The sequence below is a fragment of the Phaethon aethereus genome (genome assembly GCF_964289735.1).
Source record: "Phaethon aethereus genome assembly, chromosome: 5".
Lineage (NCBI taxonomy): Eukaryota > Metazoa > Chordata > Aves > Phaethontiformes > Phaethontidae > Phaethon > Phaethon aethereus.
In genome coordinates, this window is record NC_138579.1 from 57,820,110 (window position 1) to 57,964,288 (window position 144,179).

Genomic DNA, 144,179 nt, shown 5'->3' on the forward strand with positions numbered 1-144,179 from the left:
CTATTAAAGAAATCCAGGGCATTCATGCAATTCTGGTCACCCCATCTCAAGAAGGATACAGTAGAACTGAAGATGATGTAAGAAGGATAAGAGGATGATCAGAGATCAAAAATTATTTCCATTAGAAAAGAAATTAAATGGACTTGCTTGCAAGGAGCCAGCTAAGAGGAAATACCATAGAGATACATCTAAGTATGAATGATACGCAGAAGGGAATCGGAAATTACCACTCAATGTAAGAAGTGAGAAGTATCCCATGGAATTTTCAGCTGCAAATTTTAAACAAACACAACTTAGCATTTTTTTATATAAAATGTAATTAAACTGTGAAACTCATCACAAAAGGATATTGTGGAATTGGAAAGTATAAATGGTTTTGAAAAGCTATTAGGCAAATTCATGAAAGAAGCATTGATTAAAGAGTATTAAACAAAAAGATACAGCTATAATACTGAGCTCCACTGCAGATTGCCAGAGGCTGGGAGGGAGAAAGTGAGGAGTTATCACTATGCACTTCCTCTGTCCTGACAGCATTTCATTAAAGCATCTGGTACATGTGACCACCAAGGTCAGAATTACTAGACTTGTTTGCTCTGAAGCAGTACAACCATTCAAAACAGGTGCCTTTGCCAGAAGCTATTCCCTGTTCTGCACAAGGATAATGCCAAATCCAGGAAGGAATGGAGAAGATGGAAGAAAAGTAGAACTTCACACAACCGCTTTTTCAATGACATACATCAACATCAACTATCGACCAGAAGTGTAATTTAGAACAAGACTGCAGCGTTATCTTTGGTGCGTCATAAAAGGCCAGGGACTAATAACTCAACCACTCATGAAACTTCATTCCTTATCTTTACTTGTGTTGGTAAGTTACTGATGCAGTAATTAGGGATAACATTGCCACATTATGCCTTAAGTGTATATTCTTGCAAATATATGGATGATGAAGCACGAAAAAAAATACGATAGTCATAATCTAAAGTTGCCATATTATATTCAGATTCTGCATTAGCAAACCGTTTCTAGTGATTTGGGAATGATATAGTAGCTGCAAATATTGGAAGCTGAAAAATGGATGCAAATACCTTTCGACATACTCAGTCATCAGACTCACAGATGAAGAGAGTTTGGAAAGAAGGAGAGATCAAAGACGACAATAACAATAGAACTCTTGTACTTAATATTAATCTAATTTTACTTAAACATTCTTAAGATTCAAACCATGGGTTTTAAAATGGAATTAAAAAGCATTCTTCCCTCTTTCCCCATGAATTCCTATAAAAGAAATAATAATATAAATATAAATTTAACAAACACTGGAAGATACTGTCTAAATCACCATGAAATGTGTAAAGTCTTTTCTCCCATGCCTCAGATACATACAGCATATCCTGTTCACTGACTGGAATGCTCAATTCTATGCATATATCTATGTGCATTAAACAAGCTCTACAGAAGTCTCCTATCTTTAAAACAGACAGACAAGCTTTGAGGTTTGTTCCACAAAGTACTGAACTATTAGTTTTACTAGCTACAACAGATGTGTCAAAAAATAATTTTATTAAAATGAAGAGTCAGTCAAGCTTCATATTAGGCTTGGGCATACATTTTTGCCACAAAGCATTTGGTTATAAATCATAGTAGGAACTCAGACTAACAAATAAGTGTATTTATTCTCTCCTGGATGATAAACTATTTGTACAGTAAGCAGAAAGTCTGCAATAAACTAAATAGAGCAAAAATATCAGGGTTACACAGCGTTGGAAACTCACATTTTCTTCTTGACACTATGCAACCCAACAAACTTTCTTGCTCAAATAACAAAGGCGTAACATTACAGAAAAGCTGTTGGGTTTAGAAGTAAACATGAAATCTTGCAATTTCAGAGAATCATAGAAAGGTTTGGGTTGGAAGGGACCTTCAAAGTTCATCTAGTCTAACCCCTCCCCTGCAATGAGCAGGGACATCTTCAACTAGAGCAGGTTGCTCACAGCCCCATCCAACCTGGTCTTGAATACTTCCAGGGAGGGGCAGCTACCACCTCTCTAGGCAACCTGTGCTAGAGTTTCACCACTGTCATTGTGAAAAACATCTTCCTTGTATCTAGTCTAAATCTGCCCTCTTTTAGTTTAAAACCATTGCCCCTTGTCCTGCCATTACAGGCCTGCTAAAAAGTCTGTCCCCATCTTTCTCATAAGCCCCCTTTAAGTACTGGAAGGCTGTGATAAGGTCACCTCAGAGCCTTCTCTTCTCCAGGCTGAACAACCCCAACTCTCTCAGCCTGTCCTCACAGGAGAGGTGTTCCATCCCTCTGATCATATTTGTGGCCCTCCTCTGGACCTGCTCCAACAGGTCCATGTCTTTCCTGTGCTGAGGGCTCCAGAGCTGGATGCACTACTCCAGGTGGGGCCTCACCAGAGCAGAGTAGAGGGGGAGAATCACCCCCCTTGACCTGCTGGCCACGCTTCTTCTGATGCAGCCCAGGATATGGTTGACTTCCTGGGTTGCGAGCGCACATTGCCGGCTCATGTCCAGCTTTTCATCCAGCAGTACCCCCAAGTCCTCCTTGGCAGGGCTGCTCTCAATCCCATCATCCCCCAGCCTGTATTGATACGAGGGTTGTCCTGACCCAGGGGCAGGACGCTGCCCTTGGCCTTGTTGAATCTCATGAGGTTCACATGGGCCCATTCCTCAAACTTGTCCAGGTCCCTCTGGATGGCATCCCATTCCTCAGGCGTGTCAACAGCACCACTTGGTGTTGTCTGCAACTTGGTGTTGTCTGCAAACTTGCTAAGGGTGCACTTGATCCCACTATGTCATTGATGAAGATATTAAACAGTACTGGTCCCATTGTGGACCTCTAAGGAACACCACTTGTCACCAGTCTCCATCTGGATATTTCACAGAATCATTAAGGTTGGAAAAGGCCTTTAAGATCATCAAGTCCAACCGTCAACCCAACACCACCATGCCCACTAAACCATGTCCTGAAGTGCCGTATCTACACATTTTTTGAACACTTCCAGAGATGGTGACTCCACCACCTCCCTGGGCAGCCTGTTCCAGTGTTTGACCACTCTCTCAGTAAAGATATTTTTCCTAATCTCTAGTCTAAACCTCCCCTGGCGCAACTTGAGGCTGTTTCCTCTCGTTCTATCGCTAGTTACTTGGGAGAAGAGACAAACACCCACCTCACCACAACCCCCCTTCAGGTAATTGTAGAGACCGATAAGGTCTCCCTTCAGCCTCCTCTTCTCCAGACTGAACAACCCCAGTTCCCTCAGCCAAACCTCATAAGACTTGTGCTCCAGACCCCTCACCAGCTTTGTCACTTTTCTGTAGACACGCTCCAGCACCTCAACATCCTTCTTGCAGTGAGGGGCCCAAAACTGAACACAGTATTTGAGGTGCGGCCTCACCAGCGCCGAGTGCAGGGGGACGATCACTTCCCTACTCCTGCTGGCCACACTATTTCTGATACAGGCCAGGACACTGTTGGCCTTCTTGGCCACCTGGGCACACTGTCGGCTCATTTTCAGCCGGCTGTCAACCAGCACCCCCAGGTCCTTTTCCACCGGGCAGCTCTCCAGCCACTCCTCCCCAGGCCTGTAGCATTGCATGGGGTTGTTGTGGCCGAAGTGCAAGACCCAGAACTTGGCCTTATTAAATCTCATTCAACTGAATTCGGCCCATCAATCCAGCCTGTCCAGATCCCTCTGCAGATCCTTCCTACCCTCCAGCAGACCAACACTCCCACCCAACTCTGTGTCATCTGCAAACTTACTGAGGGAGCACTCGATCCCCTCATCCAGATCATTGACAAAGATATTGAACAAGACCGTTCCCAGAACTGAGCCCTGGGGAACACCGCTTGTGTCCGGCCGCCAGCCGGATTTAATGCCATTCACCACGACTCTCTGAGCTCGGCCTTCCATCCAGTTTTTTTACCCAGCGGAGAGTACACCTGTCTAAGCCACAAGCTGTCGATGTCTCCAGGAGAATGCTGTGGGAGACGCTGTCAAAGGCTTTACTAAAGTCCAGGTAGACAACACCCACAGCCTTTCCCTCATCCACTAAGCGGGTCACCTGGTCATAGGAGGAGATCGGGTTGGTCAAGCAGGACCTGCCTTTCATGAATCCATGTGGGCTGCGTCTGATTCCTTGGTTGTCCTGTACATGCCCTGTGAGCGCCCTCAAGATGAACCTCTCTATAATCTTCCCTGGTACTGCGGTCAGGCTGACAGGCCTGTAGTTCCCTGGAAACTACGGAAAATTTGTATCCGTGCACCAAAATATGACTCATATTTTATTTTATTCTATCCTATTTTATTTTAAATGTGTATATAACTTCACAGGAATGTTCAAGAAAATAAAGTGCTGTGATCAGGCGTAATGCAGCAATGCAAGTTTAAAGACAAGGAAGGGAAAAACGCTACAAGTCCTTTACTCCAGGCTCTCACATGCAGGCAGCAACCCTCTGACACTCTGGACCCCTGTACACTTGACCATATCTGTTGGGAAAGCAGCACCTGGCACAACCAAACAGGTTTCTACAGAGCACACAGTCCTTTATAAACTCTCTCTTTATCTATCCAGCCATTGTGAGGCTCCTCAATATTTTCTTCTGAAGACAAACAGCTGAAGATGTGTTTTAAGAAAAGTACTACTTTGCATGGAACAAATAAAGAATATTCATTCTTTTTATAGCTAATAGCTATTTTTTATGAATGAATCCTGCAGGAGGTGTGCTATTTCTTAAAATCTCTAATCACTGCAAGGTAATGCTGTTAAAAAATGGTTATAGACTTGATGCTGCTTAAACATGTAGAGCAAGTCAGTAGGAAGGACTGCAGAATGCAAAACAAAATTTCAAAGTGTGAGTAAAAGCATTTCTCAGAGCGCCTAAAGGAGTTAGGAACCAAACTTCCAATAAAAAGATAACTTTTAAATTGCTATTCCCTAAGATAGTAACCATCACAGAGGACTACCTGCACAAGGCATTTGTCCCAAACTTGAAAATCAAAAGTATTCTGAAAAAAATTGCTCATTGGTGAACTGTATACTTTTCCTAACATGCCAGTCCTCAATACTATAAAGCTGTTTCTTCAATTTATGGTAAAATGTTTAGAAAGTAAGTTTGCCTTATAATACATGTTTTAAATAATATTTTCAATACATAGTTTGTATAAAGTTCTTTCATGTTCTTTTACCAGGAAGGAGCCTCAGAAGTGCTTTATACAACTGTGACCATTTCACTCCCTTTAAAAACTATATAATAATGTAAATAAAAATCTCACTGTTCACGTATTAAGAAAAATAATTACTGAGTTGCTTCCTGATAAATTAGAGAGAAGCAACTCTGAGACCAAGATTTTTTTGCTGTAATTCTGATTTAAGCTTTCCTACAACAAAGTGGGTTACCTCTGCAATACCTTTCAGTCTTTTTGTTTCTGAAGATATGTCTATTACGTTTCTTCGTCTAGGAAAATAAGAGAATGTGTTTTTAAGCTCTGGGCACATAACAACAGTGAAGTATCCCCCTGCCTTAAGTTTAAGAATTTCATAGAAAAATCATCAGCAATTTGTGCAAATAGCGCACACGTTTTTCACATACAGTATTTCTTATCTGTAGCATACCTCAAGTGCTACGAGTACAGAAATGAATGAAATGTAAAATACAGTCTCAGTGCAAGATAGGTCTTAATTATTACTCACTTTCAGCCAATAGTAAAGGCACTTCCAGCTAATAAATGATACCATATCAGGAGGTAGACTGAGGTAGTTCTGCAATTTTCTAGTTCTGTCAGTTAAAAACAAAAATAGCTGTTATACGCATTTCTTATGCCACATAAGAGGTTTAAAGAAGCAGGAATGAAGTGCAAGAATTGTTTATTCCATTACGATTTCAGAACTCTGGAAAGGAAAGCAGGTTTTAAAGATTGTATTTTTGTAGTATCTACTTTCCCCTATTTCCATACATTTTACCCTTCTAGTCTGTGAAATACAAAAGAAAAAAAAAATCCAATTTCCATGTTGCTCAGTGCTACAGATGCTGCTGCTATGGAAACTACCCTTCATGTGCCAGAAATAAAGACATACTGTTGATGTACAGTTACTGCAGTGCAAAGCAGCATTACTTTTTAATTTTTCCATTAAAAGTCTAATATAAATGCCTAAAACATTCTTCAATGCATTATGCATTCTTTTACTTCTAGTGAACTCTGTAACACTTTTGACTACCAAATGTTGTAAGAGACTTCCATGGAGCTGTCAGCTTATTGTCTGAGGCATACAAAAGAACATTGTGTAGCGGAAGTTGGAAAACATAGGATGCTATAATAACCTGTTTGTTTATAAAACTGAAATGATGACATTTATCTAATAACAGCTCTACCTAGAATCTATGTATGCTTGAAAACTAATGTAGCCAATATTCAGTGTCAGCGAGTGTTTTGATCGTAAACAACATCTTGGCCCAGTGTGAAGCTCAGGGGTAGAAAGTGACCCTTCCTCCACCAAAATTATGTCTATAACCAGTTTACATTTTGTGCTTGCTGGCACTCTGGACTCCCTTTCTCCTTTTCTTTAAAAGTTACTGTTAATCTCGCTCCTGTAGCTGTCAATCAATTTTGGTTTGGTCTCTCTAATTCATATTACGATAAAACTACAAGATGATTCCTTGAATCTTATTAAGCGGGCCCTCATCTATTGGCTACGCAGATTCAACTGAGAAATATTTCCGTTATTAGTACTGCTTATTACTAGCACAAATTTAACTGTTTAGAGCTGAAGCAACACTTTTGTCCTGTTTCCATGCAGCATCTTCCTAAACCATTGACTGCAACCTAATGCTGCCTCTTCCAGACATTAATTCAATAAAAATAACAATAAAAGAAAAATATCAGTCAGTTTCACTTTTCATGAACTGTTAAAATGTTGAAGAAATAAAAATATAATAGAGAGATATATATAAAATTTATAAATTTATAGAGGGATATTTATAAAATTTATATTTTAATATAAATTCCAAATTTCCTAAATAGCTAGTGCTTCTAGAGAGGTCCAGAGTCAGACTTTTGCATTGTATTTTTATAAACACTCACATTACAGTTCCATTGGTGAAGGTCTGTGTGCTCCCCACCTCTGAACAGTAAAAACAAAGGATGAATATCCAAAAATGACAGGGCTGCACCTGCAGAATTTGTTTATACACATACGTGCACATTTAGTTATGGAATGCCCTATCTGACCAGCTAATTACATGCACCAACATTTTGCTTAGTGATGGGTGCACATAATGTCTAGGACATGAGTTGATGCTTTTCTTTATCAGGGCCTATCTTGCATTGATCAAGGCACAGATCATTAAGTGCTAACAGCTGAGGTGGCACTGAGTCTATTTTCTTCTTTTCCTGCTGACGTAAGCTATACAAAGAGCCTAGAACGTCCATGGATCGACAATCACTAATCCTTGATTCCTCAAGGAAGGACAAAATGAGATTCATTCTTCACTGTGAAGCAGACAAAAAAACCTAAGCCTTCATAACCTTCATACAAAATTACCTAGCTTGGAAGAAGTCTTGTGTTCAAGTCAACCTAAGTAGAAATGTGGGCGTGTAAGATCGTGCTGCAATATAAATGCCTGCATGTCAAAGGTGACAGCACAACACGTGGCTTTTGGTATGGATATTTTAGTGTTTAGTTATCAACAAAACTAAGATAGGAATACCCTTTTCATACTACTATATCTCAATGAAAACTTGGTTCCTCTCAGTGGTTGTAGACATAACATGGGCCTGGACATCCGGTGGTAGTAGAGATACCACAGTATAACATGGGAATATTCTTGCACAAAAGGCAGAAAATTCGCACTGGGGTGAGGTCACATGGGAATAGCCTATAAGAAGCATCAACATTTCCCCAGTTCTTGTCATCTCAAGAAAGCATGTCAGTGGGGATACTGGCTCCTAAGCATCAAAGGGCCACAATGTCCAGACATTCGATTCTCTAACTTGACTCCCAAAAATGACACCATAATGAAAACCTCAGCTACGTGACTAGCTGAGGAAGAATTTTAACACTGGAATAAAGGCAGTAAGAAAGGACAAGGACACTGGCCGCACTGGAATTTCTACTATTACTAGCCGCAGTCACATACTGGACTTGGAGATAGGACATCAGAGAGCAGGTGTACATAGCATGAAGTCAAATGAGCTGGGAAGGACAGAAAGAGTTTAAGAGTTCACAGAGCTAAGCTGGAAGGCAGCAGAGCTTCACTTACCTTTCATGTGACTGGGGTTAATCTTTCCTGTGTCTGGTCTTTTGCTGCCCAGGGTGGGACAGTAGTCTTAGTCTTAGTCCTTATCGTTCTCCCACAGCCATGTCCAAGTGTTGAAGGGTTAAACACAAACATGAACCTCCTTTTCCACTCTTCACCCACCTCACTGGACAGCATACGTGTGCCAACCTTTTCTAAACTTACAACCATCATGCAATATGTGGAAGCTTTCAGAAATTATGGTCCATCATCCTACAGAAGTTATCAGGAAACAAAAGTAATAAGAATCTTGCAAGAACCGTGCCAAGGAGGATACATTTTCTCTACATTGGGGTGAAAAAATTACCAGTGTCATGTTTGGATCCTGTTTGCTCAGTCTCAAGCAGCAACCCGAAAGGATGAAAGTATCCAAACCACAGTTTAACCCATGTTAAGTAGAGAGCAAAACTTCATTAATACTTGGAGCACTTTAAATCAATATTTAGACATTTAATTATTTTGTTCATTTTACTTGAATATATTAGTAAAGCCTGATAGAACTATTAGGACTCCCTGTGATTAACATACTTGAATCAGCAAAAGGTGGTAATTAAATAAAAATCTACTTGTTTTTCTGGTCTATCATAAAATTTGCATAATTTAGCAATTATTTTATCATTTTGAATATATATTAAAAGTGGGTTTCTGCTTTTTAATTGTAAGCTATATTCTACATATTTTACTTCTAGCTGCCTTATGAACATATTTTGAGTCACATATAAAAATATTTTTGGCTGGCTCAAATTTGCAAAATTTTAATCTCTTCTGTCACCAAAAGGTGCTTATGTATCAAAGATCATTAAGTGTGATTTGCACATTAAGAACATATTTACAGATTATATCATAAATTAGATCTTTTGCAGGGACAATTATTTTTCTAGTAGCTCAAAAAATATGTAGCTAACACCACACTCCACCAGATAATGAGACTTCCCTCTGTACATAATTTTAGTGCTTTTTACGAAGACTAAAGCCATACCAGAGATTATGATATAGATTATGAAGTAGATTTAAACAAACGGATATCCCTGGAAGTTCACTTCAGAGGATTTTGGATCAGAACAATGTATCTTTAGTTTGAACTTTAATATTAGATGTTGAGTGCATGGTCAGAATAGTGTCCATCGCAATCCCACTATATTTCCTGTCTTTATTCTCTTCCTGTAAAAATTTATTTCAGTCAGCGTACTGAATCGGGTAGCATAGTGAACAAAATGCATCTTTTGTCTAATCACAGAGCCTTTCTTAAATTTTCTACTCTGTTCACTAAGGTTGCTACAGCTTATCACAATCTTCAGTTTAATCTGTGGTTTATAAAGTGAAAAAATAATTAGGTAAGAAGTTGCATGCAGACTAGAAGGAGCATTAAGTATTTCTAAAGGCATTTCTAAGTGCGTTACTTTTACTGTGGCTCAGAAAATCGATGCCTAAACAACAGTCACATTTGAAATGAGCCTTATGGCCAAAAGCAAAAGAGTTTGTTGGTCTCATGCTTGCTACAGAACCACATATGTCCATATTGGCGAGATTTCTCACACAAATGGACCAATCCAAACCCTAAATGGTCACAGCATTAAAAACATAATGATGAAATAGGAAAACTAACCTACATGACCCATACAGAGGTCAGAGGGAAAGTGCAATGAGTTGCATCATGTACACACAGCATTGCGTCTGTAAGGTCAGGCAGAGATCTGAATTTCTTTTGAATGGAACAAACCCCAAACGTCATGGTCCAGGAGCACACCTAACATGCTCCAGGTGCTAAGAGGTATTCAAAGTAAAGCACTTTGCAAGACATAAAGCATACATTGTGTCCTACGCAGCAAATGCTTTGTGCTGAAGATGCACTCCTACTGCACTGCACTACTTGCTAATGGAGGTGTAACTCCAAAAATTCATGTACAAAGTGTACTGTATGTGACACTATAGGAATATGTTATGCTGAGTTACCCATAACTGTCCTAGCATACACAAAATAATAAATCCAGTATGTTTTGTTGGAGCTGTGGTTGCAAATATACTCTTAAATTGCCTGGAGGAATAACAAAGACTTACAGGAAGTTATACAAAGGGTTCCAACCATGTAAACACCTTTTTCTTTAAGCTTCCAAGGTCCATACTGAGCTTACAGCACAGGGGAAAATAAGCCATACTGTATAAAAAATATTACAAAGAAAAGAGGAGAGGAAAAAGTACAGTCACTCTATACCTCCCACAAATTTACTTATGACTTTTGAGAAATAAATGAGTATGTTAGGAACTACTGATTCACTGCTGTGGGAGACAGGAGAAAGGAAACCTGGTGTTTTCAGTCCAAATCTTTGTAATAATGATTATTGTTTGAACAGTGATGGCTTCCAGTAGTTGATATACCAGACCACCACAGAGAGAAAGTCCTGGGAAATTCCAGAGTTGATGACCCAATGGCACAGGCTTTTTTACTATGTTACTGAACTAGCACACTTCTACGGGCAGGGCTGTGTGGTCTAACACCTAACATTTGCAGAGAAATCTTGTCATCTTGGGCTGTTCCCTGTTTTGGAAGTTCTGTTCCTCAGGATTAAATTTTGCCTCCATGAAAAAAAGATGTAAAATTGGACTTTGTTGCCTGCAAGGCTATGAAAGCTATATGCATCTGACTTGGGCATCGATAAATAACCTCAACTGTTGGAAAGATTATTATCATAGTGCCACAGCTATGTTTAGTGTCTATATCTGTGTTTTTGACAATAGGTTGATACCTTTGCAACTATGTAAGAAAAGGTGACAATGTATGCATAAGACTATACTATCAACCTGAAAATAAACATCAGTCTTATCAATGGAGTTAAATATTTATGAGATAAGTAAAGCTAAAAAATGTAATGTTAGAATTACTAATATAAAAATGTGAAACCTTAATCTGGTCAGACTAAAACATACTAATGCAATTCTTAGAAAGAGAAACTTTCCAAAGGGTATAGAAGATGAACTTGGGAAAAATATCTATAATGCCCACAGAATAGTAAATGTATGATTAGATTTCAATTAAGTATCTCCTGCTAAATTCAGCAGGATCATACAAACATAGTCTGAACTCTAAGAAACCTCACCCAAAGTAGACAGAGGTGTCCTTGGTTTCTTCAAGACACTGTCACAAAGCCTGGATAAGCTGGAAACAACTCAGCTTCAGAAATGTTCCAGAGAGATCTGTAGTAAACTTTTTCAAGGAATAATGCTACATTAAGTTGTCTTTACAGCTGGATGTAAGAACTGTTTCAGGAGGTCAGGGAAGTTCAGCAATTTGAAACATAAATGAATTTCCTCTGAAATGAACATCCCAGCAAAAAACACTTAAAAAATACTGTGTTTTAAGGAAAGCTGTTATAAGTTGATCTTTGTGAATTTGGTATGTTATTTGTTTAAAATAAATAAATTTTTGCATATGCGTCATGATCTTAATTGTTCAAGTACTGATGTATACTTTCAGATGCAGCTGCTTATAAATAAATAATTTTACCACTGTGTTAAACTAGGAAACTGAGGCAGAAATAGGTTGTGGATTCTCCACTAAGTATGCCTGAAGTCCTGCTAAATGTGATAACATGAGAATTTAACAGTTGATTTCTGGTTGCCAAAAGTTTAAAAAAAAGGAAGGAAAAAACCCACAAAAATTCTGAAGCATATTCTGTATGTAGAGAAAAATATAATCCTGAAGATGATCAATTGATGCTACAGATGAGAAAGCATCTAAAGCTCAAGAGGACCGTGGTGGCGAAGCTACAGTTCATTTAAAAAATAAATAAATAATGAGCCTTCATTAGCTTACACTGAAGTGGAGAAACTTAAAAGTCTTGTCTAAGTTAAAAGCTGTAACAAAGAAAGCAAAGGAAGCAAAGAGACAAAGGAGCAAGGGAAATGGAAAAATGTCTTGTGAAATTAAGCAGTGGGTTTTTTTTCCTCCTCCCTATGTCTTTGACAACGGATGAAGTCAATGAAAATGATAGACTGATGTTTAAGAAACATAACTTGATTATTCTAGCAGCAGTGAAAGGGAAATGCTGCAAATAATTCATCAGAATACCAGAGAATCAAAAAGGAAAAAAAAAGAAAAAAGGAAAAAAAGCCCATGACAATATACTGTATATTCTGGCATGATAAGTTACTTCACACAGCAGATAAGTTATCCAAGCTGTGTGATACATCTCATTAAAGGAGCAACCACCAAAAGTAACTTCTGATTTGCTATGTGCTGCTCAATCTATCAAAATCCAGTCTCTTCATATTTGTAATATTGGCACTAAGAAAAGTGTTGAAATATGTCACCTTATTTTGAAATACCTTATAGAAAATTAATATATTCTACATTACAAAGTACTTTGTTTACTCAATGACAGTATGTTAACTACCCTCAGTGTAAAATGCTGCAGTAAACAGGGTTACTTTCCATTGATTTTTAGCGCACTGTGTGATGGGTATATGCTAGTCCAATGCTTCTTGTCTGACATGATAGATAAATTTACAAAAAACTTTGATGCCTGATTAATTTGATAGATTAGAAGGTAAAGTACAACTGAGGAATAAGACGCAATGGTACAACTTTACTAGGGCTTAAGAAATGAGAGAAGGAAAGATGTGCAAATAGATTGATTATAGTATCTACTATTTCATGCAGTCCTACATTTTATTTCTATTTCAATATCTGAAAAATGAAAGGAAAGAAAAACATTTTGTTTACTTGATCGGTAATGTTTGTTTCTTGGAAACAGAAGAAGATATGTCAAGTGACTGCTACTGAGCACTCCTATACGGCCTTGACAAATTTTGATACAAAGTTTGCACAAAAAAGTTCACTGGAAAAGTCATTGCCATTCTGAATTTCTCAGAACTGTATAAATCTATAAAACTTATATTACTAAGATAGGAAACAAAAAGTGAAAAGTCATAGCCTTATGAGCTTATAAACAGCATGAAATGTAAAGCAGCACATTAACAGAAATCTCAGTGAAGTGTCCAAGTCTTACAGCTACAGCCTTTTCTTTTTAATAATAAAACCCCCCCCATCATTACCTCAGTCAAAAGTTGTATTTATGCTGCCATCACTGATGTGACTGCTTCTTGGGTAAACATAGCTGTGAGCTTATTTGGGTGACTGATAAAAAAGTAGCTAACAGCCCCAGAAATCATGAAGCTGAATGATTATCCAGGTGGTAAAGCTGTGGTAGGTGCTACCATGGTTTCATGGTGTTTGCTGTCTGAACCAGCTAGCCCATGTTTAAAGCTAGCCCTACGTGACCTAGACCAGAGGTTCAGGATTATGATTTAACTTGTTTCATTATAAAATTGTTGCCTCCAGTCTTATGGTCTCAAAATGAGCCTCGCCACTCATCGAGGTTATACTGTCTAGAAAGGAGCAAGCTATAGATAAGATGTAATTTTGGAAGAAATTTTTAATAACCTCTCAGCTGTTAATTGCTGTTTCCCAGAAGAAACCAGAGACAAGACTGTGTGTGTATGAATGTTCCTCCTCCCCTCCATTCCCCAGAAAGAAGCTGACACATGTCCCAGCTGGTTAGTTGCCAGTGCCAAGAACATCAAAGAGGAAATGCACTTGCACAAACAGCTTAGATGACACCAGACAGCGGGGGTTTGCCTCTTCCTTTTCCTTCCGTTTCTGGTAGCTGTGCTTACCTCCAAGGAACAGAAGTCAGGAGAAGAACTACAGAAGACTTCTGTTTCATTCTGTCTGTTAGCATGAATACACATCTCTCAGGTTCCTCAAAGGCAACGTCTTACAGTACACAGGTTAGATAGGTATCTTTGACCTACTTTTTGTGCCTAACACATAGCCTGTTGACTTGCCATACTAAAATAAGGCTTAACCCATAATGTAAATATGTTCTGTGATTACATAGCCTGAAGGATGCTTTTGACTGGAACACAAATATTTTTAAAAGTTACTGTGCAGTAGTAAACTTTATGCTAGATTTAGATTGCAATTTAAATTGCATTTAGAAAATAAAGCCTCCCAACAAAACCCCCACCCTTCCCTTCTAGCCATGTCCCTCATGATAAAAATGAGGGACCTGTCCCCTTTAAAAATATGCTTGGAATCCCAGAACTACTACCATGTTTCCTCCTCCTGTCCAACTTTGCTTTCATCAAATGGCCAGTTCACACTACCTAAAAGTTCCTCTCCCCCAATTCTAGCCCATGTTTTAGCTTGTTTCATCTAGTTTAACCTCTCCTTATCAATGTCTCTGATGACCTCTCCATAGTTAAAATTCATCCCAGCTCAGACCTCCTCTAGTAGTTCTATGCCTTACTTTGAACAACAGAAATACAAAAGTCAATGTCATACAGACATCACACATGCCGAACAAGTAGCTTTTAACCACAGTTATGCGTCAGGCTTGTTAGTGCTTTCATGCAATATTTTAGCCATTGGGAAAGCTCAGCATATCCAAGAGGGCTCTTAATCCTCCCCAAAAACTCTTTGCAATATGTCCTCTATGGATCACTAGGACATCCTCCCTATCACTCCAGCTAACAGCCAAGACAGATATCCAGTATCATCTTCTTGTAGGTCCACCTGTACAAGAAATGGCTAAATATTTCACATTCTTCTTCTATGGCAGCATGAAGAAAGTAACCTCTAATCCATACACACCGGTAAACTGATTCTGCTTATTGGTCCTGACTGCTAGGATACAACTTCCACATGATTTGACTGCTACACTTGTTGTGTAGTCTTAAATAAAAAACTTGCCCTCCTGCATCAGTTCAAGAAGTGGCTACAAATGTTATGCTAGTATACATATGCTTAAATTAGATCGTCTCCATCATCTTCCATCTCGCTACCAATTTGCTCTTCTCTGCTATGTCAAAGAGGAGCTATTTATTTTCATACTCACAAAGACTTACACCCTTGCCATCTCTGGTTGAGTACAGGGCTGATTATTCTGTTGCTTTCTCCCATCACTTAAATCTTCAAAGCATCTTTATCCTTTTCTGGATTAGAGCAGCAGCAACACTTTAAACCATGACAGTCATTTCTAGAGTGCTCATCTGAAATGCAGGCAGATATCCCAGAGAACACACTTGCAAAATGATTAGCTCTGGAAGATTTGAGCAGCAAAAATGTCTGGTATATGATTAGAAACTCTTTACATTACCGAGGCAGCCAAAATTTTGGGATCAAACAACGTCATACAGATAGAAAAAAAGAAGGGATCTTAGTTCTGAAACTTGAAAAACATTGATAAGCAAAGGAAAACATTTCAAAGTTACCAACATTACAAACAGTTTCAGAAGCATCAGATGCTGGTAAAGTTGAAAAAGTACAAGAATGAAGAAAGGAGAAATTCATGAAAGCCAAAGGACAGAGATGAAGAGCAAGAGATAACCGAGACAATGAAGGCAATAACATGCTAAAGTATGAAAGGACATTAATAATCTGGGTCAAAAGAGTGTGACATACTGGAAAGGAGAATCCAGACTAAAAAATACCAGCCAGAACACCGTCAAATGGGAAACCAGTTCTTCAGGAAAATATGGCATGTTTTATAAAAATGGGAATAGCAGGCAGACTGACAGTCAGAGCACAGTGGGATCAGACAAAAACTTCTGAAAGAGAATGAGGAGCCAAAGAGAGATTATATGAAGGAGACTGGGAAGAAGAAAATTAGAAAGCAATTCATAGGGTTAGGAATGGGCCCTCCATTAACGTAATCTTCTAAGAATTTACAAATAAGCATTCTTTCCTTCCTTTTCAGATCCCACCATTTCCCTGCATATAGAAAATAAATATCCTGAAGCCAAGCAGGTACGATTCCTGCGTTGCTCTGTACCAGACAGTCCAATGTTCCCGCAGAGAACCTTGATCCATCATACGCAAAGGTTCTTGCCAGAATTCATCTGAAATGGATACATTTTCCCAGAGACAAGAGATGTCACTTCAGAGAGGGATATCACTAAGTTGCACTGCCAATTGTCTGAAAACTCAAGTGGGCCTTTCCTTTTACAACTGGTTTGCCAATTGAGATTCTAAGAGCTTTACTACTAAACTGCTTGATTATTACTTGGCAGTAACTTGAACTACACACAGTATGCTAAGTATTCTTACATTAACTGAGTTTCGGTAAGTTTTTATAAAATGCCCTGTTCTGCTCAGTAATGTTAATCATATGTTCTGTGCTTCATAACTGTCTTCGTTTTCTTAAACATAACAGCAACTTAGTTGCACTTTCCTGATAAACTGATGTGTAATGAAAAGAAATCTGTATAAGGAAGTAAAGTGACACACCGTACAAGCACACCAGGAATATCCCACTTTTTACAGTACATTCAATGCACAATATATAACACAGCCTTTTTTTTTTAAAAAAAAAAAAGAGACAATGTCTTTAAAATGCATCCTCTACTATAGAATAAGGTATTCTTTACAGATCTTCATTAGAAAATAAGGAAGAATAATGGATGCCATTGCATCATTAAAAAAAAGAGGGGGGAAGGTGAGAATTATATTGCCATTAACATATGTAGCAAAACTATCCATTGCTTCCAGTGACGAAAGGGTTGAGTTTAAATGGCAAATGACAACATTATCAGCTTTAGCTGGATTTATAAGCCAGAAGGCTGGAGTGAATGACTGCAATGCTACAAAGAATGTAACACTTGGCTCTGCAATAAGCTATGTATTTCATTGAATTACATTTGCTTATTTAGACTTGGATATACGCACAAAATTAAGCAGAATAGTTAAGTCAGTATATTTGTTGTGTATTATAGCCATCGGTAACAATCAAGACCATCAGCTTAAAAACCGGTTTGTAACCCAAAGTTATTTAGCTAATTTTCAATTCCACGCTATTAGGAAAAAAGACGAAGACATTTGTCTACAACTGAAATCCTTTTTTCCAGGAACCCCACGGGACCAAGATCGTGCATTGTTGCTTAGAACGTGGCTTTTAAAATTCACCAAGACTGCTGTATATTATGATTGGCTTAGGCATTTGAACTAGCATACAATGAATACAGTTGTAATTTTTGCAGTCACAGGGCAATGAATGTTCCATGTTATTTTGCTTGTTGCCTATATGTAGAGAGCAATTTACGTGGAGAACATTACTGTATCTGTCATGTTCCATCTAAAAGCACTGATGCAGAACTGCTTGGAGACAGCAGCACTGTAGTATTGATGCTCATGGCAGAAGAGATTTAGATACCATGAAAAGCTAATGGTATTAACTAAAGAATTCTTCAATTCACATCAGCAGAAAGGGAACATTTAAAGGAGGATTAGTTTAAAAATAAATGACAAAAATTCAACACACTGAAATTGTGCAAAGTGCATATTGTAGCAATTATGGAGACTTTTTGATACAGTACTGAAGAGCCAAATTATGGCTGTGCTGTATATTATTGTTCAGTATAGACAACTGCCTTTACATGGGATGACTTCTTACTTTAAGGACTGCTATAAAATTATCTTTGTGCTTTAAACAAACATACTGCAACTGTGCACAGGCATATGCACCTGGAAACACTCAGTTTCTTTTTTAGTTTACACATTTCTCACTCATGTTTAAAGTTTCTCTCCCCCCTGTGGATTTATCTTCTCAATTTCTCCTCCAAGGTGGGCAACAGGGGAAAAGCAGAATTAATTTTGCCTCCTTGTCTTTGGGCTAGAGAGAAATGACTACAATAATGAATGACAGTTCTGCAATGAGACCAGTAAAGACTATATGGGCAGGAATTTATGTTAATTTTGTGCTGGAGGAAATGGTCTGAAGAGGTCTGTTATCAAAAGTAGTTTAAAAGCTGATAAAGAAAGCACAGAAGGAATTTTCTACTCTATCCTGCCATGGCAGGAAACCTGACCTTGGGCAGTAGGGACCAGTTTGGAGTGAACTGCCAAGTTCACAAAAGCATCCGCGGGACTGGACCTGTTGTCGCATCACACGAGTTCTCTCATCGCGTCAGTCACGGGAAGGAAAGAAGTTTTGACTCTGTATTGAGTAGGATTGTCATCAATTCACAAAAAACTACTGCCTAAGAAAACAGGGTTAATTAAGGACTCGGAACTTAAATGTCCTGTTTCTTAACAAAGTCAACTTATGATAGTATTCCTGTTCCACTTTTCTTTGAAAGGATAATGAAATTTGACATGTATTTATTAGGATATATATATGTATATACACATGAATGCATATATAAAGTTAGCCAAACTCCAGAACATCAGAATGAAGAGAGTAAGAAAATAAAGAGCATTAACTCTTACCATGAGACAGAGTACTCTCTCTAGGTCCCATAACTGAAATACTGTCAAGGATATTTTCTCCCAGCTATATGTTGGGAGAAACTAGTTCCCATTAAAGCGAAGCTATTCTCTTTTAAATATCATCATGGGGTTATATATGTGTCTTTTACTCACTTACAGCTCAAATTTGCTCAGCTTACAAGTGAAAAACATGGCTGCTTCTATGATTTGGCAGCAGCGAATCTCAACTTGGGAATCCAAAAGCCAATCTACATTTAATTTTTTTTTCTTCAGTTGTAATAGTTCCTTCAAATGTTCCTTCAAATTCTTCAGTTCTTTTTGTGAGATTCATCTCTAAGACAGTCAACGATGGTTCAGATGCTGTACTAGGACCAGGGGTTTTTTTTTATATATTTATATATATGCAGTATACTTAGCAGCCTATTATTTCATATACTGTATGGTAAGTAACAATATACTTAGACAAATAAATTAGATCTATTTTAGATGGTTCCTATGTTGCAATTACTACCTTAAGTATTTGCACGTAGGATTAAATGTCTACTGTTTACTCCTAGTTTACATTTTATAGTTCCTGTATTTGTTCCAGAGTTCCCAGTAAGACTCCTAAAACTTTCTATTTATCTTCAAATTTTTCTTTTGTTCTTATTATGTGATAAAATTGCAACATCTTTAGAGAGACACTACATTCGTATTTCATGTCTGTATAAAACATAACACAAAGGAATTATGATCTTTGTTTGAAGCATACAAACAACAAGGCAACGGAAATGTGAGTATATCAAGAGGATTTTATACTTTTGGCAAGAAATAAAAAAGATGGAGGAAAATAATGTTCAATTGCGCTGTGCTGCAGTTGCTTCCAGTAATTAGATGATTCCGTGCACGGTGCCTTTGAATAATAACAAACAGGGATTTTTTTATATCTGTCTGATTTTTGTGACAAATTATCTTCTTGCAAACATTTTTGAGTATTTATTTGGGATGCTCTATGTTGATTAATATTTTTCATTCCATTTGTGTAAAAATATCAATTAATATTTTATACTTTCTTCTGCTGCTTTACTTCTTTGAACTTATTTTTAGATATTTGCCTATTCTCTTATGTGTCTTATCAAATAATTACATTCAGCAATCATACCTTGTGAACTTCAGCAAAAAAACATGTTCAACCCAATTATATTTGCTGTAAAAATACTACTTTCTGAACATTTTTTTGCAGGTAGTTTTAACCACATAGCACCACCAGTGATTGCAGTCTGCTACTCTCAACTACAATAACATGAAAAAATTTCAGGAAGAGTCAGTATTACATCAATTTAAGAAAGGCACTCAGGAGGGTGTAAAAGGAACCCACCAGGGGTTGACTGTGTAGTACTTTAAGTACTATAGTTGAATAGGGAGCATTTAAATCTACTTTCTTTTGACCTCTAAAGACTTCTAAGTAAAGAAAAAAACTTTGCAACAGGTACAATTTTTATACATTAATTTTCTGATGCACCAAGTCTTTCCAGAGGACATCAAGGCAAATGTTTCAAGTTAATGGAGGTCATACTGTGGTGATTTGTATCATCTGCCACACACCGAAGACAAGTAGCCAAGGGATAACATTTCCTAGAACCCACTGTAGTTAGGAAAAAATATTCAATTTAGCTCTTTTGAAATCCATCACAAAGATGCACAGCAGAATATATAAATAGCCAGGCTAATAGACAGGCTGGCACAGAAACATCTGTACAGAAGACTGTTCCATTTAATAGTAATTTGTCAAGATAATTGTGTCAAATGCTGTATAACCACAGATGAAGTCAATATTAATAAGACTTCAATCTTTGTTATCAGAGTATTAGTAGAGTGCCCTTAGACCTTTATTATTTTTATTTCTGAGGCAGAAGAGAACATTCGTGTTTTGTCTTGTCCTATTTTAGCGTTCTCCTTGAAATTAATATAAAACTATCAAATATTGTGCTCAGAATTCTTTAAAAGAAAAATTATACTGTTCAGCATAACAAAGAAAACACACTGAAAAACAAAAAAAAAAATCAACTAAAAAGCACATCCAACTAAAGAAAACTTTCCAGTTTTATTTATTAACCTTTGAAAGCAGTTTTAGGAAATATTAGAGGTAATGCCTGGAACTTTTGACTAGTAAAATCCTAGGAAGAATTTTCATAGGTACAATAATAGCGCTGCACAAGTGGCAACTGTTCAGAGTGATTCTTCCAGGGAGGCAAAACCCTCTTCCCAGCTACACACAATGACCCCCAGAGCTCGGTGTCATTTGCCAGGAGCCAAACAGCACACCTTACTTCAACCTGACACAAGTCTAGCCAGCATGACATGACTTGTCCCCTGAACTTCTGGAGCTAAGCACTTTACTGCATTAGTGATTTCATGTGATAGCAAGATGCAAATGTTTCAGTGCTTCATCTTAAATGGGACCAGAAACGGAGAAACTTGTGAATCTTCGTAAATATTTGCTTGCACTTAACCTGATTTTTCAGTGTATAATTAAAATTTTAGGGCTTCAAATTTTATTATAAACATTTCTTACAGCCTAAGCTGGCTGTAATCTAATAATAAAGTCTGATTTTTGCAGTAAAAAACCCTACATCCTTCCAAAACTTAATTACTCAAAAAGCTAGCATCAGGTCATTAACAGCACATTTTAAGTAAAGCATGAACTTCTACAGTGCATGTGCTGATGCTCAAAATTTGTGCTCGCTGTGTGCATGTATTAGATCTCTAAGTTTATCTAAGTTTAACTCCCTATAGCACAAAAAGTATGGGGAAGTCTTTACAAACATGAGCGTGCTATGTCTGTTTCTATGATGGCTGGATGATTCTAGGAATCTTGTTTTCTTCCTTCCATTCCATAACGTCCTGTTTTTTTCTCAGCAAGTGAGACTAGAAGCAGATGCTGCAGAGCAGCTACGAGAACGGAGGGGTGGAGGACAAAAAGGGAAGATACTAAAAAAAATTATTACACTGGGCAAAATGACGTTTGTCAGATGATATTGTTCCATACTGACTACTAGAAATTGAGCTAGTAGAGCTCGCTGTGTTTGCTCGGCACTAACTTCCACTCTGGGCAAGTCAGTGCTGCAATGCATTTTCCAGCAGTCATCAAGGTGGCAGAATTAAAGTGGGCAGAGTATAGGAATACGACTTGTAGGAGACAACCCTGCCAGGGAAAAGAATGACAAAGAAACAGCTTTCCAAGACTACGATGTAAATGGTGTCTTGCATTTTTCTAGTCAAATGATTAAGCAGTACATCCTTTCTAGAGAAGTTTTAAAAGCTTCACTGAACTGATTCTGCATCTGCAGATAAATCATGCTGACGTATTTCTCATATTTTTCTGCTTTTGTTACATTTATCCAAATGTATCACCAGATACAGGTGATTAATGCACCTCTTCATAATTATTCATTCTGACAGACAACAAAAAAGCTCTCACAAACATTCATGACAAAAGAATGCTGACCAGCGCCAACTTTTCACTTCATGTATTCTGTAGCAAGATATTCAAAGCTGTACTTAGTCACAAAAAAATAATGTGGCACTTTAGTAACTCAGACAAAAGTAGTTAGCTTATGTATATAAACATTACACTTCAGCAGAGAGATTACCCTGACTCTCTGTCACTGAAATATGACCTAATGGACACGCTCAACTTGCATTCTTCATCAGACATACACAAAGCACTATCAACCTCTTCAGCTGGGCAAGACAGAAAAACAAGCTGTTAGAATTACAGCAGAAAATCCAAGGCACAAGTGTGTAAATCTGGCTTGCAAAGTATAGCTGTCACTCAGACCCCTACACCGTTAAAGCTTGACATCTGATGAGCCCATCACTCAACACCACACCATAAACAGCTCCCTCTGACATTCTACAAAAGGCTATCCCTAAAGCAAACGGAAACTAAAGCTAACTCTGGAACCAGATGAACCTGAAGAGCCCAGCTCCAGAGCACAAACAGAAGGAACAATATGAATTGCCAGGTTTTTTGAATAATAGTAAAACTGAAACTGCCTTGGGTAGATCCAAGCACAGCTGCAATAGCTAACTTATTAATGTCTTTTCATTGGCAGCTACATCTGAACAATCTGCCAAAGAAACTTTAACAGCTTCTCTTGTCATAAATGATTCAGCTGAAAGATATACAACCTTTTAAGCCAGGTGGTGAGATGCAAAAGAGACTAGATCCTGCATGGGATACTATTCTGTTTTCTGCTTTTTGGGGGGCTATACAGGGAAGCCTGTATCACTGGTTGATGTAAATAACTCCTAAGGGCCTCGGAGGCACCTATATTAAAATTAGGAAAGGTATTTGTTTCAAACCCACTTGCAAAACTTTTGTTAAGAAATTCCCCAAAGGATTAAAAGTATCAGGCAAGTTCACTGAATATGAGAAATGAGTATTTTAACTTGGTGTGTTATTAGGCATATATGGAAAAGATTCCTTCCCATGTCCAAGAAGAGATTTGAAAACACTATAAAATGCACTATTAAAATTATAATCTGGTCCTCCTTCCAGCACACAGGTCCAAATAAAAGAGTCAAAGAAGGCTTCTGGCTTTTTCTCCAGTTAATGTCACCAAAATGACAACGAGTCAAAGAAAGGTATAAATGAAGTAACAGCATCACCACTACTGCAATATATTACCACACTTAAACACTTAACCAGTGACAAAACCAAAATAAGAATAATTTGTTCCTGACTGTAATTTTAATTACTATGCCAATGCCTAAGGTCTACCTCAGACTAAACAGTAATCCCAAAAGCTAGGCTCTAACAACAGAGAGACACAAAAGGACTCAAAAAGCCTACCTTCTCACAGGTTAAGAGCCACTTATGGTTGAGGAAAAGGATAGAACACAGCAGAATGCAATGCCATATCCCAAGGTGGGAGAGGCTTTTGTTTCAATTTGCTTCTCATACAGTCCTGTGTTTATGTCAGCACAACAAAAGCTAAAGCAAAAGAGACGCTGAAGTAATGAGGACTGATGGTGCACATATAAAAAGACCCAGAGAAAAACACTCTCCTTCTGACATTATACTATATTCAAGGCCAATCCAATATATTCAGTTTTAAACTAGCATTTGAAAAGATCTTCAGCCTTGGGGCAAGTGGCAGCCTATAGTAGCAGTAGGCAAGTACTGTGTCCAGTAGCTAATTTAAACTGTATGTTGAAAAGGTAATACATATAAAATAAAAGTAGAGAAGAGGCAAATGGTATTAAGGAGAAAAAACCCACCTAAGTTTTGTTAAAATACGGGTTTTGGTGCCATACTCAGTCTTGACTTACTGCTTTTTCTGTACTTGTCGAAACATGTGACAATCTTTCCAAGTCCATAAAACGTATTCATTTTCCCCTTTAGTACTTCAGATTTACATTAAGTGAAACAATGCTTACTTTGCTTTGTCTGATGCCTAAATGTGAGTACTGTAACATTTGTCAACAGCCATGTAATTTAAAACAAACCAACAGTCTGATCTGAGAGATTTCTTGAGCAGAAATATGAACACGACAATGACCAATGAGGAACAATAGCCTTGTAACTGCGGAGATGAGCCAATAAATTCACTCTCAGCTTTGACGAATGGAGCATTCCGCTCAGGGCATTGAAGAAAGCATTTAAAATCTACTTCTATTGATCACCATAGGCCAGACAAAACCACTACGGTGGCAGTAGGCTTTCTCATTTTAGCATGTTAGCTCTACTATTACCCTTTGCTCCTAAGGGGAGGGACAGGAATAGTGTAGGTGACTCCTGGATGCTACTGTTTAAAGATATCACGTGATTTTTGCACGACATCCAAATAGGACACTATTTTCCAGTGCCCAACAATGACTCTCAGGCCCTCCTTCTTGCTTAGTATCAATGGTACCCGACATTATTTTTGAAAGATTTATACTGCAAATGTTTTCACGTCTGTTGCACGTCCTCCCATACCAATCTGGCCATCATTTCTGCAGCTTCCACATTCATTCTGGCACATCAGGTAACTCAAGGTAAGTTACTGGCCAGTCCTTCCTTGGTGGGTAAGTAACATGTAGTTCATGACAGAGTAAGAAGAGACTAGTCTAGATTTGCTGTCATGTTTTTCTTCTTCTCTAAATGAGCACAACCCTCATTGTCAGAGGGCTAAAAAGGACAATTATAAAAATACTAAATGAATCACAGACAATGTAACTTTTAAAAACAAGGCTTTAAAAATTGTAAGGTATGTGAAGAAGCAAGGTCAACATGGCTACTTAACTTTGCTTTCCTATTCTTAGTAGAATGCAAAATAGAACAGAAATAAGGCATTTAACCACAGTTTGGTAGCATTTTATTCATCCATTTAGTATGTATATGTGACAATAGTATGTATAGTGGTGACAATAATATCTATAAGTAAATGGATGATCAGGTTATTGCTTTATAACTGAACTAGAAGAAAAGCAGTACTATGGAATTTTTTCTTTCTCCTGTTTGTTTTCCTGTGTTTGGCCAGAAGCCTATGCCCATTAAACTTACCCATGCTAAGTGACAACCACCCATATTTTGGACTCTCTGGGGCATGTTGCCAGAGTGCACTGGAGTCTGTCCATGGACTTGGAAGCAACATGGCGTGGGTTCTCTGTGATTGCATCCAACCTATAGCACAAAGAAGCTCTACAGTGTACCATGTCCCAGGGAGGAGTTGAAGCACACAGGGACCATTCCCTGCCCACATACTTCTTTTTTCTCCAGAGGGGACCAACCAACTGCAGAAAGAGTGCTCCCCGGGGTCCCTTTTTCAAACACTTCCCTCATTCAGAAAAAGATGCACAAAGGAGCACAGGAAAACACTGGAAGTTCTATAGATCAGAAAGAATCAGAGCAGCTATTAATATATTTGACCCATTTCCTACAAATTCTTTTATATTTTCAAGTCGTTTCATCTTAAAGCAAAGATACGCAAGACACTAAAGATAAGTTTGCCTTGGCTAAGTTTTTACCAAGGTCTTAAGATACCACGTTAATAAAATGCATGGTTTGTTTTCCAATGGTGTATGCAGGGCAATAACACATTTTATAATACATCACAGACATCTTAAATCAATGTGACACATTTAAGTTAATTCAGTTCCTTCTATCAGCACAATATCACTAGCTCTAGGTTGCTCTTATTAGCCATTTCCCTATTTCCCGCTTTTGATCCCCAAGGAAAAATTAACAAACCAGTTTGTTTAAACTCTTCTTGAAATATTAGCTCTCCTGTTAACCCAATTGACTCCGAAAATTCATTTGGAAAATCAAATACATAGCATACATCTGGATGACTATACACTATTGTAACATAAGCATATTAGCTACTCCTGTATTGCTTAAGGGACCAAGTGTACATTTATCTTTTAGGGAAAGTCCTACCTAGCATTAGAGGTAGCAAAAAAAAAAAAAAAATATACACACTGAACATCATGGAATTCCCAAGGCAAACATTAATCAGTTATGAGAAATATTATGATACAGGTATTTCAGCTTTTTATTCCTTGTGGGACTCATAAGGTAAATAATCTAAGCCATTGGATTGATTATGGAAAACATTAAACCTGGGATGTCAAGATACTTACGATTTGTGCAGCCAGATATTAATTTTCCAATACTTTTAACTCATGTGATTAGCTTTTTGCTATCTACACAGAGGTTGAAATGATGGTACCTTTTAAAACTGGAACTTAACACTTCAGTGAGTAATGAAAAAATGGTATTTTACTAACTGAGGGTTGCGCCAGGCCATAACTTTCCCACTGAGCTAGAAGACACCATTTTTCTTAGTTCATGTGAACATTTTAAATATTTTTCTATACAGACAACATTCCAAAGAGAACATCTATTGATACTATAGGCATCCAAATATAAATTACTTTTGTCTTATGCACTGAAAATTTCAGTCTGGAAATTCCATTGATGCCAACTAAAGCTTTTTCCCCCCCAATAACATTTTTACAGATTTTGACTTATACTTATTCTCCCATATATTTTTGTGATTTTTCCCAAGGGAAACATTTTTTTTAATATTAAAAAAGTAATAATTTTCAATATTTAGAAACTTTTAGTCTGAAATACTTAAGCATATGCTACCATGTAAAAATTTTTCAGTTATCTTGAAAACTTTTCACCCACATATATTAATCAGCATCAAAATTTTTCCATGTAACTCAAGATACACAAATCTAAATAGTAAGATGTTTCAAATAGCATTCAATGAAAAGCAGCTATCCTTAAATGAGATCTATATAGAGTCATTAATTTAATATTTTGATTCTTGCTATATACCATAAAATACTGTAGGCATAATAAAAGTTAGGCATGACTGAAGAATACAGAGGGGAAAATTTTATTTTAAAGAAAATGCAGCCTTTTTTCTAGATGATATCCTCATATAATGAAAAGTTCTGAAACATTAAATGTTTAATTTGGTTTTGCTCCAAACAAGAAAAAAAATGTTTAACTGTTTTGTAATGCAAAATAGACATCTCTAGCTTTTATCCACTCTACTCATTAACTTTTGTTAAATCAGTGCTATTCATTATGGGTGAGTTCCTTTGTGAAATAGAAAATAAAACTAAAAAGTCCATAACTCCAATCCCCAAGTTGTTCAATGGCTCAATTTTGTGAAGAACCATTACTTTTTTTCTTTTGGTTTTATTCTTATCTTAGTTTTAGACATCTGGCTGGTTTCTGTTTTTCCAGTGGGCATTTTCTTTAATGTTTGGGATTTACAATTCTATTTTAGTCATAGAAATCAGACTTCACTGATCATTCAAGTGCCAAGATTAGGTGCAACTGATTCCTATTCAAACATTGCATCTTAACTCATACCTACTTTTGAAAAAAAAAACTTTTTTGGGGGTTTTTTTTTGTTTGTTTGGGTTTTTTTTGTTCCTGGCCACCATTCCTTATTTCCACTCTCTTTCTGTGCACTATCTGAAATAACTATTTCTTCCCCCCTTAAGAAGAGGGCCTTTTGAATGATCAGAGGGCTGGAACACCTCTCCTGTGAGGACAGGCTGAGAGAGCTGGGGTTTTTCAGCCTGGAGAAGAGAAGGCTCCAGGGAGATCTTACTGCAGCTTTCCAGTACTTAAAGGGGGCTTATAAGAAAGATGGGGACAGACATTTTAGCAGGGCCTGAAGCAATAGGACAAGGGGCAATGCTTTTAAACTAAAAGAGGGCACATCTGGTCTAAATCTGAGGAAGAAATTTTTCACAATGAGGGTGGTGAAACACTGGCACAGATGCCCCATCCCTGGAAACATTCAAAGTCAGGTTGGACGAGGCTCTGAGCAACTTGCTCCAGTTGAAGATGTCCCTGCTCACTGCAGGGGAATGTTGGACTAGATGACCGTTAAAGGTCCCTTCCAACCCAAACTATTCTATGATTCAACAGCGGACTCACTTGTGACCTGCACGGGCACATCTTTCTTTGTAGAACATTTTCCACCTACCTCTCTCCCAATTTTGATCCAACCTGCATGAGATTTTGTCCCAGGCTCACCATGAAATAAAAATTCTATTTGAACACAAAGTACAGTCGGAACATCTCTATGTTTACAGAAGATTAATACATCTAAGCAGGATACTTTTAGTGACAAAAGGTGAAAATCAGTAATTGATTACCGACAATTTAAGATGAACCTTTTTGAATAAGTAGAAAATACAATATTAACCTGAACCAAACTCAGTAAGCCAAGATGTTTGGTTTTGCAGCTCTTTAATTTTCATCCTTCATATTGATTTTATTAAAAAAAAAGATATTTAAATGACATTCACACACTTCCATCTTTGTTTACATGGAAATCTTCATATACAGAAGAACAAGAGCACATGAGAATGTATATCTGAAGTGCATAACATATATTTTGAGCCTTTTCCAAGCAAACTCTTGCAGGAATTGCAAGCAGCAACAGAAAGTGGCGTATTAAAGCTTTAGTTAAAACAGCATAGCTTTCAAAGTCAGCATGTATACTTGCAGGCCATATGTACTGTGCTTTATATGTTTACATAAAACCAAATTAACAGCAAAGATTTGAATTTTAGGTGTTGACACCATTCAACAGTTACTAAACTTTGAAACTGTGACTCACGTTGGTCAAGTGAGGCCACGGGAAAAAAGAATTGAGTAGAAGTACCCTACTGCAGAGCAACATTTTAAATCTGTATTTGCTACCTGCCCCACCCACAGAGTTCTACTTTTCTGAATGCTGATCAGATTTGCAGTATCCCTTTCTATAGGGCTGCTAGAAGTATTTAAATCCTAATGAAAAATTACATATAAAAATACTGAATGAAGTACAAAAAACCCAAATCTTGGGTAATCACTACCGTAAAGTTCAGTATTATTAATTTAGACAATATTATTACCTTATAATAAGGTCTCCTGTTTCATAAGTACAACTAACATACCTGAATTCCTAGACATAAGACCTTGTGTTCAGCTATGTTAAACACAGTCCAAACGAACCCACTTAGCAAGAATACTTAGACTAGTTTGTAAAACAGATTTATCTGTGCTATGATTTAATATCCTATTTCATTCATCTATGAACTTCACAAGGATTTTTTTCCAGTCTGCTGAGACAAACCAAGAAATTGTGATTCACCTTTTCCCCACAGGAGACAGCTTTAAACAATGACAACTCCATCCTTGCAATTTTCAGATGTATTAAACAGTCTGAATCTATTTCAGACTTTCTGACCTTTAAACAAATAAACAAGAAACCACAGGATTAATATCCTTTTCGGAATTGCAAAAATATAGTGCCATAATACTTATATTAGGAACCATACATATTGTACCACCTTGCCTAACATTAATTAAATTGTATCAGTTTTTAATTCCAGACTGACTGGACCCCAAATGCCGAAGTGCAATGTCAAGCTAATTTCTTAATTGATATATATTTAACTTGATCTCTAAGGTTCCTATTCCATATTTACCGTAATAACGTCTTTTTACATCTTGGTTTCTTTTCACCTAGCCTTAGCCTTTTTGTCTCCCTGAGTTTGGTCTTTTCCTATTATTTCTTCCACTGTATATAGAGCATTCATCTGGATTCAGACTGCCTTTTTAACCTCTCATAGTCTTCACACTGATTTTATTCTTGCCATTTAAGAAAAGCAAACCTCTGGCGCGGACAGGATGTTATGTAGCCCACAAACTAGAGATTTTATACTTCATTTTTTAGTTTGAAGGCTCTTAAAATATTTTCCTTTATTAAAAAAAAAAGGTACAACTAGCAAAGTTCAGTTCTTAACACAATTTTTCTGTCTGCACTATGACTCTTCTTGTCAATGGTATGACCAATGACACATCAGAAATTAAGGAGGTAAATTTTTTAAAAGAATATGTAACACTGCATTAGGAAACAAGCCTGGATTGGGAAATAGCTGCTCTTGGGTTTTTATTATGATTTCATGGTTGGGGATGGGGGTAACAGAAATTCCTTAGTATACCCCTAAGGAAATTAAATAAACAGTAATAATACACCAGTAGGCAATGTGACTACCATCTGCAAAGTAAGATGCAATTCCAATTTTCAGTATTCTCCTCTTTAACATAATTTCTTACTTAAAAAACAAAACAAAAAAACAAAACAACATCTCAGAACTTCAAGAAAGGAAAAGTCTTCAGTGTTGTGTTCTGAACCTTTATTTCCAAAATTTTATTATGATCACTCCCTGCCAATTTTTTCTCTTTCATAACAAACAAAAAAATAAATGAGCTAATCATCAAAAAAATTATAGGAAACAAAGCTAACAACAACCAAAAAAGCAAAGCACACCGGTAAGCAGCAGTTCAACTCACACAAAAATCATGTAGATGGACAAAAATCAGCCAACACTGGAAAGCTGAGCTGCCAAAGGAAAGTCTCAGCAGGGAAAGATTTCAAACTGGTACTATTAAATAACCTGCTAAAAAAAAAAAAAAGAATCTGAAACAAATTCCCAAGCTACGCTGAAAATGTAAGCACCATAAATACTATACTTATGTAAAAATTCACACTGATTAGCTCTAGCTGGCCACTGGTATCAAAGAAAAACAACCCATTTTACAACAAAACACTTATTAAAGAATGGTTACGAGCTTTCTTCTTATAAAGACCCCGGGTCTTTACTTCTTTTATAAATACACCTACACAACATATATAAAAGGTCCATTTAATTGATAATGACTAGACAGACTATAAACAAGTGTAGAACTTGGCTGAGTGATTGTAATTACTTTGTGAAGCAGAAGTGAATTTGAAGCAATTGCCTGAAAGCCATACTATAGACGCCAGTTATCAAAATGAACACAAATTCTCTAAATATTGAAAAGGCGGATTGGCTGTAATGCAGGGGTGAGAGTTAGAAGCAACTCATCCTGTGCCTAGATACAGAATGGAACTACTGACATTATTTTTTACTCTTTATGCTGTATGTTAAATACTAAATATAAAAGTCAGGGAATTCGTATTGTTCATTGCAAGTCTAACTGCATTTATTTTAAAACAAACTATCCATAGGCACTCAATAGCAGCAGCATTGAAAGTTATAATAGCAAACCTAGGGCCTGATCCTCTATTAGACATTAAGAGGAGGGAAGGAAAAGTAAAACATACCTGTAAACAATAATTATGCTTTGCTAGGTGATTAACCCACGGTTACTATGGTTTTACTGTAATATGAAAGAAAATATTTCTACTAAATTGACCACTGTACATCTGAAATTTACTTTTTGGCACAGAGATTGAAAAATAGAGGTCAAAGAGTTGTTCAGTTACCACCCTCCCACAATTGTTTATCAAAATTATTGGATTGAGCTTTTCTACCTTCTAAGGCAAAGAGCTGTGAATATTCCTCATGTTCTGCAGCCTACCATAAAGAAATCAGGGTCTCTTACATACCTCTTCTGATGATCTCGTTCATCAAGTTACTTTAGAGATACTTTCAAACCCACAAATTGCGAGCTGGTTCAAAATTCTCCATAATGAGTTCTCCATTCTTAGTTCAAAGTAAATCCGGTACTCAGGATTAGGGAGGGAATGATTTGACTAGCGTGTGTGCAACGTAATTATTTCTTTTCTAAAAGTTTAACCTTGAGCTTTCAATTTAACATTATTTAGATTAAATCATCAGCATTAAATATATGGATATCACAACCTGCCAAACTGTGCAGAACATAGCTTTAGCACTGAAAATCATGCTGCAATTCATTAGTCTTCTAGATGCCTGGATCCATTGTGCAACAACAAAGAGGCTCTTTGACATAAAGCAAGGTGTTCAGGACCTTTATCAGGAGCAACTGAAAAATGATGTGAAAGGATCGCAGTGTTCTGCCAAAGGAGGCTATAAACACCATGGGTTGTCTTGCTGTTGCATAATCCTCCACATTGGCCACACGGAGGGGAATAATGCAAAATGAGTTAAAACTTAGCTTTTGCCTCACCTGAAATTTTGAGTTCCCTCGCATCAGCTAATGCACTGTAAGATGATGTAACCAAAGACATAAAATTACATTTTTTCAGGTAAAGTAGTTGGTGCAGTGAAAGCATTTTGAGCACTACAGCACGGTTCATGTTCAAAAGTGGGGTGAAAAGAGTAGCCATAACCAACTGCCTGCCTGTTCTTGAGGCACAATAGGAGGCATACATTTCTTCTGTGATAAAATATCAATGAACCATGTTATTCTGCATGTAGAGTCAGGTAAAACACTATAACAATTTTTCAGCGGGTATTCACTGAAACCTAAAGAAGAATTCATTTCAGATAAGCTCACGCTGCTTTTGTGTTCCCTTCCCTTAATCATTAGAGTGATTTTACCTGATTTAAATGAGACATCACAGAAAAACATTAACAGTCTTGAATGCTTGTGTACCTGCATGTCACTGTACATGAAAGGAGCCTTAAGGGAGGAAAAAATCCTTGCTAATAACCCAACATAGGGGTAAATTGAAAGAATCATGCCAAAATCTGACTTCACAGCAGTAAGACAATGCATCTTGTCATTTCATGGGAACAAAACGTGAACTCCGCACCCAATTAATATTTTGAAGGGTAGGCAAACTTAGAAGAATTTCTAAGGCAATAAATACATGGGCCACAAGTGGTAGAGTTTCAGATTTGTTTCCATTTTCATTCTTAAAATCATGTGCCACTTCTTCCTACTACTGCTTTCTGCTTGTGAAAGATTGTTTTATGCAGAGTAACTTAGGTTCTTTTCAGTAAGTGTCAGATTCAGTGACAGCTATGATAGTCAAAGAGAAATACTACGGGCAGCTCAAAGCAATACAGAGTGGAAAGTACCTGCAGTATGGTCCGGCATCCTTTCAGATACTTTCACAGAGGTAGGGAGGATGGCTGACCAGCAGCATCAGTTTTATGAGACTTTATGAGAATGTATGTCCTGTTCTTGCCATAGGGTACATCATACATCAGCCTCATGCAAATTGAGAACATACAAAATGAGAGGTCCAAACTCACTAATCACTTTCAGTAATACTGGCTATGAGTTTATGAAACCGGCCACCTGTGATGAATTTTAATTGACATTAGTTTGACCATGATCCTGCAACCATTACTGAAGAACATACCATAGAGAGAAAACAAGCTAGCATATGACTGGAAATCTGCAGAATTGTTTTTACAACCACATCATCAACATCGCCCCAAAACATAACACTTCCCTCAGCGAATTAATCAACACAGAAATAAATCATTTCACTTAATTGAAATTCTATTCTGCTTCTCTACAGTCATGAAAGAGGAAGGACAGGAAACATGAAAAACAACTTGCTTTCCAGCATTGCCACAGTCTGGAATTCTACTGACTTACTTGCTCACTTACAAATGGGGAATGATCCCCTCATGGTTTTAAATGGTACAACCTCAGTGCAACTTGAAAGAGTCCACCGGGTTTATACTGTGGCAGAAATTATGATACTGAACCTGCAAGATATATGCATTACTTAGCTAAAACATAAAGTTAAGCACAGTATATAAATCTCTGCTGACTCAAAAGCCAACATACTGTATTCCTTGGCATTCCGAATGCTCCACAGGGACTACAGAATTAGCTCTTCTCATCAGCAACTGTCACTTGTTGTAAGCAGTACGGAGCACATGCAGCTACGAAAGAAAGGATCAACCTCTGTTTTTCAGACTATGTCATTGGTAAAATTGTCTGTTAAAGTACTGAATTATGACAATGTCAAAAAAGGACCTATTCTGATTACAGATCAAGTCTGCATAGCTATTAGCCACTCTGCCACCTAATTTAATAAAAGGGTTAGCTGTTACTTACATAACAGAGACTCAAGTTATTAAGGAGTATGAGGAGCAGGGCACTCCATTAGTGTAGCTATGTGCCCTCCAGAACCCAAGCTCACCTTGGTGTTTCCAGCCAGCACTGCAGACTCTAGCATCACTCCACGTTACGAACACAACGTAAATGCTCAGTTATCTGCCCCCAGTTCCATAAAATACTTGAACCAGAGCCGAGAACTTCACAGCAATATTGTATCTCATAAGTAAAGTATTTATGCACTTGCCAAACCACAGCTGGACCTTCAGCCTGAATCTTGGAAGATAATTCATTTCAATGTTTTCACACAGCACAGTTGAGTTGACAGTCTCAGTTGTTCCAGAAAATAATTTTTTTTTTTTTTTTTTTTTTCTTACTTGCTACTTTCCTGACTAGAACTTCATTTAACTACAGACTGAGGAACCGGCACAATTTAAAGATTTCCCCGATTATTGGTTTTTTGCACTTATACATGGTAGATAAACCTGGGACGTAATCCACAGCATAAACGACAATTTTATTAAAATATTACACAAAAACTGACTAAACATTAGGTGGAAAAAGGCACAGATATACATGATTTTTTTTTTTTATTACTTTGAGATCAAGTTTTCTCCCATGAAGTCAATTTTGCTATTATCAGGTTTACTGTTACTTTCAGTGGCAGCAAGAATATGCTCCTTTATGTGCAAGTGATACCAATGAGGTCAGCCAACGCAGGACTGCACACAAAAATAGTTGTTGAAGACATTAAATAATGCAGTAGTAACACCATCATATATTGATTTGGGATAAAGAAATTTGCTTGGGGGGAAAAAAAAAGCTGTCTTAAAAAATGCAACTAAACTAGAAAAGGAGTATGATACACATTCTAAAAATACGTATTTTGCCATTCAATTTTCTAAACGTAAGCCCAAATGCTTTGTCTTTGGGCTTAATTTTAGCTCCATGCAACTGCAGGTAAGTCTTCTGCAAATTCTAGCCTGAGGGTATACTTTTTTTCCTTTGTGTTTAATGCCGTTTGAAGCTGCCTGAGTGGAACTTGTGAAATTCCCAGCATCACATGAGAGGTTTGTGTTTTCCATTTAACCCTTGAGTTCTAACTTGTGCTCTCAAACTGAGCAATTTGCTTCATGCAGCGTTTTCCATATGCCGATATGGATGTCGTGTACCATTCAAATGAAAGCAAAACATGTTTATTTAAACATTGGTCCCACTTAGACATCGACATTTTTCGCCATAAAAGTTGTACCTGAATGTCATGGAAAGCAGGGAGGATCTAGATAATACTTTCAACACTTTTTTCAGTAAGAACGTAAGATCAACATGAGTAAGAAAACAGACCAACAAAGAACGTGCCAACAGTCATAAGAAAAGATTTAAATTACATGGGTAGATATTTGGCAAAGACTACAGTGGTCTATTTTTATAGACAAAGTAAAAGACTTATATAAACAGAGGAGGAACTGGATGTACTAGCTTTAAGGCTTTACTCAAAGAACTTACACCTGAAGTTAATATATTTTTAGGACTGATAAAACAAATGTAATTTAGAGTGCTCAGTGTGCTAAATCTATTTGGCATGCTCTACAGCTTCCTCTTCGCTGCTGTAAGATTCGCTGCCTATAGCTTTTGGCAGTCCCAACAGAGCTAGCTCTTTCCACTAACAAAATACAAAATGCAAAATTAATAAAAGGACCCTTTGAAACTGACAAAAGTGCCTCAGGCAAACTATCTGCCCAGCAGCTGCTTAAAATTTAATCAGTTATTTTTTTCCAGTCCTGTATATCTTTTGTACGGAGCTCCCTAGACTGAGTGTGGTCAAAGTTTGTTAAAAAGAAAGAATAGATCAGTCTTTCTCTTTCATTAAATTAGCTGCAGAGCTAATTTATTTCTGGGTTTTATTGACAAATTAAACACATTGGTTTGGTCTCCTCAAAAGCATCTAAAAGATCTATTGACAGATTTTATTTAAATACAAGAAAATTAACACCTAAAACCTGATTTGGATTTTGGTGAAACTGTGACGCTTTTCCTCATGTGCTATTACTTTAAATCATAAATACTTTTTGTGAGGTGGATTTTAGCAGCCATGCTGTTTTTAAGTGCTAATGCTACCTGTTACAGATGAGGAACCTAGATTCACCAAGTAGTCAGATGCGAAATGCAGTGCTGCTCTTCAGTTCAATAATTTGCGTACTTAAAGACTGTTCCCAAGCATTCAACTGAGGAGGAGACGTTTTCTTGAACCAGAGTACTTTAAGGGTGAACTCGCATATGTACATCAGCTTCCTTCCTAGTATCAGTCTCACCTTTGAAATCTTCAGTTAGACCTTCAAAAGTAACTACATGCAAAAAGTGTTTCACATAATTTAGGAATACTTCAATTCCAGGAATATATTTCCATGCACTAGACTAGGCACATAAAAATTTACCTCTGCTAGAATAAAACTTTCAGCTGCAAAAATTGTAGCAGATGGTATTTTTTAAGAACTTTCAACATGCTCTAGCATTCTATTAGCATATGCTTTGTCATAACGCTCAGGAACCATCGGCTTAGAAAAAGATTCAATTGCATTTCATTTATTATGGTCACACCATCAGAGTGGAAGTGTCCCCAGCATGCTTAAAATAGAGAGGCAGGAAAGGCTGTTCTAGGAAGCAAATAACTGAGCATGAGAAGCATGGGTCCAAGCAACTGTATAATCTAAGTATTTTAAAACTTTATTATTATTTTTAACATCATGATAAAGGACAGCTTTAAAAGGGACCTGAAGAATAAATTAGATTAAAAAAATGAGCCTCTGAACCTATGTACCTACTTCCATTGCTTTTAATAGCATCTGGGGTTTTTTGGGGTTTTGTTTTTTTTTTTTTCTTATTTAAGTATAAGCTTCATGGGGATATTCAAAATTGTTTTTCTTTTGTAAAACTCTTCATATTTCTGCAATATCCACTCTTGATATTTACACTGCTATTTTCTACCAGAAATGTTCGTTATTTTTATGATTATGAGACTTTATAGAACTTCAGGGAAGTCGTCTAGGTGCCTTAATCTCAACATCCCCACCAAGCTTCTTATCAGTCCATGACTTTATCTAAAAGAGGATCATCCTTCTATAACTCTGAAAAAAATCATTTGCTCTTAATTGTATAGCTTTTTCTATGAATCATCTCTCTGATATCACTCATCATGCCGGAGCAGACACTTAGTGTATGCAAGTGTTATTTATTCACTTAAAACAGGAAGAAAAATCGGCTCAAGAAGAATCTAAATGATGCACTGACATTCCATAGGCTCTTTCAGGTTATTGACTTGACATATTGATAGTCACAGTACCTAGAGAAGAAGATAATTTTTTCTTTTGGCTGTATTTTTCCATAGACTTTGAGGATTTTTGTTACATGAGTTTAAGTATCAGCAAAAAGATAAACTTTAAAGGTTAACTTGGTTATGAGAGATGTTTTTTTAATTCAGTGGTACCATCAACACACATATAACCAGATGTAGAACATAAACTACATCTTTTTAATTTGTTTGCTTGAATTACAACTAAAAGTCTTCCACAAATATCTAATTTTTCTTTGGTATACCACCTGCTGGCAAAGCAGACATGGAGTTTTATTAACAATTCATAGTGTCGTAGTGGTGTTGTCATATTTACAGAGCAGAGTACGGAAGTTTATTGTAACCTGTAACTCCAGTGTAAAACAAATTCTGTGAAATCTGACATCCAATAACCTCTCTGCAGCTGTGTGATGACAGCCCTCCATGCCTCAGCAGGCCTCCCTTGATTCATAAGTGCTCACATGTAGGTATAAAGTTCAGTCCAATAATCACCTGCTGCCAGGATCAGTCACCTGGTGTCTAGTAGGCTTTATGCATTTGCATTTTGCAATTCCTTATTTTTCCCCTAATTTTCATTTCCAGGAGTAAAAAAATGTATAAGAACGCTCAAGTCTTTCAATCCTGGTATTCAGTAAATTCATGGTACAGGTAGCTAGCTTATTAAAGTCACCTCACTAGTACACGTTTACCCTAATGTTCTTGCCATAGTAACTAATAAGTCGGTTGAGTAACATTGTGCTACGCAAGACACTGCCTCAGGCTCTGCAACGAGCCCAGAAAGCCCAAGGCAGGCCCCCATCTACACCTACACAGAAATAGATTCAGTTTCAGGTGGAAATGCTTTCAAGCTATTTACCTTGAGCAGATCATGCGTCTTTCCCTAAATAACCAAGATGATATGGCAAATAAAACGCCCAAGCACAGCCTGCTTAAAGGCAAGGATTTTGACAAATTATTTTCTTCACACTCTTCTTTATTGATATGGCTCTCTACTTATTTTTAATAAAACCAAATGTCATTAATTGCAAATTGCAAAGTTCTCTTTTCATTCTTTAAATCTAGCAATGTCAAAATAAGAATATGAATACTAAGGCATTATAAGAAGAGTTAAATAAATCTGCATTTAACTAACAGAAATAAACCACAACTGCAAACTCTACATTTTTGAATATTCATCGGCAGAAATAAATTCCTTTTATTACAACAATTCTGTTTTGTTTACCCATCTCTCCCAGTATTCTCTGTATTTGTTTATATTATATTACTCATTCTTCCATTACTATTCTATTATTAATAAAATAAAATGGTGTTGCACCCACCTATGTAATACACAGCCCCTAACGCTTCTGAAGTCTTGATATCTAATTGAAGACAAACTGTGGGCCTTTCGTGCTCCTACAAATGGATGACCAGAATTCCATACCTCATTTTTGCTTAGCTCAGGAAATTGTGCTAGCAGCTCCAATATGAACACCTACCTCCACTTGTGCTCAGATTCACAGTCACTTATGTATCCTACAGACTGAGGGTGTTCTTGTGTTTCTGTCACGCAGCCACAGCCAGCTTTGAGGTTCACAGATTATCCAATTTACAAATACACACAATCTAGCAGTAATCATTGTGACACCATTGCAAGTTTATCAACTTTCACATGCACGTACCTCTACAAATGACTGAAAAGAGATGTGAAACATTTACAGACAGCAATGACAAGAGTCTGATTTAGGGAGAAACGCAAAGTAGAGAGTCTTCTTCAAACCCATAAATTGTGGACCTACACTTGGGATTGTAGTTTCTACCTGTTTTTCATAGCTTATGAACTCTGGAATTCCTCAAGAAGCTCAACACTTCCACAAGAAAATTATGGAAGAATCATAAACAAGCAATACATACAAACCAAAGGACATATTTAAGGTAAATGTGAAATGTGTATACACAGACACACAAGGTTACTTTAGGGTAAATACAAGCTCAAGTACCGTTATTTTTACATTCTTTGACACCTCATGAAACCCACAGCCTAAAAGTAGGCTCATCAGCATAGAGAAAGGAAGCTGGATAAATTATTCTTAGGAGGTAACAAAAGGCACGTTCCTCCTGATAGACCAGCATTTGGAATATTCATCTGACATGCAAAGCATCATGGTTCAAATGCCTTTTCAGGTTCTGAGGACACTTGTCTGGATCACCATTAAGAGATGAAAGAAATAAGTTCATTTCCCTCTGTCTGTAATTATGTGAAGTATAACAAGCTATAACGCCGTGGATGGGAGAATTCCCAACTAGAAAATGCTTTTTCAGATTATCTGCTAGCGCAAACTCTTGCATGGGGAGTGCTCTTGAGATAAAAGGGAAGAACCATCATGTTCCTCTCAGATTTGTGCTGTGCAAGCCCCAGGTCAGTATGAGTCTTGAATAAATCCTTACCTTAATTGGACCCCTCAGGAAAGACAGGTAGAGGATCACTTTACCGTGAATGGTAATAGGATCTGTGAAAAGATCTATAAGAGATGTTGGCAGTCTTTATGTGTTCTTGATGGCCCACAGAGACACATCTAACCATTGCAGTTCAGCATTCTATGCTTTTACCAAAGAAAACCTGACCTGCCAAACTGCCTTCTCTCTATTGCGCTCTTAGGCTGTCGAGAGCTTTGTGTGGATTCTCTTTGTTGTTTTTTTTAGTGCTGTTAACACTTAGGACATGCCTAAAGGTATTGTAACTTTCCCTGAAAAGCACCTTTGCAGACCTAGCTATCTGTTCAGAAATCTCAAGAGTTAGGTAAGTTTTAGCATCACCCAAAACCAGACATGCCAGGGAGAAGAAATACCTGTGTTGTGGTTCCAAGGATTTACGCTCCAATATCACCACTGGAGTAACCAGCACATCTATCATGTGAACTCTTTAGTGCTTACCTCAGAAAATGTATTCCTTGATCTTGTATGATAGGAACAGGGCTGCTAAAATGAGCTGCAGTGAGAAGAACAGAGCAAGACCACAGTTTCATCTCTATGAGTAACAAGAACTTAAATGTAGTTCTAACTGATATGATGAAGATAATGAAGACAACATCAGATATTCCGCTCAGAAATACCCAAACACATTCATCCTCTAAAGTTCTTTCCCTTCTCTTTCTTCTACAAAATCAGATACTAATTTGGGTAGGCATAAAGTCTCTCCCGGCTGGTAGTAACCTCGTAGTAACCTCTTCCTCTTCTACGGTCCAGAAGAATCTATTCCTACAGTATCAATTGTACCTGAGCCTCTTTAGGTATTTTCCCTGCTTTCCAGCATGAATGAGGAAGAAAAAACCCAGAGTTATACCATTGGAAGTACAGAGAGGAGACTTGGCGCGATGTATGAGAATCTAAACAGGACTCCCACTTCTGTTGATTATCAAAGAGCTGTCACTCACTCTTAAAAAACCTGTGGGAAACTGTGGTGGTTTAACCCTAGGCCAGCAACTAAGCCCCACACAGCTGCTCACTCACTCCCCCCACAGCAGGATGGGGAAGAGAATCAGAAGAGTAAAAGTAAGAAAACTCGTGGGTTGAGATAAAGACAGTTTAACAGGTAAAGCAAAATCTGTGCAGGCCAGCAAAGCAAAACAGTGAATTCATTCACCACTCCCTATGGGCAGCAGGTGTTCAGCCATCTCCAGGAAAGCAGGGCTCCATCACACGTAACAGTTACTCAGGAAGACAAATGCCATCACTTCAAACATCCCCCCCCCTTTTTCTTCCCCCAGCTTTATGTGCTGAGCACGACGTCATATGGCGTGGAATATCCCTTCGGTCAGTTGGGGCCAGCCGTCCCAGCTGAGTCCCCTCCCAGCTTCTTGTGCACCCCCAGCCTACTCGCTGGCAGGGTGGTGTGAGGAGCAGAAGGGGCCTTGACCCTGTGTAAGCACTGCTCAGCAGTAACAAAAACATCCCTGTATTATATCAATACTGTTTTCAGCACAAATCCAAAACACGGCCCCATAACAGCTACTATGTAGAAAATTATCCCAGCCAAAAACAGCACAGAAACCTTCCAAACTAACCAATCCTCAATAATTACATGGAACTCATTTATCTCCTGTTTCAAACTATTAAAAATATCTATATGAAAACTCAAGTAAATAGCAGTACACATATAGTCAAATAGCACTGAGTACTTATGTACCAATAGTAGACTAACTCAGCTGCATATCAAGACAGTAAAAAAAATCTCCGTTTTACCCACTATCCCTATCCATTTTATTCTTTACCCAAGGTCATCAGGCCTGGGAGGTAAAAGATATAATATTCATCTAAGAGTTGAATAGACTGAGAAAAATATTATTAAAATGCTTAAAAGTGCAATGATAGCCTTGATGACTGAATTGTTCTGCTCTATACAAGCAAGGTTTAAAACCTGGTGGTAAACCTTCTCTCAGATCATTATCTTCTCATTAAACCTAGTTAAGATAAAGCATGTCAGGTTACCAAGCACAATTAATCTGATCTGCGATTAGTTTGAGGAAGGTGGAGATTTGAGAGACACAGATGAAATATACCAAATGAGTATCTGATTAGGAAGAAAATATGTAATAAAGTACTTTCAGAAGAATATAACTAAAGGCAGAATATAGGTATATTGTGCTGGAAGTAAGTTATCTATACTGCAGGATCAATTGCAAGTTAGATCAAAACTGAAAGCTCAAATCTGAACTTTTCAGGTCTCGAGAGAGTGCAGGGAGCATAGGCTCAGACTCAGCCTACAATCCTGAATTCAGCAATCCACTACTTGTTCCAAGTACCTTACACATTGGTAATGGAATACCCTGAAATCAGAGGGTTGGTTTTCCTATGCACTTTTAGGCATTCCTTCTTTTACAAAAACAGACTGTAAAAAGGCACAAATCCTCACACCCTTGCCATCTGCAAATTCTTATGAAAATCCATTTCTCATTTACAGAGGGTCAGATTCTATCATCATTAATATGTTGGTGAAACAGCTGAAACTGTTTTCTCAGTAATGCTATTAAAACTAGTAGGGATGTTTAAGGGGCAGCAGTGACTTTGAATTTAAGTCACAAAATCTGAAATGAAGAGGAGAGAATTTTAGGCTCTCATTAACTGTAACCTTTAATTAAGGAGATTCTGTAAAGCTATGTCTACAGTCAGTTCTTAAGTTATAAATTTTCCAAATCCGACCAATTCCTGCAAACAAACCTACTATACAGAAAAGACACTGTATGTTACTGAGTTACAAGATTACACATCCTGTTTGGTATTTCACTTGGGTTCCATATTGTATGGATAAATAGCTGAGACACGTTAATATATGAGCTAAAATTCGTAATACAGTAATTTAAATGCAGGGACCATTAAAATAAAAATCAAAGAATATAAAATAGCCTTAATCTTTATACAGTAGCAGCTTTATCCAAGCTCGTCTCAGTAGGCACCATGACACTGCCTAAGAGTTGTATATAGTACACATAGCGAACTGCTGGAGCTTTTATTTTGCCAGAAACCATAGACATTTGTTTTATTAGCATGTCTGAGGTATACTAACTGTGTGCCTGTAGTGTGAAAAAGACAGGTATTTAAGTAACCATCTAAAAGTATAATTATGGACAATTTGCACATCTTTCATGGTTCTCTTTTGTAAAAGGATGCAGCAACACTGATTGTATGAATTTCTACACATTTCCCATCTCTGTTTTCTCATACTAGGTCTTAAATTATCGAATTGAAAGTGGACATGTGGGTCTACCGGTTATATTCAGAGGAACGGAAAGGGGGTCAGGGCTCTTGGTTTCTATGTAGAGTTTATATCCAGCTAACATTTCTGAAAGAGCTTCATTCACAAAGGTTCCACTTCTGTAAATTTATGGTGAAAAATACTTCCTTCCCAGTGTTCCCCCAAATTCCACCGATTTCCCACTTCTAAACCCATGTCCTGCCCCCTAAATTAATTTGGTCTATTATGACCCCTTGACTAACACACTCTGAGCTACAGACGGAGGTAGGCTGGCAGCACGGTGGCTTTACCAGGTTCCTGACTTCTGGCCCGCTCCAGTGTTTGCTGGAAAACATGCTCACAAAATCAACCTGAATCTACTTCCACATGTAGCAAACTGTCAAGATGAATGATTCTCCTTTCAAGAATAAATTCCAAAAGCAATGTCTAGGCATTGGGAAAGACTATAGGACCTTTAGCTGTGGGACATGCTCAGCTATAGTTTTGAATGAGTATGATATATACCTCAGTTTGGAGCTAAGAAAGCAAGCGTTTGCAACCATTCAGATGGAGTTTTAGAAAATGCCTAATATTTTCAACATCAGCTCAGCAATCACTTAAGGAAAAAAAAAATCCATATGAAAGTTTTCAAATGCATTATATCACTATCAGACCACCGTACCGGCTGACAGTGCAAGATCAACAATTTTCCTGTCTCAAAACAGAAAACGTTGGAGATGTTCTCCCTAGGACTCCAGATCTTTTTCAGATACTGACTTGAGTACATCTTATCACTGAAAGATTCTGAAAGGGAAAGGATTTGTACCAGCTGTGCTTTGAGCTTTCTGAAAAAGGTTTTGAGACATAATGATATCTGTAGCGGGAGGAACGCAAAAGTGCCCATATAGTTTGCATCTGAACCAACAAAGTGCACGTGGCAGGATTTGAAAATCAGTGCTATCTTGGGAAATTAACTGTAGATCTTAACCCATGAATCAAAGGTGTTTAAAAAGCTTTAATTGGAATTGGTTTAATGCAAAAATATTGTTTGCACATGGGGCAAAATTATTTTAATGATATACTATTTCCTCTGGAAAAAATGTAAACTTAGAGCGTTTGGGCTTTGGGGGTGGGTGGTAGGTGTTATGTTCCACAATGAAAATCTACATAAATATTTTAAAAAACACATTTCTAAAGGAACACATTTGTTGCAGAAATAATAGAAATTAAAGAAAACTGGTTTGTTCTGGAGTTGAATGATAGTAAACTTCAAAACAAAATCATTAATTTTACTAGAAAGTACCAGTCAGAAACTATAATAATTTGAAAGCTCCTTAGATGGGAATGGTATAAGACCTTGACATTGAAAAAAACAGTACATGTATTTCTCAAAACTGACTGTAACGTCTCCCTTTTTTTTTTGTTGTTGCTTTTTGTTGTTGTTCTGTTTTTTCTTTTTTTGTTCTATTCCAACAGACTGAACCAGTATTATTCACTGTAATCCACTAATTGCCTAATGTGAGTAGCTTACAATCTTTTCATGCTTTCTACAGCACACAGAGCTTCTGAAAACGTCATTATTATGCAATTTAGAATTTTTCCTTTTCTCTGCAAGATTAAAAGTTGTTAGTTCAAACAGGCATACAGTATTCTGCATTTGATTAATTCTTCATTGACCTTTCATTCTAGATGCCCACCAAAACCTAGATTTGAGATAAAATTACAAAATGGAACAGAGTGTATATAGATGTTAGAGGATCTGATGGAACACTTAACAGATTTTCATGGCTAGACATTTCTTTTGGCTTACCTGGTTCATGTTGCTCTCCAGCATAACAATATAACTGACTTAAAAACAAAAACTTGCCTTTCTGATTACAGAGCTTAAGATAGTCACAAATACATTAGCCCAGGAAAGCATTATTATGTCATAGACCAGGTTTCAGAGCCAAGAACAACACAAAATCTTTCCTGTGGATGGATATTCTCCTTACTGTTTCTCAAATAATGAACAGGAAGAACTAAAGGTGATCTCAACTTGAATTAGATATCAAATACCTACTATGTTATTTATCTTTTCCTGCTACTGCCGAGATCCCTGGCACCAAAACCCACAGTTTTAAATTAGGAAACTATCTGTAAACAGAGGAATCATAGACCCCATAGGTATGCTTACTGACAACTGCCCTAACAACGTATGTCTTTTATTTCTCTCAAAGATGATAAATTAATAAGCACAATTCAGACACATCAGTCAGAAGTTTTACATACACTGTATGAAAGGCTTTTAAAGAAAGGGATACTGTTGTAGTGCACACACAAAGATTTTTCTAATCTCCTTAGGCATTCTTCCATTGATGGGATTACAGGCTTGTTTTAACACTGCTGTGAGATGAAAGAATTGATATTATCCCAGTAAGTAACAAAACAGAAGGCTCTGCCTCAACTTAAATTAGTGGTGTGTAAGAACGGTTATCAGAAATAATCAAGCCTTCTTCCTGACCACCACCAATTTAAATCTTAAACACAGTTAGCTGCCTGTCTAAATGAGGTAGGTCAATGCATGCCCTACTCAAACTGAAGGGCATCCCCAGGAGCAGACCACCAATGCATATGCACCTACACATACCTATGTTTGAGTGAAAAGGTGAAAGCACCATTCGAAAACCCATTTTGTCATCTGATTCAGACTACCTATGCCTCAACGTTGATGACTGACATTCTGAAACAGGTTTGGAAGCATAATCCTCCACGTGTATCAGCTTCCATTTTGGAAGGCATACAGTTTACAGTGGCTGTGCAGATCTGGCATATTTTGACTAATAGAAAAAATAAGGAAATCTCGAGGCTCGAGGAAAATCTTACCTCCTTGATTTGCGTCTTTTATGACTTTGAAATGAAGAGCTGGTGGTTATTGAAAGCTTGGCCCCATTTCACCCAAAATATCAGAAATATTTAATGAATCCTACGAAAAGCAATGAGTTTATTAAATGCAGAAACAGGAGGAGATCAGTGATATGCAGCTTGCAGTAATACCTTCTCTGATAGGACTTGAGGTACAATAGTAAAATTAACTTGACTGTGGACAGAAGTTTAACTGTAAGGAAGGGCATGTAAACGAATTATATTTCGCCCAGCTTTTTAAAAAACAGGCACTTATTTTTCAGACATCTTTTACTGAGATGCAGTAAGAACAACTGTCAAGTGTGGTAGAGAAGGACACATTCATAGGAGAGATTAGAATGTAGCAGAAGTTGAATCATATATGCTTGTGCAGATGTTTGAGGAAGTGGATTCTATCAGGTAATACCTGAAGACTTTACTCTGTATTTATTCCCATAACTTGATGATCAATTGATAATTTGGAAAGACAGAAAAGGAAGAAGAATGTACATGGGCCAAATAAGGAACAACACAATGGATATGGCAAGCTTTCCAAATAAAACAGCAAGTGGCTATAACTTCCATTGTTACGGCTGTGACATTTTAAAGTTTTTTTTGTCCTAAAAATAAAACCTCATCTCCTCTGATCAAAGCAAGTATATGTTTTATATTGTATATACACATTTACAATATTTAAAACATAATTATATTTATATTAAAGACGGCACTTTACAAAATGTAAGCATCATTTTTAATAGATCTCAGTGATTTGTAAAGCTCAGTTTCACTATGGGTACTTTCCTATGGGATCTCTTGTTTTTCCTCTAGTCTTTGAATCTTTTAAAGCCTCTCTCATTATTTTTGTTGTCTGAAGTTGGGCAATAATGTTACTGTGATTAATTAAGCAAAAAGACATGGAGATGGGGGTGTGGTAATCATCAGATAATAAAGCCCTCTGGGTCTCGCAATGCATGAGGTGCAGCCAGGACCCTTTATCCCCAGAGGTCTGATTATCTCCAGGAAAACTACACCTCCCTGTACTTGCTGTATGGCTATTATGAAATATCTTTACATTTTATAGATAAAGTAAATTACTTTAATCACTGAAAATTGCCAGTGTTGTGAGGTTTCAGCTGTGAGGTTCAGAGCTTAATCTGCCCATTTCAAGTCTGAAATAACCAATAATTGTTCTAATAAAAGCAGCAGTAAATCATTATTTAAATGCTGGGATCATCCCCTCAGAGTGGCAAAGGCACCTTCTGTATGTTTGATGACATGGGGTGCTCGTTTAACCATAACCCTGGAAGAGCAAGCCATAAGGGAAATACTTTATCAGGGCTATTTAGTGTGTGTAAACAAAGTTTTGTTACAGCATGAAATTATTTTCTGTCATTCTGCAAAGTCCTAGGTCAGCAAACAACATCTGCCCAACACCCGAAAATCTCTTCAGAAAAAAAAAAAATCCAAGTGTCTTTTATTTGTCACACTTCCAATCAGGCACTTCTCAGAAAAACTTCAGTGACTTTTGTTTAAAGGCAAAATACATATCCCCATTCCTAAATCATTGGAACGCACAAGAAACACGTTTACTTATTGCAAATATGACAGGGATGTCAGTGACAACTCCATCCTGCCCTCCTCATGCTCTGGAATTGTGAACAGAGGGCTCTGGCAGAAGCCACGGTCAATCAAAACACGTATCAGGGCTGCCAGCCCTGGGACCGTGATATTCTCGTTTCCCTTCCATGGGTGAGCACAGAAGTAGAAATTCCAGAACTACATCATGGCTGATGCAAGAGTCACTGACTGATAAAAATATCACCTTCTGGAGTGTTTCTTTCGGGAAAGGTATTTCCAGAAACAAAGATTAGTTACACTGACATATTATCTTATCCTTACCTGTCATATTACAGTAATTTATTTAAAACACATTAACCACTAGGAAAGATTTCCATACAGTTATACAGGACTACGGATTTTCAGCAGCCTACTTCCCAGAGGCTTTTAGTGAACTAATATACTACTATGAGTAAGACATTATAGGATACAGACATATAACAAAAAAACGTTCCCGATTATGTGAGTATTCAGAAAGACAACCTATGCCTGAACTATGTAAACAGATGAATTAAAAACACTCCAAGGTCTTTTTGCAGTGCAATGTTCACATACACAAGAGTCTTCCAAGCAAGCAACTAGTTATATTTATCAGACTAATGTATGACACTTGCAACTGGCACGTCAAACTGGAGGTTTACCTAGAAACAGAAAAACGGAGAGATGAAAAAACAGAAATAGGAGGCAGAAGAATATGGGCCCCGATGCCATTTATTCTATTTTTTAAAGAAATGTCAAAAAGTTGTCACATTTCTCATGATAGGAAAATAATTTTATTTCAGAAGGGAAGAGTGTGCTATCAGTAATTCTCAGGAGAAATCTGAGATTATTGTGCCAGAGGCAATTAACCCTGAGTAATAAAAACTTCTAGCAGCCTCAGATGACAACCTGATAGAAGAACAGATATTTTCAAGGGAAAATAGTGACTTGCAAGAAGATATATTTTGCTTCTGTTCTGGCTTTCAACCCAAGCTTTTAAGCTTCCTACAGTAATTTGTTTACCAAGTTGACTAATGAGAAGACTTAATCAAAAGAGTTTTCATAGGAGAAATATGACCAGTAACATAAGCAAGAATCATATGATACAGAAGACCAATGTCATCTGCTTCTGGAAGAACTCCATATTGAAAAATGAATCTGGTTACAAGTTACAGCACAGGAGATGAGCAGGAACGCTCTGTGGAAAGGTGCGCTTAACTAAATTAATTGGTAAAAAAACCAAATAAGAGTATCAGTCCTAGCAATAAAGATGAGATAAAGTTTAAGGCTAGACTTGTTCACTCCTTAAGTATAACTCATGTAAAGAACAAACTGGTGAAGTCCATGAAAGGACTGACGTCAGAAAATCATATGAAAATGAGAAAGAGGGAAAGATTCTGTACCCTGATCACTAATTCATTGACAATTTTCAACAACAAAACATTGAAAATCTATTGCATTTTTCAGATTCAAAGGTATATGTTAAAATCTCAGTAGTGGCAGAAGAGTTGTATGCTTTAGTGGATAGTCACGTATTAAACACGAGGAGCAGGGAGGGAAGGCAGTGTTCATACGAGAATACAACCCTGGGGAATGTGTGTCAACACCTACATTGGAACAACTAGAAATAATTAGAAGGGTGTAGGGACATATTGAAATTGCTTCCTACATGATTTCTGTACAATTGCAATTGTGGACCAGGGTCCAAGGGAAGGTATATTAGGGAATCAGCTCACTGCCTGTCTTCCATGCAGAAAGGAACAGTCTTTGAAGCTACAAATGGAAGGGAAATTTGTAGCTGGATAATCCTCAGGCTACAGGACACTGAATTCAAGGAATAAGACTGATTCTCAGTGGTTGGAAGTTGTCAGTATCCCACTGAAAAGCAAGAGAGCCAGCAAGAATTTTCCAATGTTTTCCTGAAACATTTCTATGAATGTATTATTTTTCACAAGACAAAAAATGAAATGTGACACTTCTTACAAATGACTATATTTTTAATTTTTGGTTGAAATAGTTTGCATGAAGGTTTTTCTATTGTATCAAAACAGTGAAAGTTCTACATTCCACTTTTATATATTTAAACATCAAATTATAAACAGTAAAGCAAAAGCATACCAAAATATTCCATTCTGCAAATACTGAAACACTTCTTTTCTTTAGGGGCAGAAGTGTAGTTTGCTTGCAAGGTGTGTGCACATATATGCCAAACCTGAAATGTCATTAAAAATACTGTATACTCAAAACTGAGATTTTGCTGTTAATGCCAGTGGAATCACCATTTCAAACAACAAAACCATGAAAAGTGAAATTTTCTGGAAAGCTTAAGTCCCACCTGAAAGAAGTAATAAGAAATAGTTTTACTAATTTAAGAGAAGATAGTTGTGGTCATCTTCAAGTCATCCAAAATACACAAGAATTATTATACAAAAAATACTATTCCTACAATATTAAGTACAGATTTTGTACTTAATATGTCACAAACCTTACTGAACTTTACTAAAGTTCAAGTTTATTCACCAAACTGGAAGAAGAACTCTCACGTCCCACATCTCATATGACATTCTTCATACATCTAACTGGAGAGGAACCATAATGAACATTTTGTAACACTAATGAAGCCTATCAAATTCAAAACATTTCCAAATGAAACAGAAAAAGTATCTCTAAGATGTATAGCTACACAGAGTCTAGCTGATGTATCTCATTGGTTAATTCAAAAACTAATTTACGTGAACAAAAGATAATAAAACAACTATTCTGAGAACACAAAAGCTAGGCAGGTGCTTAGGAGCTGTCATTGAAATAATGCTTATTGAATTTTAGGGCAGGAAGCAATTAAAGTTTTGTTTAGGTATGTCTCTTACAAAAGTGCACCGTTCTCTCAAAAGTTACCTATACCAGAATTATACTTTATGTGGTACATCACGCATTCAGAAATTTTCTTACGCAAAGTAAGCAAAAGCATGAAGTTATCTTCACCTTACTTCAGTATTTCTCACGGCAATTCTCTTGTGAACAGGCAATTAAAATGAAATTGAACAAAAATTTGGAAAATGTACTAAAAAGAGGAATGGGAAAGTGGCACATTGCACAGAGTAATTCTTAAAAAAATATATAAAAGCCTTTCTCAAACTTTTTTGCTATGATTAGCACAGCAGAATCAAAGCTGCCTAAGTATGTTGCTAAGTATGTTCTGCTACTCAGTACCAGAGCTTAAAGTTCATGTGCAGTTAAGAAAAGCTCCCAAACAGTTTCAGACACTAAAGTGAAAAAAAAAATTAAGAGCAGACAGAGCTTTGATTAGCTAGGAATGGAAATGTTGCAATGGTTGACCCCAGAGTCTTGGGTTCCAGAACTGCAGCTTGTTCACAGTAACCATCCTGCAACAGCTCCCAGGAACAGCTCTCTTTCTTGCCTACGGTTAGTGAGGAGAATGGAAATGTTTAAATTCAATAATTATGTTAGAAAAGGATTTATGCAGATACTGGGTATCAGGTAAACTACCCTAATAGAGAAACTGAACTCATGTAACATTCATGCAGAAATATTTACGTAGCTACAGTAAATATGATCAAAGCCTTTAATTGTAAAACAGGCTGAAGCTTCTTGTGAAGAATTTCAGGTAATAAGAAAATATGAAAGCCAACTTGGGGATCACCTAAAAGGGTGAACAGCCTTTGAGGTACCAAACTTAAAGCCTCTCGTGCTTCAAAATCTGTAATATTTAAAAATGAAACAGAGAGCTCTGAAGGCATGAAAATCCTGAGGCTTCAAGAATATCTTACTTAGGCTGAAGAATATGTTACATAAAATGGGAGAGGGCATTATGAACACAGTCTAACACAGAAACACGGAGTAACGTCTCAACATGCTGTTTGTTCAAACTTTATAGGAAATTAAATAATGCATGAGTTGTTTTATGTTAAGGTTATTCACTCACCCACCTCCTCACTTATTTTCCTTTAGAAAGTATTCTACTTTTACATACAAAATTAGATTTTTCACTTTTTTTTCAACGTGGCTATAGCAGATATAGAGCTCTCAAATACGCTTAGATAAAGCCACTTTTATTGAGCTATGCAGAGCAGTTCTTTTAACATGGGTATTCTTTTGCTTATTGCAAAAAGTAGCCAATCTAAAGAGAATCAAAATTAAATTGTATAATTATTTTCACAGCATCATTGGTCACATCAAAAATGCTATTAAAGTAAGTTATGACAAATTTTAAGTGCTGCTTACTATGGAAAACCAATATGGGTTTGGAACCAAACCTCTTGTTTGCTGTGGTGGAGGAGAAGAAAAAGATCTGGTCTAGAGAACATTCCCATCATTCTCCCACCCTTTCTTTATGGAAAGAGGATCAAGCTTATAATAGCTCTAGCTTTCAGCTAATAGCTGGGTAGGAAAATCTTCACCTCATTTTCATTCTGAAGAGAAACAGGTTGCAATAATCCAGCCTCTTCTTGAAGTCACCATATTTCCACCTACTCCTCTTATCAATCAATGAGGAGATTAAACTATATGCAGCTCATAGGCATTTTTGGCATTTCTTCCCATTAAATGCAATTAAAATAGAGGTAGTAGACAAGACAGAGACAATTTTTGCTAGCAGAGCGCAACTGTGTGTACAACAAGGAGGAGACATCATGAGCACAGTCACTCATGGACTATCAGAAAATCAAACATACATTGTGATACTTCTTTAAAGGACAAATCATCATCAAAAGAAAGCTGGGAAATTGGTGTCATCACTTTTGAAATATAAATAGGGGAGAAGAAAACAAAACAGTGCATTTCTCCCTTAAAATCACAAAACTCATTAACAGAACAAGTTTTTCAATAACCTTTTTAATGATTGTGAAAACTTATCAAGTCACACAATTATAGGGATCAAAAGGACCTCTGTAGATCACTTTGTCTAATACCATGACCTCAGGTAGAGTCATCTGTACTTAAATAAACATTTACCAGGGAAAGCTAACAGCTCTTTAAAATCTCCAGTTGCATTCCTTCCTTTAGGGAAATTGTTATTTACCTGCCTACTTGACTGTACAGTGGGTGGGGTTTTTTTCCTGCATGGAGACATCTTTTTACAAACTAAACTGATTTCCTCTCGTCCTTCAACTGACAGATGCAGACAGCAATTCAGCACGTTCCTGATAACTGTTTAGACACTGAAAGAGCACTGCCAAGATTCCTCTTCTTTTCAACCGCAGAAAATAAATCAGGTTCTTTCAACTGTTTTCTTAAGCTTTAAATCTCAAGCTGGATTGTGTTTTATCAAAAGACGCAGAACAGGTAAATATAGTATAAATTAATGTATCCTTAATGAAGCTAGATGTACTTTTTGTCAAAGTACTTATCACTTTGTCATTAAAGTCACTGTGAACTTTTTCATTGTCTTCACTAGGAATACCATTAATACAAATAATAGCACAGGGGAAAATTCTGGCCAAATCCTTTTTTGCAAGACACACCCATTCCTTAACTTCAGAGAGAAGTTGCACATGGGAGATAAACAGGATTTGACTGTAAAAGAACTCCCTAATCACGTACACTAATATTTTAAGAGGTTACTATCTGGCACGTAGGCAATATTAAGAAAAAAATACATAATTCAGTTTTCCTTTGCTTGTAATTAATATTTTCATTGCCAAAGCCCTCACAAACTGAGAGACAGCAACAAGAATCATTTTCTGTAGATTATAAAAGTTAATTTCCAATACATTATGTATATAATTCTTTAAATGCCATATCAAAATGCATTTTTTGTGACTGATCTTAATTTTGCATACGCTTTTAAAATCGTATTCATTAAAAAGTAATCTCAGTAAATTGATGTCAGGACCATGTTTCATTTTGTCAGTCAAATTCCTGAAACCTTTTCAGACAATTTCTTGCACATCACTAACTATACCTGGGAAATCTGGGAAATGACTGTTTCATTCTCACCTGAACTACATCCCGAAACATAAAAAAAATACTGGGAACTTACCACGGAGAGATCCCTCACTTAAAGTAAAAATGGAAAATGCTACAATACTGCACTGAGTTTTCCAAGCTGCCTTCCCCAAAACCTGAGCTCAAGGTGAACGTCCTCATCAGCTGGGCAGAGTAACAACAGCCCATACCTGGTGACAGGGCCAGGTTTTCAGGGTGGTTGATTGTGAGGTACCAAAGTGACTGACCTTCTCTGCATACACATAAACATTTCTAATTCATTTCTGATTTCAAATTAGACTGAAAATTCAATGAAGAGCAGGTTTTGCTTTAATTTACTGTGACTTTCATAATGCAATAACATCAGAGGAGTTAATGTACAGCTCTATTAATTGAAAGTAGAGCTCCAGGGGTTGATGGAGCTCTTTGGTTCTTTTCCTCATTTCTCTGTAGAGAATGAACTTTGAATTTTATATTCCCAGCTCCTGTAGATGTGTAAGACAAAACATTTTTTCCTCATTCTCGCCACAATGCGATTAGGGAAAAAAGGCCTTTTTTGGCGGGCTTACTCCTTCTCTATTTTTTTTACAGATAATGACTCAGATCAGCTAGTCAGCCAGTGTCATAGCTTTCAGTGTCATAGCTTTCAGGCTGACAGTTATGTTCATTTTAATACTTCCTTCTGGCTAATAAAGAAAATTGGGAAGTGAAGTACTCGTATAAAACGTGTATCTGAACAGTTGATACTGTGGAGAGATATTAAAAAACCAAAACATTGGAGGAAGGAAAAAACCCAAAACTGAATCAGATTTCAAACAGTTTCCCATCAAGATTTGGAGGAATCCTGGCAATTTTTTTCTAGATAGATCCAACGGCCATTGAAATTAACTGAGATACTAAAGGCCATTTTCCTTACCTAGTGTTGTACCAACTCGTAACTGAAGAGAGAAAATAAACAGTAATTCTTTCTTCTACCCAACACAATAATACATAAAAAGAGATGGGACTAAGCAGCACCACATTCCCTTTGACAGATCATAAAGGGAAATCATTTGAGCTTCACTGAGATACATTGTGTACACCTGCACACCAGGTACACCTGAGTACACATCACTGCTCTACTTGGGTAGGAAGTATTTTTTATATATCTGTCCCTCACATTTGCACACATAAATAAGTATAAATGTAGGTCTTGCTGGAAAACAGAACGAGCTTAGAATAAATAGCAAAATACCTAACATAACACATCCCAGTCTTAATTGCACCGTGACAATATCTTAATGACTGATCAGAAGATAGCCCACCATACTCCCAGAGCAGCTAGATTAACTGTGAAAGATGAACAATGCAGAAGCAGGCACTCCACAGCCCCAAACTGCCTCTATATCCCGTTCTCTCTTTACACAAGCTTCCCACCGCTCTCTGCTTCTGGGTATAAAAATCCAGCAACAGAACTGGAGGCAGAACTCTCCTCCTAGGAAAAACCTCATGTCATCCATAGGTAGAGCCAGATAGAAGACACCAGATGTTGAAGTCCTGGACTAACATCTGCTCAAGGTTTACGATCCATAATAAAACTGCAGCCACAACTTAGATGACCAGCAGTCCGTCTAAAATGCAAATGGCAGTTATGGCTAAGACTCCTGTAACAGCAAATTGAGGCCTCTAGAAGCAATGAAGCTATGAAGACATATAAGTTGCTAAAACAGACAGATGCAAGGTGAAATCAAGTTTTGCATACTTTGTTAAGAGGCATGCCCAGTAAAGGAAATAAGCTCTGCTTATAAATTTTCTTGAAGCTTAATCCATCTTTTTTTTTTTTTTCTATTAAATATACTGCTTAATGTTAAAATTAAGATGTTGCTTAATTCAGGTAAGGAATTCAGTTTCCCTCTTCTGAAATCACACACACAGACAAACCATTTCTCTCTACCCTACAAATACACGGACACATTCCCCCACACAAACATATATAAATTTATATAAAACCCCAGAATTTGCATAAGATCTGTCCATTTTTCTTCATTTTCTCTAAGTGCAGAGGAGGCTCAGGAAATCTGGCTGCTACAACCTCTACCTACATTACAAGCAGAAGAGAAAGAGGCCTAAGAAGAGGTAAGCGACATACTAGCCATTGGGTAAAATTAAGGTACGTCACTCCTGTATTCCTGGTTTGATACAAGAGCTCTATAGTCACAAAACACTGTAGCAGTTTTCCAGAGGATTACCTGGCCTCGTCTAAATCACAGAAGAATCTAAGAAGTCATTGGGACTTTCTGGTTTTGACTCTATGTTTTGTTTCTTCATTTTAATAAAAGTCACATTCTGGCACAGACACTGTAACATCCTGGGAAAGTTTAGCAAATATTAATTTTCCTTCAGGAAGGAAAGCATTAAACTCTACCTACCTACATAGCCACATATTGTTCTGAAGATATATGGTTCCTCAGGAAATCCTTCTGGGGTAGAAAAAGGATCCTCTAAAAATTAGATTTGTTGTCTGTTAGCACCATATTTTATATTCAATTTTCTTTTGTCACATTCCAAGAAAGCAATTATTTTTGCATGTACAGACACAATGCACTTTCTGAAGGGCATGGTTTCATATCTTTGTCCATCCCTTTTGATTTATTGCCTCAGTGTCAAACTAAGATGGCTGTGCCAGCATTTTGAGACTCAGAAAGGGTATTTGCTCCACAGAATACAAATGTTAGTTCAAAGAAAACCTTTGCTTGCATTTATGCTTTGAGAAAACAGATTTTAAAATCTTAGAAACCTGTTTAAATTTGAAGAATATAGATGGTTTACTGACAGTATCTATCCAGTTATGCTATTTACCTCATTAGCTCCTGAAGGGTGGCAACACAGAAAAAACACCATCACAGTCTGCAGATTAGTAATGGGTGAATCTAAATTAAAACAAAAACATACTAAATTATAATCTCTGTTTATTAAAGTGTCTAAAGTATAAAAATTTAATCAGAACTGATAGAAACTTCCAAATATTGGAGCCCACTAGAAGTGCCCAGAGCTTTCTGTCCTGGCTGGAATTCATTATAGAAGTGTGGCAGGTGCTTATAAAAATACCATAAGAATATTTTTGCAACTCTGGTAATCACCAACTGTTATTAATTCTTATTGAGAAAGAATCAGACTATTTTTGCTCTTGGGGTGGTAATCTGCTAACAAGCAGGCAGGGTTCCCCTCATCAGCTTTGCTTGCTCAAGATGTTTGTACTTTTTGTTTGTAAACACAGCAAAGTTAACAAAAATTTCCCATATTCTGTGCTTAGCTTTTGAAGCCAGAAAGAACTGTTCTACGAACATGGATGAAAAACTTTTTTACTCTTTCTACGGGACCAGCATTTATTCATATTGGACACACTAAGAAATTGCAATGAAATACTTCTATTTTCAGCTGAAATCCACTATTAATGTATGTAAAACATTTTCTGAACATTAATAAAATAAGATTAATTATTGCAGGCTGGCTCTTTAACTCTTCACAAAGGAGAAGAACAGCTGTGAATATCAAGCAGAACTTACTCATTGAAAATGCCCCATAATTTACAGAGTTTACAGTAAAAAGTGCTGGGGAAGGGGTGTCCGGGTGCAGGGAGGGAGACTACTCGAATACTGACCAAATCCAGAAAAAGTTTTAGTAAGCTGAAGTAGCTTTGGACACTGATACATTAGCACTTTTAAAAAATGCTTTGTTTGAAGTTTATTACATGTACGAAGGGATTTCATCGGTGAACATTATAGGTTAGTGCTTTTTATAACATGTCCACGCATCACACACCCATGCAATGTACCCACGCTGAAAACACACAGGATTTGTATTCTTAACCCTGTGATTTGAGAACAATGACTGTCAATGCAACTGAGTTAACTGCATTGCTTTTAATTGAAGATAATCTTGATTACAGCCAAAGGGCACTATTACTACTCTGAAGAAATGGCTAAGACTTTAGCATCTGAATGTTGTAGAGAAAATAGAACTAATTAGCACTAATTTAATTCTAAGATTAAAGAAAATTCATTTTTTTAATTTTTAATTTAAGATAAACTATTTTACTCAGAACAAAGAAAGAATAATAAGTACTTTTTCCAACTGAAAGGCATTTTTTACTTTTGCATTATTTCATTAATATGGGAATATGGGAATCACGACCCCATTAAAGATCAAATAATAAGCATTTAATTATTGACAGCAAATAAATTTTTAATAAAGATACAAGGGTTTTGCTGTATAAAAGAAGGAAAACAAAGTACCTCTGACCCAGAAATTCATAGAGGATCTCACACCACTATATAATCTATAATCTAATTTTAAAAAGATAGGTTCACAAAGGGACATGTCATTTTTCTTTCTTCTGTATCACAGAATGAGGTACTGTAAGTATAACGTCTGTGAAAATGCTCCCCAGAAGTACCCCGGTTCTATCTTAATCATGCACTTAAACTAAATAATACATTGAATATGTCATAACCAGGAGGACAGTCATGATAAAAAGTGATTTAACCCCTTTTTACTCTACAAAATAATACTTTCTTTTCTTTACCTTGGGACTGGTTGTCATTTATAATTTCTGACCAAGGGAGACATAATGGATTTACAATGAAACCCTGATGCTTTTCCAAGGAACATGAAGATGCAGAAAATAAGCACCCATTACATTAGCAGACAAAAAGATGTTTTCACTGGAACTCCGAGCCTCATTCTGATGCTGCCAAATAAATGGACTGTTTGCAGGTTCTGAAAGCACAGTTTCTGGCTAATCATGATTCTTCAAGGTAAAAATAAAATGAACTTTTTCTGAACCTTTTGATGCTTCACATCGAAAAAGATTCAACATGACTTTTTCCAGCTTTGCATTCTTGTTGAGAAGGGGCCCAAATCCAAGATGCCCAATCCAACCAGTCACTACCAAATACTCAGATTAGTTTCCTAAAATTATAAGAATTATCTGTGATGTAAAAAAATGAAGGAATTGGGAACTTATTACAGTAAGAAACTTTCCTCCTAACTCTTTTCCCAAATTACTACTTTTGCTACCTGAAAGTCTCCTCAGAACATGGCATTGCGGGGGGGGGGGGGGGGGGGGGGGGGAAGAGTAGAAGAAAAAGAAGAGCTGCCAGAAGCCAAAATATTTACTAAGTTATGGAATCTATTTTGTCTTTTCATAGTTTAAATGAAATAGCATATTCTTGACAGATGAGCAAATTTCAAAAGATTCTATGTTGAGTTTGAATAAGCCACGTTCTAGCTGAGTTTCATGAATTTGCAAAAGTGGGTTGAAGTTCTCCCATGCACTGCTTTTCTTCAGATTCCTCAGGCTTTCAGAAGAAATATCAATACAAATAGGGAGAAGCGAGTCACATGAACATTAAAAAAACTCCTCCTCACCATTTCAGTTTAAGTTGGTTTACAAAGCATAAGATCTGGGAAGTCTCTTAGTTGTTCCATCCCCAAAGTGCTGGTAGGAACCAAAGGCAGCAGTCACATGCGTGTAACAATCATGGAAATATTCTTCGTTTTGTGTATGGCACTTACATCATGTAAGCAGTATGAAGTAGCACCCCTCATTTTGCCCGTGTTTCACAAAGTAGGGAATCTGCAAAAGAAAGTACTTTTCATAGAGTACATATAAACTTCTGCCTGTACAATGGTCAGATTTGCAGTAGCATGGCCATGACATGCACCCTCCCAGCCTGCCTGCCGCATAACCACCAAAATGGTGGCGTTACCAACACCGCTTTTAAGGATATCCAGAACATTCATAAGTAAAAGCAAACATTTTGGAAGGAATAGGACTGCTTCAGAAAACCAGACAAAAACTGGCTAAACTAAAAAATGGTTTAGCCTGAATCTCTCCGTTGTAAAATTCTGTCAGTTCTTGTGAAACATCTGGTGCAGGCCACTGCTCAAGTCCAGGGTAACTGCTACTCTATAATTTGGACCAAGCCTAAAGGACCATTTAAAGATAATTTTTTAGGGTGGGTTTTCCCAATCTCCTAGACCAGGCAAACTGCAACTCAGCAACATCTGCTTTATTGGGAACAAAATTAAGCCCCTAGTAACCACTTTTGAAAACCTCCCCAATGCAAATTTCAAAACAGCATTGTTATCATCTACTAATCTAAAAATCAGTTTGATTTTCATGCTTCTTCTAATATAGCATGGATTTTTAAAGTCTAAAATATAGCATGGGATACCTTTGGTTGCTTTGTCTCTCGTGCAAGTGCAGCCTTTGTGCATATTTACAGTACCATGATCGTTACACAGACAGCTTCTCCGACCGTTTGCCAGGGCTGAGCAGCACAGTAATGTTGGGATAGCACCTCCCGTGCTCAGGCTACCCAGTGATGTTAGAATTAAGACAAATCATGCATCCAAAGCAGAGCAGCAAAAAACTGAGCACCTATGAATTATTCCAGGCTACATAAAGCAAATATGCAGAGATTACACATTTGGGGGAAAGGCAGTCTCCCCAGATGTACGTATGAAGTACAAGCTCTCACTAACAAAACATTGTAAGAAGTTTGTAGGACTTGAACAGCCTGCACAGATGAGAAGCCCTGCTACCTGAAGCCACTCCAGAACCTGACCTGGCTGCTGCCAAACACCAGAGAGAGAAAAAAGCAGTATGAATCAACATACAGCTCTAGGAGCCTCAAAGTGGTGAGGTGTTTCACATCAAGAGCTAGGCATGTTAAAACGCATGGGTTATGGGAATGTGGAACAGAGAAAGCCTCTGTGTTTGATAAGCTAAGAGTCCTACAAATAAAGGTACCAACTTGAAGAAAATAATTCAATTTTTAGAAATAACCACTGCAGATTTATTAGCATTAATGGAACATTTAATATTCTTTTTCACCTAAAGGATGCATACGCTCAAAGATACTGACCCAAAGCTATATCTAGTGCTAATCAGTGGAGGAGTTGGTCTGCAGTAGATTAGATACACGTTTAGTCTAGGATCAAGGGCTAGAGAAGCATCAGTAAGATGTACAATATGCCTAAGGATGTACATCTGTTTAATAGGGTACTTTTGGAAGCAGGCCAGGCTTGCTTTAGTCATACCCATTTAGCACCAGCATGGTGTTAGAGCCTGACCTGACCTCAGGGTGGCATGGATTAAAGGTGGACATATGCTCCCAAGAATGCATTATGCAGTGTGTTTGTCAGTCTTAAAAACACCACATGAAAGAACGGTCCATGCATAAAATAAAGCTAACATTGATCTTAAAGCTAACATTGGTAAAATCAGTAAGTACATACATGTTGTCTTTGCTTTTTATAGGTGTCCAATTATCTACACCGACTTCTGGCAGTACTGCAAAGAACTTACCCTTCATTTGCCTACCTTAGCATTTGACACAAAAAAAAAACAAATAAGCAATGCTACTTTCTTAAAGGTGGGGTATAAATTCAGTGAAGCCAAAAATTAAGTCCTCTTCCAAGATAAATTAGATTTCTCCTCACAGCTCTATGTAGACTCTTCCCTTTTAGTCACATCTTCCCTCCTACATTAGCTTCTCAACACCATTTACTGAATCTGGATTAATTTTAAATACAAATGAGGCCTTATTCTGCTTAGCTGTGAAAGTTTCTCAACAATATAGGAGCCCATCTAGAAAATATAGTTGGTAACTTCATTGCCACAGTTTTTATGCTATATTCTCTCCATTACAACTTCTACTTATCAAAAAGGACAGGAACAGTCCATTCCCCAAACACTTCCATGTCACAGCTTTTGTGGATGAACGGTACGTAACTAATTGTTCAGGTCAGGCTCATCGAAATTTCCCAACTTGACTGAGAAGGCAGAAGGCATCAAAAACACCTCACCTCGGATGCAAGAAAAGCAGTGTCCCAGCTATGCCCTTAACAAGCCTCTGACACAGGCCAGACCCACCTACTTTCCACAGAAGCCTGGATATTGAATAATCTGACTGAAAGTTTTTGTCAATAGCTAGAGGAACGCTGAGTGAAAATGGGAACTTTGGCAGTGACGTAACCAGCACATTTGGAATATTTCTTGACGTCAGACGACCATGTAAAGAAAAAAAAAAATCTTGCTAAATTCTGTAATTCAGTGGCAACTTTTAGCAAGGAATTCTGCCAGGGAACCAGGTGAAAGTATTTATTTTTATCAGTTTTGAGTTTGCCCCCTTTTCATTCTGTTGTATGTTTTCTTGTTTTAGTGTTAAGAGAAAGGGTGGATAGTGTTCCTGATCTATTTTCTCTTTACCAGTCATTACGTCTGATGTCTTTATCGTTTTTCTTCTTATTCATTCTACTCTGAAATAAAAAGGCTTAGTATTTTCAATCTCTTTCATATTATTCTTGTTCCACAACCCCAATTACTCATTTTCCCTTTCAACATCCTGTTTATTTCTTTCATATCCTTTTGAAGCTACTGTGCAAGTAGAACTGAATATTTATTCTAGAAATAAATAACAGATTTTACTTGAAGGTATTAGACTAGTTTTTATATTCATTGCCAACCTATTCTTTGCACAAGCTAATATGTTCTGCTCCCTAGTGAGCAGCATCCTTCAACAAGCACAGTGCCTTCCAATACTGCCCTTCAACTAACCATATAAACCAACCTTTTATTGTACTCCAAGCCTTTTTCTCTTAAAATGATCAAATAATCACAGAGTAAGAAGTTAACTAGAGCAAGGAAAGAGCTTGACCAACACCCTTGGCAAACAATCAATTTCCATTTGTTTTCATGGGCTAGAGTTTGAAGTACTGATACCAAACTTTGGTCATAGTCCTATGAATAACTTCAGATTTTTATTTTTATCAGTGTTTCAGAGATTCTGTGTCAGCCATGAATGGACTTTGGTCTTTCGAGTAGGCTGATGCCTAGATGGTTTGGGGCAGGGGAGAAGACTCTCAGAAAGAGTTTTCTTTAGAAAACAAGAGAGTGATATTTAAGAATGTTATTCTAATAACATGTTGCACCCCTTACTTCTGCCTAATGGTTTAATTATTAGTAACTCAGTGCAGTTCATTAGAGACCTATTGTGCTGCTGTTGGCAAAACAGAAATGTCACTGCATGTTAAATAATTAAAAGCAGTAAAACAAACATTATCTTCCGAGTCCTGGATTTATAAATTACTGTTAAGCATGCATCCCTTTAATCAATAACAACTTCTCTATTTTGTTTTTGTGAATAACGAGTATAAACTCTTTCCTGCCATTCTAGTTATTATTTGATGCTTTCCCAATTCTTCCTACAATAACTACAGATATTTTTTTTTCTTTTTTACAACAAAATATAAAAGTGAGCAACAGCTTATGCATCCAACAAGTTCTCCAGCACTAGTAGCCTATGTTTCCCCAAGTTCAACATTAAATTTTTCCCCTTTTCTGGAGGGTCAAGGATTTCTAGAGGACCAAACCCTGTAGTCCTTACTCAGGCAGAAAACCCATCTGTGCCATGTCTGGTCCTGGAGCACAGGAACTGGTCCAGACCCAGTCCTGAGCAAATTACAAACTTGTAAAAAGTTCGGGGAGCAGCACCAGTGAAAGGTTATTGAATAGCATTACATTGCTTATGTGAAATAAAGTAACGGCCTTGCTGGGCCCAATCCCCCAAATTTTTGAGAGAATTAACTTCTATTTATTAGCAGTGGACACCTTGGTGTTAAAGTAACTCCGTGCATTCAGTCCTTAGCTCCTAGAGCCCAAATTTTTACACCACGTACCATGTATTTTAATCGCCAACCATTACGATTATTGAGCCCTGGTACAGCAAAGGCTGAACAAAGGTACAGTCTGCTTCAGAAAACTTTGCTAACAAGCAGATTTTTTTTAAACTGGAATAATCACAGGAGGGATTATTTTGTAACTGAATATCATTCTGCCAGCCTCAGTCAGAAGCGGACAGAGTGCATAATGAAAAACAAAAGGCAGAGTACATCTAACTTTTTAAAATTGTTACTGCTGACATGAAAGAAATGCCAAGTGGAGAATAATGCCTCAGCTGCTGACTTTGTCACAACTTGGGAGAAACTTTCAGAACCATTAAGAGAGTCACTTCCACATTACAATTTCAAAACAGATTTGGGCACCTGCAGGCTGGATTTTGAAAGGAAGCAAACCATTAAATCATCATGAAGGCATTTCAACAGGCAACACTCGCATTTTAAAGTCAGAGCTAAAGCACTACCTACCCTTTTCCCTCACAACCGACTTTTTCCCTACTTAACCAAAGCAGGAGGAGTGCTGCCATTCAACAGCTAATGCCAGTGCAGAATAATTATTCAAATCCACGGAATCAGCATACTTAAATTAGCCTGAGGAGCACCTACCTTACCTGTTGGGTCTTGTTGTAGCTGTGTACAGAAAGCCCTTATAATTCAGTTCCCTTTCAGGAGAGGGCAGGTTAACTGTGATAAGAAAAGGAAGGTGTGATCGCAGGGACGCGGCAGCATAAGCATGGGAAGACAAAAAAGCATTTCAGATACTAATATGAAGGCTAATAAGTGCCTGACCCAACTTGAGCAGCTCTCTCCAGAGGAGTTTAGGGGCAGAGAATAATGAAGAAAAACCAGCAGAATGCAAGATCTGTAGAGGGAAGTGCAGTCTCCCTGCACTTATTACTTTAGGGACAAAGTAATCTAATATACCGGAGTGACAAAAATTATTTCTTTAAACAATCTATTGCAAGCTAGTCTTCACAGCTACTTCCACAGTTTGTGTTTCTTTGTTTTCCTCATTAGGTGTCTTATAACTGTGACCTCTGAATTTCTGTTTTCTGTTGAGCAGACCCAAAAAGCCTTCCCTTTACCCCAAAGCGTATCTGCATGTGACACAAGTAGGTAACACACAGCTACAAGCAGACCATTCCTGGCCTCAGCTGACTACTGATTACAGTGCCTTTCATTGCACAGTATCTCAGACAAAACAGTTTTGCCTTGCCCATACCTTCAGTCTAGCTTGCAACACAATGATTTTTATTTGCATAACCATTACAGCAAGTGAACATAGGAAGACAAATGTTTCATATTAAAAGGGAAAAACTCAAGTAAAGCCTAAAACCAAATGCCATTAGGGACATTTCTTCAAGAGAAAAGATGGCAAGACAACAAAGAAAAACAACCACCTAACATGCACTAAAAAGCCCATCAAACTTGAGATAGTCCTGGTGAAACGTACTTCAGCACAGGCACTGATACACTATTATTATCCATCGTATGGATTGTAAGTCCCTAACCGCGGCAAAGAAAAACAAAGTCATTTCTTATGCCTGGTCTTCAACAGGCAACAAAAACTGACAGATCTCGTTTTTCCATTTTACATAACGGTTCAGTGGGTGATAAATGCATCTTCAATCACATTGTCTCCAAGGCACAGCTTGCTTTTAGTTTGTTTGTTTGTGTCTATGTAGGTACACTGGCACATATCACAGAGAGCTGAAGGCTCCAAACATGACCAGAAAGCATACTATACATTTCAAAAAACAAACAGTAAATGGGAAAGAAGGAACACCACAGGGAAGACAGAATAAGTGGGCTCCCTCGTGCAGGACTCTAAATGAGAATGAACAGTAGCTTATACAGGTGGGACATGTGCAAAGAGAAGGGAAGAAATCAGATTGAAATTGTGTGTCAGCTCCCAAAACCTAACCAAGCAGTAGTTAAAGCTTTAGCAGACAGCAAATTTTGAAAAAAAAAAAAATTATTCATGTTACATAGGCACTTCTTCATTTCTTCAACATCTTGGAGGCGTATGTTCTTCAGGGCTGGTGTAATCTGTGCATATTTGCAATCTGAATGAACTATTTTTAGAAGACCAACAGGATTGCTATCTGCAGAGTAAACAGTTGAGGTCCAAGATCTAAGCCAAAGCAATTCACTCACTGTTCACTTGACAGAACACCACAATGCCAACAGGAGAATCTTTTCCTCCTATTTATTGTGTGGGAGCTTTTGATTTTTTTTATGCAATCTTCTCTTTCATAGGCGCCAGCTGATAGTTCATTTCCTCCTCGTCCCTTCCACTCCCCAGACTCAACCACCCTGTCTCCCTAGGTGCACATTATTCCCCACAAACTCCTCTGTTTGTCTGCAGATCACGCTGGATCCTTCAGCAAATCGGTTCTTTGCTTTTAGATATTTGCATTTTCAACATGTTTGCTTTGGTGCTGAAATAAGAAAAGAGCAACGGAGAGAAGAGAATCTGCAAAGAGACAGGAATATACTTCTCAGCATGAATAAAACCAACTACAGATCCAAATGAGTTTTCAGACAAAAGTAATGTCAAAAGAAAGTTAAGGGAGACTAGTATCTGGGGAATTTTATCCATATAAGAGTGCATATGTGCATATTTATACATATATATTACTAAGCCTAGAAAATTCAAAGTACAAAACGATATTTGAAATTCTTTCAAGCTTAAGCAGTAAAAAATGCACTGCTCCTAATGCACCTAAGAAACCTTAATTTACCCTATCACCTCGCCAAAAAGTAACCATGCAAGTTTGAAAAGCACCTCACAGGTACACAATTAAAGACAAATTTAGAGTGACTGTTAAAAACATGTTTTCGTTTCCCTGATATTGATAATTAGGTAGCACTAAAGTCCTAAATCAACCAAGGTAACGTCATCTACAGTCAAAACCTGTTGTAGCTTTAGAGTACAGATTCTTCTCCCTTCCCGAGTCTCCCAGTGCTGGAGTGCTGTTGTATGAGAAAAAACTATGGGAAGCGTTTTCTGACTCTGGTGGACCACCAATCCATATGGGTCCTGGGCAGGTGTCACCAGGTGGTGGTGTTGATCAGCCTTCTGACTTCTATTTTATTAAAAACCAAAAATACAAGTGAGATTTTTGCCTGGCAAAAACGCTTTCATCCTTGGTCTGTCTCAAATTCTGAATACACAGATCCATCAAAACAGAGGGAAGGTCAGCTCTGCTGGATCGGTTCCTGAGATGGAGCATCTTCCTCCCCAGTGAGGTTTGAGTGTCTTAAAGGAGAGGAGCTATGCTTATGACTACCCCTGGTGCTAGGGCACAAGTATAAATACAGAATTTTACTTTGCAATATAAATATAATTTGGATATTTTTTCTCCTCCAAGGAATGTCAATCTCTAATGCTGGAAACTGCCAGAGGGGTAACTTGTTGGCAACAATATGGTACTGTTGAAAGAACTGATTTTTTTTTTTATTAGTTTGACTTCATTATAGTGCTAAGGAGACATAATATTGATTAGAAAACAGAAAGGAAGAAATGGCATATATCACAAGTTGTTGTTGCAATTAATAGCCCTAGCTATTAAGCAACAGTCATATCTTGTCAATTATGTGTGTCTCAGTTTTTCCTCTTCTTCCAATCTATGCTTTTTTCTGTGTCATATCACATACTGAAAGGTCATTCCATCCCCAGTTTTCCAATTCTTATTGTCAGTTCAAAGTGTTGCCACACTTGCAGAACAGCTAGTTTTGTGACACTTGTTGTGGGGGGGAAAAAAGGGTATTAGCTTTGCAAACAGTCTTGATAAGGAGGAATTAAAAACTGCTGTCCATAATCTCTTTGGAGCACAGTGCCTCTCTGTGTACTGTTTGTACTACAAAATACTGGAAGTAGTAGAACTCAAGAACTAAACAGAAAAACCTTCTGCAGCACGAAAAGCAAACATCGGAAGGAGGTGGAACAAGTTACACGGTGACATTGTACACAAGCTCCACGCACAGCATAAGTACATGCAGTCAAACTGTGAATGAATTTGGGCTTGCAGTAAAGGGGAAGAAGAAACCAACTGACCTGACTAGCATTACTGGGGGGAAAAGGGGGGGGGAAATCAATAGTCACACTATCTTTTTTCTTACAGACAATGGCCCTATCTTAAAATTAATATTTGCACAGACTTGGATTTTGAAAAGAAATAAAGCTGAAAGATGAACATTTTTATCAAATATTTTTCCACATTTTTAAAACCAATATTCCACTTGCTTATGTTCACATTCCACAAATAGAGACAGCTCTACCCAGGCAATTGCCCAGAGAGGCTGACTGCTAAGGACAACCACTCTTTCACTCCTGTTAAAGTTTTCCTTTGGGATACATCTACACCCTCTCTTACTCAATTATTTCACTTCCAACATTTACTCAATGGAAACTGCTTATGATATTGTCTCTTCCTCTTTATACAATAAGTGTATAACATCAATATATAGCTACAACGGGGTCTCCACAGCTGTATTTCCTAAATATACACAGCTTTAAAGGTTTCTGGTAGTATCTGGGATACAGAAGACAGCTCTGGACAATAAAGAGTTCTCATTTAATTAAGGATTTATTCTTAAGTTAGGATACAGTCACATCTTATTAAGCATCTTACAGAAACCATCAACAGCTTTCAGAGCTTCCCCCCCCCCCCCCCCCACACTTCATCAGGGATTAAGTAAAATTATAGTTAAGATTTAGGTAACAATAAAGCAAGATAGTTAAGAACAAAGCCCAGATCACCAAATCAGGTAATCCAAGCTAGCAATATATTTAAGCAGGGAACAACATCGCCAACGGATGCAAGTAAAGCAGCATGTGCACAGAAAAATAAAAGTCTGCAAGGTTATGCTAGACATAAGCCTATGTTAAAACTACTTCAACATTTAGGTTTTATTCCGTGCCAGAAATTCTGGCACTAGGCTGTAGCTTCAAATGGCATGTTCCTACTCTATTTTAAACAGCTAGGCTTAAGTATTCAACCCTTTGAGAGGCAAAGTAGAATATGCAACTCCAATTAACACTAATGGGAGCTGTATGTTTATTCAGCTACACATGCTGCTAAAAATGCACTTCTCAGCCCATAGCTTTAAACTAAGGAAAAAAAAAAAACACCCCACATTCTGAAATGTAAAGGGAAAAAGGTTCACATTTCAGACATTTTCACAGAGTGCAAAAAAAGATATTATAGTGCCGTTGGTACAGGCAGTATAAACTGCTACGTGAAGGCAAATCAGGCCTGGAGTAAAAGATCTGAACATCAAATAATCATTGATGAGTCAAGTCTCTTACACTGATACACAAAACAAATCAAGGCATTTGCATGGGTAGCATATAGTGGACATAACTCACAGCTAAATCTTGAAACTTGCAACCAGCAATTATTTCAAGAAGTTTCCAACTGCTCTGCACCATCTAAAGCAATAGTATCATTCTAAAGAGAGAATCTGAAACCATCTGTGTTTGTTAATATGGCCTTAAGTGTTAAATTTGCTGTTGCTGTCTTGAGCTATGTCAAGACTGTTATAAAAGCTGTGACTTGCTAAATCCTGTCCCTAGCTAATTAAAACCATGAGTTTGAAGTATGTTGCTTAATACATTCCCTTTACTCACTGTTCACTGTTGATATACTTACTAAAGAATTGCACAATACAGGACACATTCAAGCCTGCAAATGCAACAGAAAAAGATATGAAAATGTGAATTTGATAGAATTCTTCGAGTATCAAAAAATCAAATATACTGCTGTGATTAAAGGGAGGAGGGGCTTCATAAAAATGCAGAAAATTCCTTGGTTTGTAAAGAAGCGTATTTTTTTTAATGGGTAACACTCATAAATATAAATCAGACACGTGCAGGTTATCATCTGAGGCAAGTGCTTCATAATGAATAGTTTTCAGTGTCAGAAGATTGACAAAATACAACATTTAGAATTAAGAAAAAAAATTATAAACTTTATTCCAGGAGGATTTCAAAGCACTTAAGGCATATAGCAGCTCTTAATATGGCAGATCTTTTCTTTTAATTAGAATTTGAGATAATCCAGAAACAGCGCTATGGCTGTGTGCTCCCTTCCATTTTAGGCAGACACATTGTCACTCAGCTGTTTTAGTTAAGGGCTGGTTGCATCAAGAACTGTTTTTTTACTTAGGAAAATTTTTTCCTAAAGTCCAATAACAGCTAATAACTATCAGTGCAACCAGTGCAAGATACTATCAGTAAAGGGGATCCTGCATATAAAGCTCACATATGAGAAACTTCGAAGTGTTGATTAAGTTTCTGGAGCCAAACATCATCATTCGGGTCCTTCTGTCCATCAGTCAGCTTTCTTATGCAGCTGTAGCAAATTACAGCTGCAAAAGCATTATCTAGCAGTTATTGAAGAACGGCTAATGATTGTGCATCACAGTAAATCTCTTTAAAGTTGAGGAGATAAGAAACATATTCTGGTTGCTGTCGGAGTACACAGCTCTTTGACAGTAACCACATAACATGCGGATATACCGTGCAGAAGGGAAAGAAATATACTGGGTTACACCCACATGAGCCAGGAACTTCTTAATGTTAAAATTTTTCACCTTCCCAGAGGCAATGAATTCTTGGCTCATCCAAAATATGAGAGACAATTATCAGTCACAATCCATGTCCCTGAAGCTTTTTCTTTAGCAAGAAGCAGCTTGTGCAACCCAGCAGCATTCTACTTCTGTTGCAAATATTAGTAATAAAAGTAATACTTCACATCTTAGCAGAAACCTGGTAGTACGGTAACTTAGTAAGCTATAACAGGGCTAGTGCAAGGAGACCTGGCTCTCCTTGGGTTGCCTGTGTGATCTCTAGCAATGTCCTTAACCTCTCTTTCTCTTTTTCTCTTTCCTATGCTGCATTAGTGATTTGTAATTGCAAACTTTTAAAGTCAAGGATAGGTGTGTAATTTGAAGATAGCCTAAGTGCCCAATCACCTAGCCATAGGCTCGGTGTAAAATAAATGACGAGCAAATAACATTTATTGAGTGTAATCAAGCAGTGAAATAAGAACACTACTCTTCAATCTGTGACCTCAAGGTCAAAAGAATATTTCTCCATCCTCAAGAGGACATCAGGAAGCTCACCATTTCCACTGAATGGATACAGGGATTGCAGGGACACAGACTTCATTACCAGTCATCCTTAAAAGAAACCCACACGATAAATGGGGAGCAGCCATCCAGCAGCGCGCTGACGCAAAGACCACTGCGTCCCCTCCACTGGGAGGTATGTACAGGCAAGGAGAAAGTCTATCTGAACATGTGGAAGAAGGAGAAAAGTGACAACACAGGAGAGGCTCCAGATGTCCCAGTCCAAGTTTCATCTGAGACTCGGGAGATCTCAGGACATTTTCTGTTTGGGGTATTGTTTTCTGCAATTTCAGCAAGCAGGGGAAAACAAGAAGGAAGGGGAAACTTAGCAAAGTTCTCATTTACATAAGACCTAAATTTACCCTGAATTTAATGGAATTACTTCACCTTCACAGTTGTATGTTCAAGAGTAATATGAACTGTAGTTCAATCTAACTATATTTCTGAGCTTGCTCTCAGCCCGAAATCCCCATACACCAGTGTGATATGCAGAAGCTTTAATGCAAAACCTGCCTTATCTTTTTCAGTACAGTACCATGTCTATTATATTCTACAACTTCATTAGCATGAATAAATTCAATCAATATTTCAGCGAAGAATGAAAGCCAATTGTGCTTCTTATTCATGACCTCTTAAGGAACACCGTACTTCACCAACAACAGCCTCACGCAGCTTTAGTAAGAGGAGTCTAAACTAATGATTTACAGACAAACTGCACAATTTTATATAATTTTTAATGAGGCGATTCTGAGATAGTAATCCATTTAAGAGTCAAAGAACTCTCATGGCAACTTTTACATGCACTGTGTTTCTTAGGCCAGACTCAGCAGCAGCGGGCTTGTCTGTACGTCCACTAACGCTACTGGAATTACAACTCCTTGCAAAAGGGTTAAATTGGCGCTCATGTCACCATGGTAAGTTAAACATTGCTGAAGTCAGGTTGTTCACAAGGGAAAGAACACAGCCCTTTACTAAGACATAGATCTTCTGTAGTTTATTTATCATTAATATAAAGTGCTTTATAGCACTGCACAGAGGTTGCCATAAAACAACGTTTTAAGGCGCTCTCAACCATATTTCAGCCATAAATGTCCTATAGACATAGGAAGGAAAACTACCAAGGTTCAATATTATCATCTTTATTACAGATGACCTCACTATTGTGTTCTCTATAAAGAAAAAATATTAAACCATTAACATAATCTGAATCCTAAATTAATACAGGTTTACTACTCATATCTAGATCTAAATGGCCTTACTTGCAGTAATTATTTTTCTACGAAAATTTTGTTGACAGCCCCATTAACAGTGATCATCCCAGAAAAATGTTACCTCCTGTACTAAAAAAAGCGACTTCTGTGGCAGAGTGTGCCATATATCAGTACACATCCATCAGCAATTCAGTTTTCAGTGAAGTTTTATAATGAATGACATATTAAAAAACAAGGCACAAATTAATGAAAATTCAGTCATTTCATTATGTGTTACAAAGCTTAAACAGCTGAAACAGCTATACTGTTTAATTCAGATATTTCTATTCCCCTTACACACTACTTCTCACTAGTCCTATTTGTCAGTATGGTTCCATAATACAAAGATATTATTACAAGCTGTATTATTGCAGCTCATAAAGATTCTTATAAAAATCCAAAGGAGACAGTAGAAAAAATAACATTACTTATTGTTTCATTATTTTTTAAAATAAGATGCATATGTTTGATGCCAAAACGTGTTTTTGCTTAACTTGCAGCTCTGTACATCCTAAATCTAAAAAGCCTCAAAGCAATTTCTAATGCCTCGTGTCAGAGTAGGGCAATAGCAACAGTTCTCACTTTTGAGCCTGTTCTACTGCATTATTCTACGGCAACTTCACAGAATTTGTCCGACTTACTGAAATGTCCTCACATAAGCAAGACATGATTTATGAAGACAGTCAGTTTTACTTGAACACAGCAGATTTAAATCATTAAACTGCCTTTCTTACATTGAAAATAATTCTGTCTGCAAAAGTCGTATTTCAGTACAAAGCAGTACTGCTCTGAAAATGGTTTCCCGTCATACAGTGCTTTAGAAAGGACTTTCTCATATTTGCTCTGGAAAGCACATTTTGTCCTGTATAAATAATAATGATTGCAGGGATTAGAGGAAAAAAAGTTGTAATTTTTTTTTTTAACCTATTTGAAAATACCTCCTTACCCATTTAATATTTTTTTTTTTTTTTTCTTTTTTGGTCCTCTGGAACGTACACACAGAATTTCTTATTCTAGTTTTCACTACAAAGTATTGCTGGAGAGGGCACACAGCTACCATCACCGCATGGCTGCACCAAAACAGAACTGTGAACACTGTTCTGCAATAGCAACACGTCTCTGTTAACCTTGGCAACAAGCTTCCCGGAATTTGCCTAAAACCCAGAACGTCTCTACGTCTTACTGCTGTAAGAGGCCCCAGATTATTCTTTCCTTTTCTTTTGGCTGTTACCGTTCCTCAAATGGATAACAGAGAAATAAATTACAGAAAGTTACATTCTTGGGGGTTTTAGGAAAGAAAGAGGGCCTAGAGAGATATGCAAGCTACGGCGACAGTATATTCCTATTATTCACCTTGATACAGTTTTTGTACATTGTGCTCATCATAGTTCAATAGTACCTGACAAAACTAATGCTAGTTTTCATCTAACACCAGCTTGTGATGTTAAATAAGAAGTTGTGTGTGTGAACGTGCTTTTAAGCACTACAGTGCACCAAAGAATGAGCTGTTTTCAGCTAACATTGAGCCACTAATGATTTTAATGAGAGTGCCTTCTGGATTCATATTTTTTTCATAAAATACATCACACTAAAACAAAATCAATGAGAAACATTAATTAGGGCCTTTTTAGATGCCTTCTGTGGTGGTGTTTTTCTTTTGAGAAGCACCAGATGAAGAATGCTGTGCTTTATTTAAGCTAAGTTGTTTGACATTTAGATGAGAGAAAAAAGAGAAAAATACTAACAAACACAGGAACAATTTTTGACAGCTCTTTGTCATGCAAGAGAGAAAAAAGGGGACCGACTGTGAGATACTACTTTGAAGCCCTGGAAATTTGTAATGAAAAATTTAAGATACAAGAGAGGAAGAAAGATGAGCTATTCATTTGGTTCTGCATATATTAACACTTGTAATTCAAACTAAAGGTTTGCTATGTGTTTTCATAATTTTGACTCTAATAAATATCTTGGAGAATTGCTTTGATATTCTAAGATCATGCGTGTAGCTTGCATCCATTAAGAAAAATGGGGAACAATCATCATCAGCCCTCTTGGCGCTAATGAGAAGGTCATTGCTCTTTAATTATCACAGACATGAAACTGGAATATTTCAAAGGGTTTGTGGAATACAGTGGCTATGGGCAAAACTGTGTATCTGTTTAGAAGTCTGTCTGTCACAGAGCAAATCACATAAGACGTGCATCTTCCATCCTGTAGCCTCTCTGCTTTTGTGTACAGTTAATTTTCAAGTTTGTATCACTGTTTCTTGCACATTGCATTAATCTGGGAAATTTAGACCAGCTATTAGCAGGGGCCAAGTAGGAGGGAGGAGGGCAGAGAGAGGAGGAGAAAAAGGGATAGAGATGTGAGAATAGTAAAATGTTCCTCATCAGGAGGTATTGTGAAATAAGTACTAGTGTGTTGTGTGACCTTATTTCCCACAGTAGGGGTGTTATGAAGAAATAGAAATGATGGTGTTGCAGGAAAATATTAGCAAATTAAAAATTTGTGTTGTGATTGGTTGTGATCTCGTTCATATTTCTACCCTTGCAAAGGAAGTGACTACGGGGGAACACATACAGTTGGGGGAACGCATACAGTTGGGGGAACGCATACAGTTGGGGGAATGCAAGGGGTGGAATCAAAAGTAAAAATGAGTTTTTTCCCTTTTGGTTCTGAATTCCCCAAAACAATTTCCTCCTACTCTGGTACAGAACTAATGTAAATCATTGCCCTCACATCTATTATGTTTACAGAATACATTTTATTTTGCAGACTATTTCCATTTTGGTTTGTACACTTTGGAGTACTACTACTCAACAGCTAACTTCCCTCTTTTTGCTCAATTTTTACCTTTGTGAGCAGCCACATTCCCAAAGGCAGGGTGGGAGCGTTAAAAAAAAAATAGAGAGAAAGCATGCAAAATGCCAGCAATCAACTCTCATTCTCTTCTGGATGATTTGTTGTAATGGAAAGTTATGGTAAATACGCAAAATTAGCTTCTAAAGCTAAAATTCATAAATATTTCTCACAATTAAGACTGTTTCTATTTGCCAGCTTTGGTAGACCAATACTGAAATTTCAATACAAACTGACTTACAGAACTCAGATCTCTAAATTTTTATTACTGAAATTTGATGTTAACATTTCAACAGAGTAATACAACAGCAAATCTTTACGACAGATTAAAAGTTTACCTTCCTGCAACAACACTCATCTTGAAAGCCAGCTTAGGTGGAATTACATAGGTGAAGAGGGAGTGATTTTCAAAATTATTTCCCACAGAGATTCCAACTAATTATTTTCACAGAGTTTGACCTTTCTGTGGAAATAAGAATTCCCTTTCCTCCCTATGCCAGATATCAGGTCAGAAAAGCTTCTGGGGACTTTCCATGAAGTTCCAAGAGAAATACCACCCTGTTTTTTTCAGTCTTTTAGAATACTATACATGCAAAAAGGCAGAAAGAAACTTAAGCTCAAAACACACATAGGTAAAGCCAGTATAGAGTAGTATCTGCACAGATCTTGTCTGTTCAACTGGGAGTGCAAATGAAAAGCACTGGACACTGGTAGATGCCCTGAAACCAGGTAAAGTGTCCTAAACCCAAAGGTGGCAAGTCTCCAGCTAGGTGATCCTGATTTAAAAAAAAAAAAATTGCCCTACTAAAAACTAATGTAAACATTTTTATAGGAGTTTTCCCTTGAGATCTACATACATAACACTGTATAAAAAGATCAGACTGCCTTTTTTTCAAGGCTAGACTCAAGTAATCATTTCCAGGGTGACTAAGATGACTTGACTTGAGGTGTTCAAAGCAGAAGCATAGCCTGTGTCTGAACCGAGATACACATCTGAACATCCAGATGGAGAAATGTTTTGTGACCTTTCTCTTTCCCACTCTCCTAAGAACCTGCTTTCCACACTAAAGAAATTTGTTGCACGGGCCAGCGGGGAGAACACAGCATGCCTCCCACAAGGAGTGCGGATGCAGTCAAGGTTGCCCTCTGGCCAGACTGAAAGTTGCTACCTCTTCCCTGCAACCGAAAAACGGAGTTAAACAGAAGCCATGCTGACGGTGTCCGCTCACCCCCGCAGCGGGACGCCAGCTAACGCAGTGAGTGCAGTGATTGCAGTTCATTAGGCGGGAGAGCTGTCAGTGCTTTCTCGCTTCCCCGTTACCATCAAACCCCAAGTTCAATGCAAGAAGAGCAAGGATTCTCTGGTATCTCCTCTGAAAGTGTGCTATCTGGTACCCCCCCGACTAGTATTTACAACTGCGTTCATTTTCACCTGCACTTCTTACTGGACCATTTTTAAAAGAACCTTTGGGGAGAGAAAAAAACACAAACATGTAGTCAGCAGGTAAAATCTTCAAGTGTTCTGTCAGAAGAGAGCCTGACCCCTCTATATAGGAATATTGCCTGTGAGAGGGACTCAAAGGAGACTGCTTGCTAATGATTTCATGAAGAAACAGGGACATTAGCTGGGTCTCAGAAGCTGATATTCCTCAGTAATAGCTGTGTCCATAATTCTACATGAAAAAGTATCTACTGTCCAAACAAGGTAGACAGAAACACTGTATAAAAGGGCTTTAGTTGTTTTCTTTCCTTCTATAAAGAGCATGTGAATATTTGCAAGTATGGACACCGAGGGCAGGCCAGAGGCTGGAATGTTTCTTATAAATACATTAGAAGTAGAAAAGTTATTTTCTAAAATTATGAAGAAATTCAAAAGCAAATCATTTAGGCCTTCTGATCCCCTGTGCTCTCTCTCTTTTGCACAAGCTTAATGAGAATAGCACTATGCAGGTTCTAGCCGCATACCCAAAACAAGTAAATGAGAAGTGCTCACACTTGAAGAGGGACAATTTTCATCTGTAAATCAAGCAGCACAAAAAGCACCAGGGAGCCAGTTTCCTGTTTCAAAGTATTATCCTGCTAGAAATGTTTAGCATGTTCCCAAATACTTATTTACAGTATTTTCTATCCTAGAAACACAAAACCAAGGTATAACTTCTCAGTACTGCATTCCTTTTATATATTTGTCCTTAGTTTTATATAGCTCAATATCCAGAAACATAAATTACTTTCTATTCATGTAGCTAATTTATCCAAATAACTCTTAATTATACTGTCCTCTTTCTTTATTTTGACTACCCTTTGCTTTGCATCTTTGTCATCTTAAATCCTTTTGCCATATGTTTTTTCCTCCTGATCATTAAGATATAAAGTAAATTGAATTAGTCTTAATACTGATCCTTGTGGCACTTCGTTTTTCTCCACCTTCTTATACTCTGAACTGACTTAACTCACAATTACCTTTTTGCCTCTGGTATCAAAGCACTTTCTAAAAAAAGTCATCACTTTATGTAGTAGACCCCTACACAATACTTCCAAAGCTTGCTTGTAATTAGAAAAGCCCTTTGTACAGCACTGTATCAAAAGATTCCGAAAGGAAATGAAAACAGAAGAATGCTCACAACACTACAGGACAAATTATTATGAAGCCATTTTACCAGGGGAAGTTGCATGAGCTTTTGACAGCCAGCAGAGGAGAGAGGAAAAAAAAAATGGTTTTTGCTATTACTTTTATTTCTTAGCATTGGAAACGCCAAACAACAGGCAAACGACGTAGCTTGCTCCTCAAGTTTTCTATTCCCTCAAAGGATTTCCTTCTGCCAGTTATTACCAAGCCTTCTTTCTTCTTCACCCCTGCATCACATACAACCCTGAAAGCAGCATCTACCATTGAAAAAGAATACCTTCTAAGTATTTGTTTTTTCTTTGTGGACTCCTCATTTCACTGTGATTAACAGTACAGAGGATAACAAATTGCCACTGATGGAACAGACAGGTAGCTACTCAGTTCATCTCCTTTGCTCCCACAAGAACCAAGTATCTCAGTAGACATTCATGGAAGGCACAGCACGCTTCCAAAACAGAGCTAGTAGATGATGAAAACAGCTGGATAAGACTTATAGGTACAGAGAAACTAGAAGCACCTGGAAGTACACAGTACTACACAGAAAAGGTACAGTTTGCAGTGGTGGCAGGACTCCGCTTAAGCAGATCTGAAAATCCAAGCTATGAGAGCTAATCTACGCTCTGAGAATAGCTTCACATGCTGAAGGCAGAGCTTGTTCTATAGTTACGCTAGCTAACCCCGAGAGTGGGTATGAAGTAGACAAACATACTAGTTAAAGAAATTAAGCTCCTACTCCATAAGTATCATGAAAGAGACCTACACATACTTATTCAGAAATAGAAACACTGAAAGCTCATGAAAAAGAAAGCTCATGAAAATAAGACTGCTGGAGCTGCAAGGCAATGGAAAACCTGAGCATGAGGCAATGAATTCCTAGACCAACAGGGGCCAAACCCTCCACCTATTAATTTCATGCCATGGCTTCAATAGGGCCATGTCCAATAATGACGAGTGATAGTCCTGGTGCGGTTGTTTTTATGTTGTGTTAATACCGTGTTAAGCCAGTTGTTTAAAACTGCTTTGCAGTAATTAAGTAACGGCAGTTACTGTTACATGTGTTTATGAGTAAAAAATAGTGAAGAACTGTTGCTGTTCTGTTCTTTATACGTGGCCTTAGGGACTCTAGCTTTTGTACTCCCCGAAGTGCCCTCTCATTACTGAACTAAACTTGCCAATAAAATATCGCAGGGGATAAAGGAGTTTATTTTTTTTCAGTGGGGATGGGAGTTCAGCTGAACCTGAACACCACCAGAACGGCAGCTGCTGATTTCTTGGAACAGGAGAGGTAAGCCATGCAGGGAGGGCTTTCTGCGCCGCTCTCCTCTCTCCTTCGCGTTGCAGCGTGACCACGACACGAGACGTGTATAGGTGGAAGCTGCAGTTTTCTTCCTACTTTGTTTCTCTTCAAGAAGAGTAAACAGGGCTGAAGTCAGCAGTAATTGCTCAAATGAAATGTCAGAAATCTGTAACACAAAAAGCACGGAGCTTTTTTAAGGCAACACTCACAAGTACTACAAAACCGATCACAGACCAAAATCCAAATCCACTTCTCTCCTGTATGTTAGAAAAGACAAAAAACAGGCCTGATTTTCCATGGCCACGTACCTTATATACTCCTTAACAGGAGTGTGAGTTTGGCAATACATAAAAGCTTTACGTTCATCGTGACATTTGTTCACTAGACAGGAAAAACATGGAAAAACTGCCTGAAACCCCAGCTGAATGGAATGATGGCTGTTCAAAGCATCTCTTACGAAGACTGCATCATAAAAACCCCAACAACTTATGACCCACAAAAGATAACTGTATAGATTGCCATGAAACATTCAAGGATCTAAAGATCAAGTGACTCCATTTTTCACTTAAGAAAGGAAGTTCACTCCTTTTATTTGCTGACTTCCAGTTACTATGCAATAAAAGGTAAACTTCTATCCCAACTAGGTGGCCTACAACTAAGATAATATGATCAATATAACCATCCCATGTCAAAAGAATATTCCTTAAATTTACATTTATATTCCACATCTTTTAGTTTTCATAGAGTTTTCCACACACTCCAGTTTTGACGTATCCTGCCATAAGGACAACTTTAGTAAGCTCTGAATAAAAGTCTGGCAAAGATGAGGTATCCCTAAAGGTAGCATTCTCAGCAAGCTGAGTAACATGCAATAGTTACACCACAGTGAAGAGTATTTCTCTGGTCAAGACTAACTTTCAGCAAATCGCTGTCCCATAATACCACAGCTCCAGTATTTTAAAGACAATTTTGTCATAAATTTTACTTTAAATACTGCCAATAAGTAAATCCAATGCATTTCTGACTCTAAAAATTCAGGAGGCCATAGTCTTGAAGATTCTTGTTAAACTGTTTTCTTTCTCCTCGACTCCTTATTTGAAGCATATTTTTAATTATGCATCATTGCCCACACATAAATTCATTTATGTATATTAATTTTTGCTCCACTTAGCAGAGTGGTCACTTAATTAAATGTCTTCAGTTGTTTTAATGAAAAGAAAAAAAAGCTTTAACAGAATGTTGTAACACTACACATTTAAACATACTATTTGTTGCCTTTATTTCAGTCCATTTGTAACACTGATACTAGGACATTTGTGGAACCAATATTAAAAAGTAATATACTTTTCTAAAGCCCCTAGACTGTTTAGCAGATTTTTAAATTGAAATCAAAATTATACAGATTTTTCATTCTGATAATTTTACCAATTCACTAATTCTTTAATCTTTACAGGTCATTGAACAGCTTCACATTAATGAGATGTAGTTAAGAGGAAATTTTACAGTTTTTCTTTTTTCTCTCTTTTTTTTGAAAAATGTTGCATATCATTTGCAAATTAGAAAGAACTTGTTCCATTTATGGTACATTTATTTAAAATAATCGAATGCATGAGAGCCAGCTGAACACTGTGTGCAATGACGCTTTAAAACAAATTACCATTTATTTATAAGGAAGAAATAGACTTTTAAAAAGCACACAGACTGCACTTCATTATTAATGGTGTTCTCCATGCAAAACTGCTTTCTTTCAATAAGATAGAGAAAGAAGAGAAAACTCAAAGAACCACCAGGAAGAAAGCCTATCTTGGGGACATGCATATTTTGCATATTAGAAATTTGTAAAGCATAAACAAAAACTGATGGCGCCCGAGGTCCATGTATGAGGAATTTCAGTGGCAACTTCTCTGCAGCCTCTAGACAGTCTCAAACTACGCTGTAGTTTGAGACACAAACTACACAGTAGATACTGTGTTTAAACAGAAGTCAAATTACTCAACATAGGAATGTAAAAACTTAACTTTCTTCAATATTCACAATGTATTCAAGAAACGCTTCTAACATCAGATGCCCGAAAGAATCAGTATTTCAAAACTATTGTAGACTGTAATTTCATGCTGTAGAAACAGTGAAAGGGAATTACTTTGGCTCAAGTACGTTAAATTACTGTTATTCTATTCTAAATTGAATAGCCTGTTTATCTTTCTAAACGGCAAGTTAACCACCCAGGGTTTCTCAGGCCAGGTTTGGTGCGTAGTCACATGTGCACATCACCCATGAAAGTCAGCACTTCTCCCTGGCCCAGAGGTCCGTTTTTATTCAATCAAGAAAAATTAACTTGCTGAAGATTAAAGTTACAGGTCTTAGCTGAGTATTTGGACTGCCGTTCAGCAGTTCTCTAGGCTCGTTTATAGAAGCCTACAAACTGTGCATTTGACTCCCTCTGGAAGTTGAATGAAAAGCATTTTATGCTGTTCATCTACAGCTATTTCATTACAGAAGAGCAGCAGTCATGAACAAATATATTTTGTGGGATAAGTGGTAAGAGGTTTTTTTTCCCTTTTTATAAAGAGTAATTGAAAACTCTAATTCCATGAGTAGGTGTCCATTATAATCTGAGCATGCTCATTCCCTTGCACTTCAGTTCCCTCCCTCACCTTTTATTAGGTAGAATCTGACCTGCAGCTTCATCGCTCAGTATAAAGGGGTGCCACACATTTCTTGGTCAATTTTAACAGAGGTACAGATTGAAACATATGCAAATTTTCCTTTAAGTCAGTTTTTGGAAAGGCTCAGAAAATACTTACATTCAAAGACATACGAACTATTTGGCAGTAATGACCATGCACCTGATAATTCCAGAAAACTTCTTAGTATAGAGGGATGATGTACATAAAGCCTAGAACTACTCTAATTAGATTGCTGTTAACAGGCAGCAATATCAATGCTTGACTGAAAATTCATATCTGGCCAGTGATCTGACAACAATTCCAAATTACTCGTTAGTGATCTTCACTTCAGGAGGCGCTTTGTAAAAACCTGAACTAATTCCCTCTTCTCTCACTGAAACAGCTATTTGCACTATTTCTGCAATACTAAAGTTTAAGTTGCTCTGTAGCTGCCAGCTATTGTCATTGATGAGATTTGAAGGTTTTTTTCTTTTAATAAGCTTCCTTACAAAATTTCTTAGCAAGGAAAAACAGAAGAGTTACAGATCCTGGGGCCTGGTTCCAGCTCTGCAATCAGCTCCTCTGATGACCTTGCTTTCCAGCTATTCTGATTTTTGACTCTTGCAGCCTTGAGGAACAACGTGGTCTCTGCATAAATTCTGCTTATTCATTTTAATAGTGTCTTCCCACAGCGAAGGCCACTGAGATATGGCAGCTTCTCTGATCCTTCATTCCCTCACTTGTTCTTCATGGCCTTATTACCAAATGAGGAGAGAACAACGGGCACAGGCTTAGCCTGCTGACCCTCGCCAGCCTCCGGCTCAGAACCTTAGCATGGCAGTTTGCAGCTGCAATAGCAAGCTGCTCCAACAGCAGATCTCAGGATTCAGATTAGACTGTAGGGAAAAATAATAAATTATTATACCTCTAGCACCTAAGTAATATAAGTTTTTATATTAGCAGTTTTTGTCCTACATGCTTAGAGTGTAACACTCACGCAACATTAAAAAAAATCTTTACATTCAAGCCTGATTCTGATATGGATGGATGGACAATGCCTATCTATGCCTTTCCCATTAAGGGAAAAAACATAACATTCACTGCACACCCAAGCATGAAGCTTTATTTGGAAATTGAGAGAACAACAGTACAAAAATTAGGAAGGTGCTTAACTTTACCCATCAGCAAGTTCTGTGAACAATCAAGAATATACAGGAAGACAGTCTCCTTGAATTAACTATCCCTATTTCCTGAGATTATTTTCCCCACTAAGGTTATTTGCGTTCAAACATCTAGACCAGCTTCCTAACCTGGGAGGTCTCTGTATAGCGCTGCGGTACACCATGCCTCTCTAACTCATAAAGCATCGTTTCTCTGAACACTTTCTTCTCCTCTGCTGAAAAGAATAATGTCCATCTGTTCGGCGATGCTAGCCTTGGCATTTCTCACTTCATTCTGGAATTAATTTGGACTACTCCTAACCCTAGCACGTTATCACAGCCCTGATGCTGGTCGCCACATGCATGAGGCACTGGAGCTGCGCTTTCATCACCCCAATGCTTACAAGCCCCAGGCTGGTCCCTTCCACTGAGGAACAAACCTGCAGAGTCCCCAGGCTCCCAGAGCTGCTGAGATGAATCTTCCTGTTCACTGTGGTCATCAAGGGAAACGTAGTGTGTTGTAACTAATAAAATATCTGTGAAGCTATCTTTAAAAAACAGGCCGAATAGCACTATGGGTGTACTGAGATGCCAAGGTAACAGTAAAAACAACAGGCTCATGTAAGCTTTACTTTGACAAGGAAACAGAGACTACTGTTTCCTCTGTTACTGGGTAACATTTCAGAAGAAATTGAGAAAGTAGTTGCTGTAGAAGAAAAAGAAAGCATTTGAACCTTGCTACTTACAGTTCAAACAACAGAAGCAATTCTGTTGCAAACATAAGATGTCACAGTCCTGTCAGTTTTAGACAAGGCAGTCACAACTCACTGACAGGAGACATTAATATTCTAGGGCTATAAACAATAGTAATAGTTTTTGGACAGATACAAACTGCTGGAGAAAGCCCTGAAGGTGGCACAAAACTTTCTCTGCTATTAATTTATTTACCAGATAGTAGTTTACCCAAAATAATATCAATCGGCAATTTGGATCGTATAGCTCCTGCAATTAAGACAGGACTATGTAAATGTATATACAGATCCATGCAGAGCAGCATAAACAACCTTTGTTGTCTATATACACTCTCATATCCTCTGGCCAGCAAATCTAACCTTTTTTCTTCTAAAAATTCAAAGGCTAGTCTTGCCATACCCTGTTGGAATTGGGCTGAAAAACTTTCTAAGTCCCGGGGATTTGTCCTTGCAAAATTACATTCTCCAACAAGTCAACAGGGCCTTCTACTGAAGAAGCCTTTGACTAGAAACAGAAGTATTGTGCAATATTCCCCAGATGTGATCTAATGATCATACCAGTGTTGTAGCTTCACAAACTAGCTGCATGCTTTAGACTGATGGAAGTCAGGATCGTTCTTGGAAGCGTACATACAGTAACCACAAGAAGTTACACTGCAGGAAAAGTAAAGGTAGTTGCAAGAGAAAACGAAAATCCCCTGTTCTCCAACTCCTCTCAGCTTTGCAAGCGAAGGCTGCTTCAGACCATAAAGGCATGAAATCCAGCCTGAACGCAGTCACTTGGGAATGGACTGAATGCAATACTTCTGATTAGTCTCTAGGTAATCTCTGCAACATTTCATTTCGTGCCCAGCTCCAGGTTGCACTCTCATTTCAGACAGCAGTCTTGTGCTCCTCTGAGCAGGCAGCTGCCTTTTTGTCTGAAACAGTTCAAATTCTGTGAGACCCACCTCAGATAAGCTGGGTGGTCCAAGGGAATGAACTAGCACAGGCACACATGCCGACACCTCACCGGTACAGCCTCCAGTTGGGCCCTGAACTGGCAATCCTTTCTGCCTGTTGGTGCAGCCAGTTCCACCCACCTTAGAGCTCACACGATCAGTCCGTATCTCAATAAAACATAACAAACAGTTAAAACATTGTAGTACGTATACCATTCCGAACTGTTTCGAGTAGGTAAGCAAAAACAGGTTTGCCATCCTGAGGAAAGACACCAAGCTACTCTGGCCAAGGAAAAGGTAGAGCAGGGACAAAAGGCCAGAAGACTGGGAGATCCCAGGGAGAGCCTTTCCTCATGCCGGATCTGCTGCCAGTAGCAGGTACAGCTGCCACTTGCCAGCAATAACCACAGAGCACATTGTGTTCTTAACTCCTCCAGCAACATCAGCCAGCTGGAGCCTTCTGGTGCCATGCACCAGCGATGGAGGGGCAGTAGGGCCATTTTGCTACCCACACAACCGTGACTGTAGTCAGCCTAGATACTACTCTTGGTTCAACTTTCCGGCCAAGCAGTCTGTAGCTATAAAGTGCAAATTGTATGCATGTCAAACAAGCTCTTAAAATTTGCCAACATCAGTAAATATTAAAATTGTAATGTGCATAAATTTGTGTTTTTCTTTAAGTATGCATAAATACATATATTTATTTACATTGTTTTCCAGGTAAAATAACGGCAGTATTTTCTTGTGACTTAAAAGAATCATACCACTTTAGCAAATACTTAAATTAGCAAAGCACTTGCATGTATTGATCCTTCCTTTATTCCCTGCAGATAAGTTATTGCAGTGTTTTGGGCCAACTGAAAAATAAGTTTCCAGTCATTTGCCATTGAAAGCTTATACTCCACTTTAAGACCCACACTAGTACCCTTTTTTCCTGTAAGGAAAAGCATTAGAGATCTTCCATGTCCCCTTTGTGAAATCTGTGTGCTTCTGCTTCACTTCTCAATCCAACTTAACATGTACATCTGTCCTGTTTTAGCAGTTGGTAGCTTTACCAAACACAAAAAGTAAGAGTAATAAGTGATACTTGGTTTTAAACTAAGTTTGAGACATGAATAAGAATCCTTTTTCTTCAAAGCTTGAAAGAGACCCTTTCATAACCACTCTTGACAGACCACAGAGGATGGGATCTAGACATCTTTTAAAGAAGAGGTTGTAGATGCCAACTTTATTTCTCAAGTGGCTAAACCAGATGTATTAACTCAAATGGAACATGAAAGAAAGATGCCTTCCCTGTCCCAACAAATCTATTATCATGAGGGCTGTGAATATTACGTGTTCAATGTTCTATGTGAAAGAATGAGCAGTAAAAGCTTTCAAAATGAAGTCAGCTGTAAACATATTCTGTTTTTTGAACTTAAAATGCAAGCTCCCATGAAAGTTGGCCTTTTAAAAAAAGTTAGAGAACGACATCTGAAAAAAGAAGGCACAGCACATACAAAATTTCTATTATTTTTAGAGCAAATTCAAAGATGAATACATCATAATCTTGTTGAAATGAGATTTTTCACTATACTTTAGTTGTATTAATCTGATGTTTAAGGAAGTTGTGTACATCCTTCCTGCTGTAAAATTTTGTATCTTTAAAAAAACCCAAGCATTGGTCGTAATTTTAACAGTGTTATCTTGAATCTCAGTATACTTGGTATTTTTTCCAGAATGACATGCTTTGAAAGCAGCATTAATTTCAAAAGTAATAAAAAGACAAAATTGGTAGCTTCATGACTGGAGAGAAAGGCTGGAAAACATTAACTCAACACATAGATAAATTTCCAGCCTATATTCCAGTTGAAATAATCTTTCTCACAGTAGTTACTTCAAAGCAAAGGGGCTTTTATTTCATGATCGAGTAGCCACACAGAGGGACAGTCTGTAGCAAATGACATGCCATTTCACATTTTTGCAAAACATCTGCAGTTCCTTATTCTCATGTAGATTAGACGTAGGCCTTCCAGTCTACACCTGGAAGTTATGGAGAAACCTATCTAGACCCACATTTCTTGCCCTCCCCCCACCCCCCTGCCAGTCAAGACTTCTTAGAGGTAGAGGGCAATTATGGCCACATCTAGGCACAACAAATTCTGACATTTCCTAGGCTGGCAGTCACCTTATCTGTCAAAGATGGCTGTTGTCCCTGAACCTACTTCAGTTCTACAAAAGTAAGTCCAGCTGGCGCCAGCAGCGCTTGCCGTCCCCAGCAGGGATACCGGGGTGGGTTAGGGTACAGGGTCCTCGTCACCGCAGCAAGAGCATTTGCTGCCCTCATCCCTCCCATTCCAGCAGGAACGGCGAGTCCAACGCTGCGGTGCCCTCGCTCTTTCCCAGTCCCTCTCCTTCTCACAGCAGGACGCACCCTGGCCCCTGACCTGCATGGGGTCTAAATTCAATTTTTGTTTCGTACTCCTGGGAAGCCACAAGCTGAAGCTGAGCACAGCTCCCCACGTGCAAGTGCTTGCAGCTGACTATTCTGGGAAATACGTTATTGGGGAGCTCTGTAAGGGGAACCTTTACAAGAGGACTCTAAGACTAGCTCTGTCTTGGTGTGTATAACATGTGAATTACTGTACTTTCCTCACTGAGGATAAATAATGCAGCTCTTTCTGAAGCAAAACATACCCCAGGTCAAGTTTTGCCTCCTCAGTTATACTGGTAGCCTGGAGTACGTGGAAATATGCCAGAGTCAAAGTGGACTGTAATAAAGTCAATGGCATTTTATCAGATACCATAGCTAGGGGCAGAATATGATCCAAAGCGTACATTTTGAATAGAATTCTTTTAGAAAGCACTTCAGAGAAATAAAACAAAAACAGTTTATTTTCCTTGATATTATTCAGTCCACGCAGTACAACTCACAAGAGGCCAATAAATGATTGTTACTGGAAACTTTGAAAAATCATTGCAAAAGAAAACATTTACACAAGTTTATGAAGGCTTCTGAAGTATGGTTGATATGTTCAGGTCCAAAAGGACTGTAAAGTATCAGGATATTACACAGAGTAATGCTGATGGTTCTTACTCTATTTACATTGAATGCAGTTCGGTTTGCTTTTTGCATATGGGAAAGGTTAATTCTATGCTGAACAATGTTTTGATTCCACTCTAGTGAATTTCTTATAGAAACACAAAAGATTACTTGGATTAATAACAGGAGTAATAAAAATAGTTCCCACTTTATAATACAAAGATAAACATATGTATTTGTAACAGAAAAAATGTGTTTTGTGGAAAAGATATAAAATTCAGATCTTGGCAAACGGGTTTGGAGAAAGTAAAAGTAGCCCTGAATGCTCATGCAAAACTGGTTTTAGCCGTTATATTTGTTCATAACAGCAGTATTTTTCTTAGGTCATTTTTGGTTTAAGCTTGCTACTGAAGATAATTAGATATACTTAATAATTATAGCAGGGTTACAGCACAACTTTGACCCAGATGCGATGCATCTCAGGGCAGCTTTTCATCAATATTTGAGCCAAGTTTGCTAAGTTCATGAACCTATCAGTAAAGCTGGGTCAAGTCTAGAATGACCCCAGATTAATTTATGGCATTGCATTTAAAATAGACGTATCTTGTTATCTTCAGAAAGTTCAAAAATTAAATAGCCTCAATATTGTAAGTCAGTGGGACACCCTCCTATGGAATAGTTTTGTATGTTCTGTCTATCCTACTTGGAAAAGAACAGAGAAAGAAGTGGGCAGTTGACAGGATTCAAAACCAGGCAATAGTCATGATTGCAGCCACAGAAATACATCCACAGAAGGAAAGCTTGAAACACTTCTAATTTTTTATTGCAGAGGAAATGGAGGGGTAAGAGGGAGGGAACATGCTAGAGCTACAGCATCAGGCACATGATATGAAGGAATTCAGATGTCCCCTACCACTATGTGAGAATAAGGGAATTTTCAGTAAGATTGCAAAAACACTTTTTTCAAGCCACAAATTATAAATAACTTGTAGAATTCATTGTTATAATCGCAAAGCTTAGTTGGGTAGGGAAAATGCAGCAATTACATCCAAAAACCCAAGAACATAAAACATGATGCTTAGCACAAAAACTGACTGTTAAAGACGTTAACCTGATTCAAGACAAAAAGAAACTTGGCCCTTGCCTCTTGGGCATGGTGCCCTTTGTACCAAATATTACTACTACTGCTATTAAATTTACCCACTATTAATTCAGCACTCACATTTCCCTGTATTAGTGCTATCAAATTTCTTTTTTTTTCATTTAAGAGTTATGTTAGTCTTTATTGCCAAAGAATTGCTCTGAGATCAATCATCGACAAAGATTGTGTGTGTTCTTCAATGCACAGGCTTCTAAGAGAGGCCTGCAGAATAGTAGAAGGTACTTCATTCATGGTTAGTAGACGTATCTGCTTGCTTTTGAGCTATCAATAAACTCCTTAAAAATAAAGATCTTATAGCCAGATAATTCACATCATTCTAGCGATAATTGATCTTTATCACTGCATACCACCAGAGCAAGTCTGGATACCATCTAGCAGCTTCACTAAAATATTTCCATAAATCATCATCATGGAGCCCCTCTAGGCATTGGTGGGTCTGAAGTAGCTAAGATGCAACAAATCCTCCTTGACTAATAGTCAAGAGACAGCAACTGATACCAGTCAACGTCTGTAACTCTGAATGAGCCACAACATACTTCTCCAGAAGCCTGGGCAAATACAAGTAGGGGACATGGAAAGAAACTAGGAGTGGCATAGAGAACATGAAAGAGAACTAAGGGTATGTTTGCTGGAGATATTAAAAGAGGGTGTAAAATACATACAAGAATGCCAAAATAGCATGGATTAACCACAGGAAGCCAGAGGAAATCAGAATTCCGTTTCTGTGCTCACAGAAACATTTATTCCTTTTTCTCCCTCTTCCTCTGATGTATCTGAGATTGACCACAGCCACAAAGAAAGTATCAGGTAAAGGCGGACAGCTCTCAGACAACACAAAATACTTATTTTCCTAAACACACAGCTCAAGGTATGAGAACCAGCAAATTAACAGCCTCTGCTATTCGGGGAGTCACATTAGATCATCAAACCATTTCTCTTCTCACATTCTAGATGTTAATCATGTGTTTTAGCCACTTTTCCTGTCTGCTTCATTCACTCTCTGTATGACACATCATCTATTAAGTATGGAGAATGAGGGCACTTAGAGCAATAGCAACAAGAAATATTACGGATTTGAATTTCACCTTGCAAGGTACAGGTTGCATAGCATGCTTGTCCTTCCATGATATTCAATACCCTTGCAGTGTAAAAGCTCACGCGGCTTAGGTTTAAGAAGGTTAGAGCATTCAGACTTACCAAGAACAATCAAGAAAGCGGGCATCCTGCACGATACCTGTTCCGTGCCACATGGCTTACTGTTTGTGGCAATCTTTCACACAGCCTGAGATGGCAGCTGTTTCCATAGAAGGCACTGCCTCCAGGTATGCAAAGCCCGCAAAACGTTTTTTCATTGCTCCAAACACAACAAGGGTCTGCAACAGTCTGAGCTACAAGAAGATCAGGGAAGTATTTTTGAGACCTTTTTTTCCTGGGTGCCCCATAAACCGTTTAAGTAAATGAAGGATGGACATCGCGCTGGCAGATACAGTCAGCGTAGACACTGGCACGTCGTAGGATCATCCCTCCACAACAGAAGGGAAGCTTAGCTCGCAGCTTGCTACCAGGATGTCTCTGGGGACCTAGCAACTCTGCCTACATGCTAGATTTCAAACTGCCAGTCCAGCCCTTGACATTTTGCAAGCATTACAAAACCAGTTTGCAACTCTAGAAGCAGATATATTAAGGGAGTTGACTGAGGCTACTGACGACAAGTGCTGGGCTTTGACTTTAAAGTCTCTTCATCCCCATCTGGCCTACAGTAGCCTGTACTGCCAGGCCTCCGAGAAGCCTCTCCTTAAGCGCAGTTTCTGGTCAGCGCAGATGAGCCAAGTCAGCTGGACAAACAGGAACTTGCAGAAGGGCAGCCATTGCTAGGACTGAAACACACCCAACAACTGAGCTCCACATCTGTGATGTGCATGAACCCAGCACCGTGCTGAGCCTTCATGTGTCTTGTGGAAGCAAGGGCAAGGCACTGAAGTTGCAAGATTTGGGAGGGGGAGAATCACAGCTACTTCTGTGATCAGCTTGTGGCAAAGCTATTGTCACAAGAAAAAAAAAGTTATTTCCCTTCAAAATATTAAATTTAGATGAACCTTGATGTTTCTAGGTGAGAGACTGAAGTCTAGCTCCAAGTAACAGCATATATGCTACATACATCACTTACGAAATACATACAACTAAGGGACATTAGTTAAGAGAGGCCCCATTAGTCATTTGTGTGTTTACAACACACTTCCTGCTGCTTGAACATAGCTTCTCTGGCTTGATAGAGTATATACAGAACACCGTTGTGACTTTTCTATAGAACACCAGCTAGTATCAAGAAAATGCAAATACTGCATAGTGCTATGAGATCCGAATTCAGAGTACTGTTATAGCTGAATTGTTTGAAAAGACATATGGCATCCCAAGTGTAACAGATAGTTGAATCTCAAGGGGGAACCATTGTTCATTCATCTGGACCAAGTGACATTCTTTATGCAAGAATAATTCCTGATTAAAGGGTGAGTTTTAATGGAAACTAATTAGGCAACCTCTTTAGCCTGGGCATAATGATCAAATGAGCTGTCACACAGTACCTGATACAATGATCTTACTTGGTACAAGATTTTATTCCTTAGCAATTACACTCCCACGTTGCACTGCATGTGTTTATTGCCTGGAGCACACATGTCAAATTAAAGAGCAGCTTATGCACCTGATATTTAATTATTGCCTAGCACTACAGACAACCGGGAAATGTCAAAGCGAGCCGTCCTGCATTGGAGCAACTAAAACTGATATCTTCTTTGGCAAAGAAAAAAATAGAGATAAAATATGTATGGATGATTCATTTGTCTTACAATTCACAGTTACAAAAAATGGCCTCCCAAACCTTAAATAATTTACCATCATGCTCAACGCTGAGAATTCTGTCAAAGCAGAAGAGTACATGAAACAGGTTCACCAGCTCACATGATTATTTGTATTAGATGCATCTTTGCACGATTAAAGTGTTTACAAGAAAATGGTGGGATTTGAGCCATTTTATACCAACTTCAAATACCAAAGGCATCATTTATTTATTCAGGTATGGACTAATTCACAGGTGTTAAAAGAAACATTCGTTTCTACAACTCTGTTATCCTGCAGTTAACTTAAAATCATCCTTAGCTTACTGGAAATTTTCCTAAATTCCTTCATAGTCAAATCACCTCCTTAATCCTAGTTGTAATAAGGCTGAAATGAAAAGCCGGCAATACTAACAGAGATGTAAGCAAAGTGTTTCCAGCAAATTGAGACATGCTAATCAAAAAGAAAGTTTTATGGCTGCGACAGAGGTGCTGACAGTAAGGTGAGGAAAAATCCATACCACCGCAAGTTTTGAGTGCAATTTTTAATAAAGAAAAAATGTGCACAATACAAGAGAGTTTCTCTTAGTCATTGATCTGTAATGGAACACCCAAATAGAGATCCGATGGTATCCGGTGGCTAAAAGTTGTGTGTGTATCTTGGGCCATTCTACTCCAAATAAAGGAATCTAATTACCCATAATCTTAATTGCACAGTTTAATACTAAAAAGGCTTAATAAGAGTGCTTTTGTATTTACAAAACTGCACAGCTTGTGAAAGAACCCTCAAAACATTTGGCAGGAATCCCAGCCGAGGTATGACTGACTGGAACCTCTAATGACTACAACATGTAAACAAGTGTTTTGTTTCGACTGATAATCATTAACTTCCAGTGTCAGGCTTATCCCACAAGGTTTTGTTCACTGCTTCACCAGCCTGCTTTACAAAGGCATCTGGTGCTAAGGGGAAGGGGGGAGTGGGGGGCGGAAAGTGCTATACAGTGTTGTCACTCTTAAACTAAAGTGGCAGTAGGCAAATGAAAGGGTCATGAGGTAAATGCTTTAACAAGGAGCAAGCTGCTGTGATAATTCCCACCATTCTTTGATGGTCCCTCTTACTGTGTGACTCAGTGACATAATGTGCTAGACCTCCTGGTTATTTTATTTTATTTTTTAATGAAGGTAATTTGAAACGGAGCTTCTCTGAATTATTGTTTCATGCCTTTGTAGCTTTCAAAATTAAACATGTGCAAAAAAAAAAGGGGGGGGAAATTTGGTTTCCCTAACTACTGTAGTACTTGAACAATCTGTGTCTTAAGTGCTGCATTAAAATAAAAGACAGAGGAGCAGTTGAATACACCCCTACAAGGACAAACCTGGTATCTTAACAGAAGGGAAGCAGGTCAGAAATCACACACTGCACTGGTTAGCTCAGCTTTGAAAGGGTGCTCAATAACAGTCATTTTAAGAGTTAATTTCAAATGGCCAGATCCTCAGCTAGAGAAACTCTGCTAAAAAAAAAAAATAATCAAGACACCATGGAGAAGCCTACCCAGATTTCTCATCATTCATTTACTTTAATAATAAAGTAGTTATTGTTCAAATAATTTTATGCAGAAACATTAGAGAAGATGTAAAAAATTATGTCCATTACATAAAGTGTTTGGTAAAACCTTTCAGTCTAAAAAAAAAAAAACCCACCAAACCTGAATAGCCCATATTTACATTCTCAACATTTTCTAAGCTTGAGAAGTGCAACTACTTCGCTAATTTTTAATCCTGCAATTGTAGATAGCCAGTGTTTTCAGTGGCTAGTAAAATAGCAGGAGTAGCTTATAGATTGCAGCTCTAGTACTTCTGTGGCTACCTGTAAATAAAAGGTCATTTGTAAACTCCGTTTAACTACCAATACCATGAAGACTAGCTGCAAAGGTTTACACTTATTCCATGCCCTGCTAGGATCTTGCCTGCGTAACAGGCATTTCCCGATCAGTTTTAGCAGAGCACTGAAAGCGTACCGTGCATAGCTCTCATCATCGCGTGAAGGAATTTATGCGTGCAACTCTCCCAACAGCTTTGATATATAACCCCGCAGAATCAGGTAGGAGCTGTGATTCAGCCTGGTTAAATTTATTTAAGAAACACTTGGCAAAGCAAGTTTGCAATTGTTTAATTTTCATTATAACTGCTGCCTCACAAGATAATGAGCCCTCATAACAGTGTTTTATATAAAAGCACATTATGCCTTTACACAGCGCACACAAATGGCCAGTGATTATTAACAATGTTAAAATGTCAGTAGAACCAAGCCAGCATAACGGCATACATTTAGATGCCATAAAAGCTGCAAATGACTGTTACATTGTTTTAAAGGAAGCATCTTAAAAAGGCACTTACAAATAGAGGAAAATATTTGTTACGAGGAATTGAAATTTATGATGAGATGTCAATCAAATTTGACTTCATGAAAGGCATTAGCCACAAGAATCAGCTAAGCTCATCACTGCTGCTATTAGTACTCTCAGCTTTGGGATTAGAGACAAAATGCTCCATAAATAATTTTTGCTTTTACCTTTGACTTGGTATTTTTTTTTCCTTGCCGTTCCAGGATTTCAGTGTTTTGGAATGCTTTAAGAAAACATTCTCGATGTAAAACTTCAGAGAGTCACATTTGCCACTGATTTATGGTCTGAGAAAAGGCCCAACATTTAAATGAAAGTCTAGCAAAGAGTAAAAGGTCTAGACAGGGTAATCGCTATCTAAATTATTACAAATATTTTAGAGGCTTTTAGCCTTAAAATGTCACTCAGGGCATCATCTTAGATACAAGTTGGTCTTACTCCCATCCACTGAGAGGAAAATTAATACGGCAAGAAGTTTAAATCACAAAGGATTCGTGGTGTTAGGCTGTTGTTGGTTATTTACACCAATACTCCAAAGTTGTTCTTGTGAATTTGAAATTTTTCAACTAATTTATTAGGCTATGTTTAGTTTAATTTTATTTTTAAGTTAGAAAGAAAGGATTGTGGAGTGGTTTTTTGGGGGTTGGGGTTTTTTGTTGTTTAAGATACTGCTCTCTGGCATAGTAAACAGCATCACCTAAAATTTGTCAGAAGAATTACTGTTTTGCTCCACACAACTCACAAGCTCTATGAACCCATATAAGTTAAACAAATCATTTTTAATTTTCACTTATTCAGTTGCAAGGCCACATTCTGCATTTCATTTCATACATTAACAAAAAGGTGTTCAAGAGCAAATGAGTTGTGAATGTTAATCCCCCCCGATATGGTTTTATAAACATAAACCTTCAAGCCCTTTATTAAAAGTTTATATTAACAGACATATGAAATCAAGCATCTTAGACTGGCCTAATCCATGTAATCAATAGCCAATAGTATTTTTATTTTTTATTCCCAACTATTATAATTTTATCTTACACAGACAGTAACCTATTCAAACGCAATATTCAATAAACATTTGTATCTCCCTCTCGTGAACCAGTCCTAATTTTTTTCCCCTCAGTTATTATAAACCAAATACTTTAGAAATGGTGTTAGATAGCTCAAAAAATAAATACATCTTTATCATTAACATAATATAGATTTTGAACCAGGTAGACAGAAGATACTTAAAACATTACTTTAAAATATTAGTATTTCATTGCTCTCGTTGGGCACTCAGTTGTGAGCTAAGGCAGTAAATTAGTCTTCCTTAAATGTGCCTTAAATAGACATTGTTTCTCTAAAGTTGGAAATCTATCATTTGTCTCCAGTCAGCTTTAACACTTAGCAGGTTTGCAATAAATACACATGCAAGCAACAAAAGCCTGAACGTTAGCAAAGACATTAAGAGGGCAATTAATTAAGCCACATTAGTACAACGCGATCAAAAACAAGGCATCAGTATCCTTAGGGCAAAAACACATTTCAGGTCAAACTTCACACACACGCACATATACATGAATGCATATACATACACACACGCAGGCGCACACATAAAGGAGCATATATAGACAGACCCTTCCTTTCTGTTAAGTATAAAAAAAAAGCATCAAAGTAACTATTTGCACTGGCTGCTTCGTTTATTTGCACTGTAAATTATTTGAGATCAGATTTTAAAGCTCTTTTGATTTTTGATATGTACAAAAAGAAACCATTGTCTCATATTGTATATACTGATTGCCTGGCACCACCCAATGGCAGCCACCAGAAATGCAGATGGCATTTCTTCCAGATGCATGTAGGAAAAATTATCAATGCAAACACACTAAAGAAAATAAGCAGTGGGTGTTTTCTCAAAAATAATAACCAAGTATTTCTTCAGAAACTAGCTGGCTGCTCTTAATCATGTTTTAAAATGGTTCAACAAGTGAGATTCTTGCAAAAAGCTTAGTGCTGTCCATAAAAAGCAAATTAGTTGGTTAGTGAATACTGTATTTGTTTTTTAAAAAACACCATTAAATGATCACATTCCTTATGACATCAAAGCTTATAACCAGATTAGAATTATTAAGCCTTCTGTGACAGGAAAGCTCACCTACAGTGCACAACTACAGAGTAAAGGGTAAGAGTTAATAAATTCCAGCAACTAGGGAAAGAGAACTAGGTGGATTCAAAGAAGAGAAGAAAAAAAAGACTTTAGTGATTTCTTAGCCACTGCAAATGTTATTCAAGCCTTATTTGGTCCATGATACACACTATGGATTTTTTTTTTTTTAAATATATACATGCACACATATTCTCCAATCAAATGTTGGGAGAGTAAAAAAATTTCAGTGACTCCTCCATTCCTCACACACAACAACAAAAATTACAGTCTGTAGGATCAGGAAACCTGGCCATTCCCAAAGAAGAGGCAAAATCACAACTTAATGCCCAGATAATTTTAGTCAGAGCCTTTATGCAACTCCAAATTCAATTTCTGGCATACAGAATTACAGAAAAATGTACAGGCAATATAAGGACGCAGAAATGCTTGTTCAAAAATCCTTGGAAACAGCTCCGTTTCTTTTCCCAGAGAAGCTGCTAAAAAGTGACTGGGTATTGCAACGTATGTTCATCACTGTTCTACTCTTGCGCTGTCTTATGCTCTGGTGCACAGCTTGCTCTTCATTGCCTTCCTTACGAAAACTGAGCTTTATCAAGTGCAATAATAATTTCCTGCTACTCTCAGAAAACAATAAAAGAGAACAAGCAGTATTTAGACTCAGGGTTTTTTTGTTTAAATATACACATAAGAAACTTGAAAATGGATGAACTGGCGAGGCATATTCCTTAATTGACAGATTGGTTACTATAGGCTTTGCATGGAACTGAATGTACTGAACATCTCAAAATTTAAGGCCTTCTGGATCTCAAGTGGTGCAAACATACAGCACCTGCAGAATTCCACAGAAATGAACAGTGCTTTCACAGGAGAAATTAAGTCTCAAATGCCATCGTGGACTAAAAATGCCATAGCAGCTTTACTCAATTTCAGATAAGCTGGATCCTTCCAATGTAAAATGAAATGAATGGAATAATACATAAAGTTTGCTTGCTCCTGTGTTATCTAGTTCCATTTAAAGCTCTTATCCTTGCCTGTATACTTTCATTATTGCCATGTACTTCTCTGGAGAGTGATCGAAGTATCTACAGCTTGTAACACTGCATATTCCTAAGGACAGAAAGGTGAAATGAGGACCAAAGTACACGTATGTTGCAGATATTCCTGTGATAACTATAAATTGTTTTAATTATGACAAAACCTGTGATCCTTAGGTTTCAGGCTCAACAGTGACAGTCTAATGGAGGCAAAACAGCCTATGTTTACAGAGATTGCACTGGACACTTGAGTGCTAGGAAAGGAAATATTTAGACTTTTTTTTTCCTCCTGCAGTTCAACACTGACAACTAAATCACAGATTCTGGACTGTAGCTCCATATAATGACAATTCTGCAGCAGGTTTCATAATCAGAAAACCATAAAACACCCGCAGTTGTAAGAATAGCACTTTCATTTCTACAAAAGCTGCCATAGGAGAGATTCAAAATCCTTCAACAAATCAAGGCACACAATGCTCCAGAGGTGAGCAGATATTACTATGTGCACTTTATAGATAGGATGGAGGTACACTGGGATTGAATAATTTTGCCTGGGTCAGATGACAAGTCTGAAGCATCTTGTGTCTTACTCACTGAAACAACCTTCCTCCCTTTTCTTAATTCTCTAGGCAATAACCATGCTAAATGACAGAGGTTCATAGAATTCACTGAGAGAATGGAAAAGGCACAATGTGTGTTCTTACGATGGTGGATTTTAACTCAGAAGGCATCATTTCTCAGAATTCCATGGCTTCAAAAGGAAAAGAAAACTAACAGCAACAGCAAAGCTTGCAGCACTAAATATAATAGTACAATTCATATGTTATTTTCACAAGGATAAGCTGTTTTCTAAGGACAAGACACAATAATCAACCCTATAGAAGCAGCTTGAGTAGTCTAAATATGTCCCAGTTAAAATTGTTAATGAAGCTGCAGAGTGAATGCAAATCTACAAGTCCCAGAGCTGGTGTAGCACCATGTAATTTCTAAGTAACAGTGCCCGAGAAGTCTCCCAGCAGCACACCGCCAGCCCTGCTAAAGAACGGAGTACCCTTGTAGCACATTAGTGGTCTACACAGCAGCATTCAATCACTTTCCTTAACCCGAGGAGCGCCTTTTTACTTTGTGAGGAATCTAACTCTACTGGGGGGATCTGAACTGGAAGCCCTTGGATCCAAAACCAGCACCACTACTAATGCAAGCGAAGGCACATCTCCAGTACCTTTTAGTGGGAATCTTAAGAGGCTTGTAAAAAGAGTGAGAGTCTCTCCCTTGCAGGGATACTAGTCATAAAGGCTAAACCGTTCAGCAGGGTTTAACAGAATCCAATGGGGGAGAAAAAATGCCCACACAGGAAAAAGGGATGCTAAATTATAGAGGAACAGTAGCACGTACGTTGTGTTCATTCCAGGTCAGAGTTCACAAGGAATTAAATCCTGGCAGAGCCTGAGTGCTTTCAGCTACCATCGGGCCAAATCCTCCCATCTTTAATGTTTCCTTACAAAATAGCGAAGCTGCCAGTGACCTCCCAGATTATTTTTCCCCACTTAGGAGAAGATCCGGAGTGCTAAAATGAGAAGGAGACGCGACAGAACTCTTCTGGCTTACAGACAGAGGTTTCGCGGCATATCTCCTTCCCCTTAAAGGGGGAAAAATCAGATGCATGAGAGAGCAAGCGAAGAGGAGAGCAAATATTTCTCATGAAAAACTGTTTTCCTGCTCGGTAGCAGGACAGCTTCCCCCACCGCTGGAAGCCTTGGGGCGCTTGTACACTCCTTCCCCTGGAAACGGCTGCCCCGCCGCCCCGGCTGCTGCCCGCTTGAGGCGCGATCACCGGCTCCGAACTCCAGCACACCGGGCTGACGGGAAAGCCGAAAGGCTTTCCTGGGGTTTTTGGCTCACGACCTCTAACTTTTTGGGACGATGCCAAAGTACAGCTCTTTCTGCGCTTGTTGGTTCAGCAGCCCTAACAGACTGAACTAAAGCACAGGCCTCTGAAGGACAATTACTCATTTATGCACAGTGAGCGCACAACCTTATAACAACCAGGACAAATACAGCACTTCAGGGTCAGACTCTGCTTTTGAATAAACATGAAGTGAATAGCACAGAGTGCATGTCATTTAGACATTTTTGAGCACGTCAAAGCAGCGCACGTGCTTACACAGAAAAGGAAACCTTACCCCCACTTGACATAACACAGCAAATATTGCTCAGTCGTGCTCTATTTCTGCATGGCATTTGTTACATCGAAAGGGAGAAATCTTCGCTACCGAATATGGCTGTCCAAGAGACACCTTGATTCAGAGAACTGAGTTCATACACTGACAGGCAGTGGGATGGTTCCTCAAAACCCCTCTGGAAAAGTCGCAGGAGAAATAGAGAACACTTGGATCCCAAATTTATGTAGAAATATAAAATATTAACTCCAGCCAGGCTGGGCAGCCCTTGCCAAAGCCTGATTGGCGTTAGGCGATTTTGGCAACGTTGCTTCCAAAGATTTCAATGGAAACCCAGGCAACTGGAAATTAAGCGTAAAAAAATTATATGGACTAGCATCTACCTTTAAGCCCTTGTGCAGCAGAAGAGGTCAACCAGGTAGCTGTTATTCTAAAGGCAAGAAGGTGTATTTAAAAGCAGTTTTAAAGCTTGTGCTGATTTTGGCTGGGATAGATCTAATTTTTTTCATAGTAGCTGTTATGGGGCCGTGTTTTGGATTTGTGCTGAAAACACTGTTGATAGTACAGGGATGTTTTTGTTACTGCTGAGCAGTGCTTACACAGAGTCAAGGCCCCTTCTGCTCCTCACACCACCCTGGCAGCGAGTAGGCTGGGGGTGCACAAGAAGTTGGGAGGGGACACAGCTGGGATGGCTGGCCCCAACTGACCGAAGGGATATTCCACGCCATATGACGTCGTGCTCAGCATGTAAAGGTGGGGGAAGAAGGAGGAATGGGGGGGACCTTCGGAGTGATGGCGTTTGTTTTCCCAAGTATGTCTTCCCTCCATCCATTATGTGTGATGGAGCCCTGCTTCCCTGGAGGTGGCTGAACACCTGCCTGCCCATGGGGAGTGGTGAATGGATTCCTTGGTTTGCTTTGCTGGCATGTACGGCTTTTGCTTTACCTAAACTGAATTTCTCTCAACCCACAAGTTTTCCTCACTTTTACCCTTTTGATTCTCTCCCTCATCCTACTGGAGGGGAGTAAGTGAGCAGCTGTGTGGGGCTTAGTTGCCGGCTGGGGTTAAACCACAACAAAGCTTTATAAAAAAGAAATACTGATATAGAAAATATTATGAAACCTCACCTGGCTAACAGCTTATTCTAAAAAGCCACACCAAGGAAGTGAAAAAAGCCAGTGAGCATGGAAAACCAGGGGAAAAAAGTGTAGCATCGGAGGTTCTGTCATTGCAGCTAATTTCTGTATTCGTTATTCATCAAGTCTTTTGTCTACATCTACTGATAAAAGGCTTTAATCTCTACACTTCAATTCCAAATCTCTATGAATGACAATTTAAGGCATTTTATTTACCCCGTACTTTTAAAAATGTGGTAATTAAAATAATCTGTTCTACACTTATTAAAAATAAATTATTGCATATTTTAATGTTTTTCCTCCCTGCAACTTTTTCTTAATTAGTTATTTAAACTGCGTTGAAAATCCCAAGCCAATACATTTCAATATTCATTTTTCTATTTCAATTTTTCAAACAAGAAGAAAAGTTCCCCTCTTTAAGCTGAAAATTCAATTTAAAAAGCAGATTAAATACTCATTGGTGTTATTTTACATCGTTCACAGAGAGGTTTTTTTTCTTTCAATATTTATTAATTATGACAATCTTGCATGTACCCATTATCTTACAGATATTAGCATTTTTCATCTGAAAGGATCTTTAAGAGCTTTAACAAATGGACACTTTTGTAACTAAGATGAGGGACTGATTCATCACTCAAACCCAAACCTCTCTGGAACAGAAATACTTCAACTGTTAAAAAGTCCATAGCAATGCTATGAAAAGCAGCAAAGAGTGCCTTAGTGAACATTAGCAGAATTTAGAACAACATAGTCCCATTCCCTCTTGCTCCCATTGGATCCTAAGGTAAAATTCATAAAGTAAATAAATCAACTGTCAAGGCTGATTGGCAAAGTTCAACTCCTGTTGAACTCTGAGATATCAGGCCTTGTATCCCTAAATAAAGGATTAGTAAACTGCATGTTCCCAAATTAGAAGTGGTTACACATTATTTACATAACTTAGCAGCACATACTTTCAATTATGTTGCTCTTTTACTCTCTGAAGAGTGCTGTCACAAAGCCTTCTAGTGGACTACTTCAGTATTAGCAAAATTACCAAAAATACTACCGAAGACTGACTGCCATACCAGACAAGATCCTCAGCACTTGTCAGCAGGTTTTAGCTGTATGCCATGGTCACACAGCAGTGCTTCAGCAGAGACATTCAGTCCAGCAAAGTGCTATCAACCAAGCTTACAGGGTCCAATGCAGAGACACAACTCAATCTGTACTGATGCCTGTCAGACCATAAATACAACTGGACAAACTCCATATGGGCTGAAAAATTCAAATTAATATATTGCAAAAAATCCATGAAGTTCTTTGGCATTCTTCAGTTAGTTTTTTTAAGGCTCTTCTACACTTTATATGTAGATAGATGCAACAGAAGTGTTTTATTAGCATACACATACAATCATATGTGATTTAAATGTAATTGCTTACAGACTTTGTTAAGAAAGTTCCAGCAGAAGACAGAAGTGTACTCTCAGCTCAGCTGGAACTGAAGTAATCACTACACAGTGTGGAAAGGTAAGAAGAATGAGCTCAGTAAGCTTACACAGAAAGCAACTGAGTTTAAGGAGTCCCTCCACACCTTTAAAAAATTTTTTTTTTTTTGCTCTGTGACTTTCCATGTCTTTCCACCATGCCATAGTGTAAACTAACTTTTTCCAAAGTTAGGCACATGCTGTACTGGGTTTGGCTGGGATTGAGTTAATTTTCTTATGCCTAGAGGCATTAATGTTCAGCATGGCATGCTTTTTCTACAACACTCAAAAAATACATATATTCCATAATTTCTGTTTTTCTAACTCACATGCCATTAGAATAGCCACTGTTCCTTGTGTCATCTTTTGTTCATGTGATATTGGTGATGACTGAAATATCTCTCATTCAGCCAGTCTGTTTCCAGGCTTTCAGGTAGATGTCCAGTCAAAGTTTGGTTTGCTTTTTTCCCCCTTCATCTACTCCACTATTTTTGCCAGTGCAGACTGGTGTATTACTCATGTTGAAAGTAAGACGGTGAAACTTGACAGCACTGGCTTGGCACAGGGTGTTTCCCAATCTCCAGCATAATTTTTATTGCTTGCACTGTTTAATAGCTTCCTAATAAATACTGTCTTGCTCTTTCATGCTAATCATCTCATAGTGAGTAGTGCTAGTCTCTCTTCAGTTGGCTTAATCTCTTCAGGGTTTGCCTGGTAAAGTATCTTTTCATGTAGAACCCAGTTTAATTTGGGATAAAATGCCACAACTAAAGATGAAACCTTTATGTAATTGGTGAAAATGACATTGCAGCGATTTACAAATTTGAATTTCTTCAGTTCCTATGTCTCCTTCCTGATTTTGATATGTAGTTGCCAAGAAACTTTACAATTTTATACAGAGAACATCTTCAGAAAGCTGAAATAGGCTGCTGTCGGACTCAAAATTTTTATCAGTTCTTCAGTGTAAATATTAAGACCAGATTCCTAGGGAAATTCATTCCTCTTCAGTTTTCACCCTCATAAGCTTCCTTTACTCCTTTCCTATGAACTGTGACCAGTATCTGAAAGAGGAAGCAGTTTCCCAAAGTCTACTTTAGAAAGGAGAAACAGAGATAATCCAGTACATGCACGCACATGTATATATAGCAATGGAAACTCCATGTCAAACTGACATTCTACATTTCTGTCACTCCTGGGCTGGAGTTGCAAAGTCCCAGGAAGCAGTATAAGCCAAATAGCAGTGAGTGTCCACTTCTGAGGGGTACCACAGAAGACAGCAACAGGAAAATCAGATCTATACAGCGATAAATTCCTTGTTAGGAGTGAAGAGGGCTCTAGTCTAACCTCCCAGAAACTAACTGCTATCACCTACCATATCCTGATTAACTAATCACAGCAATCCTCTTTGCTCATGCTGTGAGCACATGGGATAGATAGCCTTCCTGATTCCCAGGGCTAAGGGTAAAAAGGCATAGCAAAAGAACCCTGGTTAAGTTTTGTCCAAATTGGAATGCAATACTGCCAGACAATTTGCCAGAAGTACACATTGCAACAAAACAGAAAATAAGAGGTTTATAAGTCTATGACATTGCCCAATAACCAACACGTTTTCTCAGTCTTCATCCTTATCTCCTTTCAAAAATGCATCAGCTGCTTCTTCACTCCTAGAGGCTTTCTCCATAGTTCAAGTGAGATGGTCAAGCTGTATGTATGTGACAGAGCACACTATATCCACAAAAAAGATTCTTAAGCCCAACCGCGTGCCCAGAGCAGCAGGGATTTTTTACTTTATATGATCAAAATGTTATTCCTACTTTTAACTCCAACATAACCCCCAATAATTTTGTAACTGTATCTAAAACATAGTACTCTATGTAAAAAAAAGTAGCTAAAAGACCTGGTTGGCTCAACAAGGATTAGAACTGGACCCAACATTTCAGCCTAATGCAGGTTAATACAGCTGAAGATCTGAATTTTAAAGTTTTAATATCTACACTGTGACCGACTGTCCACTCCATTAATTCCGTAAATTGACAACACTGAATGGGAGCAGAAACCTGCAGATATCAATGCCAAATCAAAGCCAAATATATCAACTGTCATCGTAATGTCTCTATTCATGAAAAGGGGGAGGTACACATATGCACATAGAATTTGTATACAGCGTACAGAATATCTTATTCTATAGGAATTATACTGTTGCAAAGCAGAGCTAGGAAAGCATTACACTAAGGCTATGTCCCTCTGGAAATACTGCATGAAAAGGCTTTTTATTTTTAAAGATAAATTACATTTTTTGTATAATTGAGTCACACTTTTCATGTAGCACTCAGCCTAGGGATGTCTGCAGGAGAAAAGAACAATATCTTACTAAATCCCTTTTAGGATCATTAAATTTAGATCACAAAACTCTCACAGGCATGCAATTCCAAACATGTCACAGAAACAAAAGGAACAACAACAAAAAATGACAAGCTTTCCTTACACTATTTTCCTTCTATACAATGATGTTTAAGGTAGTAAAGTGTTAATGAATTCAGTGCAATGTATCATGCATTGTGTTAGAACTTTTATATTGTTGAAAAATTGTCATATTTGGCTAGGCAGCTGCAAGGAGGAAGAAAAAAGCTCTGACAATATCTAATTGAGTCTATTTTTACTGTCTTTCAGATAACATTGTTAGAATTATGTACTGTACATATTTCTTATTTTTAGTTTCATATTCCCTCCCCCCTCTTCACAGCCCTTCACTGCAACAGTATTTTACTACTGCTGATATAAATCCAGGTCATTGTCACAAAAGTAGTGAGTCCTATTCTGTAATATTGAAATGGGGCTACAAGCTGTTATGTAAATCACTATTAATAACAATATTGAGGACATGTGCCTTTTAAAAGCTGGTCCTTCTTTAGAATGCTGACTGGGACACAAAAGCTTCAAGCTCCGTTTCCTCCTTTATCACATGCTTCCTGGGCATTTTCAAGCTAAACATTTCGTATCTCTTGCTCCTTTCTGTAAAATGGCAATAGCAGAAATGTTTTCTTTCTGCCTTTTGAAATCATGAATGCTTCAATGCAAAGACTGCCTTTTCCATGTATATATCACACCCAGTGTAACTGCTCCAACTCATAAACGTACACAAAATTTCAGGTATTGGTATGGGATCCTTGTAGGGCTTTCAACCACAACAACTTTACATCTCTCGTCCTTACCCAATCAGCCTTTTCACTTGTGATTTTTCATGAGTCTCCTAAGCCTTCATAGTCTTGTAGGAAAATCAGGTAAGTAGGTTAGTCACAGACAGAACCATTCTCTCCAAGGCTAGAGAACGCATGTCTTGAGCCTCACCCTTTGCAGTAGCCTGGTTCCCCACTTGAACTAGCTAGGTGCGTTGCATGACACTAACCAGGACTGTCAGGAGCAAGAATTTCAAACTGATAGAAAGTCTTCTTAAAAAGAATCAAATTGCTTGGGATGCACTCGCCAAGCAGCAACACCATTGCAAAAGCACAGGTGGAGAAAGTTACTCTTCTGCACAGCCAGCTGAGAGGACTGGTCCTTCAACTTGTGCAAATGTAGATACTGTATCCTGCTTCCATGCAGGAGAACAGCACACTAAACTAGAAAAAGCAAGCTAGGCAGGTCAAATAGCTTCTAGTCCCCATAGAGAAATGCATTTATTTAAAATCACTACTATTCTCAAAAAATATCCCACAATTTAACAACAACAGAAACCCCACACCAATACTACCACCCCCACACACTGTTATTTAAGTGTATTTTTTGGACCCACAGGTTCATGGCAAAGACTTTTGGGAACAGGATCCTTGATGAAAGTTTTAACCAGTCATGATCCAAGAGAGCGTTCAGCTATATGTATACTGGGGTGACTATCAATAGCTGGGGTCCACAATGCTTTGGAGGAAAACATGTATTGAGAAGCAGCAGAATTTATTTCAAGGACAAGGTACAGAAGACAATAAAGTCAAGAGGAGTTTAAAGATGGGAAAGCAAACCACTTTGCAGAAATTACAAAGACTGCTCAGATTCCTTACTTTGAGTTTGTGTGACTTCTCTGGTTAGCTATTAGCTCTACCAAGATTTTTCCCCAGAAATTACAGGAAAAAGGTCTGCTCTTGCATTTTGATGAATGTGTATTCATGTGGGTAAATTGAAACACTGAGCAAGAAGTCGAAGCTCCAGAAACTGAAACTAGTGCATTTAATGGGAAAAAAAAAAAATTACTTTTTTCCCTTCCGACAACAGAAACATTGAGTTTAGAATGAACAGCAAGATATCATTTTGCAGAAAACTGACAAAGTAAAATACAAATTCCCTATACCTCCTCCTTGTCCCCTTCCCTCACCCTCCAACTCAGTCTTCTATAAAAACATTTTTTTTTGCGTGACATCCCACATTCTCATCATAGAAACCTAGTATTGAAGCATTGTTCTGCACGACTCAAGCTTCTGTAAGCTCTTAGGTGCCCATGGGGACACTGATTATTAGATGAACAGGAGCGAAAAAAAGGAATGAAAATAGAACTTGGAGAGCATGGCACTCTCAGGGAAGAATAGTTGGGATCTAATGAGGAGCTGTACCTGTGAAACCTAATAGCCAGAACAAAATTAGCCATTCAGGGTGACTTACTCAAAATAGTTCTTACAGCAGTTTTAACAGCAGAAGTGCTCCAAACCATTATAAAGTGCAGCTGTAGACACAAGTAACAAATGCATGAGTTAGTAGACCTGCTCCTCTGTTACAGATGCCCAGAGGCTATGGTCAGACATCCAGGACATGAAAATGGATACACCATATAATCAAGACCATAATGCCCACGGCATTCACTTCCATTTAGCCTGCAGGCTTCTGAAAATAGAGGGAAAAGCCTAGCTGATTATGGGAACTGGCATTATATATGTATTGCCAAAGAGAGCAAAATTCTCTAATATGATAACACCACATTTCATTTTTCATGAGTTTCCTGATTTACAGTGCATAACATGCTGGTCTGAACAGATGGATTTAGGAATCAATTGGCTTGTGCGCAAACTCTCTTCTGTTATTAAAAAAACAGTAGAATTTTCATGTGTGGATCTACACAAAGACTAAAAATAGAATGACACCAATTTTGTAGGCTGAACTATAATAACCTTAACACAGATTCTGCCCATGCCTCTCTGCCTTTTCTCAGCAGAGGTGAGGACTGGTCTCATGTGAAGAGTTTTTTAAAAAACAAATCAAACCTGCTTGACTACTACCATTTACAGTGTCATGTTACTATGTGACTGCATATAAAATAGTAACTGCTAATGACAAAAAAACAGAAATACTTAGTACAGGAGATTTCCACTTGCTGAATGTAGGATGAGCTGTAGCCTTGTAATGATTACTGTAACATTTATCATTAATAGTATATTTTTGGAAATAAAAGGATATGTCAACTTTTTTTGCGCAATATCTAGCCTGATCTTTAACTGTCTACTGTCCATACTCAAGAATATGGTTTAACATGGGAAAATAAGCACCCTGTTATAGTAATTTTATGTTTATTTCCCAGCTACATACAGGATAACCATATGCACAAGCCTCCTGCAGAAGCAGAGAACATGAGAATGCTATCCAGACCCTCAGCTCCCGGCCTCATAGCTGCACACTTCATATAAGGCCTTCTCATAAGCAGTTAAACTTCCATATTGGAAACGCTAATTTCCGTCCATAGGGCTCATGGAAGGACGTTCTAGTCTCTCACTGCTCTGAAGGTTAGGTTTGCTACTGATTTTCAGCCTGAACTCGCACTGTTTTTTCCCCCGAGTGTTCGGCACACTTCCTCTATACAGACTGCTTCCTCTGTTGTTCAATTTTCCCTCCCTGGCTCTTTTTTCCTTCCTGTCCCCCATGCTGTCCCTTAAGAGTTTCTTGGGTAAATTACTGTTTCCAAGGACCTACTTGACAGCAAATTATTCATTTCCATTTTGCACAATTATGCAAGTAATTTATTTAAGCATCCTGTTGAATGTGTGTACGTATAACACACACAATTGTTACTATTGTTAACTGAATTATCAAACAGCTCAACACGACACAAGCAAAAACAGAGACTTCATTTTTGTGTCAGTGAGAACACTTACGCTCACTAAGGCAGAAAAATACTTTTTGGCTCTTGGTTTTGTTGATAGCAAAGTCAGTTTTCAGAGCAGTTCTGCAGGACATATCCTTCCACAGTGGAGCTGCAGAAGCAAGATATCTTCTCTGAAATGTCTCTGCTTCTGGCAATTGTCAAAGAAAACACACTGGACTAAACATACCATTCATTGCCCCGGCATGTGTCATGCTAGCAGTTCTTACAACCGAGTTGCAATACTGGACCAACGCTCAGTTTGTGAACAAATTCTGCCATGAGTGTCAGTCCCACAACATCCTTCATTTTGAGAACTACCCGTAATAAAATTAGCAAAGACTGATTATAAATTCTTCTCTCTCAAGTAAACACTGAAAAATCATTGCAAGAAAACAAGGACATCCATAAAGGGTCAAAGTTTCAAAGAAGCGTATGTAACAGGAAGTAACCATCTCTCTCTTGTGCTCCCTGTTTATAATCCAGGAAACACTGGTAGGAAATCAAAGATGTACTAGAAAGTAAACTCAATTTTAAAACAACAGAAACAAAGATGAACTTCATAAGCCAATGGACAATCCATCTTGAAAACCCGGAAAAATTAAGCCTCGTGCATGGCTTGAGGCTTTATCAAATTTACACTCTTAATATTTAAAATTATGCAACTGCTGCAAGGCCTCCCTCTACCTCTTTTGGAAAGTGTAATACAAAACCTTCACTAAAGGAGACTGTGATCTTGACTCCTTTAGAGAGACAAATAATTTCCCCATATTCCATTTAAGAAAGTTCTATTTTACAGGTCAGTTTTGATTGCAATACATGCCCATTTTGTAAAGGGCTATAATTCATGCCAGCTAGACTAGTGGATGAGCTGCAGCAGAATAAAGAGATTATTCTGGTTATTTGAGGGAAAGAAGTTCATCTGGCAGCTCCATCCAATTAATAAAACATGTATTTTGCATTTTGAGACTGACTTCATTTCTCTTGCCCTTTGCATTTCACAGGCCATTACAGCCACGTTGCCTTTTTTTTTTTATTTTCCTTCCCTCTGTTCACTTCCTCACTTCCCATGTACTACTGTTCTCCTAACTTTCTGTATACTCTGTATTGTCCACCTTCCTCTTTGCCACATGGTATCTCACTGGGGATCCACCTCATTTTCTGTACTTTGTCTTCCTCTTTAGAGAAGTCCCCACATAACCTAGTCCTCCTTCCAGGAGCTTCCCATTCCTACCATGTCCTCGTGGGCCTCTAGCCTGATAATCGCCTTTTTTCAGCCACAGCAAAGAGCACCGCTCTGGATTGCGGTCTGCTCCCCTCTACACCAGGGCTCTGGATAGTCACAGCACTGGGGTGTTCTATGCTTTCTGAAGGCAAGCAGCAAGACTTTTGGCCTACAGGCCAGGTCCTTCTCTACCAGGAGGGAGCGCAAGCATGTCACCACTGCTTTGATGTACCACAGGTTCCCCAGACAGGGAGCCAGAAATGCACTCCAACTGTGTTCTTTAACCAGGGGTCTTACAGCCTGTATAGGGGTCTCCCAAATTGCCCTGCACAGCAGCAGTTTTGGAGCATATGTACTAAAAACTAGACTTTTCCATGTAGTATAGCCCAAGAAAGAGAAGAGGAGAAGGAGAAACCAACACCCAACCACTGATCCCCAAACTCTGCTCCCACTGAAGTCAGAACGGTCTTCAGGCTCAGGTCATCTGGTTTGAAGCCCCAAAAGATCATTGACCAAATTCACGTTATAACTGCTTTGCCATTCAACACTTCCTCTTCTCACATACCCTCTTCTTACCAAGAGATACATTCTGTACTAGAGCTTACAAAAAAACCAAAACCCATCTATGTTGACTCTATGTTGACTATGTTGTTTTTTTTTTTTTTATGTTGGCCCATCTGCATCCAGAAGGGGCGGCTTTTGTCCTTTTGCGCTGCTCAAAAACAAAGCGGAGAATCTTCCCCATTTATTGATTTCAGGACCCTCAAAGTTTTGAAATAACATCTTTGCCTTTCAAGCTGGAAGGGCTAGAAGCCACAGCATAGCAGTGAAAAAAAAAAAAAAGGCAAATTGTCAAACAAAGAAAGTGGTTTTGAAAGCATTCACTCAGCGGTTCAGAATCGATCTGCAGAGTGTGCTCCACTTGTGTTTGCCTTTCACAGCCATTAGAGCAGGGAAGCTCTATGTGCACTCTGGCTCTGCACAGCTGCGCGCGCCCCAGCTCCTACCGCAGCCCCGCGGAGTCAGGCTGCCACTGCACGGAAATAAGCAAAGGCCTGGTCAGAGGCCGGGCCGGAGGCCTACCCTGGGTAAAGAGGAAAAAGCATCACAAAGATCAGAGGCAGCCCAAACGCCCACGCTCCAAGCTGCTCCTTTACACCTCAGAAAAGGCATTTTACCGCAACACCGGTCGGACAGCGCAGACAGCGATGTCCCTACTTCCCTTCTTCCCGACCTCAGAGAATCAGTCACTCACAGGGATCACTGCACCATGGGGAACGGCAGTCTTCCCCCAAGCTGCCCTGTCCCCTGCCCACCATGCCGTTATGCAGCGTTCGGCAGCCAGAAACTACAAGCTAGCTCCAAAGCAATGAGTCTGTGAAGCAATGAAAGCTGTAACTTAACCTGATCTGATATTGGAGAACATCCATGGGTCAGGACCATACTTTCTCCGGAAAGGAAAAAAGAGGGGAAGGCAGCTGAATCTTTCCTTACATCACTTATTGGTGTATACTTGGTAATTCAAATTAAAAGAGACAACACAAAAAATCCATCTGCCCCAAGGCAAGTATGGGGATAACCATCTGTTTGACCTTTAATCGACGCCAACTCAAATTGCTCCACGATGTCTACAGCCATGCACTGAACCACTTGCGGAAAGGAAGTTATTTATCCCAATGATCTCCTGGAAACTTCACATTTTCTATGTAATCTGAAAAGACTGCCAAAACACTATTTATTTACTTCCTAACATGGAGGCTGGTTCAGAGGACCTTCCACAAGTAAAAGAAAAACCAAGCAAGCAACCCTTTCTCTGTCACAGAGCAGGCAAGTTCCTCGCTGCTGGAATGCAAGACCCCAAACTTCTTTGGCATATCTCCTGTACATTGACACAAAACAGTACAGGAAGGAATAGCTGTTTGACCTCTCCTTCTACTGACAATAAGCACAACAAACATATGGGATATATCTCTGTAGCGAGAAGAGCAGACAAATTCTTAATTTATTTAATGTTATCAGAGGCTGGAAGTATTCTATGACTTCGAAAGTCTCCTAAAAACTCAGGGTTTCGAGAAGAGATTATTTTATCACCATGGAAAAAAATATATTTAGAGATCTGTTGACCCAAGACTTCGGAAAAGTATTGGGTTACAACCATCTTCAAGAAGTTATAATTAAAACAACAGGAACTTATGCTTTTAGAAGAGACTCAGAAGGTCAACTTTTCAGAATGAATTTCACCACTTTAAGATTTTTCTAAGAAAAAAAAAAGCACACAGACTTTAATTTTAAAAAATACATGTTTCTCTAACAAGCAGTCCAAGGCTCCATGGCAGGAATATTTGACAGCACAGTCTCTCATCTTCGCTCTGCCAAGATTTTTATACCATACCTATGGCACATCACAGACCTTCATCCTAATAGCCACCATCCTTCTTCATTAATCAATACTGACCCATCATCAGCCAATATGGGAAATTCTTTCCTGATCTCAGATAGGTATCACGATGACAGTCTATATCATATAGTGTCACATCTACATATTCTGCCACATAGTTTGTCACCTAGAATCACTTCAAGTATCTCATAGTGTTTCTGAATATGCTGCATAGATTTCAGTCATCCTATTCATGCCATTACTTGGTATTTTTCTTTAAGGCTGTTCTCTTTGTTGGCCTAAGAAAGTTTAATATATGACAAATAAAGAACAAAAAAAATTTTTAAGAGATCAAATTCTAATTTTGCCATCCACTCAAAGATGCTCATTTTTAATGAAAAACAAGTCATCATTAAAATTCCTTGCAACAAGCACAGTACCCACACATCTTCATAGATCTTCAGGAGAGGTGCTGTTTTTCAGCAGAGCCAGACTTAGGCCTAGCCTGTGTTAACAGCTCTAAGAAAACAAAACAGAAACCACTTAAACAAACCTATCTGAGTTTAAGCCTTCTTCCTGACAAGTTGTGACTGTGCAGAGATTCTTTTTAATGCTTTGGTGCTACTGACATAATTAAATATCACAGATATTCACTCAGAACAACAGCAACACAAGCATAATTTTCACCATGCCAGAAATACAATGAATATTATACTTTCTTCTCATCTCGTGGCCACAGCATGACCAAAAAAGAAAAAGAAAAAAAAAATTATGTGGGAACTGTCTCCTTGGGAAAAGGCTGGAATTTCAAGTCTTGGCACTATTTATGCATGCTATGATTTCTTATGCACAGTCTCTATAGCATGAAAAAGCCTACATCAAATATGACCATCTTCTGAAGATTCTGTGTGGGTTTCGAAAAATCACTTTGCACATTCCAGTGCTAGTAGGTACCCACACTGAGTTATGAATAACTCTTCACATGTCTCAAAGCCAGCAAGCCTCTGGCACTACTTCAGGATATGCCTGGGAAGAGAGAGTTTTCCTACAACTGTCATATTAGACTCAGGTAGCATCTTCGAAAAGGATATATACCTACTGAACAACCTTTTTTAAGAAGGGGTCACCCAAAACTCTTTTCTTTATATATAGATGTGCAAATGGGTTTTTAAGCCTGGTTTCCTCAGAAAACAAGGATGATGCAATCACATTTAACCTGTTTTTCCCCAAAGCTTCCCATATCAGCCACATTTGCAAGTAGAATTAGTATCAAAGATATTATGTTGAGTGAAAACAGGCCATCAACAGAAGGAAAAGCTGCAAGCTGGGCTTGTGCACTTACTAGTCCCCAGAAAAGTTTACACTGAGGAGACCAAAATAATTTTCTGCTTTTGAAAACCCAGGACGATAACCCTAGGGTAAAGACAGGAGATCATTCCAAGCCATGGGAAAATGTTAGATTTCACTATCAAGCATTTTATGCAGTTCCACAGAAAACCAGTCTGCAACAGTGCCTGTGCTCCTGGAATTACTTGCCTTTACCTTTCATTTTGCTGTTAATATCCATGTAGCTCAGCAACACTAATGCTCAGAGATCAGAAATCTGTTCTAGCTGCACTTGCCAATGTCTGTACATTTTCAAAGCTACTTCATTGCTTTTTTGTTCCCATTTGGAAAGGGAATCTGCATCAGATTCACCAACAAACAAGCTGGGCAGGCAGGTCCCATACATCCATCTCATTCATTACACAGACATCTTGGAAAAAGCCTGCATCTTCTAGTTCCTTTATGCATACACATTTTCTAAAGATTTATTTTTATATAACATATTTCACTGACACTAAGAGTATGAACCCTTCTAAGTTTTCTTTCTCAAAGTGGTAAAATCAGTATGATTTGACCCACAAAAGCAAGGTCCAACCCCAATTTTTCAGAGCATGGAAGAGAAAGAATCTACAGCTTTAGTTCACTCTTCATTCTAGTTTAGGTTTCTGAAAGTACATCTATATTTGCACTGTGTTCTCATTTGGCAGATAAGCGATAAAAATCGCTTAGTTTTCTGGGTACTTTCAGCTGATGGTAGGCAGTCTTACATGGCTTTCTTTATCTGATTTTTTACTTAAAAAAATAAATTAAAAAAAAAAAAATATATCCAGGAATGAATGAGAGCATTAGCCTCCACACATTCTGTACTTTATGCTATTTACTACTGGATAGCCCTGGAATATTTGCAGCTGGCTGTACTGTGTTTTCTACAATGTAGCTCTTTATCATGTTTTTATCAAAGAACTGTGGTTTAGCACAGAATGAGGCAGTGCTGTATTGAAGTTGTAATGTACCTCAGGTTACTAGATTGCATTTTTGATGCTTTGATATTAAAGTGCTCAACACAAAATAAAAATCAACATTTAAGAAATGCAAGTGAGAAAAGCTCTAAATAGAGACTGAATAAACTATAACATTATGGAGATTTTGCCTTACTTTCTATACTAAAAGAAGTAGCTCTGTATAAATACAAGTGAATGTCCCTATTATTTTTCTTTCTGAGACAAATCTTATACTAAACTTTTGCTAGCAGAAAGTCAGGGGTGCGAGGACATGGAATTTGCAACCAACACAGCTGTGCTGGCAAAAGGCCCTAGTGTAGATGTGGTTTTACCGGCAAGATTGAGCTTTTGCCAGCATAGCTAATTTCTCTCTTGGGAGCTACTTTTGCCAGTACAGCTGCATCCAGACTAGGGATCACCAATGTTACAGACTTTTACCGCTCTACCATCACTGGCTTTCAAGCATAGGCACGCTCTTGGTCTCAACCTAACAGGAGTTTGCCAACATGGATGCATGTTTGTGTCTGGGGGTCTCTCCAAGACTGCAACCATGACCATCTAACAAACAAAAACCCAACCAACTAAATAAAAAAGTTACCTGGCTCCTCCAGTACTGTTTCCAGTGTCCTGAAGTTAGTAGCAGGGCTCTTCTTGATATGTTCCCTTACATACCTCACACAACATTCTTTACTGCCATGGCTAATAATTGTTTCTTGAAGCAAGCACCTATGCAAGTGCATCATAGCAAAGCTTCTTCCTAAAAGATTAAAGATATTACAGATGCTTCCTTTCTTTCTGCTTTGTTCTTGACTGCTTCCAGCAATCTCACTCTTCTACCCCTTCTCCCGAAGGCTACATTCACCTTATTTACTCCTTTTCTTGCCTTTCTTTCTCACTCTAACTACTTGCTGTAGGGTGTATTCACAGAACACTAAGCTAAACTTAAGAAAGCTGAATCATCCTACTACCTCTCTAGTGATTCCAGGTATGCCACCTACTCTCCACAAAGCCTTTATGCTTCTGGTTTGCAGCTGATACCTATGCTAATAATTGGTATCAGCTGCAGTTCCATCACCTAGTTATGGTCTTTGCCCAGCTGCTCATTTCTCATCCTAAAGGACTTCTGCAGCATGCCATTTCTGACGTGCTGCTGAAGTTGTACTTTAAAGTGCTGGTCTATTCCCACCTACACCTTCTTATCAGTTTTTCTGTCTTTCTCAAGCATTATTGCCTCCTGCCTGTAGTTCTCTTTCAAACTGGGCTCTCTCCTGTGGGAAGCAATTTCTGCTGCTGCACCTGTTATCAGACGGGACTGCTCCCTTTGCACATTTAAGAAGTTATTCTGCTCTGGCCAGAGTGCAGCTTTCGCAGTTAGACACTACAGAATACAATTGCCTCCCCTGTGCTTCTTCATCAGTAAAATTCTGAAGATGTTGCTCCATGTCAGTGTCCGCAGAGCTGTGTTTTGATTTTTTAATAACTCTTCTGCCCTTAGCCTACAGTAAAAAGAAAAAAAAGCATGGTACTATTCCTGCTAGTAAGGGAGAAAGACCAATCATAAAGGAAGGGATTAATTTACCTCAAAATAAGTTAAAAGAGTAGGAATATTGTGTTTTCTAGCACTTCAGAGAGCAGACTCCAGTGAAAATAGGAAACTGTCTTAAACAGATAAGAGCTCAGCATCTGAAGCATTTGGCAGGGGGAAAACAACTCTTTCAGAATATTGAATGTATTTCCTCGAAAGGTTGTTTTTAATGCTCCTTTATACAGCTGATTTAAACAAATACAAAATACACTACCTTTTAAAAGAGTGTTGTGTTCTTCCTTGGGATTTAAACTGAACCATCTAAATCTGTGTTTTAAGCTGATCAGAGGACTGTGAAATTATAATTCCCAGCATCCTGTGAGGATGGCTGCTTTTCAGTTCGGCTTCTTATACAAATACATGGGTTGCAATTAAATTCCAACAGGCCACTTTGTGACACTCTTTGACAGAGAGTGTCAGCCACCATCAAGAGTGGCATAGCCAGCACCTCCAAAGAGGCTCTGCACTCAGGTAGTCTGCAAATATGCACAAGGGGTTGCCTTGTTAATAATTTTTCAACACAGAAAACTAGTGCCTGGACTACTAAATACTTCAAACAAACAAGTTGCTATGAGATTTCTTGAGAAAGAATAAAAGTCTTGAAGTGAGATTTCTTTGAGAAATAGACTATGTGTATCAACTAATTAATAAAAGGCAATTCAGAAAAAGATGTCCTCCCATCCCAGATACATCATTGCAGCTAAAATACAAAAGCATTCTTTAAGAGATAAAATTAAACCCCAGAAATCTCCCATCACGAGACACAGAATTCAGCTCTGACACAAAGCATCTTGCATCCTTTTTGGCACAGGGGCGTACACATTAAGGGATAGCACTTGTCCTGACCATGCAATTTTTATCATCGCGACTAGGATAATCTCCCAGGAGAGGAGCAACGTGTGTACATATCAACTGGGAGTGAACTGGTGGGAGTGCAAGCCCATCACTAAAGCTATACTTACCCCGAAAGGCAGCTGGATGTACCATCCTGCAAGGGGGGTCCCTGGAGGACAAAAGCCTCTACCCATCCCCTCTGACCTTATACTGGGAAAGCTGCAGGATGTTAGAAAAAATCCTTCCTTGGTATTTCCTTACTGTCCAGAGTTTAGTAGATCCCTGTGCAGATGATAATTATTTTGAAGATTGTCTTTTTGAGGAGACCAATTTTGCTCAGTCACTATCCAGAAAACAGAGAGATGTAATTTAGGGTTATAGATTCTACCTTGAAGATCAGGTGCCTACAAGTGGGTTGCTGCAATAAAATGTCAAGTGTCCAAATCTTTAGTGGATCTTCCCCATGTTTGTATTGTTTGATTTGGGTTTATTACAGTATTAATACATTTATCACAGAATCACAGAATCACAGAATCACTAGGTTGGAAAGGACCTTTAAGATCATCAAGTCCAACCATTAATCCAGCACCACCATGTCCCCTAAACCATGTCCTGAAGCGCCACATCCACACGTTTTTTGAACACTTCCAGAGATGGCGACTCCACCACCTCCCTGGGCAGCCTGTTCCAATGCCTGACCACCCTCTCAGTGAAGAAATTTTTCCTAATATCCAATCTAAACCTCCCCTGGCGCAACTTGAGGCCATTTCCTCTTGTCCTATCACTAGTTACTTGGGAGAAGAGACCAACACCCTCATCGCCACAACCCCCTTTCAGGTAGTTGTAGAGAGCGATAAGGTCTCCTCTCAGCCTCCTCTTCTTCAGACTAAACAGCCCCAGTTCCCTCAGCCGCTCCTCATAAGCCTTATGCTCCAGACCCCTCACCAGCTTCGTTGCCCTTCTCTGGACACGCTCCAGCACCTCAACATCCTTCTTGTAGTGAGGGGCCCAAAACTGAACACAGTATTCAAGGTGCGGCCTCACCAGTGCCGAGTACAGGGGCACAATCACTTCCCTACTCCTGCTGGCCACACTATTCCTGATACAGGCCAGGATGCTGTTGGCCTTCTTGGCCACCTGGGCACACTGCCGGCTCATATTCAGCCGGCTGTCAACCAGCACCCCCAGGTCCCTTTCCGCCGGGCTGCTCTCCAGCAACTCCTCCCCAAGCCTGTAGCGTTGCATGGGGTTGTTGTGGCCAAAGTGCAGGACCCTGCACTTGGCCTTATTAAACCTCATACAGTTGGCCTCTGCCCATCGATCCAGCCTGTCCAGATCCCTCTGCAGAGCCCTCCTACCCTCCAGCAGATCAACACTCCTGCCCAACTTGGTGTCATCTGCAAACTTACTGAGGGAGCACTCAATTCCCTCATCCAGATCATCAATAAAGATATTGAATAAGACCGGCCCCAGAACCGAGCCCTGGGGAAAAATATATCTGCCTCTCCCAAATTGCTTTTGCATAATCTTGACCTTAGCTCTGTCTTCCTGTAGCATTTTGTCAGAGAAGCTCCACAGTTATTCAATATCCAAACAAAACCGGTAAACAAGCACAAGAAGCAAGCCTGTGATACTTCTAATGATTTGTTACTTTAGTATTGGTATTGAATAATTTTTATTCATTTTAGAGGACATTCACTAATTTACTAAACACACCAATAGCTAGTGTAGATGAGGCTTAGAGTGGTTTTGGATTTTGGGGCAAGCACGTTAAGACCACCACACTATAGAGGTGAATCTGGCCTTTAAACTGAAAATTTATTTTGCTCTACTCTTGTTCTCATTTTTTTTCTGAGAACATGCAAAATGGAGTCAGGACAAAGGCAGTACTCACACTTGAATTTTTTTTTTTTTTTTTTTTTTAATTACCAACAGGTAGTGATTATGTAGCCATGAAGACTCTAGAGACCAAGGGAAGCAGTCCAAATAATCTGCCAGTGAAAACTCTTCCTATGTGTATTCTGTCCTTCACACCCTGGAGCTGTTAGAGCCAAAGGTGGTGCTGTGCTCCCTTTAGCCCCATGAAAAGGGTTGTACTTGCCTGGGACATTGCAAAAGTCAAAGAGGTTCAACATGAGAATCTTCCACCTGGAGTCCTCCAGGCTACTGGCCTGGGCTGCGTTGCAAACAGCTTGGCTTTATTACGCTCTCTTTTCTCCAGATCAGTGAAGAAGCACAACTGCTATTAACTAACAGCTACTGAGTGTTTAAAATACCTCCAGTTATGCATTGTTGAAACAATTCAAGATAGAGGAAAGAGAGATGCTGCTGTTTTGAGGTTTTTTTTCAAAGGGAACTAGTTTTTCATTTCCATTGAATGCTAAGAAATGAAGGGGTTTAATTGCCAATTCTTAGAAATTTATGCCTAACTTTAAGAAAAGACACTCTATGTCCAGAAAGGATATTCTGCATTTCATGGGGGGATTTTTCTGTACGACATAAAAAGTTGAATTCGTGCCTCAAGTGCAGAACAGAACTCCAGTGTAATCAGTAGGATGCAGAAGCACATAAGTTTGCATTTGGTGGCCATATGAAAATGTAGACTTGATTACATGCAACTTATCATATGGGCCAGGTAATGACAAGACTGTGGTTCAAAATGACAAATCCCAACAGATTTTTTACTAAAGATAGGACTTTTTACATGCATTTGGGAGCGATTCTCACACATGCATACTCCCAGTACCAACCATACATTTCCTAAGTACACTAACAGTACAGGCTGCAGATTCAACTTATCCTGAGCTTTGCATTTCTCAGCTATTGTCAATTTGCATCACAAGCATAAAGTTATTTAATATACAAAAGCTTTAATGCTCCTTCCACATCATATAACAACACATGTTTATCTGAGTGCTAAATAAAAGCTTTCAGAACTTTAAAGTGACTTTATGAATTGTATGTACCATAAAATAAACATTAGAGTATAATAATATTCTGTAATTTGGAAAACAGCAGCAGAAACCAGTAGAAGACAAAAGAACAAATGCTTCAATAATCTCCTGCATGTCAGAAACATTAAATTAATTTATGCAATAATGTAAGCACAGTGATGTTAAGGTAATATGAAGGACATAAATTATACATTGTTATTGTCAGTTCTAGCACTTATCTTAGTGGTATGTCAAAATAAATCCTGATATCTTAATATTTATAGAAATAAACAACAAGTGTTACAGCTCAGGGATTCGTATGTGATATTTTTATATATAATTTGCATTTGCACATATGGTTGTCATTGTCTTTTCTGTAATTTGAGAGGTAAGCATCATGCAATTCATTTCTAATGCATTTTACATTACCATGAAAGCACATTATGCTTCCTCCACTAACGCTTTTCAAATAGATGGCCTGCAATGATTTAGAGATTGCACAAAACAACTCAGCAAATGGGTGACAATCTACCTGCAAAATCTGCATGAACAATAGGTTCATCTGTCAGGATTTCCAGTGCGTAAGAATCTAAGTTCAGATTTTTGTATCTTTATTAATGCAGATGTCTATTTTTTAAAAAAACGCAACAACTCTCCATGGTACCAACCTTTATGCTTCTTCTTATCTTCTAAAAGAGCCCCTTTGGAAAAAAAAAACACTTTTTTTTTAGTATCCCTCCCCAACTGCTGAGCAAAGTGCATAGTTTGCTCGCAACAGATTGTCTCCATAGAGTAAACACATCCCAAAGTCCTTCCAGTGACACATTTCTTAAGGATTAGTACATCTTCTCATTCTTTACGTTTTCACACAAGATGGGGGAATAATTCATCCCCCTAAAATCTGAGGATCTGTACTTTACCTTCTTTCATCATCTCCATTTTCATCCAACAGATCAGCTTTTGGCTGAAGGTAGCTGGACACAACTTAGCATTCAAAGCCGACAGGAGAAGTTTCCAGAAAAACAATGCAAAAGAAGGTCCCCCCTCCCAAGGATTTAAGTACACTCATAGTTGCTGCTACTTCAGAAGCAAGAGGCATACATTCTTCCTTCAGCAAGAGATCATAATTCCTCCCCTGAGTAAGGGTGGGTTAGGGATTTTGGCCTTGGGCCATGTCTTCTGGGGTCTGGGAACCATGCTTTGGATAAAAAGGTAGCTACAGAATTTATATATTGCTGAGTCTACAAGTAAGGCTACTGTTTCTAATTACCCAAGACCGTTTTGCTGTTTTCCAGAATAGAAGTGTGAAAATACTTATATTCCCTGATTCAGCAGTAAAAGACTTAGCCTGAGCCTTACATTTGTGTTCTGCTTATGGAAGGACTGCCATGTCAAAATGATTTGGCTAAGTCTGATTATCCTATCTTTTCCCGATTGTCTCACACACAGCTGAAGTTTGTTGCCCCAAAGTTCATCTGTCAGGATTTCCAGTGCGTAAGAGCCTAAGTTCAGATTTTTGTATCTTTATTAATGCAGATGCCTATTTTTAAAAAAACGCGACAACTCTCCATGGTACCAACCTTTATGCTTCTTCTTATCCTCTGAAAGAGCTCCTTTGGAAAAAAAACCCTTTTTTTTTAGTATCCCTCCCAAAGTACTTCTGGGTCTAATTACAAGTCTATGAAAATCAACGTAAACATTCATTTTGAGGCACTGAATCCAGAGGACAAGCAGTAGAAAATGTTAAAGGTTAAGCCATGAAAAACACTGACTATTGTATGTTGTGGCCTAATACCGCCAGCTCCACTTGGCATTGCATGAGCATACAAGGAGTTACAAGATAAAACACAGGGAAGTCTCAGAAAGCAGTTTCTGATCAGCATACTCTAAAATCAGCCTAACACTTGAAAGAAGAGAAGGGGCTGCACAGGCAAAAATTGAGAGTATAAATTGTCTTGTAAGCCCTTCGTCAGATGTGACAACATGGAGGAAAAATCCTACTTGATTTCACCTTTCAACAGGAAAAAACCCAAAACTCAATGACCACAATGACCACATTTTCACAGAATCCACGTACAGTTCGAGAGAGTGAAAAATGGCACAAGGGAGTACAATGTCTTCGCAGCGCAAAACCACACCTGAAAGAATTCCATACCAGTACAAGCAGCAAACTATGTACATTGAAAGTATGTAAGCAAAGCATAGTATGTGGGTCTGATTTATCACTTGCCTTTTGTTTATAACATTTTCTACTCCACAGAAGTATAGGATTCTCTTCCATCATTGAAATGAAACTCCTGTCATCACTGCAGTGAAATGAAATACTATAAAAGGCTGCTTGAAAGTTCTGGGAACAGAGAGGAAATAGACTTGGTGTAAGTGCAGAAAAAGCTTCTAAGCATGCAACTTTACAATAGCATCTGGTCCCTATGGGATAGGTCTTCAGCTACCATACATTTTATCACTTCACTGAAATCAGTGGAGAAATAGCAATCGATACCAATTGAGGATTTGTCCCACTGACTTCAAAGGACCTACTTACAGTGCACACATTTAAAGCAAATGTATAAACCTTTCCAACACTGGGGACTTTAATGGAAGCACACCAAATCCTGAAGTCCTTACTTAATATTTTACACTACTCTTATTCAGGAATCTCTCATTGTAATCAATCAGGATAAGTAATGAACAGAGTACTAAAACGCTTTCTCAGACCAAGATACTACGTATGAGAGTCTGACATGTCAAAACTGTTGGGAAATGCTCTATAACAAAATAAAGAGTTAAGTTTCATGCAAATTTGTATTCTGGAACTGAAATCTTTTATTTCTTGGTCTTAGGAAAGAAGAGGCTCCTTTTAAATTTTTTCTTTTTTATTGTAACTTTCCCAATGTAGATATAGCAGAGAAGAGAGAGTGAAAACAGGAGGAAAGCTGGAAGTAAGCATTTGTAGACATTATGAATTTTAACTGATTCAGTACCAAAAGGGAAAAATAAAAGAGGCATGGAAAAAACATGATTTCTAAAATAGTGGATGTGTTTTGCTCATTTTTCAACTTCATAAAACAGAAGCGATGTCAAATATTTTAAAGTATTCCATAAACTGTTTTTCCACTTGTCAGTCAGTTCTTATACACATAACTTCTTAGATTTTATATATTTTTGAGTAGAATCTTAGGAAAATATAAGATAATGTTAAAGGTGTTTAATGTGGGCCCATCCTTCTTGAGCACTCATAAATCCTAACAAGGGAAATGGGAATTTGAAGTATAAATGCATATTGTATATTCTCTCCAATTTCTTCCTCACTTGGTTTCAGCTAGACTTCTGTTGCATGTATTCGTATAAATTGTACAAAGTTACTGGAAAATTCCAATAATAGGCATACAGAAAAACAAGAGTAACTGGCATTTGCCTGCTAGAAGGGAGGAAAAGGTGCAACTTTGTAGTGTGCTGATAGGGCTAAAGCCACCTCTCTCTCCTAGACTTAAAGGACTCTTTACAAAATGGTCACTACAGCAAAGGCATCCTTAAGAGACATTTGATCCTGGCTGCCTAGCGGGGTTTAAGGGGCAGCCTGATGCTTGTTCCTTGTTTCTTCGGTTTCATTTGAGCTTGCTATACCTGCACTGCAATGTATTTTTCGGGTCACTTCTGTTTCTCCCCTCTGTAACATCTCTAGTTTTGTCTATTTCTCACTGCTGCTCAACAAGTGGCTTCCTTGTTGCCTTTGGCTCTTTCCTAATTTGTCTTCCTTATCCTCCTGATCTCCTTTTTCATCGCTTTCTCACATGTGATCTTCCTTCTGTCTATCAAGCGTACTGTGCTTCCTCAGCTAACTCACAGTGTCCAACAGCATTCTCACCCAAAAGATAACAGGACACATCCTCAGCATTTAGACAGGAAACCAGCATGCCCCTCGGCAACTTTCCTTAACTGGCATTGAGCCACTAAATCAACATACATGGCATTGGGCTTTTCTTGCCCATGGAATACAGGATATGTTTGGAGTATAAATGGCCTGACTGGACAATCCTGGTGCAGTACCAGCTCCTGGAACAACTCCGCAGGCAGTCAGCCAGCCATGAGTTAGCAAAGTCCTGATGTTAACCTAAATTACATTGGCCACCAATGTAAATGGCTATGGGATTTGGAATGGGTAAGCATGCATAAACCTGCTTCTGCTTCAGCATTTTAAGTTTCTAAAAGGATTTCCTTCTGCCTCCCTACATGCAGCTATCACCAATGTGTTCTTTGGTCAGATACATTGCTCTGCTCCCTAGAAAAATTCTGTTCCTCTTTCTCTCCATGGCACGAACTGCCATGACTTTGTTATCAAGCATAACTTCTGACACCTCGTCTTAGGTCTCTTCAAAGTCTCCTGACTCTGCTGAGCATCAGCTAGCTTGTCTAGACAACAGAGGTTAACACTGGCAGGGCAAAGAAGCACATGCTGGCTAGAGAGAAGGAAAAGAAGTCAGAGAGAACCAGAAAAGGTCTAATACACGGCCACAAAAAAAGCTCTGCTATACACAGATACAACCTACTGCAGTGCCAGATCTGTATTTAGTGAGTCCTAAAGTGACATATCCCTTTGTGAGGGAGAGCAACAACACATTTCTCAAACTTCAGGATCTATTTATACTTTTCTACAGCACTCACCACTCTCACCTGGGACTATGTTGAGTCAAATCAGCTCGCTATATTGCTTCAGAGTCTCATAGTTACTTTTCTTCCTTTTTTTGATCTCTCAGGCATAAATATGGAGCATCCCTAACGCCACTGGTAAAAAAAAAAATAAATCTAAAAATAAAACAGAAACACAAGCTCACACTGAGATAATTTTATTCCAGCTAGAGAATTTTATTCCAGCACACCTAGTCATGCAGTGTGCACCTGTAGCTCGCTCTCTTTCCTGTCTTTCACAGGTATTAGGCTTTGGTGGTAAACACACACCCCACACTTTCTCAGGGTGGTATGGGGGTGACACAGCCTGTGGGTATTGAGAGCAGCCAGGCAGGGTTGTGTATGTCAGCACCAGCTGTTCTCTGCAAAGAATGCGTGTTATCATGCTAAACAGGATGCATCTTTTCTGCATTAGGCTGGTAAAGCTTTGCAACTTTGTCAACCTTTTTAGCATTCAACAAATTCTTTTAAACATATGACTTTCAGTAAGTTAATCCATTCATTGTCTGGAACTGTGCAAAGTGACATAAAAGCACAATGAAGCCTAATTAAACTTGTTCTGTGAAAGCTAATTTGTCAAACCCAGAAGCATAGTTCATAGATAAATGCTAATATTTGAAAGTCAAATTAAAGTTGAAAAGGTTTGTAATAACAGTTAATTAACTCTTGTTTTGTTTTCCTCTCACAAACTTGAACCAGCTGAAATACTGCTTGGTTCATCTTTAACATTTTGGACCACAAAGATAAAATTCAAAGCTTTGAGATAAGCCTTTGATGTTGGTATTCTCTACAGATTATATATTATTTTAAGATCTCTTTGTTTAAAAATTCATTTTTATTATCCCTGCATGAAATGCATGGCAATTCCCCAAATAACTAACCATCAGGGCAATTAACATCTTCGATCGACACCATATTCCTGATAATTAATACAGACTTTGTACCTCCCCTGTGATAGCTGCAAGGGTTTGATTTTTCAGAGCAACTGTTCATTTACAGAATCAGTTTCATCCTAATGAAAATGGATTGTGAAACTTTAATGAACAAGACTTTGCTGTCATAATAATAAAGACTTTGAAACAACACGAAGACCTACATAACAAGCATGTTGCTATACTCGTGTTGCTACACTGTATCAAACCAATTAAGCCATACAATGAATACTAACAGCAGTGTTTTTCTAAGCTGTATGACATCAGATAAACTCAGAAAAGTGAGCATAATTTTGCTTCGACAACTTCTGGCGTTATAGCTTAATAAACTTGCATCTGTAGAGCAAGATGGCTTGATCTGCCCTCCTCCCTTTGGTTTAACAAAGGTAAGCAAAAGTCTGGAGATCCAATTTACGTAAGAGTGCTGGTGTGTTTGCTAGGAAAGGCAAGAGACTGCATTTCCTGTGTGCTTTCCCCACGTTAGGAAGTATATATAAAAGCTGAGAAGTATGAAAGAGATCTGCCAAAGAATGCTAATCTCTGGCATGCGTGTGAGCATCTGAACCAGTACCCCGCAGGACAAATAATTCATCTTTTAACAGGTAGGCTAACCTGAGGAAGAGTTTGCTGTTTCCACTTTAAACTTGTGTGGCCTTGCCAAGAATGCCCTGTCAGCAAAGGGTTAAGGCATTTTCAACGAGGTAACTAAAACAAAAGCAGGGGCAGGGAGAGAGAGCGCAAGAGAGAGGAACTGGCTGCAGCACAGGGCTTTGGCACACAGGGACGCTTCGCCTCGCCGGGCCGGGAAGGGGCTGCGGGCCCCGCGGCCCCCCGCTCGCCACCCCGCCCCAGGGCCTCGGCTGCCTGTGCTCGGCCGCGCCGCCGTGGCCCCGCTGGGGAAGGAGGTACCCGGAGGCCCCCGAGGCCTACCCCGGCTTGGGAGCTGCCCTGGGCCCGGGCCCCGCCTGAGCTGCGCCGGGCCCTCCGGCGCTGAGGCGCCTTTCCGGCTCCACCTCCCACCCGCCGCAGCCCCACGGACCCACCTGGCGTGTGGGGTCGCGGGTGGCCCTGCCCCTCCTGCCGGGGTCCGCGGGGCAGCCCCCGCGCTCCCAGCACCTCCCCCCGGGAGCGGGGGCAGCCGAGGGGAAGCGCTGCCTCGCCTTCGGCCCTGCTACGGGAGGCCTCCACAGCCCGGGCTGTGGTTCAGCCTTAGAAGCCAACCAGCAACTCGGTGAAAAGAGAAAAGATCTGGGGGGGAGGAAGGGTTAACGTTTGCATCTGCTAAGCCAAGATGTCAGTGTTTTTATACGGCCCGCCTCACCTCTGCGCAGGGCTCCCTGGAACGCCCAGAAAGGAATTTTGCTCTACCTCTAAGGCCTGGGCGAACGGTCTGTCAAAGTTGTAATCTAAGTTATAATATCCTCTTGGTTTTGGTTTGGCTAAACCCCCTCAAACATGGAAATGGCTGATGGCTCCCATTTAAAAAAAAAAACGGTGTGTGGGAGGGAAGGGATAGAATCGTCAGTAAATAAATGAATGGGACAGTTTTAAAAAAGAATAATTTGCTCAATCAAGAATAATTTCAACAGCATCTAAGTAGTCATGGAAAATCATAAACTATTACCCTATATAGTGCTCTGTTGACTATTAAATGTCTCCTTTTTCACACCACTGGCCTGAATGAATAACTTGGCAGCGCAAAATTAGCCAGGTGGCAGAATGTGCTTGTGTCAGCTATTGGCCAAACAAAACAGCAAACAGCAAAGCTCATTTTGCAATGTCACATTAACTCCTTCAGCACTGGGGGTATGTATTTTTGTGTCTGCGGTGTAGAAGTACCTGGGAGCAGGCCAAAAGAGAGCCTTTTGTGCCATGCAGCCCAGGTGGCCCTGCTCTTGCTCTGCTCGTCACAGTTGCACGTTGAGGTGATGTTTGTGGTTGTTTCCGTACGTGGCATGTGAGATTGTGTGGAAGGGGCTGCTCAGTAACATCTGCCTCAGCTTAACATTCCAGTTTGGAAAAACAGTGTTCTCAGATGCTCTTTACCAGGGGGGATTTTATGCACAACTTCCTTTACCTTTACTAGAGCCATCTCTTCACATTATCATAATACTTACCAATTTTTCTGTTTCCATATTGTCATTATCTCATGTTTATCTTCAGCTTCCAAGAGACCTTCAGGAAACGGATGCAAAGAGCGTGAAGCAGTAAGCCGAGTATTAGAGGACTAAACTTAACTGTATTATGTTCCTAGTAGCTTCAGTGGAATTACCTCAGGGATTAATCTGGAGTTTTACTTACATAGCATTACTAAAATATTATATACTACAAAAGGACACTTATCTCATTGATGTCAGTGGGATTCTTTTGATAGCTTTCACTGAACTTATGAAGAGCAACCAATGACCTTTTTCATTCTAGAGGTTAATAGAGGGGAGCAAAATATGTTCTTTTATAATCAGCAGCCTGTCCCAACTACAGAAACTCACCTTCCCATTGCACAGCTAACAGTAGATCCCTAAAGTTAAGACTGGGCCTGGTTTTTGTTAAGAGAGAATATATTTACCCTTAGTATGTAATATTTCCCTGAAGTACTATGGAATTTCATTAAGAAAATAAAGGCAGTATTTCATAATTAAGTTGCCTGTTTAATATTTTACGAGACATGCTTTACTGATAAAACTGACCGTGTCATTCACTGTAAACCCAAAGCAGAAAAGGGTAGGATATTGGCAGCTGTATTTTATACAAAGGACTTTTATAGGTTTTTTGGTCCACAACATATATATCTCATATTTCAGATTCACTTTACTTCCGAAAATGATAAACACATTGTACCTAGCCAAGGATGAGGTCCTGTTCTTATCCAGGCAGTCTCTTTTCCACTGAGTTGTTTCACATGCCCTAGGCAAAAGACATGGGTGAATATTTTCCATTAAAAACAGCAGTGGTGGGAGGAGGGAATCACCAGTACTGTAAGTTAATGAGATGGGGGGCCTTAAATACACTTAATAAACAGTCACTTAGGCTGAGCATAATAAGTCATGGAAATTTATAAACTATTACCCACTATAGTACTTCATTGACTATTAAACATCTATTTTTCACACCACAAGCCTGAGTGAATAGCTTGGCAGGAAAAAAAATTGGCCAGGTGGCAAAACGTGCTCAGTACAACCCATGTCAGATATTGGCCAAACAAAATAGTCCAATAGAAGCTGATTTTGAAATGCTTTTTTAACCCTTGGTAGCCTATGGTGAAGTTTTCTAGGAGCAAATGTACGTATTCCTGAAAAGAGTAATATGCATTAGCACTGTAAATGCATGTTTTCCTAAGTACAGTGCTTTTATCTGTCCTGGATGTCTGTCCTCTCTGTACTGCATCTATGTGATCTCCAGTTCTGCTGATGGTCACAGCCTGGGGACAGAGGCACTGTCTGTCACCTGAGGTGCGAGAGTGCACCTGACATAAAGTTTTCATTGCAGGCTTTTAACCCTGGGTTTTGGACCATGCTCTAATTTGGGAGCTTCTGTCACCCTTATTTAAAAATACACTCCAAGTAGGACTGGGGGAATTTCCAGTCTAGTTAAACATAAGGTGATCCCTCATCAATCTTCCATGAGTGGAAAGACTTTTTCTGCTGTAGAGATAAGGGTTTATCTGTGGATTTAAAACTGTGGTGTGCATGGAGTTACACAGGACAAGGAATGTCTGAGAGGAAATCTCTGAACTTGGCTGCTTGGCCCCATATTAGCTTTGCTGACCTCTGTTGAGAGACCAAAAAACCAGATTTCCAGTAATTCATCAAACCTCAACCACCCCCAGGCTTGTTTAAGCATCCTTGGGTGTCTCATGCCTGGCTGAAGAGCCCCTATATAACATAGGGTAGAAGGGCTAAAACTGGTAGCATATAGCACATTGGAAATTACTCAAATTCTAGATGAAAAATGAGAGGCTTGCACTGTATGTGACCTTTCCATCATCCTTTGTGACTTCAGTTACGCACAGCAGCAGAAAGCAACCTTGTTTTCCTTTATGTCCTCATACCTGTCAGAGCAAAAGATGTGTTATTTTGATTCAGCTCCTCAGCCCAACCTCTTGTGTTTCTTCCATTCTCCCATCTAATACTGCACTTCTGTCTTCAGCATACTTATCCCCTCTCTGACAAATTTTGGAAGCATTTTGCCAGGTTACACAGAGAGACAGAATTATCTTTACCTCTTTCCGATACCATCCATCACTACAAATCCAACTGTGCAGCACATAGCGGGTTACCCCTCCTGCCACAAGCTGACTTGACAGTGTCCCTGTGTGCCACTACAGGGCTAAAAATCATTGTCTTAGACTTAGAAGAATGACTCAGCCTCCCATGTCCAGTCTCTCTCTTATGCCTGATCCATTCACTTTTTGGGTCCCTACTGAATAATGCCATCTAGAAATGCCCCCCCGCCACCCTGCTGGAGAGGTGGTACAGATATACCACTGAAAACACATCTGGTGAAGCTGTGTCAAGCATTAGATTCTTGGGACAAAGGGCTGTATGGGAGGGGAAGGAGATCTTACACGTATCTTAGTGTCTGTTTGCATCAGTCTGGCTGACACAAGGGGGGCCAATGGGGCAACACTGAATTGAGCCCAACATACATAGCCAAATGAAACTGCTGAAGGAATGTGTGTAGGTTAAAAGAAAAAAAAAATCCAATTACCGGAGCTGGAATTAGGCCAGAACACCTTCACTAACACCTCTATTCATGAAAAAAGAAAAAAAAAAGTCATCCTTAATGACCACAAATGATCACAGACTCTGTTTTACATCTCTTACAAAAGTCAGCGTTACATTCCCCAGAGCTACACGGATAAAGGGGTGAAATATGTCATTGATTTTCCCCCCTCCCCAAGAAATTCATGATAGTGTTTGCACTAATTTCAGCAGTACAGAGATTTTCAAAAAGAGAATCAATCCTGTTTAACCTGGAAGCTAACAGTATTAAAAACCTAAGGTGTCTCACTCACTGCTTTCTTTTGCAGAGGCAATCAGGATCTGCTTTTTTTCAACTAGTACATATAAAAAGCCTCTTAACCATTAGACTGTAACACTATTACCTGCAGCAGATTGGAAACTATCAGCCTCTCTGAAGGTACCTTGTAATGTCATTCCAATGGGGCAATTACTGGTCTGTCTCAAAGCCCGCTGAAGTAGATGGAAGGGGTTCTGTGGGTCTCACTACGTTTTACAGCCAGGTATGGATGCATGTAGAAAAGACTTGGCATTTTTCATTTCCACTAATGAAGAATTATCAGTTTATATGAATGCTAACTGTTTTTAAGGGTCATGCCTTTATATGCCTTTTCTGATACGTATCGTTCCGTCTCAAAAATGTCCTGTTTTATACTCAAACCATGTAACCTATTCATCCACTGGTTATTCTTTACCAAAACTTTGTCTCTGTTACTGGCTACTATGTCTTAGTATTTTGTCCTGCATTCAACCTCCCCCTTAGCTGTGCAAGAGCGACACTTAGTCATGGTAAGGTCAGACTAATTGGATTTGAACTACACAAAAACTCAGTGATTACAGAATTAGCAATAGCTCATAATGTACAAAGACCCAATGGAGCATCAAGCTGCTGGGTACTTAGCATTATACCATATACACGCATAAGCCACCAAAAGTATTCAGTATCCATGGGTATGTTTTACTTACTGCATGGCAAGGTTCATCATAGTACCTTCTAATCATTGGAGCCACCAAACTGTGTGAACAGAATGGCATGGTTAATGGCAGCAAGTGGCACAGTTGAAGAAGCTCTGAAGAACAATAGATACTTAGTGATCCCTGTCCGCAAGAGAGGTGGATTTCACCAAGAAATGATCTTACCAAGCTCTTTATTAAGTTGATAAATATTTTCTAAGAGAGCAAGAAAAGGGTGTCTTTTTCAAGTGGGGAAGAAAATCTACATGGAGTTCTTTATCTAGATGCCTGCATAACACTTTAAAAATCAACGTCAAGATATATCTCATTATTTCAATTAACAGGATCATTGAGATCTGTCACTGGAAGTCACATTTTCTATTCATAGCTTAGGAAGTCAGACAGACTTTGTTTGCAAGAAGAAAACTATTTTTTGTGAAGAAGGGGGAACATAAAATTTACTGTTGCTAACAGGTAGCGTATGCTGCACTTTGATTCATCTATTTTCAACTTTAAGATTTATTATGCAGCATAAACCTGAGGTTTAAAATACATAAACAGGTATCTAGTGTCAGACTGTGGCTGGGATTTGATAGGAGTCTGTATCTACCTTCTCTTAGTCACGTACAAACATAGAGATATATCCTCCCCTTCTCCATATTCTTATTTATTCAGTTTCTTGCCCCCTGATGTTTGGATACATAGGACTAAGAAGGACTAACTTGCCTTTACTTACCCATCCTCTGGGTAAAAGGAAGAGGAATGAAGAATTAGGAGATTGTCTTTTCTCCTCACACCCTTGCTGGTCATCAGTTCTCATTGGGATTCAATGTCTTGTGGGACAATTCTTGGCATGGTGTATTCTTTTTCCCAGTAATTTGCTCATGGTATTGCCTACTAAAATCTCACCTTTACTTCACATGAAAATTACTGAACTGAGAGAACAGCTCACATGGAACTACATATATTCCTCCGATTATTTATTCAAAGAGACTGATATATTTCTGCTGTCAAACTTACAGTTGGCTTAACACAACTTGGAGCCTATAGTGTTGCTCCAACATGTGCTACTGGTAAAGTTTGCTCTTTCCAAAATGTTATTTTTCACTGCCAAAGCACACACCAATCCTGTGCTCAGCTATGGAAACTTAATGAATGAAAGGGGGCTGTTTCTGAACTCTGAAGAATTTATTTTATTTCATATTCTTTTTTACATTGGCTACTACTCTGAAACACTTCTACCACTTTAATGGGCAATAAAAAATGGCCAAAATCATTGCTGTCCTTAGACCCTGTGGTGGTTAAATAAAACAAAACAATATTCCAGCCTACTTGTTGAGAGGGAACACATTGCCTTACTTCACTTCCGAAGTAGACAAGCATTTTTGCTTATGTGCTTGCAAAGGAAGACTGTTGTCATACCATCATCGTAAGGTTTGGCGTTAGGGTTATTGAACCTGTTCTCATTTCTAGACTCACCATTGTTGGGAAAAGATCCTACATTTAATACCCTAGGCTGACAGGAGCAGTAAGAAGCATGAGGGCTTGTTGCTTAATTGCTGATGGGATGGCATCTTGCTGCTGCTCTACCAGGGCCCCTGTGATGCATCTGAGCAAAATACTGGTGGATTTTTAAAGTGAAGCCCTCCTCAGTCCCTTTTAGGCAAGAAAGGGTGCTCTGAAATGGAGGTTTTGCTTCCTGTTTATCTACTTTTATTTCACCTGTTGTCAAAGGAAAAAAATACTAGCACTGACTAGATATTCTTGGCTCTGGTAACATGATCTCTTCCTCACCCTTTATTTACTGTCATCTTACAACCCTCTGAATTCTGAATTTCATCTAGCAAAAATTCAGAGGATTTATACACCTCTAAGATGCTTGTGGGGTTGCTTTTTTTCCTTAATACATGCCATTTGTGGCATCTACACAAACTTGCTGTTTCAGCTATGGAACAAATCCATAAGACACCCCTGTAGATGCAAACCATGTACCCAAATGAGTTGATTTTGGCACCCAGATTGCTGATGAAATTTATGCTTCATTAACAGATGCCTAATGTATATAATACAAATATTTTAGAATTGACCTCAGCCTGGCCAGGGAGGCTGGCTGGCCCCATGAAAATACAATTACCTAATGAGAGATTAGAGAGTTTTGCTTATTGTATTTACTATTTCTAGGAAATTACTTTGTGTCTGTGTAGCTGCGTCAACCTTCTTGCTTAAAATATGTTTTAATGTTATTAGAGCTTGCAAACTAAACTAGTGGAAAGACAGGGAAAGGCAGCACAATTTCCTTTTAGATCAGAGCCAATGTTTCTCCAAAACCTTAGCAGGCTGAGTTTGCCATAAGATCAATGCGGCTGAATGCTCCACCTGCAGAATGAGCTCACTGTCTGTGCATTACGCTAGCCCTCTGCCAGCCCAAGTAGTAAGGCTCCTGGGGTTGGTCTTGAACCTGCTACTCCCCACACTGGAGTGCTAAGCTTTGCTGCCAAGACGCCAGGCCAGGTATTAAATGCATTCTTGTTTCTGTTACTTTCCAGCACTCAGAGGACCACATTAGAAAGCCCAGAAAATTTAATTGGAAAGCACGGAGAATGCAGAATGCTTAAAGGCCTTTTACAGACAGTAATATGTTCTCAAAAAAAAAAAAAAAAAAAAAAAAAAAAGGAAACAAAAACAACCCCATGGATTTAAATATTCAGCTCACCTTTCCCTTACAGAGGCATCAAAATGCTCGATCCTATTTGAAACAAAAAAACGAATCGGGATTGCATAAGCTTGTCTTCATCACTGTATTACATTTTACATGGCCTGCTCAGTTCAGCATTGTAAGGCTCCCATCTTTTTGAGAAGGGGACTTTATGGACACTTTAGCTCAAATCCCCGGGTGCAGGAGCCCTGGGATACGAAGGACCAAGGACCTCCAATTCAGTCTCACTCAGGATTTTAGATGGGGCATGTGCCCCCCATGAATACCTTGGAAACCACAGCGAAGGGCAGGAATGCTGCTTTTAATTAATTGGAGTAAAACTAGTGAACAGGAAAGTGAGGTTCCCATAAAAATGATTTGGCAGGAAGGTTTACCTTAGATTTTACAGCTCTTGCAAGGGAAAAATGAAAAGTCCATTTGTGGTTTTCTAGTTGCGATTATTGGAGGTAAAAACTCAAGCACCTCATGTTTATCATTGTGTAGATTGTATGCATGGGAAATAATGCAGAGTAGAATTGGGCCGCTATGTTAAGTCAAGCTTCTCACTCACAGGTTTTCCCAAGATCAAGATAACAACGAGAAGCAATTCAAAGATTCAGAGATGCAGTGAGGAACTCAGGAGCACATAGGCACTAGGATACATTTTTTACAGTATAGCTGATTGTTAAAAAAACATTAGTAATTTACTGTTTTCTGAACCAGAGCTATATTTTAGTCTTTCATTGTTTCACAAGACTGCTACTTTTACTTGTTTATTTGTTCCATTACAAGGAGCTTCTCTATGCTCCCTACTGTGTACATTTTACTAGCCAAACTCTGACAAAGAAAGAAGAAAAGGAAAGCCTTCCATTTATAGTTACATGTCTTAAGAGAAATATTTATATGCTATTTTAAGCTACCCTAAGCATGACACTGCCTTCAAGCTAGTCATGTGAGTCAGGGGGAATAAAGAGGAAGCAGTCATATAAATTTTTGTGTGTGTATATATATATATATATATATATATATATGGAACTGCATTGACTTACCTCTTCTGAGATTTAAAAAACTTAGCTGTGTTGCTGGGTATGGAGGGAGAGACTTCCAGTAAAAAATTATTTAGCATGCAAACAATAAACATTTGAGAAATCCATAAACCCTAATCAAAATACATGTCTACTGCTGTAAAGAGTAGTTCCAAGTCTTCTGTGCCTTGATTTGGAAGGGTTCTCCACCTTGAACAAGAAAAGATTAATGAACAATAATTAATCTGATGGTTTTGACAGCTGCTATTTGTGTTCAACTTTGATATACAGCCCAGTCACAGCTTTCTTGTTGGTGGCTTCACAATAAGGTAGTTGATCTGGATCCAGACTGAAAGGCAACCATGTCTCATCACAGTCCTACAATGTCAGTCCTCAGTTCAGAGGAGAACAGTAAATTAAAGAGGCTGTTAATATTTTTTTAATAACTTACTTAAAAAGAAAATGCATGTTGATGAAGTTTTCCGATTAACCCTAACGTATTCATCAATTTTCATTTGTACAAGAGTAACGAATCTGCTTTCTCTTTGATTTGGCTAGGAACAATGCCAAAGCTAGGAGCGTTTGAACATTAGTGCAAGTAGAGGGTAGAGGGTAGTAGTAGAGTTATTATACACATTTGGAGGAACTATATGATGTAAAGGAATAGCTCTCAACATGATTGAGGTCCCTGACTCCCTGTGTAAGTAGAGAAATATCAAGCAAAAGCACTAAGGTGGTTTTGTCTACATACATGACATTAGTGAGGTCTTTAGATCTAAAAAAAAACAACACCAAAAAACACAAAGTGAAGATATTGAAATAGTCAGAAAGTTATAAAAATGTGTAATTCAAACGTCTTGATTACATCCCAGTCATACGTAGGTAGGGGAAGAAAAGTTGTCCATTAATGCAAGGTTCTTTGACATAGCATGACAAGATCCCATAGCTGAAGCTTAACTTCAGCTTCCAGCTGAAAGAAACTCACATTAGCAATACACTGGGTTTCCTTTTCTTTTTTAAGCATAGATCGTCATTAATCACTGGAGCAATTTAACAAAGCAATCAATTTTCTGTTAACCCTACAGTAGATCAGTCAAACTAGGAGGATCTCTCTCTAAAAAACATATACTCACTCAGGAGCTATAAGATAGATGCAAGGTCACTTATTGCCTTCAAGTGGCAAGCCAGACTAGATCATCCCAAAGTATCCCTCCAAAATCCATGACACAAAACAAAACTTCAGTTTAAATCAGTGGAGCTATGTAGATGAAGCCCCTTAGAAAATGAGAATTAAAAAAAAGAAGTCAGTCTCTCTGGTTTTGTGTAATTGTGAAAAGAGACACTGAAAAATCTTCATAGGGCTATATGCTAGGCAAGGGACCTCCCATCCTATTCCGAGTATTATAGTGTTTGGATGCTGACAAATAAATTACATTAATTGCATTCATTCTAGCAATCACTTAAACACCATTAGGGCTTATGCATACAATAACTGTGCCATTAGTCAAATCTGGATACCTCACTGCTGGTAATCAACATTCTGTCTTCTTCTAGTATAACTATCTTAATTTCTTTCTGCAAGCCTCCTTCAGCACTATTCAGCTTTTAAACATTAAATTAAGGACATTATAATTTTGCCTAATAACATTACATGGTGTTCTCTCAGAGTTATAGTCTACTTGGTTACTTGCAATTACTTGCAGAGAAAAGCTGAGACGGTTTACTGCCTATGCTACAATTTTTTGTCATGCTGCAACCACCTGCCACAATACCATCCTTATATTACTGTTATATTTATTCCTTCTTTCTTAGTCTGGGGGGGATTAAGACTCATTTTCTTTCCTATCCCTCTCCCAGGGTACTGACAACCTAGGACAGGAGGGACGTGGAACATGAGATACATTGGGAAAGTTGCCTGCCCCTTATATCCACTTTGAAATAAGAGAAAGTGGAGGGTGGAGTGAGTGACTTCTTGAAATCTGTTTTCCTCCCTTGCCCTCCAGCTGGCTATAGGAACTGCCATCAAGTCCACAGAGTCCTGGAGGAAGGGGCTAGGGAGCTGACTGCTTGCCAAAGCTGCCTATGCATGCTGTTCCAAGAGTTGATCCAGCTGTAGCAGCATGTGCTCTCAGCAGTCCAGGAGTACCATCTCTAGGAGTCCCCAGCTTTCTCATCACTATGGCTGCTTCAGCACATAAGGAGCAGGGGACTATGAGCATGCTTTAAAAAGCAGCTTGAAAACACTCTTGGAATTTCACCAGTCCTGCGTCAGTCCATCATCACAACAGTGAGATGATTCAGTTTTTATATTGACACCAAAAACTCATCTATGCACAAGGGAGAAATTCCTTGATTATTTGAGTTAGAGAACTCCTTTACATAACTGGGGGAAAAAATGAAAAAGCAGGGTAGGAGGCTTTAAAACTGAATATTCAGGTCACAGAGATCTCTATTTTTATAATTTCATTAGCATTTGTTTCTGTTTGATCAAGGCAATAAAGAAAGAGAGGAGTACACTCAGCATGATATTTTGCAACTTTGGAAGTGTGGTTTGTCCACAGCTTTAAGTGAAGTTCAGTAGTAAATCAGTAGACCTGAAAAGATGAATATTAGGAACAGCATCTTGCCATTAGTTCAAACTCTTCATTCCACAGACACCTGGCCAAGATTCTTAAATTCAGCACTGATACAGCCATTGTCCTAAATGTAACACTTGTTCATTAAAATCAAGTTCTTTCATTTATGTTCATTCTCCCCCCTCTTGTGGTTCATTATAAAATCACAATTGTTGCTTTCAGAAATGTTCCGTAGTTGGGCTTTCATGCAGAAAGGATAGAAAAGGATCCACAAAATCTAACCAGGCAGTGCTACTAATAAGCTCAACAAAATGCAAATAGAGTAAATAATGAGCTTGTTATTCAGGGTAATTCTCATTGCTAATTTAAATGTTCTCTCTAATCTCTGATTGAAAGCAAATCTTGCCACAAATGATATGGAATACATTTCAGACAGATTTAACATAACTATTAATTGGATATCATGTGCTATTGTCTGGGGAAGATTTTAGTACCTCAATCATTTATTGTCTTACTAGCTTGACATAGAGTATTGTAGCTATAATGTCTTCAGCCAGATCTTCAGCTTGTGTAAATCGATGTAGTACTAAAATACTTTGAACTTGTGCCAGACGGTATGCCAGCTCCCTTGTACAGGCAAATTTTGCATTGCTTACCTACAGGTATGTTTCCCCACCAGACTGAGCACCCTGACCTGATTCAGCAAAGCTGATTATCCAATTATCAAAACTGCTAACTGAAAATACACAAAGACATTTGGGTACAGGTCTTGGATATTCCAAGGTCTGCAGTAAGAGTAGGTTGTAGCCATAAAAATGGTTAGAAATGGATGGGTATATGCATAGAGACTCAGGGAATCTCTGTTCAACACGTGTTATTTGTGTCATGATAAATCTAGAGAAACTTGTGAGCAGCAGGCCAGCTAAATAAGATTGATGGATTGATAGAAACCTGTCAGTCTAGCAAATCAGACACAATGCAGGAAAGTCAACGTGTACTAACAAAATTTGTTTGGTGGATTAAAACTTATTAATAAAGTCAGAAAACTGTCATGTCAGAGTTTCTCACCATAATGCTAACTGGCAGCCAAACAGTTCCAATTTTGTAGTAGGCAAGTTGTACTATCACACTTTTAATCTCTTTAGCCAGGCAGTCTCATAACCAGAGCTCACTGCTGAAGTGAAACAACTCCAATTACTAGAAAAGCTGTTGTAACTGAGGGTCTACTTTGATTCACAGGACTCGGGTGAAGGCTGCAGGAATAGGATATTACAACAGGTCATACGCTCACAGGTGCAAAAGTCAACATAAAATCTCCACACATCTGCAACTTTCAGAATGAGAGGTAAGACTGGTGGTAGACTTGCATTTTGATGAATGACAGCAGGTGGTTTCCTTTTGTCATACCATAACAAATCTCCTTAGCGGGAGAAAATCCTTAAGGACATCTTGATGGAAAGCCTTACAGAAAGTCTCTCGGAGATTAGACAATTTTTAACAAGAAGTGTACAATGGGTAAAAAAAACCTAGGCACAATAATGTGAACCAGCTACATGTAATATTTGAAACAGTTCTTAGTAAGAATGAGAAATGGTGGTGGGACTTCAAGGACCATCATTCCTCATTTTCCCCTAGGTATTTTTTGTGCCTGTTACTCTAAATATTGCAGAAAAATCTAAGTGCTGCAGGGTCTACCAATGATTAACTTTTCTACTAGGAAGATGAGTTTGACTCCACTAGAGAATTCTGAATCAGACACCGAATAATCATTGAACATGACCCATCAGAAATCACAGAGTTTATTTTGTCCATTTTATGCAAAGGCTGAAAATGAAAAGTGCCAGGTAAAAGAGAGGATCACTGAGAGCCTGTGGATCTACTTCAGACATTGGTAATTTGGCATTTAGGTTAAGGTGAGCAGGAAAACTCCTCACTTTCTACGATTTTTAATTGTATGACACAATCGCATTGTACGGTCAGGTCATAAACTTTGTAAAGTCATAAGCTGTTTGGATTTTAAAGATCAAAGATCAGTCATAGACTGAAGGGGATGGGATAGGAAAATTGTAATAGCACACAGGTAACATTGGAAAACACACCTCAAGGGTACATCTCAAAGGCCAATTTATTGCTTGCATCTTCCTTGTCCCAGAGGGAATTATTTATCACTGGCTCATAGCAGTAAAATTTTGGAAAACCCTGACGCCCAGCCAATCCCAGCAAGCCAGTCAGAGGTTTTTTTGTGCCAAGAGGGATTGTTTCATCCTCTGGAATCCCATCCCCCTTTCCCTCCCCTCCGCACACTCCCTCTGAAGGGGCGGGAGGAAGCGGATGTATAACCCTGCTGCTCCTGCAGGCCCAGTCCCAAGGTCTCAGTAACCTACATCACGATGCAAGAAAAGCCTTCATGCTCTTATTGGGCATGCAACACACATCACAATCTAGCCCCAAGAAATCAAGAGATTAAAGTTAGAACATGGTTTAAATGGATCTGAGTGAATAATTTTTAATGAATGCATTTAATGATGGATGAGTTTCCTTCCTTCTTTCCCTGAAATGTGGGGAGCGGGTTGCAATTTGCTTCACATATTCCTTTCTCATTGAATTTTTTAAAAATTTCTTTTAAAGTCAGGCGTTGCTACTCCAAGCACAAACTCACTGTTCAGTTGCAGTTGGTCCCATAAATCACTTAATATTGTTTCCATCCTCCAATTTAATGAACATAACTCATGGAATCAGCTTTGTGGTACACAGGCTTACAGAAAGCACATTAGAAATTCACTTTTCATAGTATTCCTGTGTGAGCTTAACATTTAATTTCTGCCAAAAGTTATGCAATTAAAGTTTAATAACTCTGTGAGCGTGTGCAGGAAATGACGCCAAAAGCAACCCCAAGATGGCTGAAGATTTGCTTCCAAATTTGCACAAATATAAGTAGAAATTGTTTCTGCATTATTCATCCAACTTTAGACCTAAACCAAATATGTCTTGCTAGCAGCCTTGGAGACATATGATGAAGTGTTTTAAAATTCCAGTAGATGTCACCACTTCTCCCCCAGCAAGTGCTTAAGTACATCTGAAAGAAGCTTTTGAAAACTCAGTTTGCACTACATCATGACTTGAGAAAGCAGAAAGACTCATTTTGCTTTGGGTTACATCTATATGTTTTGACAGAAAAAGAATACGTCCCTTTTTCTAATCATGTCAATGAATTAATGAGCTTATAGAACTCATGCCGCTATTGTAAACCAAACCACATGCAGATTAGCTGTCAATTGCCAAGTGATGTCTTTGCTAATACAAAACAGTATCTAGTGATGTATTAATTTTTCCCATGTCATTTGATACTTCATAAATATCAAAGTTTTCAACGATACTTTGATTATAACTATAGCCCTGATTGTGACTACAGTTGGTTTTCCAGCTATAGTGTTCATATCCAGTCCCTGCAACATTCGTTTGCTTTAGTTTCCCAACTTTAAACAAGCCCCAGTGGTGTCTCTTTCCTAAACACTTGGGTTCAATTCTTTTCAACTTTCACTTGCTGTTATCCACCCCTCTCATGAAAAACGAGACCTCATGCTTCAGTTCGCCTGGTTTTCATGGCTACGTTTTTCTCCACTCCGTTGGGAACAAGGGGACCATGAGGCCTAGAGCTCCCACATTATGGAAGAGGGCTCATACTCCTTCTGGACAGCTACATCCAGAGGTGCAAAGTCTCCATGAGAGCCTATTTCTTAAATAAACAGCAGATTAAACTCAAGGCCAGCTGAAATATGGATCTTTGATAAAGGAGACACATCAGTGGATATTCATTTGCTTCTACTGACCTTGAATCCTTGTATCTGACAGCTGTAGCATCTTTCATTGTTTATAAAATGTGTAACTTTTCATCACTTTATATTTATCTGCATCATGGAATAAATAAAAAAATTACTTACTCTGTTCTTCTAAAACAAACTTAAAACCACAGAACATGATAATATGTAAAACCAACCTAAAAAAACCTTATCCTGATACAGAAGAATTCTGTAGTCTAAACTTCATTTTCTGAAGAATTTAATATTCTTTTTCTTTAGAGACAAATTTCACATTTTTTTAAGAGAGTACTGGAAGACAAAATTAATCCTGTACAATTCCCAGGGCAAGAAAATGTTTTCTGTGATTTTTTTTTTTTCATGTGACCAGGTGGCCCCAAGAGAAGCTGGCTTTCTGGCTACATTCATCCCTTAAGACTCAGAAGAGAATCTGGATGCATAGCAGTGCATAACGATCATATATTTCTGATGAGTTCAATGGTATTTTAAAGACTTTAGAAAGGTTCATTTGCAGGTCTGTAGATGACTTAATCTTATTCAGATTTCACCCAGATTAAAACAGACAAACTGGCTAGAGACATTGCACATGCAAGGAAAATTGGCTCTTAAATATTTTAGGAAGTGAGATAAGATTCAAATACATCACTTTAAATGTCCTTATTCATGTGACTGGGTCACTTGAACAAGTAAAAAAAAAAAAACTATCAAGCACTCTTTAAGAATATTTAAAACATTATTGTTTCAATTCCTTTCCCACCCAGCTGTAAAGGGGCCTCTAGATTACTGTATTGTCAATGGGATTTGTAGAATAGCAGCCAGAACTAACATGAAGCTGAACAATAGCAACATTGTACTCCTCCTCAAGAAAAAAGAAAAATGCAGCCTATGGTAAAATCTTGGGCTGCTACATGAGGATCGGCTCCTTTTACAGGATTCTTCTGATTGCTTTCTATTTTTTAAAAATCAAACTTCATGTTAAGCTTTTAAAATTGCTTCCTTGTTTAAAAATAAGTTAAAATTGAGAAAAGACTTTTTACTTAAACTGTTAAAGCAGTTTATTGACCACACTGAAAGTACGTGACTGGAGGAGAATAATATAAGCAACTCTCCCTGACAAAATTGGCTAATTATTAACATTAAGTATTCCAGAAAATGCTTCAGTATTACTAAAATAATGCTGTCTGTACACAGAATAAATATATTAGTGATGTGGTGAGTTTGATTGCAGTTTTCTAGATTTCAGAAAAGCCTGTCACAAGGAAACAAATAGTAAGGAAGATGGTTCTTCAGTGTGCAAGAGTTACAAATAAAGTGGAAAAAAAGAGGTATGCAGACAAAATCAGAATTATCCACAGGGCTGCAGCTCTCAGCTGTCCTGATATGAACAGAGAAGTTGTTACTGCGCAAGGGGTTTTTTGAAAAAGCAAACAAGTCCACAGGATACTGAATGAAGGTAATAGACACCTGAACTCATTAGGGGCCATGGAGCATTCTCCAAATGAAGATGATTTGGTTAAATCTTCAACAGGAGAAAGCACTTTCAGCAAGACCTTTGCTCTTGCTTGTACTTCATACATTTTCTGGCTCTTGGCCTCCTGTGTGAAACAGACCTTCAGTTTGCAGGGTAGGACTACAGAACTGCTGCAAGTAAAACCATATGATGTTTGTTCACTTGCCTGTGACTGAGAAAGGAGCCCCTGGGTGAAACTAAATTTTCTTTTGTCCGTTGACACTGGAGTGTCTGGACTCAAGGTAAAAAGTAACACAAGCGCTGTGAAATGTCCTGAAAGAAAACAAAGTATGAGAACCTGTTCGGTAAAATCTTATTGAAAGGCAAACAAGAGTATCTAGAACTACTGAGAGTCACTGGAGAGTGAAGAGTTGTTTCAGGACCTTAGGACAGTTTGTAACTGAGAAGTTTATTCCACTAGTGCAGTCACTGGGCCCTAGAAGAACTGCTAAACTGAAATTTATTAAAAGAAATACTTCATACTTTTAAATCTTTTACTTACCAGCAGCCATATGTTATTCTACTCATTACCGCTAAGACTGGGAAGTAGTTTTCTATTAGAAGAAGTAGCCTTAGTTTCTTAGTAAAATACATGGTTTGTCTATTGACACTCACTAGAGAATGACCTGGTGTATTTATTCATCTGCAGAAAACAAAGTAATGGCTAAAGAATTTTTAACTGATTTGTATTGTGGCTCTTCTCTAAACTAAATAATTTTTCTTTTCTAGTTAGCTTTTCAAAATAGCAGTAAGGGTCTATTTGTGTTTATTTTAATAGAAACATTTTAAATTAAAAATATAACCTAAGAAAAATCTATCCATACTTCTTTAGCGAAAGATGTTTTACCTCAAAAGTATCTGAGAACAAATTCAAAATACTTAAAGTCTAAGATTCTGATGTCAATAACACCTCTGTACCAAAACCATGTTTTAATGATTTAATTTTCAGCAGCCTTTTCAATTATTGCCCCTACCCTCACCAACTTACAAGCTTTAAATCAGAATTAAAACAGCTGCAACATTTTTTCCCCTTTTTGGGGAAGAAAACTAGGTTGGAGGGAAAGTTAACTAATAGGTGCCATTCTCTGAATAAAATTAGAGGTTTTATTGATTTAGGCAATTCCACACCAAATATTTCAGTTACGTAAATTTTCTCTTGCTTCTCTGCCTCAAGATCCTAGTAAAGAGACTCATTCTTCTTTTACTAGGAATATCTTGCTTGCCTGACAAAGTAACTCTTCTCCTCTCTACTATTAATTTTAATTTCTTTCTTCTGCTCACTGTGATTCCACTACATGTGTTCTGGTTTCATGGTTAATAGGATAATGCATAGTTAATGTGTCATTAGTATACAGTCCATTTAATGCTTCACAGATCATTCACAATTAATCATTGACAACTACAAGAACAAACAGGTGAGATAAAGTTCTAAACTAATAAAGGGGAAAAAAATATTTCAGTGTATTTTGGACTGTTCAGCTAAAACCAGATGAATTTATCTGCTCTAGGCAGAAAGGTGATGAAGCAAAAGAGAACTAATCCATTTAGAAAGACCTTAGACACGTAACAAACACTATAGAGAAAATCCTATATTTCTAGTTTGCAAGGCTACAACTGCAGTACCAGCATGTGAGCTTTCCCCTGAAGCCTTTAGTGGGACTTAGTGGAAGCTGGACCTGAAATTGATAGGTGGATTTCAGCATACAAAGAAAGATCTTTGACGTGATTAGCAACAAATAAGTCCTTAAACATATCCTTTACCATGAAAAAAATCAAAACTGTGTCATCAGAAACATATCTTAGATCTGGTACATTTCTTATTGATACACATAACGAGAAAAGTGAACAAATTATGAAGGTGATAAATGAATAAGGCAGAACTTCAGTTGAGTATGAGAAGCAAACAAAAGTATTGCCACATGAAAGGCACTCAGATGAGCTTGCAAACAATAGATGTATCAATGGAAAGAATGTTTTAATTCAGCTGTTCTTTTTGAATGAATGCTGCAGCTGAAAGTGTGCTTGGACACAAAAGGCAACCATCTCAGTTAAAGCCATGTCAGATTATTAACTGCAAAACAAGCTACAAAGACGTTTCTGCACAAGGAATATCACAGAGTCACAAACACAAAGAACATGTTGGTACCTCCAAAGAAGCTGGTCTTCTTATTAATATTTATTTTTAATATATTATCTTTAAGAGGCCTCAGAGGAAATGAGGGATCTGGAGAACTTAGTATCATACAAAAAGATGGAAAAGAACACTCCACCTCTGCAGTTTTTAGTCTACATAGGAAAGAGATACAAAAAATGAGTAGAAACAATTCATACACATTCATCTGACCTTTGCAGCAGAATCCAGAAATTCCGTTACAGTGCACTTCCCAGTGTTTTGGTAACTAGTCTAAGTAAAATGCTTTCCAAAGGGAAAAATAAATAAGATTTGAGTATTTGAGGAAATATATTTGTCAGGTGGCAATAACTGTACAAATGAGAAAACAGACAACATTTTAGCCAAGGTGCTAAACCAAGAGATTGCCTTGATGCAGATGTAACAGAGCAATGAGACAGCACCAGCAAACATATTGTAAAACATGTCACTATCCCAGAACTCCACAGATGTTAGGTTTGACCCTTCAGTTGCTTTCCCTTATAT